This window comes from Mus musculus, chromosome 9 (genome assembly GCF_000001635.26).
Source record: "Mus musculus strain C57BL/6J chromosome 9, GRCm38.p6 C57BL/6J".
Lineage (NCBI taxonomy): Eukaryota > Metazoa > Chordata > Mammalia > Rodentia > Muridae > Mus > Mus musculus.
Genome location: NC_000075.6, coordinates 106,249,554 through 106,379,553, shown reverse-complemented (window position 1 = coordinate 106,379,553; position 130,000 = coordinate 106,249,554). Strand labels below are relative to the sequence as shown.

The following is a 130,000-nucleotide window of genomic DNA, read 5'->3' as shown; positions in this document are numbered from 1 at the left end:
CCTTTTGATCTGTCCTGAATGACTGCCTAGCCTCCTTACCACCCACTGACCTGTACATTTGCTCTTCAGGCTACTTGCCACTCAGTGACTAGAATATATGACAATGTCAGTTAGATACAGACAGCCTTGAACTAGAAGCCACTTAGGGGCCTTTGCCCCATTAAGAGGTTTCCTGGCCTTTGGGCCTTATGTGAAAAGGAACTGCCCCTGTTGGTTTGCCTGCAGGCCACCAGATGAGAGGACACGTGGCCATGGAAATGCCCATGGAGCCCAGGAGCTCCACTGCAGATAGCGTTCCTGGAGGTGTGCCACCGAAGCCCTAGGGAGGGGGCTGGCAAGGTGGATACCTGCCTGGCCTAGAGTCTTCGACAGGGGCTCATGTGGCTCAGACAATGAGGATAAGGCCCCCGAGAGCTTTTAAATGCCAGGCTTTAATGTCCAGGTCTGGGAAGGGCTGATGTCACTCGGGGCATTAAAGGATGGGAGGAAGCTGTAAGTCAGAGACAGGCTCTCCTTCATCTCGGTAGGACTTGCTTGGACCTGTTCAGCCTGTGAAATGAGGAGGCCTCATGTGCACACAGGAGTATGTGTGTCTGGTCTCTCGCGGGGCCTGCGGGAGGAATGCTTCCAGACTGATGGCGGAGGCAGGGCTTTGAGAGAAAGCCAGGCAGCAGGGCGAGGACTGACTTGGTTTGTGGTACCCCTCTGCCCCACTGTGGGGGTACCTGAGTCTCAGGCCTCCTTAGGTCTGCTGGCTCTCTGACATCAGACAGGACCCGTCCAGGAGGCTTCTGGGGTAGGAGAGTTCTATGTCTTAGTGGTACCCAGGACAAATGTGGAGCAAAGCGTTAAAAGCTGGTGCTCTTGCTTACCAGGATGTCCAGAGGTTCATGCTAAGAACAGAGCATGCAGCTTGTGTGGAAACGCTGGTGGCCACAGTGACCCATACAATTGCAGCATCCGAGTGTGCTGGGCAGTAAGAGTGGCACGGAGAGGTCCCACCATCCCCTACCTCACCCCACTCAGGAGGCACGGAATGTTTTCAATCTTAAGGGTGGTGGGTAGGTAGAGTGGCCCCATCTATCCTAAAGGCTGTCTTCCCCATCCCAGGCTCAGATCAGGACCCTAAGGGAAAATGTTCATCTTTCATGTGGTCTCCTTGTCACAGCAAGCTCCCATCACCACCATCCACACCCCACCCCAAGATGACTAGTTCATAGTGCTTCAAGTTCTTCTTGGTGTCCAGCCTTAGTCACTCTTGCTGTTGCAATCTGATTCATTTATCAGAAGACAAGTTGAGGGCCCCATTATCCTACCACCCAGGCTGACATCACAGAACTTTCCCTGGGGCATGTTCCCATTCCTGGGACTGCCCAGCCAGCACAGGAAATGGCTGGCGCATGAATGTGCCTGTGAGTAAGTGGCTTAGATCCTTCTCCCCTGAGAACGCTAAAAAGCGACAAAGAAGTGGAACTCTTTGGGTTCCTGGAGAAGAGTCTGAAAAGGCAGAAATGGGGACCTTGCAGGGCTAAGAGAGGGTCAGGAAACTGAGTGACAAGGTAGAATGGCCCAAGTGTAAGTGTTCACCCAAAGTTCAGGGGGACTGGTGTCTGGGGGCCCAGCTGAGGTTGGGTTTGAAATGTTCAGAACCCATTGATGGGACTTAGCTGTGCCGGGGTAGAAAGACAACGTGAGAGTCTACAAGGATGAAGTCTAGGAGCTAGAGCTGCATGGCCTGGCCGAAGGTTTCTGACCAGGGATGGTTTCAGCCATAATCGGGACCACTGCCCCCCAGCCTTAGCAAGCAGCACGTGAGGGCAGAATTTCCAAAGAACAAGGGTACTGTGGGTCCGAGACAGACCACTGGGCTTAAGATTTCATGGTTGGCAAGGGTGGGGTTGGCCCTCTTCATGCACTCTCAAGCCCTCAGTCCTCAGCTTGAGGAGTCTGCTCAGGAAGTCACTGCTGTTCCCACCCCCATAATGTCCTTGGGCGCACTGGCACTGCCAGGCACTTACTCTGCCTGTTAAGGGCCCAGCCCCCAGCCAGGCGCCCGCGGGCTTCCCTAGCCTCAGGCAAGGGCACTGAGGGGAACAAAGGGGCAGTCTCTGCCTTCTCAGACACCCACCCCTGCCTGCCCCTGGCACAGAAGGACCAGGGCCCTGAGGAACCCTGACAGTAAAAGTAGCAACCGTCTCTTTGCCAGCATTGCGAGAACCCCACTTCCCTGGCCCCTGGCCTGCAGGGACGGGAGGTCCTTTACTCGGGAGTCCTGAGCACTGAATTCAGGCTTGCCAGTCCCAGCATTGAGCCGCTGGCGGGTGGCAGAGCCTGGTCTCTCTGTCATAAGCCAAGCTGTGAGGGTGGTGACTGTTCTGGTGCTCTGTGACAGAGGGGCACCAACGAGACAGCGTCAGAGAAGAGGCAGGAGGACAGAGGCCCAAGGCCTGGAAGAGGTTGGGCCTGCTTACCCACCTTGCACCTGAGTCCACCTGATGCAGGCAAAGGAGATGAAGCTTTCTGAAGCAGTCCAACAGGGGGGCTGTTCCCTGCTGTGGTCCCTCCTCTCTGGATCCACTTTTTTAAAAAAAAAATTTTTTTTGCTGGGCGTGGTGGTGCACGCCTTTAATCCCAGCATTTGGGAGGCAGAGGCAGGCAGATTTCTGAGTTCGAGGACAGCCTTGTCTACAAAGTGAGTTCCAGGACAGCCAGGGCTACAGAGAAACCCTGTCTTGAAAAACCAAAAAAAAAAAAAAATTTAATATTTATATTTTATATATGTGAGCACACTGTAGCTATCTTCAGACACCAGAAAAGGGCATTAGATCCCACTACAGATGGTTGTAAGCCACCATGTGGGTGCTGGGATTTGAACTCAGGACCTCTAGGAAGAGCAGTCAGTGTTCCCACCCACTGAGCCATCTCTCCAGCCCCCAGAGCCACTTTTTTGCTGGCAGCTCTAGCCTGTTAAGAGTGGGAGCCCCGTCTCTTGTCAGAGTATGCCTGGGCCTAGCAAACATAGAAGTGGATGCTCACAGTCGGCTATTGGATGGATCACATGGCCCCCAATGAAGGAGCTAGAGAAAGTACCAAAGAAGCTAAAGGGATCTGCAACCCTATAGGTGGAACAACATTATGAACTAACCAGTACCCCGGAGCTCTTGACTCTAGCTGCATATGCATCAAAAGATGGCCTAGTCGGCCATCACTGGAAAGAGAGGCCCATTGGACACGCAAACTTTATATGCCCCAGTACAGGGGAACGCCAGGGCCATAAAAGGGGAGTGGGTGGGTAGGGGAGAGGGGGTGGGTGGCTATGGGGGACTTTTGGTATAGCATTGCAAATGTAAATGAGCGAAATACCTAATAAAAAATGGAAAAAAAAAAAAAAAAAAAAAAAAAAAAAAGAGTGGGAGCCCCACTGGAGGCCCAAAGACACTGCTTCCACCTGCCCTCAGCATGCAGCAGAAAAAACAGGTGCTTGCTCACCATGCCAAACCCAAGAGGAGGTCAATGTCTCAGTGAGCTTGGCTCTACTTTGTATTTTTCAAAACAGGGTTTTTCTGGGTAGCCCTGGCTGTGCTGGAACCCGATCTGTAGAGCAGGCTGGCCTCAACTGCAGAGACCTGCCTCTGCCTGTGTGCTAGCACTAGAGGTGTGCGTCTCTGCCCCAGCGTGGATTCACTTTCATCCAGGAGCCCTTGCTGCCACCTCCTATATCTGAGCAGCTCCTGGCCGACGCTAGGAAAGAGGCAGCCCACTCTCTCAGAAACAGACAACACTGCCCCTGCCTCGTCTTCCCAGGCCCTTATTGAACACCAGGACTCCATTTAAAGAAAAAATAATATTTATTTGCAATATAAACAACGTCCCGTTGCTGGCTCGGGATATATATGTGTGTGTGTGTGTCTATATATATATGTATGTATGTAGGGTCACAAACTTTCCTTCATAAGATCTTAAAGCAAAACTGGCCACCCTCTGGTATACCCTCATTTACACTCTGATCCATGTTTCTGGGTTTTCTTTTAAAAAATGAGAAGGGGGGGGGTAAGGGAGGGAGGGAGAGAGAGAGAGAGAAACATGCCATGTACAGAATGGAAGTTTTGTTTTTTGTTTTTGGTTTTTTTTTTTGCCAATTTCTCAACTGTGGCAAGATTTTAAACTGCTTCCCTAAAGAATCCCTGAAAACCAGCCCTGTGAGGTAAGATGTGGCCTCAGTCACTGCCCCCTGCGGGTGTGCGTCCCATCAGGACCCCAGCACTTCCTGTTCCTCATGGTGCCTAGGGAGAAGCAAGGCTGAGAAGCGATGAAACCGGAGGAGTATTATGGAGCCCGTGGCTTTGTGCTATGGATCCTGGGATGGGGGCCTCTTACCCCCCACTAGCCAGTCCTTGCCCCACCTGCCCCAGCTCTTGGGCCGCAATAGGTGTAGGTTGCCTGCAGGTTAAAGGCACGGGCAACATGGGCCAGGGCAGGTGTGCACCTGGACAAGGGGGCTGGGGGTGAACCTCGTTGGAGTCTACAGCAAAGCTAAGGGACTGGGAAGGCTTTACACAGGCACTGTGGGCCTCTATTCCCAGTTCAGAGACAGAGATGAGGACAGAAGTGGTGGGCAGTTTATGAAAGGGCCAGGGCGCAGCCCTCTCAGGGGCGGAGCCCAGATGGCTAATGCTACTGCTTGCCACTCCCCTGCAGCACCACCTCCAGTAGGACCTGGCAGGGAGGTCTGCAGGACTCTCAGAAGGTTGGTAGGAGGGCAGACAACACAAAGACCACCAGTGCCCACCAGGCGCAGCTCCTAGCGACGGGACTGTGCCAAGGCGGCACTGAGGTGGGCTGGGTCACAGGTAGGAAATGGTAGAACCAGGGTCCTGATGCCCAGAGAGTGACAACCCACCCTTCCAGAATGGCCTGCTGGGAAATCAGACTTCACACACGTGCAAAATGCATTTGGTCAAGAACATGGGGTTTGTCTTTTCCATTGAAAACAAAATACATCGATGGTTTGCTTTTTGAAACAAGAAACTGAGAACACTCTCTCTCTCTCTCTGTCTTAGGAAAGGGGGTGAAATATTGGTTTATACAATCCATTGTTGCATTTAGCCTGAAAAATAACACTTTGTTAAAAAAAAAAAGAGAAAGAAAGAAAAGAAAAGAAAAGAAAAGAAAAGAAAAGACAAGAAAAGAAAAAAACAAACCAAGAAGAGCTTGAACTCTGCTCCAGCGAGCTCGGATTTACCTGCCAAAAGTAGCAACCTCAGGTCTGTGGATATGTCTTTAAAAATAGCCAGAATGGCTGGGCTATCAGCCGAATGGATGTCCTGGGGCAGAGGCAAGGCCCCACCAGCCCCCAAGCCGCAAGTCTGAAAGCTGAGGCCAACGCTCGCTTAGCAACATGTCTGGAGAGCTGAGGCCATCTGGCAAGTGCTGCCACAGGACCCTGCACAGGATGGCATGGGAGCTCAGCCACTGCTCAGCCTGGTTCTCTGGACACAGGTGACATCTGTGGGTTCTTCAGGCCAGAGGGGCAGCAGGCTAGGGCCCCCACCAGGCCCCGTGGAGGGCTGGGAGACCCTGGTGCTGCGCCCATCAGTGCCCCAGGCCTCACGTGGACTCGAGCGTGTTGATCGGGAACAGGTTATGGTTGGTGGGCGTGGAGAAGTAGAGCTGCTCACTGGGTGCGTGGTTGTCGCATGGGCTGCTGAGCCCCAGCGTCCGCTCAAAGTCCAGCAGCTGCCCCATGAAGTTGAAGTTGGGCGAGATGTTAGACTTTTTCCTCTTGACGAAGTCATAGGCGTCGTTGAGGGACAGGTTCATCTTCTGCATCAGGTAGGCTACAGTAACTGTCACTGAACGGCTGATGCCTGCTAGGCAGTGCACCAAGACACCACACTTCTTGGAGCGGGCTTCATCTGAAACACAGGGACACGGGTCAGAGTAGAGCCATCTCCAAGGAACCCCTAGGACAGAAGGGCAGAGGCACAGGAAGGTGCTTTAAGGGCCTGATAAAGCCCAGCATGGATAGGGTGTGAGAGGACAATAATACCATGCTGATCACCCTGGCCACCAGTGGGGTCTCAGCATCCTCTGTTACACAGCTCAATTTAAGAGACAGGGTCTCTCTGTGTAGCTATGGCTATCTCAGAACTCACTCTGTAGACCAGGCTGGCCTCAAACTCAAGAGATCTGCCTGCCTCTGCCTGCTGGACTGCTGGAGTGAAAGGTGTCCCTGACTACTGCCCAGGTATTTGTCAGTGCTTTTGTAGGGACCTGAGGCAAGGGGGTTCACCAAGCCCAAATTACTGTCACCCCTGGGATCACTTCTCGTCCCACATGGCCACAAGTGGTACACAGGGTGTCACCCACATCCTCCTGATGACACCACAGCCAGGCAGCCCATCGTGTCAAAGCGAAAACGGATGTAGAAATGAAGCGACAAGGGCACACAGAGTGTCCTTCCACTCCGCACCTGCTCCCTTGGGGACTCCAGCACATCCTAGGATGAGGGTTTGGGGCAAGCACCTGTGCAAAGAAGTGGGCAGCTGGGCCCAGCATGGCCATGTACTATTCTACCCTCTCAGTCTCCTAGGTCCTAACTCCAGCTCCTGAAGACCCAGAGATGAGAATAGCATCTCCTGCCACGGGCAGTCCCTTTCCTCCCTACACCCTTCTAGGCTTCTCCAGGGCCACCAAGGACACCACTGTCTGAGACATAGCATGAATTCTGCAAATACTGACTGAGCTACTGAACAGTGCCACCGGGCTCTTCTCCCCTAGACCCTCCAGCAGTAGCTTCTTTCTGTACCACAGCTGCTAGGGGCATGAGCTAACAAGTGACAGTCCCAGGCTCCTTACGATCCCTGCCTCCAAGCCTCCTGTGCCAGGGACACAGCTGACAACTGATGCTCTCCTGTAGGACAGTTACCGGTTATTCTTTACTGTCTCTGGCCTGGCCAGGCTCCCCTCATCATCTCTGTTCACCTAGCAGACCTCCTAAGCAAACAGTAGGATTGGCAGCCTGGCCGATGGCTCCTGGTGTTAGGGGCAGGACAGGGGGCAGTTGTGGCTCTGTAAGGAGTCAAGTGGTCTGACTTTGAAATTTGGGAAAGGGGTGAGGGAAAAGCCCTCAGAGTGACACGGTAGGGTCACTCCCAGATGACCCACAGAGCTTTCGAAGTGTGGCTCAGGCCTGTCTCGGGGAGTCCAAATGAGGGAGTGGGGGGCCTGATTCACTTATCATCATATCTGGGAACCTTCTCTTCCACCTCTGCATCCTGGACTCTTTCCTTGGGTCTCACCAGAAATGGAGGAGATAATAAAACCATCCACAAGCCTGGCTTTAGTCCTGAGCAACCTGGGGTCCTTCTCTCTGTGCCTTCCCTTCTTGTGGGAGCCCAAATGCTGAGGCTGCACCTCCAGACTGCTTGGCTCTGTCCCCTGGGGCAGGCTTGGAAGCTCTAGGCAGCCCCTCCCCCAGACCTCAGCTTCCTTCCTTCCTCCCAGCCCGGGCACCTAGTTTTGGTTCCCTGTAAGCGGATGAGGCGGGGGAAGCCTCCCACTTCCTGTTGTTAAAGTTAGCCCAGCCCAGCTGACACTAAACGCCCTCAGCTGGACACTGTGGCCATCAATCTGGAAAACACTGCCCAGGTCCCCCTCACCCCGACACTGGAGGCTGGTCAGGCTCGCAGAGCATAAGGTTTCTGTTTATCCTGAGCCTGTGCCCTTTCCTGGCTGCCTGGTTAAGACCTGAGGCCAGAAAGGATGACCTCCAGGCCAGCTGGCCAAGGAGGGAGCAGAAGGAGGAGCCAGAGTCAGCTGAGGTCGGGGACAGAGACCTTCCTCAAGCTGCCTCCACCTTCTCTATGAGGCAGCTAAGAGCACCTGGATCCCACAGAGACACTGGAGGGCACCCCATGTCCAGAGCACTGTGTCAGGTTAGGGACAGTCTGGTTCCCTGGGCTACCTCCTAGCCCTCTCAGAAGCATAATAAAGCCAAAAGAGGCGTCGTGACAGCCCCATGCTGCAGAGACACATGTGCCGAGGCGTGATGCAGAGCTACTGAGACCCGTGGGAGTCTGTGAGCTGTGATGTTTCAGCTTGCTACGCCTGAAACTACAGCAAAGCCAGAAAAACACAGGTTGGACCATAGAGTCCAATAGGTACTGAGAGCTGGGGGAATCCAGGATTCAGGGGACTGCTCAGGTCCTAACAGGTAGAGGTGCCCGAGGGACTCCGTGAGTCACAGCAAGCACGGGTACACCCACGGGCACATGCCGGCACATGCAGTGCACACACAGGTCTCGACAGGCCCAGAGGTACCCAGTTGGGCAGGGGCGACACCCAGCGTCCCTCACACACCTTGCCTCGCTCACCCACCCACCCACCCACCCCCTCTGCCCAGACAAAGACACCTACCAATGAAGCTGATGGCCTCGGGGAAGAACTGAGAGAGGTTCTGGCTCCAGTGGTCAGAGATGGGGATTTGCTTGTAGGTGAACTCACCACCGTGCTCAAAGGCGTTGGGCAGGTTGGGTGTGACGTTGAGGATGTATTTGATGCCGTATTTGCCAAGTACATCCAGGTTGGTAGAGTCCTTGGCACAGCCGAGGTAGAGGTAGGGCAGGATCTGGACTGGAAAGGCCGGCTGGCTGGATGGTACAGGGCTGCCATCCGACTCAGTGGCACTGCTGGGCAGCTCTCGGTCCGACTCGCCGTCTGAGCAGTCAGAGCTGATGCGCAGGCCCCCCAGGCCCAGCACGGAGGTGGGTGGCGAGCCACTCGGGGAGGACGAGCTGTCCACGTTAGTCTCACAATGCTCGGAGTATTCCGTCTGGAACTTGTTGAAACCACCTGTGGTCAGGGCAAGATTGGGGGTGGTGGGTGGTGGGGTGTCTGGTGAGTCCAAATGGGCCACAAAAGACTATTAACGGTCAGGACTCACACAACATGTCCATGTCAAAGGACAATGTGACCATGCCTAATACATCACACACGGACTCACTCATGTTCTGGCCATCTAAAAAATCACCACTTCACAGTTAAGGGAACTGAGGCTTTGAGTGGGTTCTGTAACTGTTAAAGTATACTGGCCCTATGGCTTGATATAGAGCACCTGAGGTCAAGTACCAGCTCCTTTCTCTTCCATACCTCCCACATACATCAACACACCTGAGTGCTTGCTCAGTAGTGGCCAATGGGCAAAGAAAGGCCAACAAACCCATCGCAGGCCAGCACCTGTAGGTCAGCAAACCCCTATTCCAAAGAGAGAGGAGCCAGAACACCTATGGGCCTGTCAGAGGCAGAGTCCAAGCAACCACACTTGGGGAGGGTGGTGTGAAGTCCCTTTCCCCAGCAAGAGGGGAACCGGGTACTAGCGATTCACCTTCCCTGGACAAGCACCCGACACACTGCATGTGACTCAAAGAGAGGGGCCACGGGGGCTAGACAAGGACAGGAGAGACAAGGAACACCATGAAGCTAGACATGGCCCTGCGGCACCCGAGGGTGCCGCAGGACTCCCCTCCCCTCCCAGCCTGTCTGCTGCCAGCAAGAGGCCATTTTGGAATGTTAATTGGAAACACCGGCTGCAGCCAATAGCTCCCCTCACCCCCTGGCCCGCAGGCAAGCTGCCTGTCTCCCCCTTCCATAAACTCAGGGGCAGCGAACTGAGGCCCATTCCCCATTCCCCAACACACACACACACTCACACCTGGGCCACTGCCCACACATCTGCAGAAGTGCCTCCAAGCCGTGATTCTGATTGATAGGGGCCATAGTGGGATCCCAGAGAAACCATCATAAACGGGCCCATGCACTGGAGGGTGGGTGATACTGAAAAAGGTACCTTCCCGATCCTATCTTCCTAATGACATAAATTCCTGTGGGCCCTGCTCTTTTCTGGGTTCCAGTACCGATCTCTCCCTTCCTCCGAGCTCAACTGGAGCCTGTGCGCTGTTGTCTACCCATCCACAGAGAAAAAAATTAAATAGGAAAGGGAAAGTTTGTTTCAGCCACTGAACGGTGCTGAGAAAGAGAACACAGATCGGGTTCCCTGTGCCTGGCTAAATCCACACCTTAGGGGATGGCTCCCAGAAGGGCGGATTCGGACCAGGGGCGACGTGGCGCCCGGCCTGGCCAAGCGAGTGGAAAGGAAACAGCCTGCAGCGAGGGCGCCAGGGAGCAGAGGCGCAGCCCCAATACCGCCTGGGGTCTAGGTTCTGTCCTCACCTTGGAGGTAGTAGGCCTGGCAGCCGTCGTCTCGCAGCTTCTGCAGGAGCAGGCCGAGAACGGAGGCGGGGGCGCCGGGCTCGGGCTGCCACTCCGCCGTGGCCTCGTCGTAGAGCAGCACGGTGGCCGCCTTGCAGCGCGTGGCGAAGCGCTCCTTGTCGGCATGGTTGGGAATGATGGAGCGGATGGGCAGGTTGCCTTTGCGCAGGCGGCGCAGCATGAGACCCGGGATGGCCAGGTTGATGGCCGTCTCAATGTGCGACGATTCGAAGAGCTCGTGCGGCCGGCAATCTAGCAGCAGCAGGGACGCGCCACCGCGCGCCTCCAGCTCCTCCTGCAGCCACTCGGCGCTCTTGCAGGGCATGGCCCCCGCTCCCGTCGTCGCTCCCGCTCCGATGCCTGCGCCGGACCCAGATCCCGCACCGGGCTCCGACCCCGCCCGAGTGCCCCCAGCCGCCGCCGCCGCCGCCGCCCCCGAAGTCGACATGTGCGCCCGCACTGGGGGCCCGCGGAGCTGGTTTTTCATGGGGATCCCGGGGCCGGGGCCGGGGCCGGGCAACCCAGCCCTGGGACGGCGCCCCGGCCGCGCTGGCCCCAGCCGCGTCTCCGGGCGCCCGCCTCCCGCCGAGCCGCGCGCCCGCCGCCCCGGCCTCCCAGCCTCCGGCCTCAGTCCCGCCCGGCCGGCCCTCCGCGCGTGCCGCGGCCTGACAGCCCCAATTAAACCGCGGCTCCGGCGGCCGCGCGCCCGGGCGTCCTCCGGGAGGCGGGGCCGTGAGGCCGGCGCCTGGGCTTAAAGGCACCGCGCCTCCGCAGCCCCTCCCCCGCAAGCGGCGCGGGAGCGCCCTCGGCCGGCTCCTACGGGCCCGCCTAGCCGGGACCTGGCTACCACCTGCCCAGGGGCGAGCCAAGGCGGCCTCGCAGATCTCTGGCTGAGCGCCTACATCTGTGCCTTGCAGAAAGGCTGCACTGGGACCCCACCTAACATTTACAGAAGCAGAATTTCTTCAGGATTGGGGGCAGGGGGCGGTCACCCAGAGCCAGTCTTCCCTCCTCTTGTCTGTTATCCTCATTCATTCTCTGATAGCGTTCATTCAACAAATGGAAACTGAATTCCTACTACGTGTCGTGCTCTGTGTTAGGCGGTCTTAGTTTCAGATGACCGCATCATCCCAACCCTTGATGGCCATAGGTTCCAGACCTGAGTTGGAGGGTCTGCTGAGGGAATAGGTGACTTGGGTTGGGGGGGGGGTGTTCAAGGACCGCTCTCGCAAATCGCAGGCAGAAGTGGAGGAATTCTGAAAGGACCAACCCTGGGTAAGGGAACGCGAGCTCTTTAAGAAAGCTTTTACAAGTGCGGTGGTGACTGGCCCGGAGTGAAGCGCCACGTGACTTTCCTATTGGGGCGGGTAGGAGGGAGGGAGCGCTCCATAATCAGCTTCCCTTCGCCTACCTCTCTCTCCAGGCACCAATCAAGTTTCGCGGTAGGCGGGCACGCGCTCGGCAGATAGTCAATCGCCGCCGAAAGAGGCTGCGGGGAAAGGAGGCGGGTCCCGCGGCGGGTCCACCCAGCTGGAAGTGGGCGGGGCCTCGTCCAGCGTGCTGTTCGGGCTCTCAGGCGGGTGGGGCTCAGGAGGTACGTGGCTCTGCAGGTAGGGCTCAAACAAAGCGGCAGGACCGACCGCAAGGTTTTGACCAGACCAAGGCGGTCTTTCCTTGGAGGGAGCTGTTCCTCCCAAGCCCCGAGTGCATTCTCTTAACAGGCTGGGGATCCCAACTTGAGGCTTAGTCCCTCACTCCGTCCCGGGCTAGTCATCTCTGAGCCAACTTGACCCTAACCCGGGATTGCGGTGTCAGGGGTGTCCGATCGGGCTACAGTTTCAATCTCCATCTCCCAATTAAATGTTCTCCCCCCTCCCTTTTTTTCTCAGCCGCAGGAGCCCTCTTCTACATTCGCTTAGAGAAAGGCCACAGTAGGGCAGCCAGGGAGGGTCTTGTCAGGAGGGGTTGTAGATATAAAGAGCTGACCCTTTTGTGAGTACTGTCCTGGACACAGCTGGTAGACAGCTTCCAGAGGCCAAGTGTTAAGTCCCAATCTGTCCTGCCAATTGGTGATGTGTGGTATATCCTGAGTACCAGTCTCCCTTCTTGGTTTCAGTTTTGCTAAGCGCTAAGCAGTGGTGACCGGGTTTCCTGTGTACTCTTGGCTGTCCTGGAATTCTCTCTGTAGCCTAGGCTGGCCTGGGTGCCTCTGCCTCCCAAGTGTTAGGATTAAAGGTGTGCACCATCACCTCTCGGCTTCTTTTAAATTTTTTAAAAAGATTGAAGTGTTTTCTCTATTTGAATGTCCATGGATCACAGAGGCCAGAAGAGACGGTAGGATCTCACAGAACTAGGATTACAGATGATTGTGAAGCGCTGTGTGGTGCTGCGAATCAAACCCAGAGAGAGACCTTTCTCTTTAGGAAAGATGGGCTCAGCTGATTTCATGATTTCCTAACATGCTGTTAGGGAGACATCCCCCCCAGAGGGACAAGCCAGAGTCACATTAACAAGAGTCTCCTGCTGTCCTCAGGCAAGGCTGGGTCCCATTGTGTGCAGACATGCTTGCTTCTGAGGGTCTCTGAATGGAAGGTGGGGAGAACTGGCTAGGTTCTGCCCAGTGATGGCTCCATTGAAAGAAGACATCTTTTGGGTGCACCCATAGTTCCACCCCATGCCCTAGAGAAAGGCTAGAGAGCCTGCCATTCCTTACATTAGCCATGATGTCTCACTGGCTGGCTTTCTCCCCTCTGGAGTCCCTCAAAGGGACACACACCTGCAGGATGCTGGAAACTGGAGCGGGCCCCCAGTGGGGGAGGGGTGTACTTGAGTAAGTATGGAAAAAGCATCAGAGTTTGGATGAGGGAGGCCATATGGGGAGGGGTTGACTATGGAGACAAAGAACAGCAAAGGCAGCCTGTGAGAGATGCTGGCAGGATCAGGGCCTCCACCCACCCAGGCTGGAGGGAAGTCCCAAAACCTTGCTTCTGAGTGGATACCCAGAACCCATGAGCCTTCCTCAAAGGGACTGTGAGAAGGCCCTTGGAACAGATGTTTGTTTGTTTTGCTGGAAACCTGGTACCTCATTCTCTTTAGTCCCTCCTGCATCTCAGAGAAGTGCCTAGCTTACCAAGGTGTCCCTGAGGGAAAGGAAGAGCAGACAAAGGCTTCCCTCACAGGTCTGCACCCCTGGGATAAGCAGACCCCAGAAGGTGGTTTGTAGGTGGGTTTACCTTAGCTCTTTGCAGGCAGAGCACACTTCCAGGCCTTTGCACCGTTGTGACAAGAATTCTTGAGGAGATCTCAACAAACACATCTGCCTCGCCCCAGCTAGGAAGCCTAAGACAGACCAAAGTATGGATACCACCAAAGTTCAACTTGGTGAAGCACGAGTTTTATTGGGGTCACTTACAGGGGCAGAAATGACTCAGAGAACGCTGTATCACCAAAGCCCACTCCAGCGAGGGTGACAGTTCACAAAAGCTGGGAACTTGGAGCACACTGCACACAGCCTACGGGCAACTCAACAGGTCGGAGAGAGTCCTTTCCAAGTGACTCAGTGGCTCCAGACCTCTTCCAGGTAGCTCGGCCAGTTTCTGCTGCTTCCAGGCCGCTGTTCTGGTCTCGAGAGTCTTCTTTGCCTCCGGGCTCTGGTCTTCCTAGAGGGACTCTCAGCTTTTCTTGCTTAGTCTGATGGGGAGGGGCCTAGTGAATCTGGTCGGTGTCAGGGACTTCCTGAAGCTATTTTGAGTTGTTTACCTTCCTGTTTAAGTAACTTCCCTGAAGGATGGAGTATTTCAATCCCAGAGGAAACTGTTACACAACAACTGTCAACTACAAAACTCAGACTTTTTTTTTTCCCCCCTAGCCTTTGTCTACTCTCTGATCTCAGCTTAGGTGTCCCTGTCCAGATTCGCTGCTGTGAGCTTGCAGGACCCTTGTCCCCATCCGGTCTGCGTTCCATCACAGCTACCAGGCAACACCTCTACAGACTTCTTCAGTCTGGATGCCCAGTGGCATTTGTGGTCCTCCACTTCCTCTGTCCCTGTCTCATCCCTAATTACCTGGAACCCACAAGGCACGTTTGCAGCTGCCTTCCCTGGGTGTGCACATTCAATCCCAAATGACGGAGGAGGACAAGCCTGGCCGTGCTGCGGGGCCATTTCCTGCCTTTTGCTGTGTTCTAGGAGGAGCTGCAGATCCCCAAGAACAGATGTGAATTGGGGTGTACCTACCTCCTCCTCCCCCAGTGTGGCTCGTGACCCCATGGCTGTGTCAGTTTAAGCATCTTTGAAACAGACTTCCTCTGGTGCTTGCAGATTTCTTCAAGATGGACCGTCATGTTTTGAGTAGCACAGTCTGTAGGGAGGGGTCACTTTCTTGTCCTCTGAAGAAGCTGGATGTGTTTAGGTTGAATTCCTATTCTCCTTCTCCTTTCTGCAACCCCTCCATCTTTGTTTCTTGTTTCTGGCTTTGTTTGTTTGTTTGTTTGTTTGTTTGTTTTTGAGACAAGACCTCTCTTTTGTAGTCTGGGTTATAGCCCAGACTGGCTTCAAATTACAATCCCTGTTTCAGCTCCTGACTGCTGGGCCTATGGTGTATGCTGTGATCCCAGCTAAGAGGGTTGGCTTGTGAGCAGCCCTGTCTACCATCACCTATGGAAAATGAACATGGCGAGGGCAGTGAGGACAGTGCAGTTGGTGAGTCCTGCTGCCTGCCGCTGGCTCAGCCATCCAGTGCCCAGTGAGGCTCCCCATGCTGCCCGAGAAACTCGCTCACTTTGCTTGCCCCGAGCCCCGGGCAGTTTGCTCAGCCCTCAGTGGGTCACTTACCTGGGGAGATGATGCCCAAACAAGTAGGTCAGGAATGATCTGTGAAAGGCTGGTCCTGGGGCTGGCTAGATGGCTCAGTAGGTGAGAGCACTGACTGCTCTTCTGAAGGTCCTGAGTTCAAATCCCAGCAACCACATGGTGGCTCACAACCATCTGTAATGAGATCTGATGCCCTCTTCTGAAGACAGCTACAGTGTACTTACATATAATAATCAATCTTGGGGCTGACCGGAGTGAGCAGAGGTCCTAAATTTAATTCTCAACAACCACATGAAGATTCACAACCACATGTACAGCTACAGTGTACTCATATACATAAAATAAATAGATAAATCTTTTTGTTTGTTTGTTTTGTTTTTGTTTTTTCGAGACAGGGTTTCTCTGTACAGTCCTGGCTGTCTTGGAACTCACTTTGTAGAGTAGGCTGGCCTCGAACTTAGAAATCTGCATGCCTCTGCCTCCCGAGTGCTGGGATTAAAGGTGTGTGCCACCACTGCCTGGCATAAATCTTTAAAAAAAAAAAAGAAGAAGAAGAAGAAGAAGAAGAAAAAAAGAAAGAGAAAAAGAAAAAAAAGAAAGACAAGTCCCGAACAGATCTCTTGCCACACATGCTCATATGTTTGCATCTCTACACGCGTATACATTCAAAAACAGACAACACAGCTCCCAAGACATGGATCTACCTATGAGACACATACACATGCACACCTCTCATAGATATGTATCATAGGTATATATCACAGGTACCTAAGTGCACATAGAAAAGATAGACAGCATGTATATACATTGTTATACGCATACACACACCCAGCCCCTCTCTCTGGCATTTGCTGCTCCTGTTAGGTAGGTCAGACAGGCCAGCCAGAGGAGCTGTCCCACCAACCCCGTGGGAACCACACTCCTACTCCTACCCACCAGTCTCATTGTCTCCTGTTGGCTAGTTCTAGGGTCTCAGCGGTTTGAAGTTCTTGAAGGAAGAAGATTCTACCCTTGGCTTGTCCCCGCCTTCTTCCTGGCCCCAGACGATAAATCCTAGGGCCCAGGGTAGCTGGGAGCCACATCTGCCCAGATGTGTGGGCAGAGCAGTTGAGAATGCAGAGCCTTGGGAAACAGACAACCAGAGCAAGAGATAGGGCCATGTCCAGGCCAGAGTACAAGACATGATGGCCCTGGGCAATCTGTGGGATCTGATCCCCAAGGCTGCCTTGAGAAAGCAAAGAGGAGGGAGAAAAAAGACTGGTCTGAGGCTAGCCTTCCATCTGCTCCTTCTCAAACATTTTTGGAGAACCTGCTCTGTACCAGGAAAGATACGAACAGGAATAGGCATTCAGATAAGATCAGATGAGTGCAAATCCTCCTTACCCAGCAGGACAGAGCAGAACCTCTTTACATGGAGTCCCCATCTCCAGAGGCCAGTCTGAGAATGGTAAATAGGAGGCAGGAATCCGCGTGGGGCAGCCATCTGTGTTTTAGTCCAGGCAGATATTACTAGTCAATTGTAACACTTCTTGCTAAGCCAGATCCTGACTTCACATTCGTTTTTTTGTTTGTCTGTTTGTTTTTTGGTTTTTTTTTAAAGAATTATTTATTTTATGTATATAATACACTGTAGCGGTCTTCAGACATACCAAAAGAGGGCATCAGATCCCATTACAGATGGTTGTGAACCACCATGTGGTTGCTGGGAATTGAACTCAGGACCCCTGGAAGAGCAGTCAGTGTTCTTAACTGCTGAGCCATCTCTCCAGCATCCTGGCTTCACATTCTTTATTTTTATTTTTATTCTTATTTTTATTTTTATTTTTTGAGACAGGGTTTATCTGTGTATCCCTGGCTGTCCTGGAACTTACTGGGTAGACTAGGCTGGCCTTGAACTCAGAAATCTGCCTGCCTCTGCTTCCCAAGTGCTGGAATTAAAGGCATGCACCACCATGGCCGGCCTGGCTTCACATTCTTTACAGCAAACATTACCAAGCCAAATAATTGTGATAGAAAAAAAAAAAAAAAGGATACAAAACCTATTTGCAGCCAGTCAGTCCTGGTGACAAAGGTCTGGAGTCTCCAGCTATCCAGGAGGCTGATGTGGGAGGCTCACAAGACCTGACTAGACTGAGAGTGAACTGAAGGCCAGCGTGGGCAACTTAGTGAGAACTTGGCTCAGAAATAAAAAGTAGGGGCTGGTGAAGTAGCTCATCGGATACAAGCACTCAATGCTGAGGTTGGGTGTATGTTTGGGATAGATCCCTGGGACTCACGTGACAGAAATGGAGAACTGATTCCCACAGTTGCTCTCTGACTCCGTACTCCGTACTCAGGCCCTGGTACCGCGAACACAGGCTGCCTTTGTGGTGGGCTCTTAATTCACAGCCATACCAGCTCTGGCCTCTCCCCACCACCTCATCCTGACCCTCCCACTCCCTGTCCCAGACTCTGTCCCCACCCTCTGAACTCTTCCCACCTTCCTTCCTGTTCTGAGGAGATAACTTACCAGCTCTCGCATAGACGAGCACTTTGCCTACATCTCTAGAGCGTTTTTGTTTCTGAGAAAGGGTATCACTTTGTACCTACGGCTGGCCTTGAACTCTCAAGCCTCACTTCAGTTCCTATCCTCTCTGTCTATCCCACAGCACCCATCGCATCTCCAGTTCCCCTAGGGGCCCCCAGGGCAGGCGGTCTCTCTGCCTGGTCCAGTAGGATCTGTCCAAAGCTCCAGATTCACCCTTACAGGGTATGGCAGTTCCCGTCCTTTACCCAGTTAGAGACAACTGGTCCTGTGGGCTGGTCTGTTTTATCCCCAGAGTCCTGCCAGCCAGTGTCAAGCCAGGCCCACCTGTCATTCCAAGTTCCTGGAATCCCTGAGAAGATAGGGACTGTTGGGCTGGTCAGCCCCGGGCAGGTGAGACCTGCACTGCCCTCTATCCAGAGCATCTTTTGCTTTCACCTTCTCTGCCCTGCGATTGCCCCACATTCCTCAATGAGGTGAGTGGAGCAGGGCTCTGACCATTCTACAGATGGGAAAGCTGAGGCACAAGAAGGGAAGTGTCTTGCCCACTGGCTTGGCTCTGGTCCCAACCAGTTACTCATATACCCACGGGGCCTGGGGTGAGTCATGGTGGCCCAGGTGATGGGAAGGAAACATATAAACATGAGCAAGTGGGAAGGGCGGGCTAGGGAGAGGGTGGAAGACTGCCTGGGGCTCCCAGTATGAGTTCCCACACACGGGGCCCCCTTGGGCTTTAATGGCCAGGTGCACACCTGACTGTGTCTAACATTCCCTCTTGGCCTCGCATCTAGGCTTTGTGTCAGCGCTGGGAATGCTGCCAGGTTTGCTGACAAATGAAGAAACTGAGGCCCATGGTCACAAGTCAAGCCATGGTCAAGGACTAAAATCCAGACCTCTTCTTCCTTTGCCAGGTTCCAGGCTCCTCTGCTCTGCCCCCCAATACCCCAGGTCAGAGGACTAGTACAGTGGGGAGGACTGAGAGTGGGAGGCAGCCCCATAGAGGGAGGTTTTCTACTTCTACAGCAAACGTGGGTAATGTACCCACGACCTGGAGACCAATGGACTCAGGTACTACTCCACAGCCTGGCCTTCTGCCCTTTCCCGTGGGTCCCTCCAGTCCCTATCCAGACTTCCTGTCTCCAGCTCTATAGCTCTACTACCCACTGCCCTCAGCATGTCTAAGAACCACAGTGAGTCCTGCCTTAGGTCCAAGTCACAGCTGCCCCCACCCCCACCACCTGTGGCCAGTCTAGCCCTGACTCTATTTTACCTCAGGGTCTCAACTGCCCTCCATATTCCCTTTGGCTAGACTCTGACAAGGTCTACCCAGCTTCCTCTCAGACCCCTTTGCCCGTTCTCACTTGGGTGTATATATGGGCAGGGTACTATCATTCCCTCTGCTAGAATGGGTCTTCTAGGTTTTTCTTCCCCAGACTCTCCTGTCCCCTTTGAGTAGATACCCGCAGAGTGGCGGGTTAGAACCCACCCCAGCATGCTCCTATGACTTCAAATGTTTTGGGGCCTCCCCTGCCAAACGGTATAACTATAGCAGCCTCTAACTTCCATTTCCCACGTGGCCTTTAGTATGTCCCGTCTGACCTACCTGGAGTTGCTCAGTAGCCCTGCCATTAGCCTCTGCTCTCCCCCCAGGGCAGGGCCTCAAGCCCTGTCAGAGCTTGTCCCTCCCCTGCCAGGAACAGGATGGCATACCCTTCTTCCACAGGCTAGACCAAAGCTCTAGCCTCGTTGTGGTTGTTAAATCCTTGTGGTTCTGAGTGTGGTTTCCAGACCCATACCAGCAGCCCTTAAGCCTGAAAGAGGGGTGTGGAGGGTTTTTGACTCAGCTGGATGCCCCATCTTCTGACACTGAAGTCATCCTTAAGAGAGTCAGGAGAATCAGATAGGCTGTTGACATTTTTCTTGGGCCTCAGAGGTAGGCTGGGCAGAGAGGGAAAGGGGTTGCTGTCTTGAAGTATCCCCCTTTCCCAAAATTCTAAGCACTCTGTCTCTCCTCCTGACAGTCTCTGGCTGGGCAGCACTCCCATGAGCCCACCCATGAGGACATCTTTGGGGAGCAGGGCATTTGGCTGCCAGCCACTGCTCACCATGCCAGTCTTGGCCTCTGGCACCAAGCTTCTGGTCCTTTAATGGCTACCTTAGATGGGCTGGGGCCCCGCTAAGCCCTCAAACTCATTTGTAAAAAGCAGCGATGGAGTTAGAGGTCCCTGGTTCTATCTTTCTAGGCTCGCCGTGGTTTTTGAACTAGAGAAGCAGGAGTGAAAGGTTCTTGCCTATCAAAGCCAGTCCCACCTCTGAGGTGGCGAGGGTGGAGCAGACCAGAAATTCCCAGGGCACCTGGCCTGGGCTGGCGGATGTGCCAGGGGCCTGGGCTGGGCTTGTCTTGGGTGGGCAGGTCTCTCTGTAGCTGCTAGGCCTAATTGCCTTATTAGCATCTGCCTGTCGCCTGGGCCTGTCTGTACCCCTCCCTCCCAGCCCACGCAGCCCTGTTTTTCAGGAATCCCTCCCATGAGACAATGATGGTGGCAATGACGAGGACCATGATGATGCTGAGGAAATAAATGGCCTGGGAACCACCTGGCCTGGCCCAGACACGGGTGCTGGCTTGAGGTCCCTGTCCCAGGTGTCACACCTAGTATACCTCAGACAAGCTGAGCTGTCCTGGAGCTAGGTGGCCTGACCCCAGGTTGGTGGGAGGATGTGCTATCTGGCCTGGCTGCACCCAGTCCTACTCCTGGTACATTAGCAAGTGCCCCTCCCAAGGCAGGCCCCCTCCATCTCATGAAACATGCAAAAGATTGTTGGCAGGGCAGAGAGTCAGTGAGCTCTGACTGATCTCTAATGTGAGGACAGGCTGGGCAAGAGGCGAGCTTTGCTGGAAGCCACCTCGTCTTTCTCCTGGCATCTATCTATTATAGCTCATGAAGTCTCAGAAGACAGCATGAGCCAGCCAGGCACAGTAGCACATACCTTTAATCCCAGCTCTCGGGAGACAGGGGCAGCTGATCTCTCATTTCTGTGAGTTCAAAGCCAGCCTGGTCTATATGGTGAGTTCTAGGATAGCCAGAGCTACATAGTGAGATCCTGTCTCCTTAAAAAAAAAAAAAAAAAAGGGAATAAAAAGTAAAGAGGAGGAGGAGGAGCAAGAGAGCAAAAACAAAACACAACAACAAAACAATAGCTCTGACCCCCATTGCCTGGCCCCTGGGGCAGGGGAACGGGCCCTAAGGAGATGCTTGACTCTAGGCATTCAGCAGAGATTCTGAAACAGCAGCTGGCCCAGGAACACTGTCTCAGTGCAGGACTCAGGGCAAGAAGTAGCTGGACTCCTCAGGGCCCAGACTCTGCCCAGATGCAGGACTCCCAGGCAGCTCCCAGGCCCACACAGCAGCTCCCAGGCCCACACAAAGACCTGGAGAGCTGAAAAGACGTAGCTATGTTGCCAATTAGATAGCTCCAAGTGGGGCTCCAGCCCGTGGCCCTCCATCTCTCCATCTGCCTAGCTAACTCCCAGAGGGAAGAGGGACGCCTGGCAGGTTCTTATACTGGAGAAACTCTCTGTGGCCAAGGGGGCTGGCTGAGCACAGACCCTGTTCTCTTCTCTGTATGCAGCAGTAGTCTTGGCCTGGTCAAACTGTGTTGGTTAAGATCATGTGCAGACACCTGCCGGGCCCTGCTGCGACTTTCAAGACAGAGTAGGGGTGAAACGGGGTGAGGTGGAAACTGGAAAGCCTAAGCTGAGGTAGTTGCTTCCAACCTGAAGCCATTATTGCCTCTCCCCAACCTGTTTCTTTCTCTGTAAAGTGGGTTGTAGGATGCCTTGGAAACCCACCTTGAGACAGGATTGGTGTGCGTGTGTGTGAAAGCCCAGCCTTCCCTGCTTATCCCTCTTGAGTGTCTTGTGTTCCGTCAGACAGGAGAGAGGGTAGACTAGTTAGTGGAGGACCCTGGTGGGGAGGCCTGGAGCAATCCAGGAGGGTGAGGGGTACCCATGCCAACATGTAGGTAGAGTGGGCTCTGGGCAGAGGCTGGCCCCAGCTGGGTGGGAAGCAGAGACAAAGGAACTCTTTTGAACCTTGAACCAGTGGCTGCCCCATCCCCGGGCTGATATTGCCGTGGGGTGGCAGTGCGGACACTCCCAACACCCTGGGCCTGCCTGTGCAGGTCTCATTGCATGGGAAAGGCCCTGCCTGCCGGCCCGGGCCCCAGCACCCAGTGCTGTCCCACCCAATTGCCTGTTCTCCCATGAGGAAGGGCGATTAGGTGGAGAGTCACCAGGGCCCTGGCCTGACTCCTGCCCTGATCATGGACATCCCCTGCCCCCATGGGCTTCTGCTCCCTCCTTAGCTGTCACCACCATTCAGTATCCACCTTTCCTAACAGCCAGAAAGAAATTACTGCTCAGATCCGCAGGAGTCTTTCTTATTAGGGGCCTCTGACAGTCTTACCTATAGTACTTTCCAGAATGGATTCCACACAACTCTAGGCTTGCTAGGTACACCTCTACACTAAAGGTCATGTGGTCACACATCTGGAATCAATTCCACTGTGTAAGTATGCATTGACGGCTCTGACAAGTAAGTCCTACAGGGAGGGTGTCAGCTATACACACCCATCCTGGTGTTTCCCAAACTCTGGTGATCAGAGTGATCAACATCAGGTGTCTGTCTGTCTGTCTGTCTATGCATGCATAACCTCCAAGGAATGGGTCTTCAGGAGAATGTGGCCTTATGTTTGCTTGGTGGCTATTCTACACGGCACTGATTTCTTCCCTGGACTTTCCCATTTTTCAGACAGGAAGCTGAAGGTCATCAAATCAGTGGCTCAGAAGCCTCAAAAGTCTGCCCTCAGAGACATTGAGCTTCGCCTTTGACATGGGTCCAGCTGCCCACTGGGATCAGGGCTCCAACCCAGCTGCTAAGGAGGCTGAGGTACTTACTGAGGAGGCTGAGGTACTTACTGAGGAGGCTGGGGTACTTACTGAGGAGGCTGGGGTACTTACTGAGGAGGCTGGGGTACTTACTGAGGAGGCTGGGGTACTTACTGAGGAGGCTAGGGTACTTACTGAGGAGGCTGGGGTACTTACTGAGGAGGCTGAGGTACTTACTGAGGAGGCTGAGGTACTTACTGAGGAGGCTGGGTTATTTAAAAGGAGAGGACAGGAAGAGCCGAGATGGCCTGGCTGTACTTCCTTCCTCAGGATGGCTGACTCTTGGTCATAGTCAGGTTTGTGTGTGTGTGTGTGTGTGTGTGTGTGTGTGTGTGTGTGTGTGTGTGCGCGTGCGCGCTCTCGGCTTAGAGCTACTCAGGGCCAGAGAGAGATGTTGTGGGGTGACCATGGGGGGGCTGAGTCTCCACTTGCAGGCTACAGATCACTCTCCCCAAGCCCAGGCCAGAGTTGGGTTACGAGAGCCCTGAGGGTCTCTTAATGAGTTCCACATGGAGTGGATGGCTGAGCGGAAATGGGAAGGGGCTGGGGCTGGGGAGAGGGGCCGGGGAAGGGATTGGAAACATGTGGCTGTGGAGAAGCCAAGGCAGGCTCAGTCCCCAGAAGCGCTACCATACCCCAGATTGGTAGGCAGGCTCCCAGGCCCCTGCTGGAGGCCCCAGGCCAGTGGTCCGATGGGGGTGGTGCAAGAGGCCCCTAGGAGGCTGCTCTTCTCTCAGATAGAAAAAGCCAGACTCCTGCCTCTGCTTGTCTAGGTCCTGGACCATGGGGGTTTGGGGTGTAGCACTGGGATGAGGATGGGGATGGGGATAGAAGCCCCCCCCCCTTCCAGTGACAGAGCCCTGTCTCAAGCCCTGTCCTTGCACCAGTCTGCACCTCACCTCACCTTGGCACTCACAGATAACACATGGAAAGGCCTGGCACATGGGGCTGTGTGGAGGCACCTGGGGTGGCCTGATGGTTGGAAGTCCCACTGGGAAGAGGCCATGCTGGTCTGTGGTGGGTGGTGGAGTCCAGTAAAAGATGTGTGACATTTGGGCAGTGACCTTCGAGGACTCGTGGAGGACAATGGAACCCCTCCTAGGAATACTGGCTAGCACTGGGGGGTGGGGGGCGGCACCAGTAATACAGGCCTGCCTCTTGGGTTCCTAACAACTCCCTGGGCTTGGGTCTTATTTCACTGCAGAGAAACGCAGCTCTCAGAACTGTTTGTGAATTGTCTCAGCCACCACCGACAAGTTGCTGTCACTGTGTGTGTGAAGGCCAAGGCTTGGGGGTGAGGTCCTGCATTTCTGGGTGCAGGAACCCTGGGGCTGAGCAATGGGGGCCCCCTTGGCCTGTCTTTGGGGGCTGAGCGGGAGTGGGGTGAGCTGTCTTAGGAGCTTTCTATTATTTGTTCTCTTTTTGCTGGACCCTTTGGCAGCCTGAGTGCTGTGCTGCCAGGGGCGGGCATGGAAGAAAGGTTGGCAAGGCCTTGGCTTGCTGCTGGGCTTTTCTGCTGATCTGCAGGAGGGGAACAGGTTCATGCTATCGGTGATGTTGGTGGTCTTCACCTGGCATTGCTGCCTGAGACTTCCACTCCCATCAGAGGGGGTCTATGGGACTTCGTCTCCTTCAGGTCAGAGGGGGGCTTTAGTCTGTTCGGTTCTCAGCAGGAGACCAGCCACTTCTCACAGGGCTGTGGACATCCTTGTGGGAGCTCATGACTGGCCTTGTTCTAGGTGCACCCCAACTATTTGGGGGAGATGTTTGCAACCCACACTCTAGGGGCAGCCTCAGAACAGAGGTCAGTCTCCCAGCTCCTGACAGAGACTTGTCCAATAGCAGTCACATTTACTGGGACAGAACGTACCTTGTTTCCAGAGAGCAGGCATAGGTGTGGGCGCATGTGAGCTGCTACCTGGAGGGGCAGGAGTGCTAACACACTGCTTTCCAGGATTCAGAGGGTTCCGAGGGACAAACTCTGCAGCAGTGTCATGGGACAAGATGCTGGATCCTGGGCAGGGCTGGTGAGAGGTCACCATGTGCAAGCCTTGAGCGCATGATCCCATCTCAGCCCTGAGCATGAACATCGAGCGTGGCTACCATCCCCTAGGGGGTAGCCCTGGAGATCAAGGGAATACACAGGCCTGGGCACTTAGGAAAGTCTCAGGTGTCCATCTGGAAGGTGGAGATGGATGAGGCACCGGTGTGTGTATTGCCATTGTGACACTGACCTGAAGGCCCAACCTCTGCCACAGAGCACCCACTGAACAGACTAAAGCCCCCCTTCCAGGAACTGTGTGCCTGAGAGAGAGAGAAGCAGAGGCTGAGAACAGGAAACAGTAGGAAAGCAGGCTTCTTCCCTTCCTCCCAGTGAACGGACTCCTCCAGGCAGTAGGAGTGGGAGGGGTAAGGGCTGGGGGTTCTTCCACAACTGACTCCAGGCCACCAGGTTGGTGGCCTCACCTAAGTGGGAACACCTCCCCTTGCTCTATAAACAGGATCTCTGGAGAGTGCTTCCACATGCAGAAAGGGCTGGCTCCCCATGCTTCCTAGCAGCTAGGCAGCAAGAACTCAGGGATGGTTCATGGCACAGTCATGAGCACCCCATCCTGGGCCAAAAGACAAGGTGAAGCTTTTAGAGGGACACTTCCTTAGTGTGGTGGAACTGAGGCCCCAGCGCTCACTGGGCCGTAGCTGGGGTGGGCTAGTCTACCAGCCAAAGGAACTAAGTCCTCTATCCATTCAGCAATGTTCGCAGGCAGTGGGATTATGCTCTGAGGTCAATGAGACTGCCACCAGCCTGACAGTGCTCCCTTAGCAAACACTGTGTCCCTCTTCAGCAGCCCAGGGTGGGGTGGGGCAGGTGGATTGGGGCTGCTTTGTGAGAAACTGCCCCTGTGCTTTGGGTCCCCCTCACATGGTCACACAACAGTTTGGGCTGGAGCCTTCAAGTGCCTGTCTTGAGCAAATCGTTAGGAAGATGAGGTTAATGACAGGGAGCTGGGATGAGGGTGAGGGTGACTCACCGTGTACTTGCTTGCTCAGCGGGCTGGGTTTCCGGGATTCTGGGTAATCACAAACATCCACCCCGAAGCCTGTGCTGGCCTCCCTGTGACAGAGGAGGTGGCAGCTTTGGAATTTTTACCTCTTCACACTCCCAACTTCCTTCTTACCCCTGGAGATGGCTCCCGGTGGCAGGAGCTCTTGGACTAGGAAAATGAAGGCCACCTAGAATTTGAGCCAGAAAGACCCTGGAACCAAGTCCCCTGTCCCCACTGACACGAAGAGCCAAGTGCCAGGAAAGAGACCTGGCTGTCAGGGAAAGACAGGCATATGTTGTCCACACTCAGTTCGGCGTGTTTTATGGAGGCCAAGAAATAGGAGAGGACTTTTCAAGACCACAGAGCCAGGGCCTGTGACATGGATGAGGAACAACATCTCAACTGAGCTGCTGCGCTGCCCCTGCCCCAGATGCCCACTACCAGGAAGAAATCCAAAGATTTCAGGACAGAAGGCAGGAAACAGAGAGAGAGAGAGAGAGAGAGAGAGTTCCTGTGGAGACTATGAAATGGCCACAGGCCTTTGGGGACCTTGGAACCCACCTGTTAGGTGCCCCTGGGGGCAGTACTCAAAGATGAGGACAGATGGGCTTGCCATGTGTGCTGGCTAGTCTGGGTCAACTTAGGGTCATTTGGGAATGGGGGAGCCTCAACTGAGACGATGGTTCTATCATATTGGCCTACCTACCTGTAGGCAAGTCTGGGGTGCATTTTCTTGACTAATGATTGATGTGGGAAGGCCCAGCCCCACTCTGGTGCCACCCCTCAGCTAGTGGTCTTGGTTTCTATAGAAACGCTGGTTGAGCCATGGAGAGTGGGGGCAGTGTTTCTCCATGGCCTGCCTCCTCTTCAGTTTCTGCTTCCAGGCTCCTGCTTGGGTTCCTGCCCTGACTTCCCGTAGGGATGGACTGAGATCCGGCCGTGTCAGTCAAGTCAGCCTTTTCTTCCCCCAAGTTGCTCTGGGTCAGGAGTGGAAGCAAACTAGGAAACCACGGACTGCGATCAGGCTTGGCAACTCCTTCCTGGCACGGCGCTTATCAAAGCCCACCTGGCCTGCCACCATTGCTTCTCTGACAAGAAGTGCGGGTCCAAGCCCTGGAACCTGGAGAAGCTGGCCGTGGCAACTTAGGGGGACAGAGGGATAAGGACAGAGCACACTGGGGGTGCGAGCTATGGTTTGCCTTTCTGGGAGCTCAGTCATTCAATCCAAGATTTGGAGCATTAGTCAGGGTTTCTATTCCTGTGCAAACATGACCAAAAGCAAGCTGGGGAGGAAAGGGTTTATTCAGCTTACACTTCCATACTGCTGTTCATCACCAAAGGAAGTCGGGACTGGAACTCAAGCAGGTCAGGAAGCTGATGCAGAGGCCATGGAGGGATATTACTTCCTGGCTTGCTTCCCCTGGCTTGCTCAGCTTGCTTGCTTTCTTATAGAACCCAAGACTACCAGGCCAGAGATGGTCCCACCCACCATGGGCCTTCCCACTCTTGATCACTAATTGAGAAAATGCCTTACAGCTGGATCTCATGGAGGCATTTCCTCAAGGGAGGCTCCTTTCTCTGTGATAACTCCAGCTGTGTCAAGTTGATACACAAAACCAGCCAGTACAAAGCCTCTGGCTAAACTTCCAGAGGGGATGCTTTTGTGCCTGGCAGCAGAAGGGAGGGGGGAGGGTCAGCGCGGCTATCAGTAGAGTTGATAGGATCATTTGGGGAGATAAATACTGCAAGCAAGGCCCCGTTATATGACCTCCAACCTTGCAGGGTCCCGGAAGTCCACCCAGGGCCCTGTGTTGGCCCTTTCAGGCAGCCTAGGGTTTCTTCACAAGGGTAGGAGATGGCAGAGTAGCTGGTCAGCGCAAGAGAACTCTAGAACCCCACCCCAAACAGGCAGGTTCTGAGTTGGGTCTCATGATTGGTAGGGGGAAAAAAATCCTTTTGGGAGATCTTGGTCCTAAATGAGCTTTAGCCCTTTGTAAATCTGCCCTGGGCGTGGAAGTTACGATCTCCGCACATTCCAAGAACGATGTGAGGAGGCTGGGACCCCTGAGGTCCCTCCCTGGCAGCTCTGCTGAGGGAGGTGTGTGAGCTGCAGAGGCTCCTCCTGAGGGTAGCCCTCTTACCTTCTCACAGCGTCGACAGAAGAGCTTCAGGAAGGGAAGGTTTATTTGGTTCACAGTTGTCACAGTAGGGGCAGCCCGGGCTTGCAGCAGCCGGTTACTACCAACCCCCAGCCAGGAGGCAGAGAAGGATGGGGGGATGCTCTGTTCCCACTCCCACTTGTGTTTTGAGACCGGGTCTCACTGTGAGACCAGGCCCAAACTCAGAGATCCGCCTGCCTCTGCCTACTGGGTGCTGGAATTAAAGGCGTATGCTCCCATGTGGGCCTAGCTACACTCTGCCTGCCTCCACCAAAAGAGCCCATGCTGGGTGGCGGAGGCAGCATGGGAGGGGATGACAAGGTTGGCCACACAAGCAGTGCCCTTTGGGCTGGCTGCCAGCTAAGGCTCATGGGATGGGGTGCTTGTCTCCCGAGGCAGCTTCCCTGCCAGAGGCCACTGGGCTCCTTACACCGCAGCTTCTCAGGGCATCCTGGGAGCCCCCGGGTCTTCCCCACCTGCTGTCCCTGACAATAGGCTCTGCCATCTAGTGGGACTGGATGGAGCAACAGGTTCCCTTGAGCTAGTAGTCTGCACTGGGCGGGACAGCACCTGGAGGAACAGGGTCATTACTTCAAAACTCTATCAATCAGAGCCTCAGATTGGTTAGACCACAGTATTAAGGGGTACAGCTTGGGGTGGGTAGGACCAAGGTCTGACCCTGGAATTCAGCTTTCCAAACCTAATGGAAGCTGGAGGAGGCAACCTCCCACACTACGGTTTATCAGAAATCAACACAGATTGGCCCTCTTGCCAGCCTGAAGTCTTAAGACATTCAGGCTCTGCTTCTCCTGGAAGCTGCAAGGGCTGGCTTTATTACCTACTGGTACTGACAGCTTCTGAGAAGTTCCAGCACTGAGACCCACCTTGGTGCCAGGCAGTAAGCTAGGCGGGTAAGGACCTCCCTGATTGGTTAAGCCCCAAGATGCTCAAGGCTGAAGGCACAAGCAACTCAGACATGGAACGCGCTCACTGTGGCTTTCCCAGTCCAGATGTGGAGGAAGAGGCCCCTGGAAGCCCTCATGAATGAATGGAAACAGAATGCCCGGGGTTTCCACATCCCTATGGAAGCCAGTTAAGAGGCTGTGGGTAGTACACAGGGCCTTTGGCTATCCTTGCAAACAAGGGTATCCTTGGTCTCTGAGCACTCCACTTCCTGCCACTGCTGTGACTCTCCCTTTAGGGACCTTGGGATGGGAGGGCTGAGTGGGTCTTACCCAGAACAAGCCATTCCTGCACAAGATCAGGCAAAGCAGTCTGCATTTTCAGATTCCTTTACTCTCATGCTATAGAAAGGAGGAAGCCATGGGTCTTGGTGAATATATGTGGTGACAGGAATTAAGGGCATTGCAAAGGCTCTACCTATCCCATCCAGCTTGTCCTGAACAAACCTAACCCGGGTGGGTCCCCTGGGGGGCTTTGGGCAGGGGGAGGGGTCAAATGGAAAGAAATTCTTGGCTCGTCTAAGGAAAGAGAAGTCAACTTAGAAACCAGTCGGGAGGCTGAAGGTGAGGTAAATGAAGACCTAGCAAGGGGAGAGAGAGAGAGGAGTGAGAAGAGAGAGAGGAGAGGGAGGGAGGGAGAGAGAGAAGAGAGAGAGAGGAGAGAGAGAAAGAAAGAGAGAGAAGAGAGAGGAGAGGGAGGGAGAGAGAGGAGAGAGGAGAGAGAGAGAGAGAGAGAGAAAGAGAGAGAGAGAGAGAGAGAGAGGAAAGACCACCATCTTAGGATTCTGAGTTTGTTAAACTGCATGTGGCCCTGCCTTCTGGGTCTCCAGTCTCCTTTTTGTGTGGCTCTGCCCACTGGGAGCGTCCCATTGTCAGATGGAGAGGCTCCAGGTACAGACAGCACTTGCAGGGGTGGGGAGGAGGGCACCCAATCCCAGACTGGGTAAGATGTGGCTCTCTCAGGTGGGATCCCTTTATTTATTTACTCAAGTCCCCATACAAATCCCTGGCCTGCTGTCCCCCCAATCACTGAGCTCCTGATCCTTGCTCCCCTCATCACGGTGGCGTTCTCTGCATGATTAGCTGCTGGTTCTCCAGGCACTGCTTCAGCCTGTCTTCTGTTAGTGTCAGTCGCTGTTCCAGAATGGACACTGTCTGCAAAAGAAAAGGTATCAGGCTCAGGATGGAAAGCCTGCCTCGCTGCCCTAGGAGTCAGTATAAGCCACTTCAGCCTGGTACCCAAATACCAGGTGCCTCGCTTCCCGCCAGTGGGCTATGCTTGGCCTTTCATGCCCTCTGCGCCCGTCTCTGGAGTTTGTGGGCAGCAAGAGAGAAGACAGAGGACAGATCTCATAGCCTCCAGTCGTTTCCCCAAGACAGCCATGGTCTAAGGAATCCTGAGCCCTAGTCTGGTACTCCTGCCCAGGACAGAGGCCTCCCTCCATGCTAAGGGCACTTCTTCGGAGGCTGGCAGGAAAAAGCTGGGAAGTCAGTCCTCACCTCACCAGCCCAAGCCCAGAGGGTGGGGGCTCTACTTGTGTGGGTCCTATGAGGAGAGAGTGAGACAGTGCCACCTGGGGGTGAGGACTAGGGTGATCACTGGCAAGTGACAATGCCTCATGGAACCACTTCCACACACCCAGGGTACCTAAGGCTATGTGTACTTCATGGACCAATATCAGTCTTGCAGACAGGGCTCCCACAAAAGCTGTGGAAATCTGTCTACCTCCCCTGGCTTTGGGCAGCTGTACACTTGGCAGAGAGCTGTCCCTCTGCGTCTCACCTACCCTACCAGGCTGAGCTGACCGGTCATCTAATTTCCATCACTGAGGGTTGCTGAGTGCCTACTGCACTCGTGAAGACACGGTCCCTGCACGGAGCGCAGCAAGCTTGGCTCCCACTGTCACTGGAGTGAAAGGCCAGGGAACGTTTCTCAACAGAGATCATCTCATTCCCTGAGGCTCCACGAGGGCTTGAGATTCATCCAGCAGAAAGGAGTTTTTCATATACTTAAGAAAACAGACATTTGGAGAAAGAGTTTCCCCTTCAATGCAGCAGCTATAAATTCTCACAGCATCCTGTGTGGATGTCAGCTGTCATAGAGGGTGCTCCATCTGATGGCTGGCCTCTTCTGCATGAGCTGGCCAGGGATGGGAGGACTCTGTACTCTAGATCATAGGACAGAACCTGAAAAATCACTGCCTGTAGAACAGGAACTGGACCCCCGAGGCAGAGCTAAGCTCAAAGAACTCCTCACATCTTCAAGTTGGCCAGCCAAGGACGGAGAAACGGAGGAACGGGTCTGCATCTCGTAAAAGCGGCAGTGGAAACAGCCCCTGGCTGGCCCAAGCAGCATTCCTGCGAGTTTCCATTGGCTGCTGTCAAACTCTCAAACTGCCAGAATCAGTCTCCTTCCAGACCCTTTCCGACAGACAGTCGGGACTCAAGGCCACAGTGGGGGAGCAGGACTGATGGCATTTCCTTTTCTGCCTTCTTTTTCTTTTTTCTTCCCCCTTTAAACTTTTAATAGGAACCCAATTTCCAAACGCAGAGACTGTGGATCTAAAAAACAAGATTTGCTGGGCCAATGGCAGTACTGGGGCCTCTCCTTGGTTCCATAGGAGGGAGGCCCATACTTTAGCCCAGCAGGGATGTGGTCCTTACATGTGTCCATATTAGATTAAATGGAATAATGGAGGGTGGCAGGCCCACTGGGGACACGTTTGCGTACAGTTCTGAAGGGGACTCCTTGCTTTGAAGCCTCACTGTATGTACGTCAGACCTCAAACTTGTGGCAATCCTCCTGCCTCAACCCTTGCAGTGCTGGGATGAGAGACAAGAACACCATGTCTGGCAAGGGATGCTTCATAGTGTGCCCCTCATACTTGCACTCCCCTCCCCACTACCATTCTCAGGCTTCCCTCCCTGCCAGGTCAGCTTGATGAGTCGAGACATCTTTGCATCTGGGCCACACTTTCTCTGTCTGCTCTGCCCGAGTCGGGTGGCAGTCACCACCAGGAATAACTAACTATACAGTTCCAGATACGTTGCTGGGCTTGGGCAGGAGGGGCTTTCTAGGTACCGGTGCATTAGATGCTCTCTGGCGTTCTTTGTTTGATAGTTTCCCCCTCAATGGATCCCATTCCAATAAAACACGTGCATTCATTTTCACTAAGAACAAGGGTTCCCATGACAGAACTGGGCCCTGGGAACCACGTCTTCACTTCCACTGCGGTATCTGTGTGAGACTGTAACCCACTTTAATTCGAATTGTGTATCTTTCCAGAAAAATTCTAGATTTTTTTCTTCTTCTTTTTCCTTTGTTTTGGGACAAGGTCTACTGTAGCCTAGACTGGCCTTGAACTCTATGAAGTTGAGTATGGCCTTGAACTTTTCCTGCCTCTTCTTCCTAGTGCTACCATCATGAGCTACCATCATGCCTGATTAATACCCAGTTAGGTGCTGGGCATCAAATTTAGGGCTTTGTGCACACTAGATATATGACTACCAACTCATCCCCAGTGCGTGATGCTGTTTTCTTCCCCAAAGGAGAGGATTTTCCCAGCAGTGGACAGGCCCACCAGGATCTCACACACACACTTAGCCTGGTGATATAACTAAGCAAGCCCCTGGCCGGGGTCTACACAGGTCACAGCACTGGAATGGTTGGGAGAGGCTGCTGCCACTTTGCCAGGACCCAGAGGAGGAAGGACAAAACATCTGGGGGATCATGGTGGACATCTGGGACTTCCTTGATAAGGACTAACCCTAGCCACTTCATATGGCCTTTTCATAGTGGGACTTTTACCTGTAGGAGCACATGTCTACACCAGTGTCAGGGACTCAGGGCTTGGTAAGCATGTATTGCATCAGTGTCCAGAGGACGCTGACTGACTGCGCAGTGCCTTTCAGGGGAGCCTGGTCACACAGACGGCTAGCTGCTCACCTCATTTCAACCCCATGGGAGTCTCCTGTCACTGAGGGTCTGATCTGTCTGAGCTGGGACACAAGGCCATCCCTGTCCCTCAGGATGTGAATGGGACCTTAATAAAAGTAAACCCATGGGGGCTGGAGAGATGACTCAGAGGTTAAAAGCACTGACTGCTCTTTCAGAGGGCATGAGTTCAATTCCTAGCAACCTATGTGGTGGCTCACAGCCATCTGTAATGGGATCCGATGCCCTTCCCTGGAGTGTCTGAAGACAGCTACCATGTACTCACATACATAAATCAATCTTTTTTTTTTTAAAGTACACCTGCAATATTGGTACACCACACTCCATAGCCTACCTGCCTTGACGTTCTTTAGTACAAAGGTGGATAAGACCTGGCCTTCCAGTCCCTCAGATGGAAGTGTGTCAGACCAAGTTGCAGGTGCCCGGGGGCAGAACATCTATCACAACTTCCAGCCCCAAGTTCTAAGCATGCACAGCCCAAAGAGAAGGTGGAGGCCTCCAGAGCTCCTGACTCCGCCAGCTGGCCGGCTGGCCTTGTCACACAGCTGGTAACACCGAGACACACTTTCTCCATTGCCAGCTTCCTCTCCCCAAACCTCAGGCAAATGGTCTTTAATTTGCCTAAACACCTAGGTTTGGAATTTTCACAGAAGCCATAAAAGGAAAAAAAAATGTTGGGTTGGTGAGATGGCTCCTCAGGTAAGCCACAAGACTGCCATTCTGAGTGTGATCCTTAGAATCCACGGGTGAAGGAAAGAACTGAATCCCCAGAGCTGTCCTCTGACCTTTACATGCATGCTGTGGTACGTGTGCAGGCATGTATGTGTATGCATGTATGTGTGTGCATCATACATATACAAGAAAGAGAAGGAAGGAAGGAAGGAAGGAAGGAAGGAAGGAAGGAAGGAAGGAAGGAAGGAAGGAAGGAAGGAAGGAAGGAGGAAGGAACCACAGGAGCTCACACAGTGATTCGGAGAGAGGGCCTCAGGCCACACAGACCTGAGAACTGCAGGAAGAGCGCGGAGGATGTGGCTGCTGTCGGGAGGGGCTACAGGGCTGTGGGAAGGCAAGGTGGAACGGAGGGAGGGTGTGAGGGGTGGGGGTGGTTCAGACTGGAGACAGGGAAGCCCTGGAGGAAAATAGACAAAATTAGAGAACTCTCTGGAGAGTGAGCCAAGACTCAGGTTAGAGAAGAGAGCCCAGGAGAGACAGGGAGTGTGAGGTCCCTTGGAGGGGTCCGAGGGACATAGTCAGCCTTGTCTTGGTCTAGAGGAGGCTCAGTGAGCAGCAGAATAAGCGCTTCTGAGTTAATCCTCACTGAGGGGAGAGCCGGAGGGGGGGAAAGGGAGGAGAAGCCCCTGATGGAGGACAGGGGACAATCCAGGGTGCTGTGAGCCCTGCGTGCGGAAGACAGCCAGGGAGGGCCTGCCCAGCCGAGGTGAATGGATAGCAGAAAGGGAGTGAGGTTCTGGGGACAAAACCCAAGGGCGTAGTGACAAGTGGCTGGGCCAGCCCTTGGCTCAGCCCAGCAAGTGAGGATTTAGGAGCTGGGGCCAGGGGGTGGGGCTGCCAGTGTGACTCATCTTGGGCTTCTGGAGGAAAATCCTCCTAGGATAGGCTCAACAATGGTATTCTATTTCCATCCTGATTTTTCTGTGAGGGGAGGGAAGACAGCAATCTGCCCCCGGTTAGGACAACATTCCCCAGGCAAATACGGCTTCTTTCACTCACAGTTCAAGGCGAGTAAGACATTTTATGTAATACTCTGAAGGGCCTTCTACACAGTCTAAAAGGAATGGACTCTAAAGTGACAGCCTTTATTTTTAGTCACCTAAGTACCATGGTGATTCTCAAAGAAGCTGCACCAAAATGCAAGCCTGGCATGTCTGGCACTGGGCTCCCTGGCCCAGGGCCGTTTTGAAGATGTCTTTCTGTACCAGCATGAGTTATGAGGTGTCTGCTGAAGGCCCACTAGGATCCCAAGAAAGCTCGGGGACCCCCAAACAGCTGAATCTAGCTCCTCCTGCCTTGTCCTTGACAGGACCAAGAACCCACAGTGGCCTGACCGGATGCCCTGCATGGCACCGAGCCTGGGTTTGAGCATCTGCTGGCTTGAGGTGACCGAGGGGAGACTCTTAGCCTCCCTGACTGGTGTGACTAGGAAGATAGGGTGAGTTCACAGGGCCTCACAGGTGGCCACACTGCGCTGGTGGTTCCTGCAAACTCCCAGAGAAGGGTTCTCTGGGCATTTTAAGGAGGGGTGAGAAAGTCCAGGACCCCGGAGATTAGATTTCTTCCTTAAGGGAAGGTGAAATAGTGAAAAGGTCAGGTACAACTTGTGTGGTTGTCCCCTCACCTCAGGGAGCGGCCCCTGACACCCTCATGCTCTCTCCCTGGGTTATGTGGGCCTGTCATTGTCCCTTCTACTTCCTCATGGTCACCTCCTGCTCATCTCCTGTCTCCTCACCACTGGCCTCCCCTACAGTCTCACCAGCCCCTTTCCCTCTCTGGCCTGGTTTTCTCAAGGTGGGCTTATACTGCATCTTTCTACAACTTTTTGTTTTGTTTTGTTTTGTTTTGTTTTGTTTTGTTTTTCGAGACAGGATTTCTCTGTGTAGCCCTGGCTGTCCTGGAACTCACTTTGTAGACCAGCCTGGCCTCAAACTCAGAAATCCACTTGTCTCTGCCTCCCAAGTGCTGGGATTAAAGGCGTGTGCCACCACCGCCCGGCTCTACAACTCTTTCTTCTTGTTTATTTCTTTTTCTATCCCACATTTCACTGTGTATTTGGGAAGAAGGCAAAAGAGCGGACCTGGGCGAATGTCTTACTGACTGGGATGGCGCCCCTGACATAACGGGCTCTGGGCCTCAGGCTGCAGCTCTCAGGGCTGGGGAGGCCACCTCTGGGATTGACACACATCACAAGGTGGCAGATTGATGCACAGGATGAGTGGAAAGGCTGAGGGACAACTGGCAAACAGTCGGGAGGCCAGTGTGCTTGAGTAGGAAAAGATACACGAGAGAAATATGGGCTGAGGTCATGATGGTGGTGGTGCAGGCCTTTAATCCCAGCACTAGGGAGGCAGAGGCAAGCGGATCTCTGAGTTCAAGGTCAGCCTGGTCTACAGAGGTCTACAGGATGGCCAGGGCTACACAGAGAAACCCTGTTTCAAAAAGAAAAACAAAACAATTAAAAAAAAGAAAAGAAAAGAAAAGAAAAAAAGAAAGAAGGAAGTTAGAGTAGAGACCTAGCCAAAAAGAGGAGGGAAGGAGGAAGCCTCCATTGTGTCACTAAGTCACAGGTCTGAGCAGGTGCCATCGGGAAAGATGATATGGTGTCTGCTGGTGGCTGAAGGAACTCTGGGTGAAGACCTGACCCTAGCCCCCTGGTCCCACAAGCAGAGGGATGGAAGGCTCAGAGTCACAGACTTTCGAGCAGCTACTGTTCCCTCAGCCACTGCCACCACCTGTGCAGAAGACCTACCACATGCAGGACAAGGGACTCTGGCTCCTGAGGCCTTCTAGACATTGCTGTCACCAGCAGAAGTCTGGAAGGGCTGAGTTTTGGCAAAACCGTTCTGCTATCACCGATGGTAAGTGACATATATCTCAGGAGGAATTACGAAGTGAGCTGTTAGGCACATGGTGTGCCGGCCACTCTAGCTATACTTCTCAGATACATGGCTAGACTCTCGGGAGGGTCTGCACATGCGCAGGACTCACCCCAGCTTCCCTCGGTTACCTGACTCCCCACTCAGCTCTGGGGACCTTCTTCCCAGCAGCTACGACCCGCCCTGGCCAAAGCACTTCCCTGTGGTCAGGTCTTATTCCAAGGAGAATCCTGGGCCCTCTTAGGCGAGGGAATAGATTCCAGAGAGGAGGGCACCTCCTGGGCCTGCTCCATGAGCTGGAAAGTAGGTAACACGGAAGTGGGCAAGGTGGCTAAGCCAGGCACCACGTCACATGCCTGCCTGGGCAAGAGGAGGACGAACTGAAGTCTAGCAGGGAAGCCTCGGCCTGAGACATCTTCCCTAGTCTGTAGCAAGACAGAGATCCACTGTGGCTAGGAAAAGACAGCAGCATTGGGCAGAAGGTAGCACTCGGCTGTCTCATAGCAACCATGGTAGCCCCAGCAGGGCTCTGCAGAGAAGGGGTTCCTTCTGCGCTAGCACACACCAGCCTTATGGGCCCACGCCTTCCCTGCCTGCCTGTCCCCTCAACACCCACATCGCAGCTTCCTAGTGACCCCTGTTCTGGGTGACTCTTGAATCCCATCCTTCCCACCGCCTCTAGGATGTGATACCTTTTCTACCCAAGACATCAGACTCCTTGTGTGTGACACTCAAATGGCACTTGTGGCCACTACTGCTTCCTGAAGCCCAGGGACAACTTCTGTCCCAGGATCCCCTCCTCGCCCCAGCTCATGCTTGGGGCCTGCCTTCCTCTCCTTTGTGTTTGTGGCTGCAGCAGGGGTGTGAGCCCCTGGGAAATGTCGCAGCGAGTCTCAGTGAGAAGCTTTGGCCTGTAGGACAAAAGAGCAGGATCCTGACTTTGATGGCCCATGCTCACATCTGAACCTGACCAGCTGGCCGACTGGCCTCGGCTACGTTACCATACTTAGGGCTTCAGTTCTCTTGTATGTAAAATACAGCTCTCAAAGCTACTGCAATGCTCACTTAATAACTCATGTTTATTTAACACATACCATAGGGGTAGGAATAGGATGCACTGTAGGCAACATGATGCCCCTAGCTCTTGCCCTGGCTAGGCTTTGGAATTTTGGGACACACTGATGTTCCAAAGGAGTTTCCTGTGATCAGTTCTAGGAGGGTCTGAGGCAGTGGGGTGCAAGGAGGTCTGTGGCTTCTTATAGCTCCCCTACGATGGAAAACTGTTCTTAATCATTTCCAGGACTGTGGCTGATTTGGGCTCCCCCCAGGAGGTCTCTCTGGAGGGTCTTGGGTTCCCCAGTATCCCCCCAAATACAGGACTCTTTTTTTCTCCCCCCCCCCCCCGGACTCTTATTAGAAGCTAAGGAGTGTCATAAAAAAAAGGTTCAGTTACTCTGGCACATCACTGTGAGTAAAAGTGGTAGGTGTGGGAGAATGTTCTAGGGATGGCCACTGGCTCTAGGAACCTGGACTGTGCTACACACATCTAACTCCTTTGTTCATTTTAAAGACAGAAAATGTGGAATTAATCTCCCTATCACATGGTTTTGACTCTACTCAGATTCTCAACATCCAAAACAGAAGCAATGAATGGGGAGTCTCTCTCTGGTGTGAGGTCTTATGAGCTATTAAATCAAAGTACAAATGCCGAGTAGGCAGTCTGTCCCAGCTCTACCCTGTCTCTAGCAAGCACGTGTACACAGAGGAAGCCCTGTCTTGCTGATGGTGGACCATGGCCAGTCACATGTGAAGATGACTAGGAACTAGAGGGGGACAGGCTGCTAGTTTGAGTTCAGTCCTTCGTGACACCCAGGCTCTTGGTCACAGCCCACATCAAATGGTTTGTTGCTCAGGGGCTTTTAACTCTGAGGGTGCCCACACTGGCCCTCAAGCAGCCTGTCAGACATCTAGTGCATAAATCTTGTTCACAGACAAGTTCCAAGTCTTCCTGTTCCAGGACACGGGGGCACTTAGAAAGTATGTGATGGACAAATGCTGAGTCCTGAGTGCTGGGAGAGTAGAGAGAACACAGTTCCCTGAGCGCAAAGGGCAGCCCAAGGCTGTTGGTGGGTCTGCCTGGCTGCTGGAGAGCACTTAGTTCATTTTAATCCCAGGCTATGGCAAGTTTAAGTGTGGCAGGGGAGGGAGAGGGGTGATCGACACCAGCGGCCCCACCCCGAGCATGGCCCTCCAACTGCCTGGCCGTGGGAGAGCCCCCTCTCCCTGACTTTAGGAGAGCAGGAAATGGGGGAAGACAAAGTCAGAGCTGGAGTCAAAGGATCTGTGGGTTCCTCCTCTTCCCATCAGCCCTCATTTGATGACTTACAGCTTTAAGGCCGGAACTCTGGAGGGAAGGAATGGAGGTCCTCTCTTCTGAGGACATCTGTAATGCTGAAGTACCCAGGATCACACATAGCTGGCCCATAAAACAAGAATCTACAGAAATCCCTCACAATCTCTAAACTGCCCCCCCTCCCGCCCAGCCCCCAGTCGGCTGCAAGCAATACAAGCTTTCCTGGGTCCCGGCTCTGTTTCACATTATCTCAGGGGTGTAGAATTTCTCTGCTGTGTTCGCCTGCCCCAGTCCCCATCGCTACTGAGGATTAACTTTCTTAGGGAAGTACACGGAATGCATTTTCTATCCTTGGATTAGCCACTGGGATAAGGAATTTTTTTTTAGCTAGCTTCAGACACACCAGAAGAGGGTGTCAGATCTCATTACGGGTGGTTGTGAGCCACCATGTGGTGGCTGGGATTTGAACTCAGAACCTTTGGAAGAGCAGACAGTGCTCTTATCTGCTGAGCCATCTCGCCAGGCCTGTGATAAGGAATTTTGACTAATTTTCCTTCTTCTGGCTTCATAGCAATCCCTCTTTCCACCTCTCAAATAAGCAGAGCCTCTCCTTAGATGGAGAAGCTATAAAAGGGCCCACCTCCAGCCTTTGTAAAGCCAGATGCTCCTGGGACCTGTGGAGTACTGCTCACACCAGAGGAGACCAAAACACAGCCCTGCCAACGTGGACCTGGGTTTAGGCGCCTCTCCTTGCCAGCCATGGGAAAGCCACCGGGGAAGCCAGGTATCTGACAGAACCTAAGGCACAGGACGCAGGCACGTTTATCCAGAGGTTCTGCTACACTGACTCTACACTGAGCCCAACAGAGCTAAGTAGGTGCAGGAACCTTGGCCACCTTTTACATCCCCAAGCCTGGGAGACTGCTCTGCAGCTGGGAGGCTTGCAAACCATCACTGCAAGCCGGGCAGGCTAGCTGCAACTCCTGCCCAACAGGACAGCTGCAGGGACAGAGAAGGGCATGTGTCATCAGGGTGGGTTTCATAAGCTTCCCCTGTCACATGGACACACCAGGGAAAACCCACTTCGCTGCCCTGACTTTTCTTTTTTCTTTTTTTTTTTGGGGGGGTGGGGTGGGGGGTCCAAGACAGGGTTTCTCTATATAGTCCTGGCTGTCCTGGAACTTACTTTGTAGACTAGGCTGGCCTCGAACTCAGAAATCCACCTGCCTCTGCCTCCTGAGTGCTGGGATTAAAGGCATGCACCACCACGCCTGGCTGCCCTGACTTTTCTAGAGGCGCCAGACAGGCCAAGGTCAGGACGAGGCATGGACCCGCTCTCCATGCTGTGCTAGGCTAAGCTCAACCTTCCACTTTCCCTTCTGGGTGCAGCCCCAGGGTAGGAAAAGGGTTTGTGCTCACCTACAGACTTGAGTCAGAGTGAGTGGAGGGGAATAGCAGGCCTGGCGCGGCTTTTCTGCTTCCCCTGGTTTGGTGTGATGGAACTTCAGCAGAGAGAGCGCCTGGCAGCCAGTGCACAGGGTCAGTTGTGGCTCGGTTCATGGCAGCATCAGCCTGTCTGCAGCTGTCTGACACAAAGCTTACACAGGCCCCTTGTTTGTATTCTGTGTTTGACCCTTCCTTTAGAGGGCTCCAAATGAACAAGAGCAGACACTGGAGTCCCTTTACCCATTTCTAAGCACATCCCGCACCAGCCAGAATGAGGGGTGCATGCACGCATCTCATGTGTCCCCCTTCCAGCCTGCCCTACTACTCTAGCGTGAAGCCGCAGAAGAAATCTCCTATGACCAACCGTGAACATTCCCAGGCTCCAGAGGTAACCACAGCCACTGCCCAGCCCATTTCACTCTGCAGCTTCTTTGGGGGAGGGGTGTTTCTTTTCACCACAACCGCAGACGGGGATGGAAGATGGAAAGCAAGAGATGTCTGCCAGGTCCCTATGGGAGCTGCCATCCAGCCTTCCATGCAATACCAAATGCAAGCTAGGTTTGAAGTGCAGCTAATGAGCTGCGTGCCAGGAGGGGAGGCTGCAGGCTGCCTTGACTAGGTATTTGAGGCGGGAATGGCCTCCCCCACCCTTCCCTATTGTTAAGCCACAGGAGCCAGTGGACTGAATGCCAAAGGCAGAAACAGGGCTGGGGAGGAGGAGCCAGGGACTAGACAGATGTTCTTATTCTTCCCTGGAGTGTCTACAACTAGTTAAAGGCAGGCATCAAGCCTGTCCCCACCACAGATTATACAATGTCTTGAGTCCCTTGTCTCCCAAGAAGTAACCTCTCAACAGAAAGACAAACGAGCCTCTTGTCTCCAAGTGGCAGGGCTCAGGCCCTTCTGAACTTGACTGTGCTGAAAGGACAGCCCAGGAATGCCCGTATGGAGAGGATAAGAAACTCACTCTGGACTGCCTGTGTGTGCTTAGATGTGCCTGTTAGCAAACGCTGGTGTGCAGAGGGTGGTCTCGGTGGAAACAAACAAGTACCCTCTTGTAAGTGGGGACTGCCAGAAGGCATGCGAGGGAATTCTTGCTCTGTACCTTCCCTACAAATTGGGTTTGGGACCCCATGAGAGGACCCATAGGGAAAATGTGTAACTACTTAAGAATCCAGTCTGTTCCTACAATCGACAGCTGGCCTGACTGACAAGGAAGGACACTGAAAGCCCCACAGGCAGTCTTGCAGCATGGCCACCGCAGAGGCGTGGGCTAGCAATCTCCCCTTTCCCACTAGTATGGAAGCGGACACTTTATGCCAGGAGCCCATTAAGCAGGGAACTGCAGGGTAGGGGCAGTTAGAGTATCTAAATTCCCAAATCAAACAAAACCCCTTGGCCTTGTTGAACGACATCAGCAGAGCTCAACACCTGGAAAACTTAACTGCCAAGGAGCCCCAAGTCAGCAGAGCTGCTATGGCCTGGTTCTTCTCGCTTAAATTTCTAGCCTTGGATTAGAGTGTAGCAGTCTCTATGAGCCACAGGGACCCAACTGTGACATCACTGCATGGCTGGGGCTGGCCTGAAGCACTGCCTGCTATTAAAAAACCAGTTGGAGCAAGAATTTGCAAGAATTTCATGGCTTGGTATTTTTAAAAAGCAGCAAGATGTGAAACTTGAGTCAAAAATAGCTCTGCTGTCGGCTCCTGAAACAGAACCACTGAGCCCCTGGCTAAGCCTGTGCGGGCTGCGCACACAAGCCTCCCAGGCTCCCGAGTCACCGTCGACATCTCCATGCTCCACCCCGTGTCCCGTGTCCTGAAGAGAAAACCAGAGCCTCAAATGATCAAGAGTGCACCAGGGCCCTGCCGAGCAATCCTTCAGGACTCCAAATCCACAGTGTAACACAGGGAGCCAATGGGGAGCTGAGCTGATCAAGACTCTAGAGTTAGCCTGCTAGCTAACTTTCCTATAGCATCAATATAGGGGCGCAAAAGGAAAGAGCATGCAGGTCAGAGCCTATTCCAGAGTCACTCCAGACGTGACAAGCGAATGTGGCAGCCCTAGGGTCTGGGTTGAGTCCTCAGGTCTTGCCATGAGGGACAAGCCTGGCATGGCAACAGAACAGATTTCACAATGCCTCCTGGGAAGCCCCGGCTCTACCAGAATTGTCTGCTGCCTACCTCACAAGACAGAAAGGTGGCGAGCACAGTGGTTGCATCCCTGTTTCTGAAGGACAATACAGGCAGGGGGACAGCCAGCAGTGCAGAAGCAGCAGGAATGGCCACTCCGAGGGCCTCTCACTGCTGCACCAGTTGCTTCACCCTACAGAAGGCCTTAAGGAGCAAAGCCCAGCCACAGCGGCCAGGCCTTGCTGCTCCTGCTTCTGGCTTTGCCCTCCCACAGGCTTCAGCCTTGTTAGCAAAACTGACAGAGGTAGGCAGGCTAATGGAGAAATTGATGAGGGAGCCACAGGGCAGTGCATGCTGTGCATGGAGGCGATGAGCTCAGGGTCCTCCCAGGGAAGGCAAACACATACAGGACACGCCTTTAATCTTTAAGCTGAGCACCAGGCCAGCCAATGTTACACGCTGAAACCCTGCCTCTCTGTGCCCCCTCCCCCCATTATTTTCAGGGCTAGAGAGAGGTCAGCCACTAAGAGTCTCGCTGCTCTCCCAGAGGACCTAGGCTTGGTTCCCAGCACCCACATGGCAGCTCACAATAATCTATAACTCTAGATCTAGAGGGTCTGATGACTTCTTTTGGCCTCCACAGGCACCAGACACATGGAATGCACAGACATACAAGCAGACAAAACACCCATATACATAAAATAAAAATAAATAAATCTTAAAAAAGAAGGAAGAAACACCCACATTTCCCCCAAGCCAGTTGCTGTTGATGTCTAAGAGAAAACTCCTAAACGTTGGCTGGGCCTTTCACAGGGGCCTCCCAGGCTGCTGCAGTAACTGGATTCTAAGAATGACTGTCATGAGAACTGTTCATCTTTCAGAACTTCAATCTTGGCCCTGGATGCTTTAGTCCAGGATCAACAGCTTCACCCCAGTGCCAGTGTCACCTTCTGTGCACCCTCCTCCCCCCAGACACCTGCACTTCCCTGGCAGCTCACAGGACTCCTGGACTTAAATGTCCACTCCTGCTGTTCCCAAGCTATAGGCTCTCAGGGCTGTCCCACGGTGCCATGTACAACACTGGAAACTGCTGGTCTTTATCATAGCTGCCCCAGTCCAGTTTACCAGCTAACCAAGGACCTAGTAGGTTTGGCTATACCCTGCATTCAGGAGGCAGAAGCAGGTAGATCTCTGAGTTTGAGGCCAGCCTGGTCTACAGAGCGAATTCCAGGACAGCCAGGGCTACACAGAGAAACCCTGTCTCAGGTGGGGGACTGGGGGTGGAGGAGAAAGAAAGAAAGAAACAGGCCACAGGAATTATATCAAGGTCTAAGACATCCAGTTGCCTTCACATCTAGGAAAGTGCATGCGCTGAGACATTTGATAGGCAGGCGGCTTGTTCAGTGAGCGTCTCCATGCTTGGTGGGGATGAATGAAGCTGAAGAATCCTGGCTACTCTAAGCATGGATGGCATCCAGCTAGGATCACATCCTCCATGAGCTCAGCAGAGGAGCAAGTGAAGCCCCAGGTAGCAGCCTCACAGGGACAGTAAGAGCGAGCTATCTCCTACAGCAAGAGCACAGGCCAGGGTAAGAGAGAGGGAGAGAGGGAGGGAGGGAGGGAGGGAGGGAGGGAGGGAGGGAGGGAGGGAGGGAGGGAGGGAGGGAGGGAGGGAGGGGGAGAGAGAGAGAGAGAGAGAGAGAGAGAGAGAGAGAGAGAAGAGGAAAAGGGAGGAGAGAGAGAGAATATGGTGCGCATGTGTGTGTTCTGGGTAGATGGCCTTAGGGGCTAGCCTTCTGGGTTCTGATTACAGAGCCCTGAGCAAGAACCGTGACTTTGTCCTTCAATTGGGCCAAGTTTGTTCTAAAGGAAGTGGCTCCGGTGGGCAGTAGCAGAGGCTGAAATGAGGGTAATGCGAATGCAGGGCAAGCACTACCTATGTCCCAGCACTTTTATGTAAACTCTCTTAACAGCTAAGACGACTCTCTAGCCTCAAACTTTTAAAAAATTATTCATTAGTGAAGGAAGGAAGGTGCACAAAGTCCCCAGCACGTGCACAGAGGGGAAGGGATGGCCCTGAAGGGTCAGTCTCTCCTCTCAGCTTTATGAGGATTCCAGGGATCAAAGATTGGCAGGCACAGCAAATGCCTTACCAAAAAAGAAGGTGAGACATCTTGTTGGTTCTGCAGGACACTCTTGATAAAGACATCCCAAACTGTTTAGCAAGGGATGCAGGGATACAGGGATGCAGGGGCGCAGGGATGCTCTGCCCACGGTGGCTAATCGGGATTACCTGCTTCCTGCCAAAGCCACAGCTGGGTGGACCCAGGCTGGATCCAGGGGAAGCCATTACTGAGGCCTTCTCAGCACCTGGCAAGATGCTAACTTCCATGAAGTCCAAAGGCAAGCTCAAGTGAGGGTACAGAGGAGAGCCCCGGAAGAGCTGCTGGCTCCAGCCAAGTATCAGGATGTGCATACTCAGGGGCTTCCCATCTAAAACAATTTGAGGAGTCTTCAGGCCACCAGAAGACTGGGCCGATTGGGAAAATACAGACAGGAAGAAAGGGAGCAAAGGGTCCCACACCTTGCAAGGTCATTTCAAAAGCTGTGTTCCTCTTATAGATGCCTCTGTCCCCAGACAGAGTTTCTCTATGTACCCTGTCCTAGAACTCACTCTGTAGACTAGGTTGGCCTTGAACTCAGAGATCCACCTGCCTCTGCCTCCTGAGTGCAGGGATTACCGGCGTGCACCACTATACCTGGCTCGTAAGTACACTTTTGAAACTTAATGTGTGCACTTTACAAACATGGGAGTCTCTAAAAGGTAAAAGCAGCTCAGCCCAACGTGGGGCTAAAGAACTGACTTCTGACGTAGCACAAACCTTACGGGCAGCTGGGAATCTGAGGGCCTGAAAGGCGTCTTGATGTTAGGTGCCACCTTGTTGCCTTGGGAGGCTGGAGCCTCAGTTTTGCTGATCTCTCCATCCATTTCCTTGACCTGCAGTGAAGTCTGGCTCCCTGGAGCAAGCCTGTGACAGCTCTGCCTCTTGCCTAAGTCTCTGTCTCACATTCCTCCGGCTTCTGCCAGGCCAGGCTCCAGCTCTGGTGTCTTCAGTGTCCCATCACTCCTGGGTTGCTGCTCTGTAACCCCCACCAGAGGACTCAAAGCCTCCATGCCTGGCTCTTAGCTTCTGCAATGGCCCCAGCTGCCTGCTCCCCCTTAAAGCCTGGCTCTGACGTCACATTCAGTTAAGGAGGCCTCTCATGGATGGCACTGGGTTTCACACAAGGGCAAACAGAATGGGCTCGGTGAATGTGTGTTCACAGGGGGAACCATCACTGCTATTGGAAGGGCTGAGAAATGGCTGCCTTGGGCCTGGGAAGGTCTAGCTTCAGGAGGCAGTAGACGACTGGAGGAAGGCTTTGTGGTGCTGTCATACAGAAGGCTCTGGCCCCAGCAAGCCTTGGGTTGTAGCAATGGGAAGAGCAGCTCCTAACATGACAAGAGTACAAAGCCCGCTGGGCACTGCTTGATGAGCCCCACGGGTGAGCATATTTCATATTCCCAGAGCCCTGGAGACTGGGTATAGGAGGCTGAGGTTTTCCTCGGATCACCACGGGAGGCTGCAGCGAAGCCAGAGATACTCTGAGCACTGAGGGGGGAGGAGGAGTGGTGCTTAGTTTCCCGAATTTAGGACTTTTCTTTCTAAGAGGGCTGCTTGGGGCAGAGTGTCACCCTGGAGAGGGCTGGGAATTTGTGTCTGTCCCTCAGACTGGAGGTAAACAGACTACAAACATCCACAGAGGCTGTCTTGTCACCACCCACACCCCCAGACAGACTGTTTACTAAGAAGGTAGGTTTTGTTTGTTTATATTTTTTGTTGCTCAGGTTGGCCTCACACTGTTGATCCTCTTGCTTCAGCATTGCAAGTGCCAGGATTGCCAGTGCGAACTACGATTTCAGCTTTAAGAACTAGGGCCCTAGCTGGGTGGCGGTGGTGCATATCTTTAATCCCACCACTTCGAAGGCATAGGTGAGTTCGAAGCCTGATCTACAGCACAAGTTCCAGGACAGCCAAAACTACATAGAGAACCAAAACAAACAAACAAACTAACTAACTAACTAAAACAAGAAAAGAAAGAAAAAACCCTAGGGTCCTCTGTAACAGGGTACTGGAGGGCCCGTGACTCATTCAGAAATCATCCCTGTCCACCATCCAGCACAATAGCATGGCTCTGCCTGGATGGATGCTCTGCAGGATAGAAGTGTAAGCAACCCAGGCGGTACCATCTCCTTCTAGGGGGCCTGGAGGAGACAGACTTCCTTGAGGAGGAGGAAGAGGGCAGTAAGTTTGCTCACACAGCACGACAGATGATTCACGTGGACATCACTGAAGGGGAAGTCAGTGCTGAGGTGGCCAGAGCACAGATAGCTTTAGGACCAAGCACATAGTGTTGAGGGGGTAGCACCCTAGGCCAGCACTCACATACTAAATGGAGTCCTGCTCAGCAAGCCACTTGAAAAGGAAGGTGGCATCAGCTGCCTGGGCTCAGCCTCAGGAGAGGGCTGGTTCAGTTAGGACCAGGCCTCCCAAGAGCATGGTCTGGGGAATTCAAATGTACCATGTAGAAAAGGGGGATGAGCTTGTGTGGGGCGGTAAGGAATCCGAGCTTCCTCAAGGCACAGTGGGTTCAAGGGCGACTCTTTTCACTTCGTGGTACCAAAGAACACATGGCACTGTCAGAAGAGAAGGCCACTGTGGAGTTGCAAGGAGACCAGTGTCACGTAGGACATCCTGACACCCAGCTGCTGGCCACTTCTACTCTGTGATCCGAGTTTCTTACAAAGCTACTATCACCCTCCTGATTGTTCACACAAACAACCTCCCGTGTGTACCCCTAAGTCAGCAGCAGGAGATGTTTTTGGCGCTGTATGCCTGCATTTTTAGCCATCTTCTCAGACTTAATTTCCAGTTTTATCCCGTGAAGTCTTAATGACTCCACCTGCCCTGACCTCTCACTCAAAGAGGCTGTGAAGAACAGGAGGCAGTTTCTGTCGGGCTTGAAGTGAGTTTTTCATCTTAAAACCTTGGCACACTGCTCGTGTCTCTTCAGAGAAGGCGTTCTTTCTTCTCAGGGGTTAACAGGCTTCCCAGAATGTCTGTACACTGTGCTCTGGAGTCCCACAACCCTAACAACAGCCACTCAGCCTCTCCCGTGGGTGCCTCCCATCTGTGTGCCCAGGGCCTAGAGTCCGGGAAGGACTAGCAGGCAGCTTGAGCTCCACTTCTATTGGCTGTCCTCTGCAGGCCTCCTGTAGGGCTGAGCTAGGGGCAGCTCTGCCTCTCCCTGCATTTACAGTCTTTCCTAGCAGGCTGTCCTACAGCTTCGTTAACAAAAGCCAGCACGGTAGCAATCTGTAGGGTCCCTGCCAGGCATCTAAAGCCACTGCACCAGGGAGACAGAGCATCTTCCAACACTGCCTTGCCCACTGCTCCCCTTGTGCCACATGTCAGCTACCCTGGATTGGTTCCTCCAGACCACAGGCAGGTTGCTCTTCTGTCAGGGCCTCCCTCAGATGTGATGCTCCTCTGGGCAACCACGGTGAAGCTGCCACCCTTGTTGGGGGCCATTGCTCTTACTGAAGGTTCTATGCTGTAAGTTAAGCTCCCAAGAGCAGGACCCACATTTACCTCACTGAAGAGGACCACAGGCCATAGGAAATGTTTACTCAGCAGATACCTGGAATCAGGCAAGAGCCAAGCACTCTGCAGAGATTCAAATCCCCTAACCCTTACCAAGACAGCAAAGGTCAGCGCCCCGACCTCCTGTGCATCAGTCAGGGCACCGGAGTTTAAAGCACTAAAGGGGCCATCCCACAGGCAGCTGGGCAAAGCACAGATGGCACTGAGGTCAAAGCCAGGCTTGCAGAGAGTCCAGCTCCCAGGCTCTAGTTCCCGCCAGGTGAGAACAGCATGAATGGACAGTATTCCACTCAAAGCACTGTTGTGACCCAGCCATACCAGGGCAGGCAAACTCTGGCAGGGACTTGTGTGGTGATTTTGGAGTCTAGTGGCTGGGGCTTCCATAGCTTTTGATAAAGTCAGAATCCCAGGGAAGACACTGATAGTTCATTAATGTCAGCTGGAAAACAGATCCATTCTGGCCCCCACACCCCCTTTTATACTCACAGAAACCAACCTTCGTTCGTTCGTTTGTTCCTCCCTCCCTCCCTCCCTCCCTCCCTCCCTCCCTCCCTCCCTCCCTCCCTCCCTCCCTCCCTCCCTCTCTCTTTCTTTTCTAAGATACTATGTAACCTTGGTCAGCCTAGAACTTATTAAGAGCAGCCTGAAGACTAATTATAGACCAGGCTGGCCTCAAACTCACAAACACCCACTTCCTCTGCTTCCCCGGTGCTAAAACCAAAGGTGTAAGCGCTGTGCTGGCTGCTTCTATGTCAACTTGACACACGTACAGTAATCTGGGAAGAGGGAACCTGAGTTAAGAAAACGCTTTCATAAGATCCGGCTGCTGGTAACCTCCAGGGCATTTGCTTAGTGATTGATGAGGGAGGGAGGGAGCAGCCCACCATGGGAGGAGCCAGGCTGGTGGTCCTGGATTCTTTAAGAAAGCAGGCTGAGCAAGCCAGTAAGCAGCATCCCTCCATGTCCTCTGCATCAGCTCCTGCTTTCAGGTTCCTGTCCTGGGTTTTTGTTTGTTTGTTTGTTTGTTTGTTTTGTTTTATTATTTGGTTTTTTGAGACAGGGTTTCTCTGTGTAGCCCTGGCTGTCCTGGAACTCACTCTGTAGACCAGGCTGGCTTCAAATTCAGAAATCCGCCTGCCTCTGCCTCCTGAGTGCTGGGATTAAAGGCGTGCACCACCACACCCGGCTCTCCTGCCCTGTTTTAAGTTCCTATCCTGACTTCCACTTTCTAGTTTGTCATTAGAGGAAGCATAAGCCAAATAAATCCTTTTCCCCCAACTTGTTTTTGTTTTTGGTCATAGTGTTTCATCACAGCAACAGAAATCATAACAAGACAGGCACCATGCCTTTGATCCAGTGAAGGACATGGTCCATGAGGAACACAAAGGCACTCTGAGCTTGCCTTTAAAAACTTAGCAGTTGCTAGGGATGGTGACAGACACACACCTCTGACAGCAATACTGAGTGAGGCTGGAGTAAGGGGGTCTCCAGTTCAAGGTCAGCCTAGGCCAACCAAGGTGATCCTGGCTCATTGGTATGAAAACTCAATACCAGCCAACCAACATCAAGCCAAGCAAGACAGCCATGCAGACGAGAGGTGTAGCCCATCAGGCCCTACCTGCGTGAGGATGTCCAGCTGGCCCACGATGTGCTCCAGGGTGCTGGTCAGTGTCTGAGGCATGCTGATGGACTCCTGGGGCTCGCCTTGAACTGACTCCAGACTCCTGTCTCTGCCTGGTGGGACAGGCAAATCCATTTTTGGCTAAAGACAGAAAGAGACCAGGCCCTCAGTCTATTTAGTAGTTGAGGAAACAAGAAGAGGACCATCTCTAGAGGATTATCTGAGAAGCCAGGAGGGCCGAGGAAATGGCTTCTATGTCAGCAGGAACAGCAGGGACAGGATACGCACCCCTTCCACACACCAAGGTCCACATGCCCATCTTTCATGGCAGAGACTGGGGAGAAGTGGAGTTGAGTGCCCAGCAGTCCATACTAGATGGGGCCTGAGCACAGGGCAGGTGGAGCCCTGGGTGCTCCAAGCACTCTCAGGTCTCAGAGGTCCTCAGGGAGGCTGGTCCAGCTCACAACTCTTCACTCTCAGGCACCAAGCAGGATGCTTTGTGGAGAAGCCAGAGACATGAAGGCTGCAAGGCCCTGAAGCCCCTCTTCTCCCAGACAGCTTGATTTCAACTCTGCCCTCCCAACGGCCCAGCAGCTGTGGTCCAGAAATTAGAGGGAATGTTCCAACCCCTGCCCTGCCCCAGATCCCCTGGAAAAACAAAGATCTCTATGTGACTCTTGTGCCCAGATGGCTGGCAGGAGCCAGAATCCACAGGACAGCCACAGCTGGCTTGCTTCAAACAGGACTCCAGGAATGGGAGGCCCTTGGGTTTTTATGACTTGAAGAGTGACTAAACTCCCAAATCATAAAAGTAGAGCCCCTCTCTGTACTTGAATGAAGGCTTCTCCTGTCCCAGGAAGCAGCCTGCATGTATGGAGCACTATTCCCTGAGCACAGCATGGGGTCAAGAGGCAGCCTCAGCAGATGCCACAGTCTTAATCCTGCTAGATCAACTATGCAATAGTGGCCCATGCTCTGGGTCAGTCCCCAAGCTTTGATGACCCACACGTGTCTAGTGGACACTCCAGAGGTACCATGTCACCCCTGGGCTCTGTCCAATCCAATCCACCTCCGTCTACACCCTCTCCTGCTTGTGCCCTGGCACTCACACAGTATTCTCCCTATGGATGCTTTGCCTACCCTCTCACTCTGCTAAAAGTACCTGTCCTCCCCAGCAGGAGCTCCTCTGCCCCTGAACACCTGAGCCTCCTCCTTCCCGCCCTGTTCCTCTAGCTACGTCATCTTCAGAACACAGAGGCAGAGGAATTGGTGCTGCCTGTTCAGGGGGCTCCCGTGTGGGCTGTGCTTGTCACGCCTTTCCTCATACTTGTGGACCACCCTTGTACCACAGAGCTAAGCCTACTGCACCCAGAAGCTGCCCACCTCCCAGAGCCACAGGCAGTGGAGTATACTGGGGACAACTGGGACTCAGCTAGGATAGCACCCAGCCCTGACAGCGCTGGGATGCCTGCAGACCCGTCATCAGCTGGCTGTTTACATCTCCCCTCAGTGTCAACCCAGCTGTGGGGATGACCTGGCCTGGGCATGCTCACCAGGATTACATCATAGTCCTTGGAAAGAATGGACGCAGGAGAGGGCTCACGTGACAAAGGAATGCATGACAGGTCAGCATGTGGAATCTACCTGAATATTTCTCTTTATCAGGAAAGAGTTCTGATCTTATAAACCACAAACTCTCAAGGACATATTGATGCGAACTTGAAAAATGCCAGCTCTGGTGGCCAAAGAACTTGAGTGTGAGACGTGAGCCAAAGGGACATTCTTGAGGAGACTGGTGTCGTGACCACATGCCTACTGTTGACATGCCTGCTGTGTGATGTGGACATTTCCTAAGCTCTTGGCTATCAGGACCAGGGCTCTTCCAGTCCTGGAATCAATGTACCCAGAAGCCCATTCCATAAGGAAACACTTCAGAAGCCTGCCAGCCTTGCCAAGACAGCTTGGACTCAGCACAGTGCGCTCCAGGCTCAGGTGGTTCTGTCACAGGTGAGGAGAGGCCTTGACTCTATCACTCTAGCTAGTACCTCTACCTTCTCATCTGTAAAATGGGGTCAGTAAGTTAGATGAGCTCACCTGAAGTCACCATCAAGCCTTGTGCCCCTGCCCACTCCTTTCAGACAGACACACTCTTCCTCAAGGCAGGAGAACTGTGGACCCACCAGAACAGACTACTGAGAGAAGGTTAGAGGCATCCTGTCCCGACAGCAGGCATCTTCCTGAGGATGGCCAGGCTGGTGCTGCCTGCTGCCTGCTGCCTGCTGCCCAGAAAGGAGGGATGGCAATTCTGAGTGTTTCTGCAGAGCAGCCCGGAAGCTGCCAGTGCTGAGCTGAGCTTCTGGAAACAGGGGATGATGAGGTGGGGGTGGGGAGTGAGCGCCAACTTTAGCAATCTCCGTCTGTGCCAAAGCTGAGCAGATCCAAGGGAGCAGCAAAGACTGGAGCTGTGGTGCTCCGAGCTGGAGAAGTGGCTCCAGGGGATTTATGTGTTCCCATGGATACCATGGGTCTGGGCTGTCTTCATGCCACAACAAAGGAAACTGAGGAAAGACATGCAAATCCTGGCAGGTGGAGGCTAAGCCAAGAGGGCTGTGACTTCCAGGGTAGCCTGGGCTACATGTGGAGACATATGGGATGGCAGGATGAGGACCCGTGCTTACTGAGCTCAGTCCCAAACCCATGGCAGAAGGAAAAAACTAACACGCTGTCCTCTGTCCTCCATGCACACGAGACACTACACACAGACTGGTGCACTCATACACACTCAATTTAAACAAACTGTGTGTGTGTGTGTGTGTGTGTGTGTGTGTGTGTGTGTGTGTGTGTGTGTATGTGTGTGTATAGTTTTTTGAGATAGGGTTTCCTGTGTAGCCTTGGCTGTACTAGAATTCATTTTATAGACCAGTCCAGCCTTGAACTCAGCTTCCCGGGTGGTAGGATTAATTAAAAAAAAGAAAAAAAATGTAATAAGAAAACAAAAGGAAAACAATTAAGAAGGTGCTGGGGTTTCTGGAAGCTGTGCATGGTCCCTGTAACCCCAGCCCTCGGGAAGCTGAGGCAGGAGGATCACAAATGTGAGGCCAGCCTGGGACTCCAAGTGAACTTAGGCCATGGTCTGGGCCATCCTGTCTCAAAAGAACAAAGCCCAGAATCACCACACTGAGGCTGGCCAGTGATGTTTACCTGCCATCTACTGTGCGCCCTGATCTAACGTCACCTCACTAACTCCTCGAGCCTCCTTCACGGTAGGGATGGCTTTATTATTTTTCAGTCTAAATGTTCTCTCAGGAAAGATCACCCTGATATGTTATGTACTTGCTCAAAATCACTCTGCTGGGATCTAACCTCAAAGCACAAATCCCTGGCTATCAGGCGGTCTGTGGCAGGTGACAGGTCAAGTGGCTGCAGCTGGACTTGGTTGCGCACTTTCTCCTTAGTGTCTTTGTGGAGGCCAGCAGCTCCTCTGAGCCGATCCGTTTCTGCCATCACCGCCCTCCCTGTCTATCCTGGAATGTCTGCCCAGGTGAGAACAGAGGCCCTCCACAAACACTTGATGTCTGGATGGGCCCAACCCACAGGAGCAGTGAGATTCCTGTGACAAGACCTCTTCACCATCTGCACTGCAGCAAAGGGCCACAGCCCCGCCCCCACAGCCCTGCCGTCGCTCACCTGCACTCCAGCATTCAAGAGCTGTAGCATTCCCTGAGAAGCCCTGTGAATAAGCACAAAAGCAGACACAGGAAAGCTAAGTGCCAAGGTAGTAGAGCCCTAGTAATGGAATTGCAGATGCAATAGCAGTGCAGAAGAGCGAAGATCACAGCAGTTTAACATGAAGCATCCTAGGGGCCACAGTGGTTCTCCGGTGGGATACTTATTCTTGGAGTCATCGGGGCACACACCTTTGGTCCTGACCGTCAGGTGTTTTCAACATCCCACAGGCCGTGGTCCCAGGCTGAGTAAAAGAGAAGAACTGAACGGAACTCCAGCATCCATCTCTTTCTGCTTCCTGGCTTGCGGCCACTAGTTCATGTTCTGCCACCATGCCTTTCCAGCAGCACGAACTGCATCCTCTCAAACTGGGAGCTGAAATAAACCTTCCTTCCTTCCCTTCTTCTGCTAGGTACTTTCCCACAGCAGGGGAAAAGAAACTAATAACACAGTGCACCCTAAGTAAACTCCCTACCAACGTCAGTCCACAGGTACAGTTCCACACTACGCCATTTACATCAATTGTTATTTTAGTACCAAACCCACAAGAAACATGTGGAGACTCCCTTGGGACCTGTAGGGGTCTCTTCTCAGGCCACCCTGGAGTAGGATTCTAGGCTCTGCCAGCATGTTTAAAGGATGTCTTTCCTTCTGCCAGCTCCCTGTCATATGCCACCATGGGCTCCACCCTTCATACACAGCAGGGATGTATTAAAATCACTATCTCAGGCACACAAGGCATCAACCCATGAAATCTCATTAAATACAAACCTGAACCGCCTGTAGGTCTTTGCTGTCAGAGAAATCACTCTGGGTCGATTTCCTGGCTGGTCTCTAGGTTGGCTGACTATACAAAGGGCCTAGGATACTGGGAGTTGGGGAAAAGCAGCAATCCTCCCCTAAGAAGAAAAAGGGGAATAACCTGAAAGAGCCAAGCTTTTTTTCCCTTCCAGAGAATCTGGGCTCTGTACCTAACACCGTGCAGTGTGGCTTACAACTACTCTTTTTTTTATTTTTTTCAAAGATGTATTTATTTATTATATGTGTGTAAACTGTAGCTGTCTTCAGACACCCCAGAAGAGGGAGTCAGATCTCATTACAGATGGTTGTGAGCCACCATGTGGTTGCTGGGATTTGAACTCAGGACCTTTGGAAGAGCAGTCAGTACTCTTAACCACTGAGCCATCTCTCCAGCTCCTTACAACCACTGTTAACTCTAGTTCCAGGGGATTTGACACCCTCTTCTGATCCCCTTGGGCACAAGGCATATATAGACAATTAGGAAACACATCATACACATACATTTTTAAAAGAAAGGAAGAAAGAAAGGAAGAAAGAACTGTCCTGTCAGCCTCCAAAAGGGCTAAGGTTAGGGACACAGCTCAGTGTGCTTCCCTAGCACACATAAGGCCCTTGGTCTGATCCCTGTACTGAGTAAGACTAGCACGGGGGCCCACGGCAGTCGTACAGTTACTTAAAAGCTTATACTAGTATAAGCTTTGTATTATACCCATTATATGTTCTAGCCATACACTGTAAGAAAAACAGAAGCAGGACTGGAGAGATGGCTCAGTGGCTAAGAGCACTGACTGCTCTTCCAGAGGTCCTGAGTTCAAATCCCAGCAACCACATGGTGGCTCACTACCGTCTGTAATGGGATCCAATGCCCTCTTCTGGTGTGTCTGAAGACATTGACAGTGTACTCACATACATAAAATAAATAAATAAATCTTAAAAAACAAAAGAAAGAAAACCAGAAGCATATATCCATAGATATATGAACATGCATATGAAAGCCCACAGCAGCTTTGCGATGTTGTCTGTAACCCAATGCTTACCCTCAGGGAGATAAACAGACTGGGATGTATCCACTCCATTGGCTCCTCCCCAGTAGTAAAAGGTATGACTACTTGTACATGTAACAACGTGGATCAATGTCAAAATAATTAGGCTGGAAGAAACCAGCTCAAATGAGTAATTGTATGATCCCACTTTCATAAGTCTAAGAGGCACAAAATAACTTAGGCAGCAAACTCACTACGTGAGGCTGGGGGGACGGCTTAGGGGGTAAAGGGCCTGGCCGGCTAGAATAAGGACTGGGGGTGTACCCACAGCCTCATAAAGCTGAGCAGGTGTGCCGGCGGCTGGGAACCCCAGTACTCTAGGGATGGGGACAGAACTCCAAGAGCGAGATGGCTAGCTGAATCAGCAAGCTCTGGGTTCACACGCCACAAGCACGTGCACACTTTAACTGCATATACATGTAGCCACACATGTTTACATGTTACTCACACATATATGCAAAAACCCCTCAAAAACAAAAACCAAACAAACAAAACCCTACCCCACAACAGCTGTGTATGATAGCTCCTGACTTTAATCTCAGCAGAGACAGAGGCAGACAGGTCTCTAGGAGTTGGAGGCCTGCCTGCTTGCATAGCAGGTTCCAGCCAGCCAAACCTACATAGTGAGATCCTGTTTCAAAAACAAACAAACAAACAAACAAACAAACAAAATCTTACAACAAGAAAGTCAATTAGTGTTGTTTGTATATTCAGAGGCACAAGGAAACTTTTTGAAACAAATGCAATACTCTGGATCTTGGTCATGTGTCGGGGTATGGGATTACCTAGCTGGATCTGTTTGACAAAACTCAGAACTGCACCTTTCTTCAAGGTGAATATTACCATTCTAATTACAAAACTCGATCAACTCCCTCTAAAGCTATGATTACATCTCGGTGCCCCTAGGAGCCGACCTGTCCAGCACATCCCACACTTGACAGTCAGTCCATCACTACCACTCCACACACAAGGTGAAGAGCACCACCTCCCCACAGAGCAGCGCCCAGACGCTAAGCTGCAGGCTGATGACTCTAGGTGAGAGGCGTGAGGCTTGCCAGCAATATGGGAACTAGTTTCCACCTGTGTAGAGCAGAGCGTCTCATCTCAGTGCAGTCTCCTCAGTGGAAGAGAGGAAGAAGCACACTCCCATGGGCAGGGTCCCCGAGCAGCCTTTAGCTACGCAGGGATCCACACAACATCAAGCAAGGACCGCACACAGTGGGCAAGTAGCCAGAAGCACCTGCCTTTTGACTGGACGATGCTGAGCTAACAGAACGGAGCTGCAGGTGGGTGGGCGGGTGATGATCAATGGTTGCCCAGAGTACACATTTCTCCTTTTCTTTTAATTGTGCACCCTGGACCTTGTCCTCTCCCTAGCCTGCTTCGAAAATGAAAACTCTGTAATGGACCAGTGTCTAAGAACTGACCCATGGCTTCATATGGGGCCAGAATGGGGAGGCTGGGGTGATCCAGGGCTGGGTTCTCACTAGTTTCCTCCTTGCACAGCCTGCCTGCTCACTGCCTACTTAACACATCAAAGCATCTCACTGAGTTTCCAAAGAAAGGCTGAAAACCACACTGGAAGGACTAGATGGACATGCGCACACGTGTGCGTGCACACACACACCACTGTTAAATCTCTTCAGCTTTCTTTTCTTTCACTGCAGTCTACTCACTTAGCAAGAGGAGCTCAGAGGTCTGTCCTGACCTCAGGCCATTGGCTGCTCTCAGAAGTTACAGCTGCCTTCAGCTTTGCTAAACTGGGCCCTGGGGAGGGAATTAAAAGGAGGAACTCACTTGGACTCAGCCTCACACCCAGCTTCTCATGTGGAAGAGGCAGGGCTAGCTTCTTAAATCACAATTTGCAAACTAGATATACTATACCCTTATTTGTCTTGTAATTTTGGGTTCTGGCCTGGGATCCAACAGGGAACAAACTTCTGGTTCTAAACATAGCTCTGAAGCCACGAGGAATTCTGGTTTCTTAAAAGCATCTAATTGTTTGGCAGTCTGGCCGATGCTGGCCCAAATGTGGTCCTAGGGTTCGCTTACAGCTGCTGGCTTTCTAGACTTATGACCATGCCTGTTCCCCACCCCAGGCTCTGGGGAGGGCAGGGTGCTGGGTCAGGCTTAAGTTGAGGGGCAGACAGATACAAGGTCTGAGGCCAAAGCAGGGGCTCACAGCTGAATGGGGTGCTCTGCGACCAAAGATCCCAGCCAGGTCCCAGCCAGCTACACCTCGACTCTACATAGGTTCTCACTGCTTGGAAACTGAGTGTGTGTCTTTAAAATAGACGGCAAGGAATCTATGGGCCTGATCAACACAGTCATGCCAGGCCCTCCCTGCCACCTAGGCCAGTGCAATCTGGGTTTTGAGACCAAAGGCAATACGGTTCCTTTTTATGTTATGATTCCCTCAGAGAGAGGGAATGCCGGTGATTCCATTACATCTAGGCTGTCCTCGGGCCCGTGGGCGCAAACAATAAACGGGCAAAGCACAGAACCCCACTCTGATTAGCCCAGGGCCGAGATAGCCACTCCTGGGCCCACAACCAGCCTGGCTCTGCAAAAGTTTCCAACCATTTTCCACACAGAGTGGGGGCTAGGGGTGTCTTCAAAAGAGGAGAGAGCATGCCCTGGCAGGCAGGCTTCACCTCTGCTCTCAGAAGTGAGGGGTGAGGGAACAAGATGAAACTGAGAAAGCCAAGCACTTTAAACCAAGGGAGGCCTTGAGACAGCAACTGACCACGCCCATCACAACCACACCTTTCCCAGGAGGTCCCAGTCCTTCATTCCTGGGGCTAGAAACAACAACCAGCCTTTGGGGTGGTGTTCAGGGCATCACTGCCATAGCACAGTCAGAGACACACATTGGTGGCACCTTGGTAAGGTGGGATCAGGAACACACAGAGCGAGAGGGCAGAGTAAAGTCTAGGTCCTTTAACCTGGTTTACAAGCAGCTCAGGAGGCAGGGCCACCCCAGTGAAGCCCACTTTCCTCACAGTCTCCTAGGACTTCAGAGAGACATGCCTCTGCCCAGGCCTCACGTGACTCAGCTCAGTGCCGCCCAGCCTGGAGACCTGAGTTGGATCCCTGGGATGCACACAGAGCAGCTAACCTCTGACCTCCCCGTCCAGGTGCGACAAACCACACACACACGCACACCCACACACACACACACGCGCGCGCACACGCACGCACGCACGCGCACACACACACGCGCACGCACGCACGCACGCACACATACACACACACACACGCACACACACACACACGCACAGTAAATAAGTGTTTGCCAGGCACAATGGAGTGGCTCCCCTTTAATTCCAGCACAGGTGAAGCAGAGGCGAGCAGATCTCTGAACCCAAGGTCAGCCTGGTCTTCATAGACAATTTCAGGCCAGTTGTGGCTAAAGAGATCATCTTAAAAACAAAACAAACAAACAAACAAGAAAAATAACCCAAACAAACGAACAAAAAGTTTTTAAAATGAGCTAATATTTAAGGAAGGCAATCAGAATAAAGGTGAGTGGTCAGAGGATAGGAACCTTTTTTTTTTTTTTTTTTTTTTTAAATAAAGGAAACAATGTAGCCAAGCAGAGACTCCCTCCTGGGAAAGAGTGTTCCCCTGGGACACACAGGGGTCCTAGTCAGGACAGCTTGTGCTCAGGTCGGCCCCACAAACCTTTTGTAGAGTCCACTACAGCTACACCGAGTCTCCATACAGCAAGTGCCTGGAGGGCAGGGAGGAAGGAGATGAAGAACTCTAACAAAGGCCCAGTGTTGACTGCAGCTGGCTTGTAATAAAAGATTCAATTGCTTTGAACTAATTTTAGACTTATAGAAAAGTTGCAAAATATAGTACAGAGAATTTCCATTACTCTCTGCCCCCCATGTTAGCACCTTACATAACCAGAGCATACATAGTCACTAGATCAGGAGAGCGACACTGGGAAACACCACTAACCAAAGTTATGTGAGTTTCACCAGTTTCTGCAGCTGATATTCTCCAATCCCTAGTCTAGACAGAATATTATCCAGGATTTTCATGTGTGTGTGTGTGTGTGTGTGTGTGTGTGTGTAGGACAGAGGTCAACATTGTTGACTTTCCTCAGTTGCTCTCCACTTTATTTTTTGAGACAGGGTCTCTCATAGAACCTGAAGCTCACTGATTAAGCTAGCCTGGCCGGCCAGTGACCATCCTGTCTCTGTCCCTGTCATTCCACACCTGGCTTTCTACATGAGTGCTGGAGTTCCACACTTGGGTCCTGAGGTCCGTGTGCTGTGGCTCTGCCAGCACCAGCCGCCCGCTCCCGCGCCCGCTCCCTGGCCCCTTCAGCATCCTTTCCTGTTTACCCAGCCTCCTGCCATCTGTGTCAGCTCCCCCGGCCTCCAGGACTGATACTTCCCAACAATGCTAGATGGTTGTTTTCTCAATTTGTGTTTGCCCCATGTTTCATGGGACTGACTTGAGGTTACACATTTTGCCCCTGCAGGGTCTGTCACTCAGGACTTAGTGCTGATGGCTCTGTGGGGCACTGTCCTCTCTCCAAGCTTCTCCAATGCAAAGCTGCTATTTCTCCCTCCGGAGTTAATTTGGGGGGAACTGGGTTTTTAAAAGGGAATGTGCCATGCTGTTTTTACAAACTCCATGTGTCAGCCCAGCCTGCTGATGGCTGCAGCTGCCCTACAGATGAGAGGCATCTAATGAAGATGAGCCGCAGAGACGTCTCTGGAAGACTCGGAAGCTTTGGTGACAAAGAGGAACAGTAGCAGTTTATTTATAGATGCACTTGAAGACAGATCATTGTAACTACTGGAGTTGAATTTTAAAACTCTGGGAACAAAGGCTAGACTATTTTAAACTTTCCTTGCACTTAGTTCAATGGAGAGTGGCAGAGCCACCGATCAGACCCCAGGCATCACTCCCAAGCTCAGTTAATTCATATTTTGCACAGCATAAAAGTATATGAACTAGGCCTGCCAAGACAGATATCCAGGCCTGACTCTAGCCAATCAGCAGAGGCAGCTGGCCTCAGATTAGTTAGAATCCGATGCCAGTGCCCCATGCTTCCTAGGGAGGCTGTGTCCCATGGGGTCTCATGACCTCTCCTTCCTGGAAAATGAAGTTGCAGACAGCAGAAAGAACTATAGTTACATCATCCCTCTCTCCCCTCCCCCTGCAGGCTCCAAAGAAGGCCAGCGTATCCTATCCAGTGCCTGGCCCAGGTCACCTAGCAATAGCTTGCCTATGTAGGCACTATAGCTCCAGGAAGAGTTGGGTCTCCCAAAGGACAGTGGGTCCAGGAGGTGCCCTTGTTCCTGGCCTGACTCAGAACTATGGGCAGGGTGGAGAAGAGAGCGGAGACAGCAGGATGATACACATGGGCATGCAAGTTTTTATATCCTTACTCGAGTGAAAAGACACCCCTACTCCCACCCCTGTCCCAGTCGTATGTGACCCAGGCTGGCTCTGAAACTGCTATGTAGCCAAAGATGACTCGAACTTATGATCCTCTTGCCTTTGCTCCCAAAGGCCAGGGTTGCAGGCATAGATCACCACACCTGTTTTTATTTGGTGCTGGGAATCAAACACAGTACTCTGTCAACTGAGTCATATCCCCAGCCCCACAAAATGACATTCTTGATATTCACTTGTGGGAAAACGTCAACATGTTCTAGGTATTTATTATGAAGGAATCATTAATTTTGTTGGATGTGACAATAGCCTTACAGTTATGCAATCAAGGAAAATCCTTATTTAGAGTAAAATGCTGTATCTGGAATTAAAGAAGTGCTCTGAGGGCTTCTAACAAGCGTGGGGAAGATGTAAGGTTGGCAAGTGAAGAATCCAGATGAAGGGGTTGGTATGCTATCTGCTCCACTCCAGTGCTAATCTGAATTATTCTGCCACACAAGGGCTTTTGTTTGTTTTGATGACAAGTGTTGTGGGCTGAGGCCACACTGGGAAACTCTGGCAGGAAGCAGAGCCACAGGTCGCCACCACCTTTAGGGTACTGGGCTCTGCAAGCATGGGAGGCAGATGCTCTGCCCAACTGGAAAGAATGTCTGTGCAAGGCGATGGCACTTCATAGAGAGAGCCTCTGATAGCAGTAACAGTATCCACTGAGCCCACAGCAGTGTCTAGGCCTTCAGGGAAACTAACAGTAAGATAATCTCCATGGAAACCATCTATTCTGAGTTTTTTTTTCTTTTGCCATGGTAACCAATAAGAACATAAACATAAGTATTATCCAACACCCTTACACCACATGGTCAACACCACTAGCCAATCTGGAAAATATAAAATGCAAAAAGGGGTTTTCCATTTCAAATGAGAAGCTCTGGAGTCTAATCCAGACATGTAGCTTCTACCTCCCTTTGTGGCCCGAGGGATGCCCGTACCACCCCATGCCAGCAGCTGCCAGAGGAACAAATGAAGCCAGAAAGTTACTTTCTTCATTTAGTCTGAGACCATGAAAAAACAAAACAAAAATGTAAAAACAAAAACCAAAAACAGCCTTAAGGAAGGGGCCAAAGCCAGTCAGCTACCAGGCTCACGCACTGAGGCACATGACTCGGTGGTCCCAGGCAATGGCCTCCACACCCTGACTCCTCAGCATCCTGTCCCAGGCGCACACTGGCTGCTCTGGGAGAGCCAAGCTCAGGCCTAGGGCTGTGAGCAACTGATGGTGGAAAGGAGAGCGTACGTACTCTGGGAAGCAGGCGGCTCTGGGCAGGCGTGGTCAGAAGACAACCTAGGGCTGAGGAGATAGCTCAGGGAGTCAAGGTGCTTGCTTCCAAATTTGATGACCTGAGTTCAAGACCCACATGGTAGAAAGAGAGAACTAACTTCTGAAAGTTGTCTTCAGACTTCTACTCTTTCACTGTAACACACACACACACACACACACACACACACAATCTATCTATCTATCTATCTATCTATCTATCTATCTATCTATCTATCTATCTATCTATCTATCTAAAAATAGAAAAGGCCAGGTGTGATGACTTTTAATCCTAGTTCTCAGGAGATAGGCAGACTGATCTCTGGGTTCCAGGCCAGCCTGGTTTGGCCTACATAGTGATTTTCAGGATGGCCAAGCTATGCAGAGACCCTGTTTGTTTGTTTGTTTGTTTGCTTGTTTTTTAAAAAGGAAGGAGAGGAGAGGAGAGGAGAGGAGAGGAGAGGAGAGGAGAGGAGAGGAGAGGAGAGGAGAGGAGAGGAGAGGAGAGGAGAGGAGAGGAGAAAGAGAAAGACTTTCCAGCCTGGGAAAGACTGCATGAAGGAGGTACCATCTGGAAAGAACCAATGGTGGAAGGCATCTCTGCTGGGAACAGAGAAGCAGAGCTAGCTCAAGCATCTGGGCCTGTTTCTACATGGGGCTTGTTTCTCCCACTTTCAGCTTTCTGGGTTTAAAAAATAGAATAGAGCCAAAAGAAGAGAAAAGGACGAGCCTCAAGCGCCCGAAGGCCCAGTGCTCATGCGTGCTCTGCTTGCACCACAAAGCTGGCTGCATTCTTCTGTGGCTCTGCCGGCTCTTCTGTAGAGAGGGGGGGTCTGCAAAGTGTGGACAGACAGGGCTTGTCATCATCATCAGAAAAATGGCAACGCCACAGCAGTTGCTGAGATGACAGGCACTCAAGGGCTGTGTGCGCCTTATGGCTAAGCACAATGGTTTGGCTACCCCATTGTTGCCTGACTTGGAACCATCTCTCCGCATGCAGAAGTGGGGCTCCCAACAGTCCTGAGCCCACAGCAAGAAGGAAGATCTCCCAAAGGAGTTAGCAGAGCTCAAAAGAAGGGTGTGCATGGTTGGATTTACATGCTGGGTGAGTCCTGATGCATGCAGAACTGAACCTGAGGCCTCTGAGCTCCATGCAGATTCAAGAGTCAGCAGGCTCTCTAGAGGATGGAGCTGGTCTAAGGATCCACATCTAAGGGATGTAACAGAGGTAGGAAACAGAGACACAAAAAGAGACATTGAGGACAATGCAGAAAGCAGTGGCTGGAAATGGAGCTTCAAGAACAAACTACTAGATTATAGACAGCATCTAACAGCAGCCAGGAGGCAAGAGGGAAAGACAAGCCTGGCAGAAGCCCATGCCAGGGCAGCATCTTCCTTCCTGACAGTCTTTGCTGGTGAGAAGGCTGTAGGTCAGCCTGCCTAGTTCTAAGCCCACTGATGGGTGCTTATAGGTTTAAAAGACTCACAGGACAGCACTGGAATCTCTTGGAACAATACTGAAGATTCAAACCAGAGCCACATCCCTCTCTTCAATTGCCTCTCCTAAGCTGCAACTTGAACCAGTCACAGAAATATCTAAGATGGAAAAGGACTCCTTGTCTGGGATGTCAAACACCACTGGACACATCTTCCAATAGACCAATTTTCAGAGTGGTCTGCACTGGCCACATCGCTGTCTGATGTGTTAGAAGTAGAAACTCTCTAGCAAGTAAGACACCCTGGGGATGGCCAAGCCGGCAGTTACGTTTTAACATCCCCATATTGCTATGATGCACCACTAAGTTTGAGAACCAATTGGAGAAGCTTCTGACAATAAATATATGTCAAATGTTAAAAAGACTGCCTTGGCTGGGCGTGGTGGCACACACTTTTAATCCCAATAATGGGGAAGCAGCAGGAACTAGACAAATCGCTATGAGTTTGAGAACAGCAGCCAAGATCTTATAGTGAGACTCAAAACAAAAATCTGTCTTTATCCTGACAGCTAACATGGACTCCTGCAAATGTCACCTTGTGCAAATGCAATCCGTCCTTGTAAGATTTCCACTTTCACACCAGGAAGGCATCTGAGCAGCCAGATTACCTGACATCCCAGTCCTGTTTCTGGATCCGCAGCACGCCATGTCTGCAGCGTGACACTAAGCAGCAGCAGTAGGCACTAATGATCACACTTGACCAACAACGGTAGGAATGCAGACACAGCCCCTAAGGCAGCAATGCCACGGTTCTACATGTGAGTGTGTACTCACACACACACTGAGCCTGGGGGCCTGTCTTAGGTCTGAGGGTGCTGAAGGAGAAATGGGGAGACGCCTTTTGATTCTTCATCCAAGGCCCTCTTGGTTTTGCTGCATCCCAACCCAGGGGCCCGCACTTGACTGGGTCTAGAACCATTTACCAGAATGTCATATGATCTGAGTGTAGGCTCCTCCTCTGCATGCAGAAGGCATGAATGAATTGTGCCAGGAGCCACACAGAGATATACAACAGTCTTAACATCCCCACTGTTCCTAAGTCCCTCAAAGTCCTCTGAGATCTACAAAGCATCCCAACACCAAACAGAGGATCGGGGCCCCTCAGGAGAGGGGCCAAGCTATGACTCACAGAGATGAGGAACACGATGGACAAAGCTGGTCATTCAGCCAGGTGCACAACGTATACACATAAAGAGACACCGCACAACGACCAAGATGCCCTGGGCCCAGAGGCAAGGGCAGCACCAAATGATGGGGCAATGGGCCCTGTAAAACCAACCCTTTTCCAAGCTGTGCAACTCCTGGACATCTGATTCACTGGAGCAGACAGAAAGCCAAGATTTCCCTTTAACAGTCTTGAGGGAAAAGAAAAAAAGCCAGAAATGGGGTCAAGTGGAGAAGGGAGAAGTTCCTTTTTAGACACATAAATCTGGGGTTCGTTCTGCTTCAGATACCCTCAATGACCCTCCTGCTGAGCATGCCTTCAAATTCAAGTTTCCTTTACTTTACATTTTGTTTTTTGGGGGCAGGCTCCCCTGTAGCTCAGGCTGGCCTCCAATCTTCCTCCCACCACCTTCCAAGGGCTGGAATTATAGACGTGTGCCATCCACACCCAGCTTGAGTCCTTATTTCTCACTACAAAAGCAAATGCCAGCACCAGACATTTATATTCTGGGAAACAGACCCAATGCAGGAAGTCAAACTGCTAATAGTTTGAGCATTTGTATCCCCCATAAAATTTATACGTTAGAATCATAATCCCTAGCATATTTGGAATTAAGCCTCTGGGGGGAGGTGGTAACTGGGTCATGAGGACAGAGCCGTCTTGATTAGGATTAGTGCCCTTATAAAAGGGTTTTAGCCAGCACTGTTTACTGCAGTAGAACACAGAGGAAAGGAATTAGCCCGTACCAGCACATCCTCACCAGTGCCTCTGGAACTATCAGACATGAATGTCATGACATTCATGTGTTGTTTAAAAGCTACTTAGTCCACAGTATTTTGTTACAGCAGCCAAAAGGTACCGAGATGAGATCCTTGGGGCAAATGGAAATGTTTCCTCCTCTGTGCCTCCTTAGGTGAGGTTCCTGTGGGGAAAAGCTAGGTCTTGAAAACCCCCACAAACACTCAGGACCCTCCAGATCCTCAGAATAGGGGAAATAGCTATGGAGCAGAAATCAAATCTCCTTTGCACCCAAAAACCAGAAGCACATGGCAGAACCCAAAACAAAACACAGGCATAGCGGACAACTAGAACTTTGCCCTTAGAACTTGAGGCACAAGGTAGAAGAGGGGGTCTCAAGGAGGAGGCCCTGGGCTAAGGGCAGATACCCTTGGCTAAGCCAATCACTTCTCTGGGAAAGGTTCTAGCACTAAGGCTCTGAGGTTCCTGGGCATTTTGTCCTTAAGAGTTTTGAAGATGTGTGTGTATGTGTGTGTGTCTGTGTGTCTGTATGTGTGATGTAGTATGTATGGAGTGTGTGTGTGTGGCATGTTTGTGTATGTGATGTGTGTGTGATATAGTGTGTGGTATGTTTGTGTGGTGTGTGTGTGATATAGTGTGTGGTGTGTGATGTGTGGTGTGTGTGTGATATGTGTGTTGTTTGTGTGTGTTGTGTATGGTGTGATGGATGCGTGTGGTATGTATATGTGTGGTGCATTGTGTAAGTGTATATATGTGATTGTTTCTACCCTCCTCAGAGGTTTACCTTCTACTCTGCAAGCTCAGAGGACTTTGGATCTGTCAGTTAAGACAAACAATATATGTTTGGAGGGGTCTAAAACCCTCCCTGGTCCCCACACGAACCACCTGAGGGAGGCCAGCACCGGAAATTATCCCAGTCAGCAATGCACCCACACCCTTGTCCAGTGTCCCTCTCCCCAGAAGTTCAAGTTTGAACACTTGGTCCCTCTGACTGGCTCTCAGAAGACCAAAGAGGGAGAAGAACATTCTTGAAATGGCTATGCTTCATGGGCACTGCCCATGTGCCAGGAACAGAGCCAGGCGCTGCTTGGCATACCACCCGTGAAATCTCACCAAAGGAGGACCCAGCGTCTCCCAGGTTGAGAAGAGGAACCAAGACCTCAGAGATCCAGCCACTGGTTGGTCGGGAGCCAGAAGCCAAGCTCTTAACCACAGGTAGCTTTCCTCCTTCAAATGTCACCTTGAGAAGTGAGCAGAGACGCGCCCTCAACCCACAGACCAAGGTTAATTTCTAACCCGGAGCTGCCAACCTTGAGAGTTCAGGAAGTGGGGTGGTGTTTTTCTCTGTCCGTTTCATTGAACTACCTAGAACGAGGTGTTCTTCATTTCCCACCCCACCTAGTACAACTCCTCAATTGCATAATGAGCCTCTGACTATGGCAAAAATAAGGGCAGATCCAAATAAATCCATCCTTATTCATTAAAAGTAGATTTTAAAAGTTGGGCATTTAATTTAATGCATTTAATTTTAGTATGCAGTCAGAGGCAGGCAGATCTCTGAGCTCAAAGTCAGCCTGATCTATGTGGAGAGACCTGTCCAATACAAAACAAACAAGATGTTTAAAAGTACTTTTGGGGATGGAGAGATGACTTAGTGGTTAAGAGCACTGAATGCTCTTCCAGAGGTCCTGAGTTCAATTCCCAGCAACCACATGGTGGCTCACAACCATCTGTAATGGAATGTGATGCCCTCTTCTGATGTGTCTGAAGACAGCTACAGTGTACTCATATGCATAAAATAAATATTTTTTTTTAAGTACTTCTGCAGCTGGAGTAGAAATCTGTCCTGGAGAAGATTTGGGGTGGGCAAGATGCTAACTCTGAAATCAGCCAAGACACCAGGGTCTTTCTGCCTAAGGAACAGACCCTTCAGTCCAGAGAACAGGAGGATGGGTAAGAACAGTGGGCAGGGCTGCAGCAAGGAACAGGCTAAGCAGTAGTTCCCTGAAACACCACTACAAGCATCTGCTACAGAGAAGCCCTCTGGATACCCCCACCCGTACCCCTCCAGGAGGCACTCATCTGCCCACAAGCCATCCTTCTATCCTTCTTCCAGGGCAGAGCATGGAGCTTCCTGCCTACTCTCAGTCCACAGCGTGGCCTGGAATCCTTCATGTGCAATCTTCCAAGCATAGAAAGAACCCCAGCCACGAGCCCTGAAATCCCTCCTTTGTACAACTCGACCAAGAACAGAGGGAAAATGGCACCCATTCTTCTCAGTCTGAATGGCTGGAAAATGGCTTTTGCTTTTCAACATGAAATGTGCCTAAAAATAAGCTGTGAATCTCAACCAGAGGTTGAAAATAGCTCCACAGTGAGCACAGCTCCTCTCCGAGTGAGTTTAAGGACAGCCTTCATTCCAGGATCTGAAAGCTGAAACGTCACGTTCAGAGACGAGGTCACAGGCAGGGCGGCTCAAGGGTGAAGGACCTCCAAAGGCTCACAAGCTTGTCCTTGCCAGTCTCTGCTAGGGGATGCGGGAGCAGCAAGGATCCAGGCAAGGTCTGTCCCTCTGGTTTCCAATGGCCACACTGGAGAAAGCACAAGTCAGAAGTTTCACATGTGCTTGGCCCCATGAACTCCCTGACAATCCTAAGTGCCTAGGAGCGTACACCTTGTTTTAGTGATTGGGAGACAGAGATAAGGGGCAAAGGGTATCAGAGCGGCAGCACAGTTACTTCTCCATGACTTGAGAGTAAGCCATCCTGCCACCCACAGGCCCCTCATTAGGCATTGCCTCTGAGTCAGATAGCCTCTGGGCAGGAAGGGCAATACACAGCCAATCTGAAGGAAATCCAGCTGCTAAAGGTGAAGAGTCTTTTCTTATTGTTTACCAATATCTCTAGGAGAGTCTGAAATCTGATAGGCCAAACAGCATTCCTACAAAATGGTCTAAGAGCTGAGAGCTCTGGTCCACATCTTCTGGTGGGAATCCAAACCTGACCCAAGTGAACAGAACCCTTGCGCAGGCTCCTAGAGCAGCCTACCTCAGTTCCCACAGCCTCACCCCACGCCTCCCAACCTCTTTCTCTCTGGGCTCCTCTGAAAAGAGGAGGTTTTGTAGTGATTCTCAATGGTGACACTGACAACAGCTGAAGACATTTCTGGTCGTCACAACTGGGAAGCAGGATGCTATTGGCATATATCAGGTAAGGCCAGGGATGCTAAAGACATCATGGTGCATGGGACTGCACTCAAAGAATATCTGCCCCAAATGCAGATTGCAACCTAGAGTTACTGGAAGGATGGGATGTGGGCAGAGATGAGGCGTGGAAGCTTGTCAGACCTGGTTCACAGGACAGAGCAGAGTGCCTGAACTCCCCTGAGGAGCCAAGCTCTCTGGCCATGTGGGGACCTAAGTGCCAGGGAAGAAGGGAACTCACTGCCCAGCTCCCTTCCTACCTCAGGAGAGAACCTAGCCATCACAGTTTTGAAAAAACTTACTGTTTCCAGCATAGGAGAATGAAAAACTTGTGGCGGTGGATGCCGACGGCTTACTAAGACTGACACTGACACATGGTTAAAACGGTCAATTTATATATATATACACACATATGTATATATGTATATTATGTGTGTGTGTATATATATACACATACATACATACATATATATATATACATATATATATAAGAATGAATGAGAGATCTCCATATATACCCCTACAATAAAACCGAGCAGAACAATACCCTGGGCTGCCTTCTTTTTCCCCCCCCCGAGAAACCAACCCCTCAGGCAGCATTAGGTGTGTGTGTTGGGGGGAGGGGGGCTGTCTAGAAGGCACACCTGTTCTCTCAAGGCTCTAGAAGGGATTTAAGACAAAGAACAAGAAGTTCCTATCTCAACCAAGAATAACGCTAAGATTACTGTGTCACTTTAGGTGCCTTCAAGACACACCTGTGAGTACTCTGAACCCCTGAAGAAATGGCGGCTTGGGAAGATGGGGTGCTTGCCCAGGACTACCCAGCAGGGTTCAGAGGCAGCTCCATGACACCAGAACTCATATCCTGTCCCCTGTTGAGTCCCATGTAGGGCTGCCTATTGGTGAGACTATAGCAATAGTCCTGATATGGGCCTCAAAGCAGATTGGGGACAACTGGCTACCTTGAGTCCTGTTGAGCCCTTCACTTCCAGTTCTCCATTCTGTCATGCTGGCTTCCTCTACCCACGTGACTACACCCTAGACTCTCAGGCCCTGAAGCTCTGGGAAACAAGGCGGGTGTGTTCCCCGTTCTGAGTGGGGCTGAGGGACAACAGGCAGTTTGTCCAAGTTAGTTTCCTAATAACTATAACAAAAAAAAAATACAGGCAATCTCACTAGTCATCAAAACTACAATGAGATTCCACCCCAGTCCTGTCAGAATTGACAATAAGAAACAAACAACAAATGTTGGCAAGGATGGAGACAAAATGTCCACTTGTACTTCCCTGGTGGAAATGTAAGCGAGCAGCCACTGTGGAACTCAGAGTGGAGGCTTCTTAAACGACTAAAAGCAGATCTACTGTGTGGCCCAGCTCTGCCACTCCAAGTCCGCATAGCCCAGAGACACCTGCAGCCTTACTCACAACAGCTAAATTACAAAAAGAACAAAGCTATGTTGTTTGCAGGCAAATTGGTGCAATCAGAGTTGTCTGGATTAAATAAATCAAGGCAGTCTCAGAAAGGCCAATCCCAAATGTTTTCTCTCCTTTGCGGTTCTTATATTTACTATAAATTCATAAACTGTGTATATACATATAACATGAAAGTACAAGTTAAACTGTAGGGGCAAAGATAGTGACCAAGAGTGGGAGGAAGAGAGTGGAGAGGGCAGGGGGCAGGAGAAATACGCTCAATGCTTGCATGAAACTCTTTTTAATAATAATAAAATAGTAGTAATGTCAATTTTTCTTCCTCCTGATGCTAACCATCCCCCTGAGGCAGACAGCAGTAGCTTCCTAGGATGAGAACAGCTGTCAAGCAGCCCCTGCCACCAGCAGCCACCTGCATGATTACTTAGCCTTGCTCAGAGGACAGCATGGTTCCAGCTCAGAGTCTCACCTGAGAACTAGGGCAAGAACCGCCCACTCGCTCTGCAGGCAGTGAGCGCATGGAAAGGCCCAGCAGTGCTGGTCTCCCTGTAAGTGCCCAACAGTCAGGGAGCTGCAGGATAGAGGGCAGGATCCACACAGGACCCCAGCCTCACCATTCAAAGTGCTTTCTAGGCAGAAAAGGGATCGGCAGCAAGGAGAACACTGGGGCGACCCAGAGAGCCCCAAACAGCCCATAGCTCAAACACGGAACAGAAACAAAGCCTCCAGCCATGGTGGCTAGTCAAGGGAGAGATCCTTGGGGAGAAGACTGTAGGCACAATGTGGGCTACTCCAGAGGCAGTTCTAGTGCAGACTGGGCATGTGGTAGGAGAGATTCAGCCACTGCAAGCCCAGGACAGACCAGGAGGCTTCCTGGTTCTATTCTGAGTTCCAGCCTTGACTTGCTGGGGGTTTGGGCGAGCCGCTTCCTGTTGCTCAGGCCAGCTTCCTCCTGCCCAGGAGGCCACAGTGCTTCTCTGGCCCAGGGGGAAGAGAGGGTACATAGTCCATGGCCACAGAAGCTTAAAGCCTTGGGGTTTCAACCAAAGTTGAAATAAGTGATAGGTTTATCTAATGAGCCTTTATCAGCTATCATTTTTCACCCAGTTATTTATTTTACAAAATTAAAGATTCTTTTTACTCAGGAATACTGAATGTCCTTTTACCAACAAAGGTACTAAAAATGGTTGTGGCTAATGAACTTCCTCTCCATGGTTTAAGGGGAAAAAGAAAAAAGAAGTGAGACTAACCAAACCAGGGTCTTTCCCATCCGCCCGTCCCAGCTGAGCCCTCTAGGAACCATGTACGTGGGTCCTGTGATCGAAGGAAGGCCTGGCATGGGACAGGTCCTTGTGTGCCTTGGCCTACTCCAGCAGCAGCGCATGCCATGACAGTACCCCCACCAAAAGGGCCAGCATCCTGTACCCTAAAATTGTTCTGCTGCCTTTATGTCTCCTTTGTTCATTCTGGGTTGGCACCAAGGCTCAAAGTGTTATTTGGTAGACCATACCAGGGTTCCTTTCTCGTGACAGAGAAGCCTCCAGGCCCCCTCATCTCCAAGCCTTGTGCTGATCACTGTGACTATCTCAGAGTCACATGGCTCAAGACCTAACTGCCAAACCACTTACCAGAGTTCCAGAAGAGCTGGTTAGGGGTGGGGGCCTCCGTGCCTTCATGTCTCCATAATCAACAATGTCAAAGTTACTCTTCCAGACCATCACCTGCCAAGAGCAACAGGCAGAGGTGAGAGAGGTAATTGAATTAACCCCAAAGTTCTCAGCAGTAGTGGCTCCCACCTGATAATGCCAATTCAACTCTGGGCCCTGCCCCATATCCCTGATGAGGAGTCTCTGGGGACATTTGGCACCAGGATGGGGTATCACCATGTAGCACGATTAGATCTTAGCACCTGTTTGTCCCTCTACCCAAGTGCCATAGACGTCTCAATGTCAGAATCACTATTAAATCCCTTTGTTTCCTTTCCTTGTTTATCATGTCGACCTGGAAAGGAAGGCTTGAGGGTAGTGGCTTGCCCATGACACTCTGTGAAGTCATGAAGTCATGAAGATAAACTCCAGACCACACTATTGGACAAATGGCCTGACTCCAGCCCCTTACTGTGAGGCCTTAGGAGAGGGATTCAGCATTTGTCTTGTGCCCTCTTCTGTGAAAAGATCCCAGCTCCCACCTCCCAGAGCTGCTAGGAGGCTCACAGGACACAATGGGACACAGTCACTGGCATCATGGAATGGACAGTAACACACTTATTATTTTAAGCCCAATAAGTTTAACAATAAGAAAAAAACCACTCTTAGCCAGGTATGGTAGCATCTGCACTGGAGGCGAAAGCAGGCAAATCTCTGTGTTCAAGGCCAAGTTGGTCTCCACAGACCACCCAGCACTAAAGAGTGAGATCCCACGTCAACGTAGCTACACAGACAGACAGACAGACAGACAGACAGATAAGTTTGATTCCAACATAGCTACTATAACCTCTGTAACTCTAGTACCAGGGGATCCGACGGCCTCTTCTGGCCTTCACAGGCACTGCATAAATATGATACACAGGCACACATAGAGGCAAGGAACACCTATTCTCATTTCTAAAAGAAAGCTAAAGATACAAAAATAAATGTCAAAAAAAGTCTCAAATAAATAACTAACCACACTGTCTTCCAAAAGAGGATAATGCCTAAAAGCATATCACAAAGGCTGGGAGAGTCACCCTGCCAGGAAGCAAGAGCACTCCCTAGTGGTGGCTAGAAGCCATGGCAGCCGGGCGCTGCTGGCTTCTCTTTAGGGAGGGTGGCTCGGCCATCAGAGGAGGAATCAGGCAACAGTGGTGTCACACAAGAGCCACCACTCTATCACTCTAGAAGATGTGACATGTAGATGCCACCCCACTGGGACACAGCAATGCACATGACTCCTCCAGAGGCTCCTCACAGTTACCCACCACTGTTCATACCTCCCAGAGAGATGGGCATACAGATGGGTACCTCATCTGCCATTTTACAAACTGAATGTTGGCATACACATGCCACATGGACAAGATCCTTACATAACTGTGGAGACCTAACATTACCAACAACAGAGTGGCCAGCACGAAGGTAGACATAACACCAATGTCACCCCAGAAAAACAAGAACAAACTGTAAAAAGGTGAGGAATTGGCAGCCTCGCTGTCTGAGGAAAACCACAGCCAGCTTCTTGTGTCGGTGACTCTGTTTTACCCTGGCTTTTAGCATGCACATCTACTACCCAGTCAACTCGAGCGTCCGCCATACAGCTCTGCTTGTAAACTCACTGGAGGCTCGAGGCTTTCCATGGCCTTCCTCCTCTTTGGCTGATAGCTAAGACCTAGTGATGGAGTGGGAAGATACAAGCTGGCTCTTATGTAGGCTGTGGACAAAGAGCCTTTAGTTAACCTCTGCTTTACTGGAAAATCAATACATTTTACTGTAGCTGGGACTTACGGAAGGCCAACAGGACTTGTCTAGGCTGAGCACCCAGAGGATGAACATCCTCGGCAGCCCACCAGATCAAGCGTGTTGGTGGCCACTACTCTTTCCTCCACTGTGCTCGGACAAAGGGGCCTGTGTATGCTCTGGGAGACTGTTGACGGGTGCATCCCTCAGTGCTCCACACCTTTCCTGGGCCAGGCTCTGAGCTAGGCACCAAGGTCAGCGTACTTCCCTCCCCCAGCAGATAAGCCCGTGTGGTATTTAGCAGTCTGGGCAAAGAGGCACAGGAGTGACAGGATGAAGCCTCAGTGCAACTGGTGATGAGGTGGACAGGACTTCCTCTCTTCAGCTAAGGATACAGAAAACGCTGACCCTTTAGATGGGCAGTGAGCTGGGAAGGAAAAGGCAGCAGAGAATGGAGCAGAGGCTCCTGGGATAGGAGGCCCAGCAGTCAGATGGGCTTAGGGCCCATGCTGCCCTGCCACCAGCTAGGACTGTTTTCTCATCTATAAGAATAAAATAGGAAGACTCGCCCCACAGGACTCAGGAGAACTAAATGAGCTATGAAATCCTTGCCACACTGACGATATTACCAGATCTGCAGTAAGTAACCAGTAGTTCTTCACTGTTTATGCAATCAGGAAAAAAAAAAAACCTGAAAATCTAACTTTTTCACTATGATAATTAGTTCAAAGTCCTTCCAACCCATTCCAGTCTGACACACTTCCATGAGGTCACCCCCGAGGGAGCCTTGCTGGGAAGCAGCCAACACCTGGGCCCTGGGGGCCCCACCCACACTCCATCAGTTGCTGAAAGCCTCCAGCCTCCTATGGGGTTCGGATTCCTTAGGCCATTCTTTCTTACCTGCTCATCGGAGCCTCCAGAAGCGAAATACTCCCCCGTTCTTGAAAAGGCAACGGTGGTAGCAGGCCCCTAGCAGAACAAAGAGCAAAGGTCAGCAGGACATAGTGGCACACCAGTGATCCCAGTGCCGGGAGGTGGAGGTGGGGAGATCAGCAATTCCAGGCCAGCCTGGGGTACATGAGACCCTAACTCAATATATACCCTAAAACCCTCCCAAAAGGTCACTCTGAGTCTAACTGCACAGTTCCTGAGTGGCAGTGGCAGTGGGACAAAGGCCTGGGCACTCGTTCAGCACACGATCCTCCTCAGCCTCTGTCCCAGAAGCCTGCATGTGTTCAGGGACAAGAAGCACAGCTTGGGCCTCAGCCTCCAAACATCTCACTAGAGGCTAGGCTATGGGGTCAAGGGCAGGCAGAGGGGAGAGCGGGACACCCACCCTGGCAGTCTGGCCTGGCTGGCATCGTTTCCATAGCTTCCCCTGTGAGATTCACAGCTGAGATCAGCACTCACCTCTCTGGTGTAAGCCTAACACTGCCCTGCTGCAGCCCAGAGAAATGGGAGCCCCAAGGAGGAGCCAGTGGCTCGAATGAACAAGGCAAAGTCAGGGGTATGAACAACAAGAAGGGGGCTGAAGAGGGAAACCCTGAAGGTGCCTGGGTAGTGGACCAAATGACACCAATGTCTCTGCAATGCACATGCATTTTCCTTAAGTTTGGGCCTAACATTGGGTGATGTGCTGCTCTGGCTTCCTAGGGACTGACGGTCAGAGCGACCATCTAAAGGGGAGTGGCAAGTACATACTCAGCAGCACTCTCCGACAAGCACGCCCAGGTTGGGTTGAAGGGAGGAGCATCACGTTCTAATAGAGAAAGACCATTCCTCCCCATATGCCTGGAATCCATTCCAGAAAGATAAGCCAAGCAAGGAGCTGGTCACAGCCGCAGACGCAACCTTTACACGTCAACCTCCAGCGTCACATTTCCCATGGCAAGTGCCTGGCATGCTGCAGGCAAAACCAGGTCAAAGGTCGTCTCCTACATCTGTCACAAAGGTCATCTCAGCTCCTCTAGACCACCAGAGTGTAACAAGAATTGCCCACGCCGGGCAGTGGTGGCGCACTCTTTTAATCCCAGCACTTGGGAGGCAGGGGCAGGAGGTGGATTTCTGAGTTTGAGGCTAGCCTGGTCTACAGAGTGAGTTCCAGGACGGTCAAGGCTACACAGAGAAAAGACCTGCCCACAGCAGAGACCTTTAGCAGCATAGTCTGGGCTAGAGACTAGGGGAAGCTAGGGAGACTCCCTGCAGTCAGCATAGCTTAGGTTGGGAAGAGACCTCACAGCCATGAGCAGCTTCTCCTCGCCCAGGAGACAGGCAGGTTGAGCAGAGACAAGAGGGTACATGCCTGCTCACACTTCCATTTCTAGTTCTTTCTCTCAGAGGTGTTCAGAATGGAGTGAGAGACAGAAAGAGTCCCACATCAGCTAGCGATGGCTCAGAGCTCTGCACCTGCACTAACCCATCTCATCCCCAGAGGACGGTGTGTGCCTTTGCTACTGCAAGCTGGGGGAAACAAAGCCCAAGTGGATACAATACAAAGCCAACACCTACCTGTCACCCCCCTCTCCACACAAGTGGAGCCACAGGCTCCGGTGTACCCTATCCCTGGCAGCCCCAGGAATTCTAAGCTACGGTCAACTAAGATAACACAGACCCACTTTTACTGATAGGGAACACTGCCCACTCACATCCGTGAACAGTGAGTATCAAATACCAGGTGCAAGGCCTCCTGGTCCATGTGACTCCATTTCTGAGTAACACTGGCTGTACGTGCAGAGAGTGGAGCTGGGGAGTGTCCCTTCCAGTGGACAGGTGACAAGGGGTTACAAGCCTGACGGAGAGAGGTGATACACTTTCCAAGAATGTCTATCTGATTCTTCCCATCGTGGCCATTTCATATTTGGAAGTTTTTAATGAATGTATGGCAGTGGTAGAGTAAAATAAATAAATAAATAAATAAATAAATAAATAAATAAATAAATAAATAAATAAATAAATAAATAAATAAGACAACAAAATGCTTCTTCATTGTGAGGGGGGAAAACCCAAAGTGGTAAGAAAGAAACAGGAAGAAACCAGAGCACAGGGTTTCAAAAGCAGACCGGCCCCTCCACCCATCCAGAGCTCATCAAAGGCAGACCAGCCCCTCTGCCCATCCAGAGCTCATGGGAAGAGCGCCAGGAGGGGTCAGCATGCAGCCAGCACACGCACACGGGTGGCCCACTCCCCTTGCCTGTCATCACTCCACCACCAGATGCCAGGCTGGGGACAAGATGGCGGCAGCAACAGCAGTGCTCACTGGAGAACGCACCCCGCTTATAGGGGTCAGGGCGAGAGGCCAGGTGCTGCACTTCAGGGATGCACCCGCAGCCAGGAGGCTCTGTGAGGCCCACACTCCTCCCCAGCAGCACCTGTCTACTAAGAGAACTGCAAGACGCCTGCAACCAGGACCCTCTGCACCCCTAGAAAGAACAGCATTCCTCCAGTGTCTTGTTAGCTTGTCCAGAGCCCTAGGAAGCAGCCTTGGCGCTGAGTGCAGCCTGTGCTCCTCAGACTGCATCACCGGGCCATTGTGGCCACCTCTGTTTGTCAAGTGCAGGCCGCAATGTTTGCTTGATGACGAGATCACATGATGATGTACTTCAGACTGACTTCGCAGACCAGGCTCTGTTGCTGACCTCTGCCTGACCTCTGCTCACCTTGCCAGGCTCTTTCCTCCCTTCTTCAGCAATGTTCTACCTACTTGACTGCTCGCTGCTCCTCAAAGGCTGGGCCAGAAAAGGCCTCTTTCTCAGGATTCCTTGTAGAGCCCCCAGCACCAGCTCCTCGGTCATTCTCAATCATCCTTCATCTTCAATACACTTGTCTGTGACTCCACCTTCGCCAGATCCCGCAAGTTCCTAGTCTGTAATGCGCTCACAGACGTGCCCTCCCAAATTGCCAGTTTTGACTCAAGCTCTTCTTCAGGCAGTCAGTTATTTGGAAGTGAATGAATCTTCTTTTCTATGCATGTCACTGATCAGCTACGGTGTGTTTTAGCTTGGTGGCGGCCTGTTCCTTTCATTTGATCAATAACTCCTAGCGCCCTGCACCCGGCTCCAGGCAGGAATGCTGCTGGGTTCTTCCCTCCCAAGGACAGGCCTGTCCCTGGTCCCTCCTCAGGTCCTAAATGTAGCCTGAGTATCATCTCTTGCTGGGCCTTCGGCAGTGTAGCTTCCAGCTGCCCTGCACCCCACAGCAGCAGAGTCCCACATGCTGGCAAGCCTGTCTGCCCCCCCTCCCCCCCCCCCCCCCCCGTGTCTGCTTCCTGACTGCACCCATGCAGGTGATCAAGCTCAGCAGGCCAGGCCACTCCTTCCCCGAAGCTGTTCTATGAGGTGACATTTCTTAATCTGTCATGAACACTGCATACACACGGTATCTGCCCTGTTTCTCTCCTCACCCTGCGGTGCTTGGCTGAGCTCACACTGCCATTTCACCACATGCCTCTTTCCCTGGTCAATTTCCAGCCTCACAGAATCTATGCTATTCTGTTTTCTTCCTCTACACTTTATTTAGTTATTTAACAAGAACATGCGCACCATGGCACACATGCGGAAGCAGGACTACTTGCAGAGGTGGGTTCTGGGTAGGGAATATAGGTCATCAGGCTTGGCGGCAAGGTTCTTTACCCACAAGCAATCTGGTCAGTTCTATGTCTATTTCCTTTAAACAGCAAGCATCAGTGAAACGAGGAAAAGGACGGAAGGAAGAAAGGAGGGAGGGAGGAGAGAGGGAGGCAGGGAAGGAGGCAAGGCAGACAGGCAGAACAGCCCCATAGTGAGTAAGCGGACTGCATACCATGTTACCCTTAAGCAGCCCATCCAGACCTCGGCACTCTCCTCACACTGGCCGAAGCCTAGCCAGGTACCAGTAAGCAAACAGGGCTATCACACCACACGCTCCTTGAGAAGGACAAAAAGAAGAGTGGCCATCAGAGATGTGGTGACTAGGAGGGCAGGGGACTTTGGTGTGGGTGCTCTGACCTCTGACCCTGTGCTGAAATTCAGCCCAGCCTATGAGGTGTTTATATATCTAAGTGGTGACCCACAGGGACATTGCAACTCTGTGTAGGAGGAGCTACCCAGGGACAGCAAGTCTCTCAACCCTGACTCGGGCAGGACCCTGCTCCCAGCTCTCGACTCGGGTTGCTAGAAGGTGACAAGGGGCCAGGCTGACTCTGCTTTCTTAACGGTGGTGCATGCTACTACTGTCTACATGGCTCCTTACATTTCCCAGAGGGGTCTAACCAATCCCAAGTACGACCCCATGACTACCAACATACTCCAAAATGAAGTGACTGGAGGAGGACTTAATGACTCAGGACACAGGGTGAACAGACCCGTTCCAGAATCTCACCTCCACTGCTGAAGCCCAGGGGTTGCACAAGCACCAAAGATTCTTCTCTCTCCAACAGTTCCCCAAGCCCAGCCCCACGTGCCCAGGACACATTTGTGGGTCCCTCAGGAGCAGGCTCTGTCCAATGCAAGCGTTCCCACCCACATTAGGGCAGACGCCTGTGTTCACCGGACAGCCTGCTACTCAGTCTCTCCGCAGTAACAGTCTGCAGTAACATGCATACCAAGTGCGCAGCCACTAATTCCAGATTTAACTCTCCGCCCACGCCCACGCCCACCCACCATCCTCTCCCAAATAGCTCGAGAGGATTTAAACCAAAATGAGCGTGGCTCAAGACTGTGTTTCAGAAAATATAGAAAAATAAAACTGTATTTCTAGCATCTTGCCCCCACACTTGCCACACAGATCTGTGAGGGCCCTGCTCGGGGCACGAAGCTTTAAATGACAGCTGCAGTTAGTGGGAAAGCCCTTCCCTCTCCTGCTGGTGTTCCCTGACGTAAGATGAGGGGGCGCACGGCAGCTCCTTTACAGCTCTCAATTCCCTAAATCTGCCCTGAGTGGAGAGACGAGCTGGGAAACCTTCCTTCCTGCTTGGCGTCACGATAGTGGCAGACCCCAAGCTTCAGACTTGGAGCAAGCCCCCTCTGGAGCTGTTGTGATCCAGTGAGTGACAGAGCGGCAGTGTCCACTCAGGCTTGCATCCGGTGGCTTGCAGACAGTCCCCTGCCTCCCACCATTGCTGAGAGGCTTCAAGCTAAGGCAGAGCGAAAAAGGGCCAGGACCCACGCAAGTCCAAGCCAGCAAAGAACTCACCCTGCTCGCTGGCCTGTCAGCCATGTCACTCAGGAGTGTCCCCACAGAACCTCAGAAGAGCTGGCCACACACGCCTCATGCAGGCAAGCAACATGGACTGTGAAATGGACTACGGGAATCTGAGTTCCAAAGCCAGCCCACATGACAACACTAGAAATCTTTATGCCTACAATAAACTTACCAATTTCTATCGCTCTGAATGGTTTGGATGTTTTTGTTCTTCTAAAAATTCATGCTAAAATTTAGTCCCAAAATTTGCAGTGCTCCAAAGTGTGGTCTTTAAGGGAAAATCCAGTCATCATGCTCTGCCTTATAAACGGACAGGGTATTTGGCTTTTTTGCCCACCTATTCTCTGCCAAGTGAGGTAGAACTCATGACACAGGACATGACACTCATCCCCAGAAGCAGGCGGTGTCGAGGTACTACCTTGAAAGCAGAGAACAGCAACAACCCTCACCGGCCAGCGCCTTAATCTTGGCCCTCCCAGTCTCAGAGCACGAGAAAACAACTTCCTATCTTCATCAATTTCCCAACTTGGGGAAATTTTTTATTTATAGCTGTTGTTTTGAGGCAACAGCTTACTATTAGCCCAGGTTGTCCTTGAACTTGTAAACCTTCTGCCTTAGGCTCCTCAATGCTGGGACCGCTACAGTATGCTGCTAAGTCTGGAGGTGTGGCCCTAAGGCATTTGTTATAGCAAACAAGAAGTGGACCCAGGCAATCTGCTTACCCTGCGGAGTGAGCCCTCAGCTCACTCTACACAGTAAGAGCCCCGGAACCCACAGAGGAAGTCCTTAGCTCAACAGAATCAGTCCTTTACCCCAAAATGAGGCCCTCCCAAACAGCAAACTCCTCACTCAAGAGTGAGCCTCTCAACTCAGGTGAGCCTTTAGCTCAGCAAAGTAAGACATCACCCAAAACTAAGTCCTGTGCCCCACAATGTGAGCCCTCACCCCATAGTGAGCCCCTAGTCTCACAGCAAACCCCGGGCTGCGGGAAGTCTGGCCCAGCATACACCAGAGAATGGCTCCTTGGCTGATAGCTGCCTTCCACATCTGCGCACAGGTCCAATCTAAGAAACACAAAGCTGACTGAGTTGATTTTGCGCTCAACCTGGTGCTTGGCAAGTTACTTCGTGCTAATGCCCCTGTGCCCAGGGAGACAACGGAAAGGCGCACTGAGGCAGCTGTGGCCTCAACCCAGATGAGAGTCACCCAAAGCATTGCAGCCCTGGCCCTTCCTCCTATGTGGGACCCTCCCCTACAGTCTCCCCGAAGGGCCTGCTTAGGCCTTGCCCTGACAGGACATGGAAGCACAGAGCGTGCATAGCCCCTCTCTCCTGATCAAGGGCTGCTTCCTGGTGTGACTGAGGCTGACCTCCCCCGGGCTCCACCCTCAGCCCAAGGAAGTTACTTTACTCAGTGCACTTCCCGGTGACATCGGTCTAGGGATTATGCCTGGGGACCACCACGCACAGAGAGCCCCATAACCCACCGTTGTGTCTCCCAAGTTTAGGCTAGTTTCCTGGGGTGCCCCTCCTACTAGGCCAGAACAGGGTCACACAAAGTAGCGATTCAGTAGCTATGAGACTTGCTGGCATCTTATCCAGACCAGTGATGCAGAGCCAAGGGTAAAAGCCATGGCGCAAATGTCAAAGCCATGAGACAGGCAAGTGGGTGTGGCAGAGACTGTGATGTGAGCGCCTGTCTCAGCTCTGCTGTCCTGAGAAGCTCAGGAGGCTCTCAGTGTCACCTGTCCTCAGAAGGGTTTCCAAATCTGCCAGGCTGCTTCTCTGCAGGGCGAAGCCACTTGCAAGCCCTAGAGCTTCTAAGCCACATAAAGCTGGGAGTGGGGTGTAGGATGGCGACAGCTGTGCTTAATCCCCCATCAAACCACTGCCCCCTGGAACAGGATGTGAAAGCTTAAGGCACCAGAGCCCACCTGCACATCCTCTGGAAGATCAAGGCAGGGAATGGACGACCCAAGTGCAGTAGTACTTGGGCCTGGGAACCAGTGGTCTACAGCCTCTTGTGACGACGTGACTCCCAGCTAGATATTCTCTCAAGGACTCAGCCGGAGAGAGCCTCTTCCAGCAGCTAAGCCAACCTGCTTGGTAGCAGCTGACAAACTCTCAAATCACAGACAGCCTAGACCAACCTCCAAGGATAGAGTGGATCAGAGACCACTCTTGACCACAGCTCTCCATCTTCAGAGAGAGTTCCATCCAGCTGGTGGGCTTTTTTAACCAACTATGCTGATATTCAAGGCTGTTCTCCTATAACATTCTCCCCTTTGGGAAGCTGACACTGGACCTCCAAACAGGGCAGAGCCAGGTGGGTGAGTGGGACTGGGCTGGGGAGGCTCAAGCAGCCTTTGTTAGGCCTCAAACCATGGCAAATGGCTGAGGTGCCTATTTAACATACCCAAGCAGACTTAGAAGCCAGGTTCTCCCAGCATCCCTCAGTTCCTACCTATTACAGGGTATGGCTGGTGTGCCCTTCCCTACATAATCCAGCCATTTTGGTTAGCAATCCTTTTTGTCTACCCTTTACTCTCTGGCTCTTCTCTCCTTTCCCTCTTCACACAGCCTGGCTCAGGATCATGGTGGCTCTAGACTCTCCCAGATATCCCTGCCTCAGGTTAGGATCTCTCTTTTATCTACAATAAGCCTTCTCCACCACCGCACATACGAGCGGTCATGGCCTTTTTCTCTGTTCAGCCCCGACTTCATATTTACTGCCTCTCCTTAACCCTGACACTCAACTTCTCAAACCAGAAGTCACTTACTTCTACATTAGTAAGCACCCAAAAGAAAGCGCAAACCAGCCACCCTATACTGAGAGGAAACTTGGTGTGGAGGACAGCGCTGAGTGGCCACCACCAGCTGTGAGTGCACAGGGGTCTCGATAAGAGGAGGAGGTAGACAAAGAACAAGTGTCTCTAAAAGGGCAGGAATTCTGGGAAACACGGGCATGGAGCAGAGCCAGGCAATCCCTGGCTTCCTGGCCAGCTTGCAGAAGTCTGAAGAAACCACGCCTAGGGAATCCCTGGGCCTGCACTAACTACCACAGCAGAGGGCTGTGCATCACAGACCTCAAGAAGAGGAACCTGTAGCATGTGACAAACAACCCTGTCGCTGTACTGGACAGAGAACTTAGAGGAGGAGCAAGGAGAAATCCTTGGACTTTATATTCTGACTATCACCTCCATCTGAGCTACACCACAGGACACAGGCAGGGCCTGCTCACTCTTACCCAACCCTGCCAGTACTCTAAGACTCAGCCTGCCCTTCTTAGTCCCTTAGCGCCTCTGCCTTAAGTGCAGTCCTTCACAGCCCAGGCTGAAAGCACCAAAGAGTAGGACCATGACCTTCACTTCGTCTCCCTCCTGTGTGACCCAGTGAGCAGGGAACAGATGACAAACAGATGCAGAAAGAACAATGTCAACAGGTTTGCCTTTGTGTGCTGAATAATGCATCAGAATACTGGGAATGCCATTTGCAGTCCACACTGAAGTGTCCCTGGCTGAGAGAAGTCCACTGTTCCAAGAACCCTCACAGAAAGGGAACTCGGGAGCATCATTTGATATGCACCTGCTTATGTGTTGTTTCTCAGGAGTGCTTTTGTTTTGCCCACAGGAAGCAGGAAAGGTGGCATCCACAGGCCCTCCTGTTACAAGACCCAAACTGGTTACATGTGAATCTAAGCAATTGGCTGGCAGTCACTACACCTCAGGCCACTGTCCACTGTATCTGGCTGTGGTGGCCCAAGGAAGACAGGCCTACTCCTCAACACAGGGAAGACAGTCCTCACCACTAGGAGAGGGGCAACAAGTAGCTTTCAGGTCCCAAGAAAGAAGAAAGGGCTGTGTCTTCACCTCTGAGCCGTGGCATGAGGCTCCATGTGCCCTAACAGCAGATAACAGTTCCCCAAACAGCTCAGAAGCCTTAGGCTAGATCCTCCACACCTGGCTCCAGGCCCTTAGCCCTGGGGAACCTGACCTACTCTTTATCCTGCCTTCCTCCAGCTCACAGATGGAGAAAAGGACACACTTAAAATCCTTGGACCCCACACTCTACCCAACTTGCTCATAGTGACTATGTGCCAACAGATGACACTTTGGTGACTGATCTGTTTAACAGAAGACAGCTACATCACAGCTCCCTGGTAGGGGGTATGGTTGAGGCCTGGCCCCAGGTGAGCCACCGGGAGAGTTGCCTGCAGCCTAACTCCATAGATGGCCACAGGAGCATACACTAGCCACCACTCGCCAGAGTTCAGAGGGCTAGCGCTCTCTGAGAGCCACTCAGAAAGCTTCTGCCCCCTTGACTCAATGCCAGAAATCCTTAAACAAACATGCAGAGTCCTTCTCTTGCCCCAACCTCTGAAAAATGTATCTTTGTCTCTGAGGTCATGGGACATCAGTGGGACATCCCAGGACACCAATGGTGACTAGGGTTCCAGGACACTACTCAACCACCAGACCAAGGAGCATAAGCTCTTTAGGGGACTGATTCCACTCAGCCACAGCTCTCCCACTCTTAGTTCCCTACTTCCTCCTCAGGCACATCAAGTTCAACCCCAGCAATCAAGTGAGGTCACAAAAAAGGCCTCTGTCAGCTCCTGCTGGTGCCAGGCCTGACTCTGTGTCTCACTGCATTGTCTAGGCTGAGATGGAACCATGGTGGGCTCCAGGGGAACACCCCTCAGATGAATCCCCTTAGGTGAAACTTAGCCTTGCACCTACGTCAAAGCTGTGCCTCTGCCCCATGCCATGCCACTGTCCCTCACCTGGTGCCCATGGAGCGTATAGAGCAGCCGGCCCTCCATCAGGTCCAGGATCTTCAGCGTTGAGTCACTGGAGGCTGTGATGAGGTAGTTTCCCGATGGGTGGAAGGAGAGGGCATTCACGGCTGCACTGTGTACTGGAGAAAGGACAGCCATCAGGAACTGGCGGAGAGGTCCCCAGAATACAACTGAAGCCTGAGACAGGCAATAAGAGTCAACAGCACTTCAGCAGTGGCCTCAAGGGCCAGGCTAGAATGGCCATTGATCAGCAAGGTAGGGAACCCCACATGGACTTCCCAGTAGAGTGGCACATTCTATGGATGGGGACCAAGGGCAGGCACTGGAAGACACAAGGAAGACACATACAAAAAGATCAAATGATCCTTCACCTTTTCCCACAATGCTCAGCACTGAAGCTGGAAGAGAAGAGGACACACAAATACAGCACTGAATTCTGTTACTGCGGGGAAACCCTCAAAACACTAACACAGTGTACTGTCCTCTAGGAGAGGACCTGTGTGGGGACAGGCAAGCAGAAGACACAGAGAGGCCTGGGCTCCCGTCCTAGACTCCCCACTGGTCTGCCTTGTGACCCTAATCAATCTCTCTAACTGAACTGGGTAGCTTCTTTATTGGCACCATAGCAATGTTGTTGGGGCTGGCATTGGGGATCTCAAACTGAACCCTCTGCCCCAGTGCCATCGTGGGTATGCCTCCCCTCTGTCCCCCGTGCCCTTCTCTTCTATCCATTCAAGACTCCTTTCCCACCAAGCTGACCATCTATTCTGATGTCCCTCACTCTCGGACATCCCAACTTTGGTGGTTTACCCATGTGTGGAGCCTTTTCACCCCCTGTTCCCAATGGGTCTAGAAGTCTCTTGCCCTGTCCCTGATCATAAAGTTCTCCACTTAAAGTCACCTCCCCTGGGAAACTTGCTGGGCCCCCTTCATTTGCTCTTCCAAAGCACCACAGGCCTCACACCAATCCACTGTACTCACATTGGGGTATCTCATGGCACTGCCACCTTTACCAGGCAGAGGCTAAGACCAGTCTCCTCATTACTAGCTTGGTGTCTCGCACCAAGTAGAACTCAGAAAATGGAAAGGAAGTATGAAGGTCGTTCGGAATCCCCTGAGGGCTACACAGCCCTTCCTTGAGGTTGAAGGCATGTTGTGTATGGAGCTAGAGACACAGGCAGACCCATGTAGCGGGGAGGAGCAATGTCATAGCTAATGCATGGACCTGCTCGTTACAGGCTGCAAAGGCCCAGCGCCTTCCTAGTCACGACCACTGACGGAGTGAAGAAACGGTGGAGCTGAGGTAATCATGACCCTGTCAGGTAGGCAGCATCACGAAGAGAGACAAGATCAAAACCCAGGCTCTCAGCTGGGCTGTGGGAGCATGCAGGAGCCTCTGGGGCCCTCAGCAGAGCCCACAAGGATCACAAGGAGCCTCTCAGATGCGAACCACATTGGTGTATATGAATGTGCGGGGAGCATGCAGACATGTTCCCGGGAACACTTAGGGAGACAGCCAAAGCTTTATGTAACCTGATATTTATATCTGAACAACATGTTCCAATGACACAACTCCGGGAAGCAGCATGGAAAAGATCTCAAGGGTTCTGCAGCCCACTCCTGGAGACAGAACAGAGACCCCTGAGCCTAGTGAAGGCCACCACGGCCCCTGCCCCACCTAAGGCGAAGCAGCAGAGGCACAGTCAGTGGCAGAAAAGTGGAACACAATGAGACACGATCAGGGGGCCCTGGGCTTCCCCAGAACCGCAAGACAGCAGTCTGTGTAGACAGGACAATATGCACCCCCACCCCTGCCTGAGAGAGAAAACTATCCCCAACAGAAGAACAACAGAAGTCCTACTCTGTTACAAATGCCAGGGTCCCCAACTTCTCCAGCCATGTGCTCCCGAGGAGGGCTGAGCTGACATGTCAGGCTTCAGGGGACACCCAGACATGGAGCCCACCCCCACTGTTCCCCACTTGTTTTCCTGCCTGGACTGCTGGCCACAGCCACCCCGGCTCTGCTCTGCTGAGGTAGTGCACAGGACCCATCTAGGCCAGCCTCATCTTGAAAGCCACCCCTGCATAATACTCCCACTCAAGGGCTCAACTGCCCTCAGAGGGGCGAGCCTCTCCTCAATATCCCGGACAGGGTCTGTGCAAGAACAACCTCCTTTTTATGAAGTCCTGAGCTGTCCGGGCTGCCTTGGCTTTTTGGCAGATATCAGGGACAACACAGATTATCATTTGGTAGCCGTGTGCTCCTAGCTGTGATGGAGAGTGGGAGCTGTAACTCATGCCAGAGATGCACAGCAGAACACTGCTACAGGTCAACCAGGAGCCAGTGGGGTCCTGCAGCCCTGTCCCTAAACCCCAGGAAATGGCTACAGTTTCTGGGCAGCAGAGAACCTGAAGAGAGACTTACGTACACACAATCCGTCCCACCTACACTATTTTGTATCCAGGAAGAAGCCTTTGGCAAACCTGAGCCTGACAGAGTCCAAGGCTGCCAAGGGGCCCAGGGGATGCCTGGCGCCTGGCAGGATGGAATTCTCTGAGGTAGACGGTGCCGGGGCTGAGCTCCATGTCCACATCCTGTCACAAAGGGGTCTGTGCACTTCCAAGTGACCAACATGTTTCTCATGATGCTAACTTGCATTCCCAGTGACTCAGTGGCCTCTGGGTCTCCAAGGAATGTTGAATAAACGTAAATGTATCCTAAATCTAGCAGCAAGGACACCTTAAGTGTCCATCTTTGCTAAGGTCACATAAATGGCCACTTTGGGATGGTAGGATACAGTGAGGTGGTCTGGCTAGCACTGCTCCTGACCAATGCATTAAGTCTCAACACCCCAAGTAGGACCAGAGAAATAACAAATGCTTGCCAAACCTGACAACCTAAGTTGTCAGGGTCCCACATGACAGAAAGAGAACCAACTCCCAAAATTTGTCTAAAACCTCACAAGTATGCCATGGCACATTCACATGTGTGCACGTACGTGTGTGCACAATACTCTAAACAAAAAACCAAACATTTAAATAAATTAGTGTAATTTTAAAAATTTAAAACACCAAAGGGCTCAATATCTTGCTAGCTATAAAGCCATTTAAAAGCCCTTCATGATGCTTTGGAGAGATAGCTCAGCAGTTAAGAATGTGTACTGTTCTTGTTTTGTTTGCTTGTTTGTTTGTTTGGTTGGTTGTTTGGTTTTTCGAGACAGGGTTTCTCTGTGGAGCCCTGCTGTCCTGGAACTCACGCTGTAGACCAGGCTGGCCTCAAACTCAGAGATCCACCTGCCTCTGCTTCCCAAGTACTGGGATTAAAGGCGTGCGCCACCACTGCCCGGCATATACTGTTCTTATAGAGAACCTGCATTTAGTTCCCAACATCTAGGAAAACCAGTATCCTACTCTACCCTCTGCATTCATGTGTGTGTGTACGCGCGCACACACACACACACACACACACACGCACACACACGCACACACACACACACACACACACAATTTAAAAGAAAGAAAGAAAGGGAGAAAGAAAGAAAGAAAGAAAGAAAGAAAGAAAGAAAGAAAGAAAGAAAGAAAGAAAGAAAGAAAGCAAGCAAGCAAGCAAAAAAGCCTTTGTAATGAGACTGGGGTAAATGGCTTGATGACAGCATGCTTAATGTCCTAGGTTCAATTCCTAGTGCCACATTAAAAACAAAAAACTGGAGAGATGGCTCAGTGGTTACAAGCACTAGCTGCTCTTCTGAAAAGCCCTGGTTCAAGTCCTGGCTCACACCCTATGGCTGCTCATGACAATCTGTAATTCCAGTCTTAGGGGCCCAGTGCTCTCTTCTGCCCTCTTTGGGCATTGTACACACTTGGCACACAAACATATGTATAGGCAAAACACTCATACATACAAAAATAAGTAAAATTAAACAACCCCCCCTTGGGTAGGGTGGGGTACATAAATGTTCTCAGGAGCCAGTGACCAGAGAACTCAAGACTCAGCAACTCAGGTTTCTGAAAATGACCACACCAAGCCTCCCGATAACCCATCTCTCCCAGGAACTTTGTAAATAAAACACTAGAGTGCGTAGGACCCAGTGTGGGAACAGTGGGCAGACTCCCAGACCCTTCCTACTGAAGAGCTAGATTTGGCTTCCAGTTGCGTGACTCTAGGCAAGCCTAGCATTACCTGCAGGTGAAGCAGGGAGTGGCCACGCCTTGCTGGTCACCCAGGCCTGTGCCTGGATCATGGACCTGCACATGTTCGTACACCGCAAAGCAGACTCTGGGTTTCGGGGATGGCGGGGGCTGCTGCTCAGATGTCTGAACAGTCGTAACGTGGGCTCTGAGCATATGGCACTTAACCACCTCCATGGGAACCGGCACTGTCAGGGCTCCACCAGCAGCCCATCGGCTCCTTGCTGAATTAGGAAATCAGAACCGCTCCTTGAAGTGATAGGGAGGAGCCAAGAAGCACCTTGCCTGGGAGGGCCTTAGATAAAGAGCACGACTCCAGGCTGTAGCTCAAAGCTGAAGCAAGCTTTACTCCAACAACTGAGGCGAGGGCAGGAAGCAAGAGCACGGGGCCGCCGGGTGCACACTGCAGTAGCTCTAACCACGTCTCTTACAAGAACCCAGCAGCCTCTCAAATCAGAAAGCTACTCAGAAGGGTCTGGCAACCATCCCGAATTGCCAGGGGAGCCATTTGGACTCTGCGTCCTTAAGACCTTCACCTGGGTTTCACCTTCAATCTGGAACAGAGGAGAGATCAGAGGTTTGCTGCCACAACAGTGCTAGGAGCCTCCAACAGACCCACATGTGCACTGGAGAGGCGTGATCCTCCCTGGCAGGGTTTTAGCCGAGGAGCTCTCTGCAAAGGCCCTTGACTTGAGCAGACCTGTTCAGGGTCCCAGAACCAGAGAGTAGAGTGAGACATACTTCTCCCTCCCCCTCCCAGAAGGTGATCCCCAAAGCTAAGAGATGAGTTTGCTCTCGTGTGAGCACCTACCAGGTGCCACAGCCTTGTGCAGGAAGCTCAGGAGGAAGCCTGCTGTGTTTATAGGCTGCACAAAGTCCCCACTAGGCTCCGATACACACCAGGACAGCCGAGAAATAGGACCCTGCAGCCTGGCTGAGGAGTTCCATCCCAAGAGGCAAGGACAGCAGCAAACGCCCACTGAAAGCTTTCAGAGGAACCTGTGGGTTGCAAGCACTCCAGTCCACTCGGAACTTGGCGTTGGTGCTCACCCAAGTCCACATACTGCCTGGCCCTGCCAGCCCCGAGCTGCACTTCTGCCCACTCCCTTGAAACCCACAGTTGTCTCCTACCTCTTCTGTACTCCCCCACCTCCTGCCGGTCCCCTCCTAAGATCCCAGTCTCCTCAGGGCTCTGCCCTCCCCCGCTATCTCATGGGTCTCCCTCTGGCTGCGGTGGAGACCCCCAAGGCCCAGGTGGCCCCACCACCAAGACAGCATCAGCTTCCACCTCTACTCATTCTACATAAAGCAGTTCCCTTGGCCTGACCACTCTCTGATTTATGCTACACTGCATGGAAACCCACAGAGCAATGACCAGGGCCTATCAACCACACATCGCAGCAGAATCTCACGCAGCACTTGTCCTCTCAAATGCCCCTCCTCTATTTGCTCCAAGTGCCAGGCCCCAGAGTTACCAGCCACTAGGATTTGGAGTCTTACATTTAAAGGTGGCATTCAAAGCCTTCCAATGTGTTCGTACATGTTGCTATAACTCATGAATACCAGGCTGAGGCTCCCAATCCATCAGAGAGACTCTCCCAGAGACAGCCAGAAATCTTCTTCCCCCAAACCTCACCAAGCACTATACCTTAATACCTATAATACTCTCTCATCAGATTTCCACCTCGTGGGCAAGGGTCAGAGAACACAGCCTGCGCTCCTGCTCACTTTTCTGTCTCATCTCTCCCTGCTCAAACCCTCCTTGCTCTGCCACTGTCACCAGTCAACATGGAGACAGCGTCCAGGCTCAACACTAGTCCTTTATTTGGGCCTGGGCCAGAACAGAAAATAAGTCTCTGAGCCTGAAGTGGGGAGCACAGCTCTCCAGGAGGAAGGCCCCCTAAGCCTGCACACACACACACACACACCTGTCCTGCTCTAGGAGCCTCTGAAAGAACATCAATGCTTGATGCCTAGGCTCTCAACAGGAAAGACCTAGTTCTTGTGACTGAGCCCTGCCACCTGGTGGTGGCACCGTGGACTGTATGTATGCCTCAGCAAGTCACTGGGCGACTCCTGAACACTTGGGACCAGCAGCCACATCTCTGTCACTGTTCCCATGCTGTGCCAGTCACTCTTCATTCTTAACAAGAGCTAAGTCAAACCCTGTAAGACGAACCCTATCACTGTCCCAAGAGCTTGGAGGAGTCCACTGACTTACCTAGTGTCAAACAGCTGAGAATGCTGAAGCTGCCTACAGAATCCACACTCCACTTTGTCCTGTCCCAAACCAGGAACTTCTCCCAATTCCTGGAGGTCCGCTCACCTCAGTTACCCAAGAAAGTGTTGCTTTCCAACATCCAACAATCAACCCAGAAAGGCTTATGGGAATAGTGGGGTAGAGAGTGCTAAAGACTGAACTCCAAACCCACCGTCAACTCCCCGTGCTCTGCATCCACAGATGCAGATGTTAAAGAACGGGCCGTAGGCCTAGGCCTGGTACCAGGGCCTGGCCCCCAGCTAAAGTCAACCTTCTACGTGGTTCATGGCTCTAGGCAGAGCTGTGGAAGATAACATGAGACCAAGGTCCCACCAACCTCTTTGGGCAGCCCTGTCTCCTTGACCCCGGAAAGTCATCTCTGTCACAGGAAGAGATGAGTAGTATGGGGGTATCAAGAAGTAGGTCTCGGTACAGTCCTAGCCAGAAACTCAACCAAGACTCCACAGCTACAGTGTGCGTGAGACTCTGCTATCTCATAACGGGGCACCACCTGACCAACTTTCCAAGCCAAGATGACTATAGCGACAACTACTCATCCTGGCGAACCCCACAGCAACAGGAATCCTCCCAGCTCGGGGCTGTCCTTGAGCCTATGTAAGCACCACAGCAATGAAGCAAATGGCCGGCCCTAGCACGGTCTCAGCAGTGGCTGCCTGTGGGTCTGGGACACTGCTCAACACTCACACTGATAATGCTGCAACAGCCGATGAGTCCGCGCATCCCACACCTTCACCGTGTTGTCCATGCCGGCAGCAGCAATGCAGGTACCACTGGGGTGGAAGTCCACGTAGGTGACAAAACTGGAGAGACAGAGCGGTCAGATACCGTAAGAGGTCTTCCCTGTGTGTCCACTCACACAGATCCCTCAACCTGGAACATGCTGCTTTATCAGGTAGCCAGAGACCAAACAGCAAGTGACAACAGTGACCAGCAGTGACAAAAAGTAGACTTATCAGGGACCATGTCCCTCCCACCCATCTTTAAGTTTTTTTGAGGCAACACCTCTATATTCAGTATGTTGCCCTGGCCGGCCTTCTCACCTCCCTTCCTCAGGACTAAGATTACAGGTGTGTGTGTGTGTGTGTGTGTGTGTGTGTGTGTTCAGTATGTTGCCCTGGCCGGCCTTCTCACCTCCCTTCCTCAGGACTAAGATTACAGGGGTGTGTGTGTGTGTGTGTGTGTGTGTGTGAATGTAACACACCCAGCCCACTGCTGATTTTTTAACTACCAGTAGAGATAGCTATCTTCAGACCAATAGGTCAGCCAAGTTGCTCTAGAGTTCTTTTGCCAGGGCTAGCTCCACGACGGGTCCCACCAACTGGGGAGTGGGTGGGAGGGTCTAGCAGGGCTACAGGGCTGCTCACCCATCTGTCTTAGAAGACAGGTCAAGAGCCTTCAATGCAAACACTCAGGCACTCTGCAGGGGCCCCTGCTGGTGAGTCCTAGCTTAAGGATGCAGTCTGCTTAGACATGCAGAAGAGCTAAATCCCTGCTCAGAGGCAGGCTCCTCCGACTCTCATGTGTAATTTGGCACAGAATGTAGAGCCACTACCACGGTGACACTAAGTCTTAACAAGAAGTTTGGGGGGTTGATTCAATGCTCAGAGAGACACATTATAATTTTGAGAACTAGAAACTAAAAGGGAGTAAAAGAGGCCAAATTATTGTGTGACTTTAGGTAAAGGATTTCTGCTGTCCACGGGGTAAGGGTGGGGCTTAACTCTTCATCCACAAAGGAAAGGGAAAAGCTCCTAGGAAAAGCAGATGGCCCCAGCCCCGGCCCCGGCCCCCCGGCCCCCAGCCTCCTGGCCCCTAGCCCCCCGGCCCCCAAAGGTCCCTGGGCCTCCTCAGGCCCTGACCTACACTCTGCAGGACCTGCAGAGGGAGGACAGCAGGGACTCACCCGCCGTGCTCACAGTATGAGTGGATACATTCCCGGCTGGTCTTGTCCCACAGCTTGACAGTCTTGTCATCACTGGCAGACACGATGAGCCGCCCGTCAGGGGAGAACCTAAGTTGACAGGGCCGTAAGTTGCACGACTTTGAATACCACACCATGTTCTCTACAGCCACTTCCAGAGGAGAGGATTAAAGTCTCCAGAGAGCACTAAGAAACCATGAAAGTCAGAGGTTGGGGACCATTGAACGCTCTTCCTCTGGAAGTTTCTTATTCCCTACAATAGAACCATTCTTTATTCTGGGAGGGCCCTGCTCTGAGAGTGGGTACTGATGGGGAGGGCAAGCCAGCAAACTGGGCTGTTACGTCCCAGGCCCTCCATGCGCTTCTGTTGACCCGTCATATTGTGCTGATGTGCTCGTGTGGAGCTCCTGACCACCGCCATGCATCAAGCACAATATGACGGACCTTAACCCCCTCCTCTGGAGCAGAGCCGTGACATGAGAAAGCTCTGTTGAAAGAAGCTGACAAAACTACAGGCAGGAATATCTGTCTCTGTCATTCTTCAAGTCACTGGCATCCGATATCACAGCATCGCCTCCTGCACCAAAGCCAGGGACTCCGGACCAAGACCTTACCCAGCAGCCTTGGAGCACAGTTAAGCTCTGAGCAAAGGCACTGTTCTGTTGTCAGCCTGTCTCTTGTTCTGCAAACTGAGAATGATGCTACCTAGCTGGCAGAACTGTCCTCAGGAACCAGGAGAAAGCACACAGCGGTGCTGAGAGGACCCTGCTGCTGCTGCCGCCGCTGCTGCTGTTATCTGCCATCTGCTATTCCTGGGAGCCCTCTGCACACTTGGCAGAGGGTCATGGCCTACTAATATGTATAACACATGAGCTCAATGATGCTTCCCAATAAGTTCAATATAGCAACCACTACTGACATATTACAGATTAGAAAATTGAGGCTCGGGGCTGGCAAGATGGCTCAGCAATTAAGAGCGCCGACTGCTCTTCCGAAGGTCCTAAGTTCAAATCCCAGCAACCACATGGTGGCTCACAACCATCTATAACTAAATCTGATGCCCTCTTCTGGAGTGTCTGAAGACAGCTACAGTGTACTTACATATAATAAATAAATAAATCAAAAAAAAAAAAAAAGAAAGAAAGAAACAAACAAACAAACAAACAAACAAAGAAGGCTCAGGGATAGAACAAAGGGAGACTAAGCAACTTACCCAAGGTTAGAAGCTGACACCTACGAGTCCTTCTGTCTCCCAACCCCTTCCTCCTCCCAGGTTCTTCAGACAGGAAATACTCACTTGGCACAGCGGACCCAGTTGATGTGCTGGGTCAGGGAAAACAGGAATCTCTGGCGATGAGTTGACCACACTTTGACTGTCTTGTCATCAGAGGCTGTCACAAGTGACTGGCCATCGCTGCAGAAGTGGACACTCCTCACTGTGGCCGTGTGTGCACGAAATACAGTTGACTCACCTTTGCTATGAAGACAGATATTCAGACTCAGGAGACTCATAACAGACATGGGAGCCTACAAGGACACCAACGTTCTCGCCACCTCTCCAGGCCTGACTGTCCCGGTCTTACCCCAAAAAAGGCGCCAGAGCTCCCCAAAAGAAACAAAGCTCTTCTCCACCCAGCTCTACCCTCTGTGAGCAGCAGCACCAGGTAGCAGCCCCAGTGAAGTTTCAGCCTCTGATGGCACCTCAGAGGTAACATGTCCCACTGTGACCAGCTCAGAGCCAGGATAAAGACCCAAGGAGGGACAGCTCTTATACCAAGTCCCTCGATGATGTCAGTCCCTTGAAGTCCAGAACTCACACATTGGGTACCCAGATGCGAACAGTCTTGTCTCGGGAGCCTGAGGCAAGAAGGTGTCCCGATGGGGAGAAATTCACACAGGTCACAGCGTCCTTGTGGCCCGTGAAGCGGTAGGCACGTGACTGGGGCTTCATGTGCCAGATCATGAGGGTTGAGTCCATGGAGCCACTGGCTGAGGAGAGTAGTAACATGATGATTCTCAGATCTCAGGAACCTTGAGCACCCACCTCAATGCTAGGGACAGGCCCAGCTCCACCTTCCCAGGCATTCCCAGCAGGGCACGGATAGGATCCCACTGGGATGGCCCACATCTCCTATGACTGCTGACCTATAGTTTGGCCAGTTATGGCCTGGCAGATCTCCTTGCAGCAGGCCAACACAAGACTAACAGGACATTTACATGACATTTCTGTACTGCACACCAAGGTTCTATGAAATTTAAACCAGTAGGGCCCATGGTCTCCCCATTGATATTCTAAGAGCTCAGGGGCAAGCACTCCCAGCACTCAGGAGCCAGTCAGACACAAAGGCCTTTTACTATTAGAAGGACCCAACTTGGGACTGGAGATATAATATGGCTGGTCTTCCATAGCTCCTGAGTTCAATTCTTAACACCCACAGGTAGTTCCTAACCATCTATAACTGCAGTCACATGGGATCCAATGCTCTCTTCTGGTGTGCAAATGTACATGCAGGTAAAACACCCATATACATAAGTAAATAAATCTTTAGAAGAAAGAAAACAAAAGAAAGGACCCAACTTGGGGCTGGAGAGATGGCCCGGTAACTAAGAGCACTAGCTGCTCTTCTAGAGGATCTGGGCTCAGCTCTCAACAGTCCCTACTCCAGTTCCAAGAAATCTGATGTTCTCTTCTGAACTCTGGAGCTACCTGGCACAAATGTGCTGCACAGATATGCATGCAGGTAAAAACACTCATGTGCAGAAAATAAGAAAATCTAAAAATAAATTAAAAATAAAAGAAAGGCCAAGTGGCGGTGGCGATGCACACCTTTAATTCCAGCACTTGAGAGCAAAGGCAAGCAGCCTCTGTAAGTTCAAGGCCAGCCTGGTCTATAGTGTGAGGTCCAGGACATGCAAGGCTGCACAGAGAAACCTTGTCCCAAAGAACCAAAAGATAGATAGCTAGATAGACAAACAGACAGACTGACAGGGTAAAAATAAAAGAAAGAACCAAACTTAATAGGAAGCCCAAGGAGAAGACAAAAAAATGGCCTCAGCTCCTTCTCTGATTACAGCAAAACACAGCATCTGGACAAAGAGGTGAGCTGAAGCCACGAACAAAGCAGCCAGGAAAGCTGCTTAGGAACCCCAAAGTGTCCAAGGAAGGGGCAGTGGTATGGAGTTAGGAGACAGACCCTACTCAACGTCGTTTTCACTTGGCAGGCCTCTGAAACAAGAAAATGTGCCGCTTTACTGTTGGCAATCAAACTGAAGACTCAAAAGCAGCCAGTTTGAGGCCCATGCCACAGGACAGACTGAAGATGTAGCTAGAATGTACAGGAAAAAAAAGAGTCTCTCTGTCTCTGTCTCTGTCTCTCTCTTTTTCCTTTTTTGGTTTTTCGAGACAGGGTTTCTCTGTGGAGCCCTGGCTGTCCTGGAACTCACAAAGATCCACCTGCCTTTGCCTCCCCTAGTGCTGGGATTAAAGCTACATGCCACCATGCCTGGCCCTAGTTTCTCTCTTCAAGACTGCATTACCAGCATGCACAGAGCCTGCATGGCTCTGTACCCAGGTCCTCTGCGGTACATACTATAGATTCCAATTTAATGTCATTATGGGATTCCTGAGTGTGTACACAAGTATGTCTCTAATACTTTTTCTAAAATGTGCATTTGGTGTTTTTCCTGCAAGTATCTCTGTGTGGGGGCGTCAGGCCCCTTGGGACTGGAGCTATAGACAGTTGTCATTATACTCTTCACATGCAAAAGGAGCTTATGGAGCCTACTGAGCCCAGCATCCAGAAGGCTGGCAGCTAGAAGCAAAGCCAAGGCTAGAAAGAGCAGCATGTCCTTGCTGTATCTGGCATCCCCACACCACGTCTCCCAGTGAGAAACTCAGCCGTCTCAGTTTAGAATCCTGAGGCCTTCTCTTACCCAAGTGCTTGGTGTTGAGACTGAAGTCCACACAGGTGACTGCATCTCGGTGGCCCTTAAAATGTCTCTCCAGTGAGGGGTCCTCCTGGAAAAAAAAAAAAAAAAAAAAAGCAAGGTCAAATGGTTATAACGAGATAACAGGTCCTCCCTGGAACTAAGACTCTTCCTATAACCAGGAGACGTTAAAAGCACTCAAATCATGATCTCGTATGTTGAAAATTCTAAGGAATCCACTATAAACTGCTAGGACAAATGAGTACAGCAAGGAAGGGTTCACGATCAGCAAACACACAACCACACAAACGATCAGACGAATCAATAAATCCACAACAAACAGATCAAATATGGGCCCAGTGTGGGGAACAAACACCTTTAATCCCAGCACTTGGGAGGCAGAGGCAGGTGGAACTGTGAGTTCAAGGCCAGCCTGGTCCACACAGTAAATTCCAAGAGAGCCAAGACCATAGTAAGTTATCTCCCTCCACCTCAAACACCAAAAATTAAAAACAAAACAAGCAAACAACAACAACAAAAAAAACAAAACGACAAAACACACACACACACACACAACCAAACCACCTGAAGAGCTCCAAGGAACCCAGCTTGGGAAAGGATATTTCTATGATACAGCGAAGCCATTGCTATTCCACAAAGCTCTACCCCAAACAAAGGTGAGGCCCAGTGCCCAGCTCCACCCCCAAGCACACCTGCAGGTTCACGCCTTTTAACAGATGGCCTGGTAGTTCAGGGGTAAGAATCAACTAAGGAGCAAGGGCTCATTCCCTCTCCTGTCCTCACCAGAGCCTCTCAGAAACACAAGGGTGAGGAAGTGTCCATCCTAGGCTCAGTGGGCAGAAGCAGATTCAGGTCTGACTCCATCAGTGACACCCCTTCCCAATGCCTTCTTCCCTGAACAGTTTCCCCTAAAATCTGCGTGGAGCTAAATGTAAACAGAATATCAAATCGGCACTCAAAAGTCTGGTTTCTATTTCTACCCAAGTCTTCTCAGGTGCATCAGGTACCACCTGGCCCTGTGGAAGCAAATTCTTATTTAAAGGACCAATTTGAAGTCCTTTTCTGGAGTGGGGGGAGGGGTCAGAATCGAGCCCTGGACACACTGCAGGCTTCCGCTATCCCAGGCATCCCGATGGCCTACTGCTTCTACTTGTTGGAAAAGGATGTCACCTCCAAAAAAGACCTGTTGCTCACAAGAGGCCAAGCTTACGAGGCTCGCCCCAGGCCACGACAAGGGTCGGGCCTTGATGGTGTCTTCCTCAATACGCCGTACATTCCAGAGGCAGAGACTTATTTCTTCGTCCTGGTGGTCTAACATCTAGCCTGGCACCTGGGGTGCTAAGTCAATGCCCGGATCCACCCCGTAACCTTGGATGAGGAGGTCACCCTAGAACCCCGCGTCACCATCCGCCTCTCTCGCGGCCATTGTTCCAACCAGTCAGGTGCTCACTATCCAGGGACTTACCTGGCTGGGAGCAGCCATAGCGGGGCTAGCGGGCTGGTAGGACCAGCTGTGCCCCAAGTGCCAGAGATAGCTGGGTCGGCAGTTGTGCCAGTTCAGTTTCCGCGCCCCCAATCGCCACCAATAGCAACGCCGGTGGCGTCGCCGCGTCCCGCCCACCGCAATTAAAGGAGAAGCGCCCTAGGTTTTTGTCCGCCGACCGGAAGTCGGGTCGTTCGATAGGCGTCAAGCTCTTGTCCTCCCGCTCTTCCAGATGAGGTGACCCGCCGAGCAGCCAAAAGCCTCAGTTCGCTGTCACACTTTCCTCCTAAGAACTTAAAAAAAAAAATCTTAGATGAAGGTTTCGGCCCTTCAGCTCTAGCTCAGGTAACGGAGCGCGCAGCCATCGGGGAAATGAAGTTCTACATAGCACTTATACCCCACAGTCTTAATAAAGGTAGAACTACATTTACCGAGATGCTCCGGGGCGGGCGGAGTTTTACCATTATGAGTGACAGGCTTAAGTATCCCGGAAGGAGGATACTGACTGGCCTTGCTCTTGGCTTAAAACGTCCGATCAAGGCGCCATGGAGAACCAGGTTATTAGCGCCTTGGGACCCCAGAATGGTTCGTTCCTGCGAATACTCCTAAGTGTCTATTTAAAAAAAAAAAAAATGGAGTCATTCAAGAGTCAGAACCATGGTGCAGAAAGACATATGTTCAATTCTTAATTCTCTACTGGGTGACCTCAGGAAAAATGCGTCTACTCCGAGGGCCTGCCTCCGCGTTTGTCTTAAGAGGGGATGTGACTGCGGCCCGTCTTGCTCGGAACTCTTTAGCCTTAAGAAGGCTTTGGGTCGTAGCCTGACCTTAGCTCCAAAAAAAAAAAAAAGGTGAAAGAAGCAATCGTCGGGCGGAACCACCAGAGGCCGTCCTTTTCCACCTTCTGCAATGAAAGCAGCCGAAGCCCAGAGTGACCTGTGCATCTGACCTGAACTGGATGTTTTGTAAGATTCAAGAACCTTCCATCCATCATCTCTCCTGGGCCGGCCAACTTGTCCATACTCAAAACACTAATTAGGATCTGGCTGTGTCCTGAGGTTTCTTACCACATGCCTAGGCTTGAAACTGTGTCCCTAAATCTGCAGGGACAGTAAACTCAGAAACTGGCGTGTGGGGGAGTGTATTTGGACCTAAAAGAATGATTCATTGGTTCAGAGTGTATATGGTTCTCCCAGAGGACGAAAGTTCTATTCCCAGCTCCCATGTCAGATGGTTTACAACTGCCTGGAACTCCAGTTCTGAGGCAGTTCAACACCTCTTGTCTCCTGAGGCACACACACACACACCATTAAAAATAATTCTTTTAGTGTTTTGATGAGAGATACAGGATCTATATCTGATCCTATTTTAACTATGTTGGCATAGAATTGGTACCTTGACATTAGAAATGTTTAAGCTAATTTAACATAGGCAAGGTGAAAGTCTCAAGACAAAAATAGGTGCTCACAAATTCCCAGCCTTCCCATAAACAGTTTTCAGTTTTTCTCTTGTCAATAAGTGTGTCACGAGCACCCCATGCCAGAAACATGATGGTCACGTTTGTATATTCCTACAATGTCAAAATGAATTGCCTCTCAGGAAATTCCCAAGCTGTAGCAGTTTGCTGCTTTTCCAGATAAGGTCTCTCTATGTGGTCCTAGCGTTCCTTCCTCTGGCAGCCACAGACTTTTTATTTTTACTTTTTTAGGAATGTCATATGTAGGAATGTTTTGCCTACCTGTATGTATATGTACCATACTTATGTCTGATGTCTTATGAAGACGCCGGATCCCCTGGAACTGGCGTTGCAAACAGTTGTGAGCTGTCACGTGGGTGCTGGGTCTGAAACCCAGTCCCAAGTAACCTTAAACCAGCCCCACTAATCTTTTTCTGTTGCCTTGCTTTTTTTCTTTTCTTTCTTTTTTTTAAGAATATTGTGGGGTAGCCACCAGAGGAGACTGCTAAGACACGGATTTAAGCCAATAAAAAGTCTTTATTAGCCAGCCAGCAACTACACTGGGTGTTGTTCAAGATCCCATTGTAGCCGCAAGGCTTTCTCAGGGTGAGCTTTTAAGCATAAAATGTTCTGGGGGACTGGAGAGATGGCTCAGTGGTTAAGAGCACTGACTGCTCTTCCGGAGGTCCTGAGTTCAAATCCCAGCGACCACATGGTGTGTCACAACCATCTGTAACAAGACCTGATTCCCTCTTCTGGTGTCTGAAGACAGCTACAGTATATACATATAATACATAAATACATATAATAAATAAAATAAATCTTTTAAAAAAAAACATGTTCTAGATTGACATACTTAACATGAACAATTAGTCAGAAGAGAAACCACAGAAGTCCAAAAGCAAGGTTAGTACATTTAGAGAGTTTCCCATATCTCTGGACTTTGACGAATTAGGTAATTGTTTTAGTTTTGGCAGGCGGTGCTATCCATGTGCTGAGTTTTACAGCCTGAATGGTATTTCGGCAGTTGTGGGGTTTCATGTAGGCTGGCCTTCAGATCACTGCATTAGCCGAAGAAAGCTTTGAACTTCAGATGATCCTGCCTCCGTTCTGGAAATACAGGCTTATACCATCTTGTTTGGTTTACACAGTGGTGGGGATTTATGCATGCTAGGCAAAGCAAGGTCCCATCTGATCTATAACTCTAGTTACATGATTCCAATCTTAATTGCTAACATTGTTTCCAGATCTCTTACCTTTACATAATAAGGTACATGGAAATATGTGTATATAGGAATGTATGCATACGCAATGTATTGTTTTTAAGGATTTATTTTATTTATATCAGTGCACCGTCTCTGTCTTTGGACACACCAGAAGAGGGCATCAGATCCCATTACAGATGGTTGTGAGCCACCATGTGGTTGCTGGGAATTGAACTCAAGACCTCTGGGAGAGCAGTCAGTGATCTTAACCACTGAGCCATCTCTCCAGTCCCCAACAATGTACTATTATGTAGACTACACAGGAGAGATTGAAGAGATCTACACATTTCAAAGAAGCCTTGCTGGAAGGAGAGGTAGGGAACGGATACAGTTGCGAGGAGTTCTGAATATTGTTATACATGTTGTTAATGAGCACAGTTGAGAACTGTAGGTGGTTCTCAGGGCCACCCTGCAGGGGCAGAGGGGCTGCAGAGACACGGGGCATCTCAGATATGGATGGACAAACAGAGGAATTTGAATGAGCCAAGTTAAGGAGAGGGAGTTGCGTTGAGTCTTAAGGACTGTGAATTCTGTTGGCCCCTCACACATTCACTTGGTGACTGGGGGACTGGTCACTGAAAAGCAGGTTAGTGGCGCTGTTACAGGTGTTAGGTCTTCTTTTTATGGAACCCAGAGGAGGTTATTGCACTCTTCCTTGGTCCAGTCTGTTCCGAGGAGTTCTCAAGGGGCTGGGCATGGCAGCATGTGCCTTCAATCTCAGCTCTTCGGAGCAGAGGCAGGAGGGTCTCTGTGAATTTGAGGCCAGCTATTTCTAGATCAGCCAAAGTTACAGAGTGAGATCCAGGCACAAGTCAACAAAGTTCTCAGGCCTGGAATTTCTGGTACTTTTTTTTAAAAGATTTTATTATATATATATGACAAGTACACTGTAGCTGTCTTCAGACACACCAGAAGAAGGCATCAGATCCCATTACAGGTGGTTGTGAGCCACTATGTGGTTGCTGGGAATTTAACTCAGGACCTCTGGAAGAGCAGTCAATGCCCTTAACCTCTGAGCCATCTCTCTAGCCCCTCTGGTTTGGTTTTAAAACACCCACGTGCCTACAAGTTTCCTCTCTACTTGGAGAAGAATGTAGGTGGTGACTTTTCACTTGACAAAATGAGGTGTGTATTAGTCTGTGTGTCATGGCTGGTGCCTAGACAGGTGGTGATAAGCTACATGTGAAAACAAACAAAAAAGAAAAGTCACTCTGCCTCTGTGTTTGCATCCACTACAACACCATCTGCTGCTGTATAATGTGGAGTCCCCTAGAGCAAGGCATAGCTGATAAGCTGCTGTTTGTCACACAATGTAAAGTAACTTAGGGCAGGATACAACCTTGTCTCCATAGCCAGCTGAACATTCAAGGCACCGGGTGTGTGTCTGTGTGTGTAGAAGATGAAGGGTTTTGGGGGGCGGGGTAAGAGAGACAATGCAGGAAAATCTAACAAATTGAAGATTTAAACTGGGTGTGGTTGTGCATGCCTTTAATCCCAGCACTGTATAGTCAGAGGCAGGCAGATCTCTGTAAATTCATAGGCTAGCCTGGTCTACAGTGTGAGTTCCAGGACAGCTAAGGCTATTGCACAAAGAAAAAACAAATAATAATAATAATAATAATAACAAATAATAATAATGCAAACTTAAAATTTGGGGTGGGGTAGTTGTGGGGCTTTGTCTGTTTTACCTGTTAAATACCCTTGCCCGTGGTTAGAGGAATCTTCAGTTCAGAAGACTAAATTTAAGCGGGCTCAGTGTCTCAGCCCTGTAGTCACAGTTACTGAAGAAGCTGAGACAGGGTGATCACAGGTTCTTAGTCTTCCTGGGCTGCAGAGTAAATATGAGGCCAACCTGGGAAACTAAGTAAGACCGTGTCTCAAAACAAAGTGTTAAAAAGGGTAAGTAACTCTTCTCTAGAACTCATTGCTTTGCCCCCCTCTTCTGGCCTCCATTTTCACACAGAGGTTGGTACCCACACACATACAGACACATACACATAAAACAAAGTGAGTAGGTAGGTAGGTAGATGGAAGGATGGATGGATGGATGTTTTTAAAAGGAAAGGACTAGCAATATGGCTGAGCAGGAAAAGAGCTTGCTGCAAGTTGAGTTCAGCCTTGAATTTAGTCCCCAGAAGGTGAGGGAGGCACAGAGGTCTTTGTGCTCACAGAGAAGCACTAAGGGAACCAAGAATGTTAACACATGGGCTTGTTCCTTCAAAGGAAGGGATGCATAACCCGTTATCCACCCAGGAGTCTGGGGACAGATGTGGTTAATAGTCTGAAGACCTTTATCACACATTGTCCATGTGGCTGCGATCACACGGAATCCTCCCCAGGACCCTTAGAATGAGCTTGTCAGTCGTAGATGTCCCTTGTACAAAGAATTTCAGTGTCATCATGTCTTAAGCTTTATTGTGCGTGTGAGATGGAACTAATTATCACTAGGAATATTTTTCACTGAATTGTGCTATGCTTAAATATGCCTGGAGTAAATTACTTGGGGTCAGAGTCCACAAGTTTGGACCAACACTGGCTACTTAATGCTGTTAAACCCAACTATCTTCTTTCCTCCCTTGATCATCACTCTGGTAGCCACTGTAATCACAGGGACACACCCTCTTCCACCACACCTCCCCACCCCAATGGAAGGAACTTACAAGGTGGAAAGAGAGAACCAACTCCTCCACGCTGTTTTTTTTTTTTTTGACTTCCACACTCACACCATGGCACATGTGCCTGCAAACACAAAAGTAGATTAAACAAATGTAAAGGAAAGGTATGTAAAAAAAGGAAGCTGAGGCTGCAGCCCCATCAAAGCCCTAAATCTCATCTTCAGTGCCACAAAATAAATAAGAAAAAGGAAAGTGGAATTTGTAAAAACTTCTGAGCCCAGGCAGGGTGGTGAACAGCTTTAATCTCAGTACTTGGAGGCAGAGGCAGGAAGAGCTCTCGAGTTCAGGGTCAGCATGGTCTACAGAGCAAGTTCCAGGACAGCTAAGGTTGCATGGAAAGACCCCGTCTCCCCGTCTCAAACAAACAAACAAACAAATAAACAAAACAAAAGAAAAACTTAAGTAAAATGGTTTTCAAATGTTAGTTTTATTCCCAGTGCGCCCAAGTCATGGGAAGATTTTGCTTGGTCTCCAGGTCTCCTCCAGAGCTTTCCACATCTCAGTTTTCTCTCCCTACCGGCCTGGGAAGAGAGACAAGAGAAGCGCCCCTCAGTGAGCCACCCTCCTCCCCTCCTCAGCTCCTCTAGATTGGACTGCAGCTCTGACCTGGGCTCCATGTTGTGTCAGAGGTTGGTGTTTGAGGACCATGTTGGAGGGAGCTTGATGTTAAGAGGGACACTGCCTGTCCAGGCCTCTGTCCCCCGGGAAGTCTCAGCCTGAGGCCACAGGCATGTCCATCTGCCTGAGTCTCTCTTCCTGTCACCATTCCACAACCCCAGTCCTCAGGCCATCCAGGACAGGATGAAGAAGACAGAGGCCATCCAGGACAGGATGATGACAGAGGTCATCCAGGACAGGATGAAGACAGAGGCTATCCAGAACAGGATGAAGACATGATAGGAAAGACAGGCACCCCCTCTCCTCAGCCTAGCCTAGTCCGTCCCAGCCTGGAAAGGCCATCAATACTGTCAGGCGGTCTTGTTCTGTTGGAAATTCTGTGCCAGGGCAGCTCAGGGCTTGTCCCCAGGGTTGGGCTGGTCTGGTCTGGGGATGCATCCGGCCTCGGCCACCTGCAAGCTGGATAAGCTAGTAAGAGTCACACCACCCCTCCCAGCCTCTCTGCTCACAATTATAGCATGATCATAGCACTCTACCTGCTACACGAGGACGGGGAAATCCCATGAGCTATTAATTCATGTTGGAGCCTGATGTTCCTCTGTCATTTAATATGAAGCGTATGACTTCATACTTCCTCTGCTGTAGCAGTCTAGCCAGCACCTCCTGTCCCTACTCCCAGGGCTCGCTCTCCCCACCCCCAACCCCCAACCCCCACCCCTACCCACCCCCAGCTCACAACTTTTATACTGGACTCTGTACCAGTGATAACTTGGTTCTGACTATCGCTTCCATCAGGTCTTGTTCATTTTCCTCTGGTGACGTATTACCATCTGACACACTGGGTTGATTTCATTATTGTCCTTCGTTGTTGAGACAGGGTCTCACTGTGTAGCTTAGGCTAGCCTGGAACTCACTATGTAGACCAGGCCACCACAACTAGCCTTGTTTTGTTTCTTGGTTTTGTTTTGTTTTGTTTTGTTTTGTTTTGTTTTGTTTTGTTTTGTTTTGTTTTGTTTTTCAGACAAGATCTCTTGTAGCTCAGGCTAGCCTCCAGTTCACTATGTAGTCAAAGATGGCCTTGAACTCCAGTCCTCGTGCCTCTGTGTCCCAAGTGCTGTGATTACAGGTCCACACCTGTAATTACCGTACTGTAACTGCCTTACCTGGTTGAGGGAGGACAGTTTGTCTGTAGGTGACACTCTCCACAGAGGTCTTGAAAAGAGAACTAAAACAGAAACATGAGAATCAGAACAAAGCAGATGAGATCAGGGGTAAACCAGATTGTGAGGACCCGGAAGCAGACTAGATCCTTGGAATCCGTCTCCAGAGCCCCACCTGCTGCTCTAGTTCTGCGGTGAAACAAGAGTTCCCCATGCCCCTCCATGGGACTCTGGCCCAGAGCCACCTACTATGAGAGTGATTCTGCAACACTCCCTCCCTAGGGAATCCTACAGCAATTCTGGTCTCCGTGGTACCCTTTGCAGAGCTGACATGACCCTCTGAGTCAGCTTTCTCTAAAAGAAGGCCAGATCCTAGAGAGAGAAGTGAGCCAATGGGGTTATAGGTCTACAGTCTTGCCTATCCCAGCTCCTCAGTCCAGCAGCAGCTCTGGCTTAAAAAACAAAGCAAACAACAACCCCCACCCCCCCACCCCAAGGGGGGAAAAACCCACCTTACCAATAGGGACATTAAACAGGGGTCCTTCTAAATGAGCACCTAGCTTTGGCCTTTCTTGCCACATTGCAGGTCGAAGACATGCCTAGAACTGTCTTGTGCTTCCTGGAAATAAGAACTAACGCTGGCTTTGAACCGTGTGTCCCCTTCAGTCAGCTTCTAAGAAGTGTGTGGATCCTAGCTGACTATTAACCGCACTGCTCAGCTCAGATGGGGTTCCAGGCCTTCTAGTCGCACCCCGCTAAGCCTGACCTATGCCCTTTCTCTCCTCTCTCCAAAAGACCCAGGCCATTTTCCCAGTGCCCAGAGCCAAGGGAGGAGCCAGGGAATCCCAGCCGTGATGAGGCAAATTCTTCAGCGATATTCTCTGCTGTGCGGGCTGCAAGCGTGGGCCAAGAGCGGAGTTTTTAAATACACAAGGCCTGAGTTCAAAGTGTAGATTTTTCCCTACTAATAAAGCGGCCACAGCTTTCGAGCAGAGTCTCTCAGCCTGGCTACTGTGCAGAACCTCTGCAAGGGTAAGCTGCTGACATCAAATTCAGCATGTAGATCCTCCTGCCTCTGCCTCCTAAATGCTGGGATCGATGGCATGCACCACCAGGCTCAGTTTGTGTGGTCCTGGGGATCAAATCCAACAGCTCACTATGTCAGGACCCGGGGTAGGGTGGGCGTGAGGGTGGTGTCTAAGGCACCAGAGTCAAACACAAGGCCTTGTACACACTAGGCAAGCACTCTACCTAGTGAGCTATATGCCCAGCCCAGAATCGCAGATTCTGTTGGTGCCATGGTCTCACTATTAATCCCTGGCCAGCCAGGAAGTCTTTCTCTATACCTGGCTGGCATTGAACTCATGGATCTTCTTGCTCAGTGAGTGCTAGGACTAAAAGTGTACACCATCATGCCTGGTATAACAGCAGTGTTTTTAAAGTTCTCCAGGTGAGTCCAATGGGCAGCCAAGACAGAGAATCCTGCTCTAAACCAGTAATAACCAAAAGACTTCTCCGGGGCTATGCAAATGTTCATGTGCTCCGTCCAACATATACATGGGTCACATGTGAGTATGGAATACTTAGTGTGGCTGAAGAACTGAATTCCTCATCTAATTTTACCTTAATTCACTTAAATATAATTAGCTGTATGTGGTCAGTGGCTGCTGTATTGGCCAGCACTGTTACAGAATGTGACTTGGCTCTGCGGATTCAGAAGTCATTGGCCACTTGGACTTCAGTCTTCTGATAAGGTCATGAAGGGGTGTGGGGTCCAATCTACAGTACCTGTGAAAGTTGTCTGGCCTGTTATCCAGGTGAAGGCAAGGGGTCAGAGACACTAGACCAACATGGATACCTGGAGCAGGCCAGAAAAGGATTGGCCATAGGTCTTTATGCCCCATGAGAGAACCTGAGGACATTGAACACTGATACCCAAGAGGTCAGAGCATAATGGGACTTGAAGAAGTAGCCTGGAACCAGATGGTGAGCAAAGAATAACTCTCACCTTCTCTGGCCGTGGTGGCGCATGCCTTTAATCCCAGCACTTGGGAGGCAGAGGCAGAGGCAGAGGCAGAGGCAGAGGCAGAGGCAGAGGCAGAGGCAGAGGCAGAGGCAGAGGCAGAGGCAGGTAGATTTCTGAGATTGATGCCAGCCTGGTCTACAAGGTGAGTTCCAGGACAGCCAGGGCTACACAGAGAAACCCTGTCTCAAAAAACCAAAAAAATAAAAAAACCCAAAAACAAAAACAAAAAAAAAAAACCCAAACCAAGCCAGGCGTGGTGGCACACACCTTTAATCTCAGCACTCCGGAGGCAGAGGCAGGCAGATTTCTGAGTTCAAGGCCAGCCTGGTCTACAAAGTGAGTTCCAGGACAGCCAGGGCTATACAGAGAAACCCTGTCTGGAAAAACAAAAACAAAAACCCAAACCAAACAAAAACCTCTCACCTTCTGAGTGGATAGATAACATGCAAATGGAGTCAACCTCAACACCAGGAGCAGTGCAGAACTAAGCCCATTTTATTGATGGAGAAACTGAGGCACAGAGTTGGTAAAGAGGTACTAAGATTAGAACTTATCTGTCTACAGACCTGCCCTTTAACCCTAGTGTGTTCAGGGAGAATGACTAAGAGGTTTGAACCATTTTTGGGTGCTGCAATACTTTTGTGGTGGGGTCTTGAGACACCACAAAAGAGATAGAGCTAAAACTCTCCCACAGTAGATAGTCTCATACTAGAAAGTCCCAAGTTGTCCTGTGAAGGGTCACTGTCACTCAGATAGTCATATATGAACATACACACACATGTTTTGTTTTGTTTTGTTTTGTTTTGTTTTGTTTTGTTTTGCTTTGCTTTGCTTTGCTTTGCTTTGCTTTGCTTTGCTTTGCTTTGCTTTGTTTTGTTTTGTTTTGTTTTGTTTTGTTTTGTTTTGTTTTGTTTTGTTTTGTTTTGAGACAAGGTTTCTCTGTGTGGCCCTGGCTGTCCAAGAACTTGACCTGTAAACCAGGCTCACCTCTAACTCAGAGATCTGCCTGCCTTTGCCTATGGAATGCTGGGATTAAAGGTCTGTCAAACTGCCACCTGGCTTCAGAGGGTCATATTTTTAAATTATTTATTTTATGTGTATGGGTGTTTTGCCTGTACGCATGTTGGTGTGCCACCTGTGTGCCTTGTGCCTCTGAAGGGCAGAAGCAGGTGAACTGGGGTCTTCTGGAAGAGCAGCCAGTGCTCTTAACCACTAAGTTATGGCTTCAGGGGAGAGAATTTAAACCTGGCTTGTGTTAAGCAAGCTCGCTACCTCTGAGCTACATCCCTGGCCCTTTTTAATGTAGTGCTTTGCCACGATGTTCCTGTGGAGGTCAGAGGACAGCTCTTTGGAATGTGTTCTTTCTGCTTTTACATGAATTCCTGGAATCAAACGTAGATCATCAGACTTGCATCATTGGGAGATGGGACCTTTGCCTGCTGAGCTGTCTTGCCAGCAGCCCTTGGGTTTGTTGTTGAGTTTTTGGTTTTCACCCCCCCCCTCACCGCCCCCAGTTTTTAGTTTTCTGAGATATGGTTTCTCTGTGGAGCCCTGGCTGTCCTGGAACTCACTCTGCAGATCACTTTGGCCTCGAACTCAGAGATCTACCTGCCTCAGCCTCCCCAATGCTGGGTTTATAGGCATGTGCCACCACACCTGGCTTGGGCCTTGATTTTGCACGGGGAGAGGATCTCTCTGTGGAACTCATGCCAGCCTTGAATTCATGATATATCCAGGCTGACCTCAAACTCAAGATTCTCCTGCCCCCACATCCTGAGTGTTCAGATTACGGGCATATACCACCATGTCATGTCTGACTCCTCAGTTGACCATTAAATAGGGTGAGTCCTCCTGGGCCCAGGCCTCCAGGAGATGTAGGGTACCACAATAAAAAATCATCCAGATCTTGCTATAATTGTCAATTCTCAGGACTGCCAGAGTTGGCTTCCATTGAGAAAGAGGGCAGAAGCTTGAGTTTACCAAGGTCCCCATGTGACTGCAATGCAGTCCTGGGTCCTCACTGGAAAGGGCATCCCTGTCTTGTCCCCATGAAGCAGGGAGACCCTCACTTGGCTGTGAAACTCTCTGACCAGGGCCACAAGGCGAGTCCCAGCAGTGACCTCATCTGCTCTAAAATCCCATCTGCTTCCTCATTTTCTCTGGCTGTAAAATAAAGACACACAGCTTCTCATGGTAATCTGTTAGCATTTCCTCTAGGCCCTACCCAGCAGTTACCTAGCAACAGCCCGGTATGAGTCTGGCTCCTGAGTATGAAAGGACTCTCCATCTTTCCCCTCCCTCTCTCCATCTATTCTCTCTCCCTCTCTCCCTCCCATGTGTCCTGGCCAGCCTCTTCTCTTCTTCCTCCCTCCCACTATTTCCCTCTCCCCTCCCCCCTTTCCCTTCTCACTAGTAAACTTTCCATGTATTAGGTCTCTCTCATGATTTAATTTCTCGGAGGGAACACTTTGGCAAGAGACCCCTTCTGCCACTTCACCGTTTTATAAAATTCATCATGTCCTGTGGCCAGAGTCTTGGAAGGTTCTGAGTCTTAGAAGAATCAGGTCCTGTCTTCTCCCTCCCTTCCCTCTCCTGGCCCTGACCTGGCCTGCCTACTCCAGTGAGCTCCTGCAGGGGAGGTTTACCTCAGGCCTGCCTGCCTGTCAGATGCATAGGAGACTTTGCTGGTCTCAGTGGATGGATGTGGTCGAGGCATGTCCCGCCTCAGCACACCATGTGACACTGGTTCTTCTCTCTGCCAGCCTTGCTCACCCCAAATCATTGCTTTGTAAGATCGCTGTCCTCCAGGCTCAGCCTGCACACTGCCTCCTCAGAGATGGTTCCTATGACTCCAGGTTGTTCCTTGAGGCTTCACCCTCCTCCAGCCTCCTCCCTGGTAAGGTTTATCTTCTATCTCTAGAATTGGGAGCTTCCCGGGGCAGTGACCTTTTGGTGAATAATAGATATTTTTGATACTTGTCCTTGATGTGACACAGAAAAAGACCAACCAGATTTGTTTTACACGTCAGTCCCTGGAATCCACAGACATCTGGAGAGACTCTCCCCCATCCCCAGTGACAACTGGCCTCAGGGACGGGTGTCCTATACACTCAGGAGTAAACAGTTCACTTCCACTGCTTCGTCCTCAGCCCTGATACAGGATCCACAGTTAGGGAGTGGCATTGTATCCCGTCCCCTGTACCTGGCTCAGCAGGGCAGGCTGGCTGACAAACACTGTGTTTAAGCGAGGGAAGGCAGGCAGGAAGAGGGCCACCAAACAGGCTGAGCTTGGTGAGTGTTTTCAGTGGAGTTCAATCCAGTATGGGGGCAGGGAGGCACTCCAGTGGCAGAGTTGGGGCTTCTGGGAGCAGAAGAAGTGTCAGAGAGGGAAAGATAAAGGAGTCACAGAGGCAAGCAAGGACAAACTCCCCCTAGAGAGTAAATTCATGCTTCAGGGACTGTTACCTCTCAGCCCAGCTCTAAGAAGCAAGGGGCTCACCCAGGAGGCAAAGCCTTCTCTATGAAGAGTCATCTGTATATCCCAAACAGGCCCAACCACGAGTCACACAACCTCCAGGCTGTACAAGTCAAAGACTGCGCTCCAGAGAGAAAGCAGCTGGCCTTGGGTCCTGGTGGAGGAGAGAGGAAGCCCTTGTCAGCCTCTCTGGGGCTCACCGTGTGGTCCCTCAATGGAAGTCCATCTGTGGTGCCTCAGGATAAAGCCAGATGCCCATCAACCACCTGCTCAGCCCCTCCCACCTCTCTACCCTCACTGCATGCTCCACCCAACGAGTGCAACTTCACAGCCACTCTCCCACCCTGTTCTGTGTAGTCCCCTTGCCTAACAAATACTATGAGGAATGGGGGGATTCCCAACCTCTGACCCTCCCGACCTCTGACCCTCCGGACCTCTGACCCTCCCGACCCTGAACTTGGTCTTAAATGTCTCTATCCTTTATAGTCGCCTGATCTCTGAACAGGAACTTCCTCCTCGGGCCAGTTTCATCTCCCCTGGGGCCCCCGTCTTGTTCTAGCTGGGGGATCTGAATTCCTGGAGGAAAGACCTATTTATGTCCTCTCTTCATCAGGTACAATGGGCAGAAAGACATGGGCAGTTATGTGTGCACGTGTCACCACTGACAATGTGTGTACACATAGTAATGAATATTCTGAGGATGGGTGCCCTGTGGATCTATGGCTGTGTATCCGTGTACATGTGTCTATGTGTGAGTCTATTGATTTATGTGGTTGTGGTGTGTCTGAGAGCGTGTGTGTGTGTGTGTGTGTGTGTGTGTGTGTGTGTGTGTGTGTGTGTGTGTTTGTGTGTACCTATGTGAGACTGTATATGTACCCCTGCCTGTGTATTTCAATCTGGGCTTTTCTGGTGTAGCTGGAGAAAGGATTAACAGCAGTTCTCTCACATGGGTTGTGATGCCTTTGTCAAACCTCTATCTCCAAACATATTTACATTACGATTCATATCAGTAAGGAAATTACGAGCTTAGGAAGTAGCAACTACATGAGGTCAAAGCACTAGGGAGGTTGAGGACCGCTGGATGAGAGGGGCTTTCGTTCACATGGAGAGTGACTGGAGGGAACACAGGAGGGTAAGGGAAGGAGACAGGGGAGGAGATGAACAGTGACAGGTTTGTTACTATGGTGAGTGACAAACACTGCCACTGAAAGTCCCTGGGACATGTCATGAAACAGTGCCCAAGGCTGCCTCTGAAGAGTGAGCCAGTCCCCTTGTCCACCCATTCCCAATGGGCACAATTGGGCCTGGCATTTCCCTTCAGTCCCACACATGGCCTCAGGCCAAGGAAAGACCTCAGGTACAGGATCTCCAGTCAGAGTAACTGGAAATAAGGTTTGTTGAGGCAAAAATGACAAGAAAGAAGGAACCAGGTAGAGTGTCAGTATAAGCCATTAGTCCATATACCATATGGCCATGTTCATGAGTGTGCTGCTGTCCCGTCATGCTCATGGGCACAGGGACAGAAACCTCTCTTTGACAACCTCTGTAAATTCACAGAAAGATTGGTACAGCAGCAAGCAGGCTGTGGCCTTGCCCTTTTTTCTCCACCCTCCCTGGCTCAGGGTCTGCCAGATCATGCCAAGCTTCTACAGATGTGGCCAGATTGTCCTGGCCCTGCTCTGGGAGGTGCCAGCAGCTCCTGTCCTCGGGCCAGAATGAAACCTGGGGTCAGAGTGCAGTGTGTGCTGGGTGAGAGGATCAGGACTCCTGTTGAGAAGACAATGAGTCTTCCTGGGCCTGCCTGCCTCTCTCTCTCTCTCTCCCTCTCTCTCTCTCTCTCTTTCCTCTCTCCCCTGTGGCCCCCAGAGCCTGGACAGTAGCCAGGGAGGCTTTGAATGTTGTGCAGGGGGCATCAACCTCCTGTCCATAGGCAGTAGGGTATGCTGGGCATGCCAAGGAGGGGCACCTTCCCACCTCCATCCAGATGTTGCCTCTCTGAGCAGTATTTCTCTATGTTCCACCTCCTTTTTTGTATGGCTATCTTACCTTCAGTGTCCAGATTTCCTTCTTATGAGCCCAGTCTCATTTAGGATAAGTTTGTTTAACCTGACATAACTGACATTTGCAAAGCCCCTATTTCAAAATAAGATCAGATTCGCCGACACCAGCGGATGCAGTTGGGTATCTTTTTAGGGCTGCTATAATGCCTGATACGTGCTTACCTGTCAACAGGTGATGTCTTTTTTACATTAAAAAATGATTTATTTATTCTCATTTTATGTGCCTTGGTGTTTGCCTGTCTGTCTATGCAAGGGTGTCAGACCTTGGAATTACAGGCAGTTGTGAGCTGCCATGTGGGTGCTGGGAACTGAACCCAGGTCCTACTGGAAGAGTAGCCAGGGCTCTTAACCACTGAGCCATCTCTCCAGTCCCCAACAAGTGATGTCTTAAACAAAAAAGAGAGGCTAGGGGAAGCTGAGAAAGCTTAGACTGACAGAGTTTCCATGTATGTATCCACATATTCACAGGAGCAGCTGTGTGTGTTGTGTGTGTGTTGTGTGTGTGTGTGGGGGGGGGGCAGTGACGTATGCACAGGAAGCAAAGCATTCCTCACAGTGTCCCACCCAAGAGGTCTGGGCCAAGTCACTGGAGGACCTCAGTTTACAGCCAGGCCCAAGGCAAAATATCAACTTCCTCGTGGAAAGGTCACCAAGCTTTAGTCCTCTGAAGTTTTCTAAGGAATGTTAAACAAGGCCACCACTGACATCATGTACAGATAGATCCACGGGAGCCTTGTACTTCCAAGGCTGCCCAAACCCACAGCTCTGTCTGGATGGAGGAGGCGTGTGTTGTGGGGGGAGGGTGCAGTCCAACTGGCATAGCCACTTGTGGAGTCAAGGATCGGAGAACCTCGGCGGAGATTATAGACAGCCACCTCCAGGCAAAGAAGGAGTAGATCTGCCCCTCCCTAACCCTTCTGTAACTCTCAGACATCTGGAATCAGACTGGCTCAGCGAAACCTTTTTCCTCACAGTTGCCCGTGGGAGTCCTCCTGGGCCAGGTGGCTGGGTTGGGATGGGATGGGAAGGCTTGTGTCTCTCTGATTCCTAGTCCAGTCAGAACCTTCTGGCTTCTGCCATGAGACAGCCTATGAGCTCATCAGGTTCCTGGTGGAGAGCTGGGTGAACCGAGTTCGTTTGCACTGCCTTGGCCTGTGTGTGGCTTCAGGAACAGGTCATGCTCCAGGATTTAGGACACAGGTTAGCTGATAAGGCCCATGGAGCCGGTGATATGACCCGCAGGGTCACTCCCTCTGCCCAAGTCTAGATACTTGTTTCCCTCTTTAGACTCCAGATCAAGGACTCCAGATCTGTCATGGACTCAGAAAACCCCCCAGTACCACCCCACCCCCGCTGCTCCCTCCTATGATAGTCCCACCTTCTCCAGCCTGGCTGGTCTGAGAGGTCCAAGCTCCAGGAACTCTTTGAGGGTGCTCCAGGCACCCCTCATTTGATAGCAGCTCCCTGTCCTCACCCCTGAACTGGACACTGTGAAGTGAAGCCATCAAAAAGCCTTAATTAATTAGTCTCCTGGAGCAGACGGAGATTAAAGAGATCAATAAGTTCAGGGGGATAGAGGGAGCTTGAGAGCAAGCTGGGGAGGGACAGGGGATGGCAAAGGCTCTGGAGGTCATAGAGAGTAGACTCTAGGACAAGGGAATAAGGTGAGAGAAAACCAAGAGCTTGCTGCACCAAGTTGGAAGGAGCATTGCAGACAGAAAGGCAGAGGTGGCAGGGGCCCCAGGTAGGGATTTCTTGGTTGAACTTAAGGGATAGAAAAACGAGGGGCTATCAACAAAGTGGCTAGGATTTGCAGCTTCCTGTGAGGAAGTTGCTCCTGGAAGGGAGACTGCTTCAAGCTGTGGAGGGACTGTGCATAGTTTGGGCTTTCAACAGGGCTCTCTGATCCTACTGACATGCCACAATCACACGGATTTCTGGCATCTTGGGTTCGATGGGAAGAGAAGTTCTGGCTAAGTCAAGAACCCTGGGCCAAGTGATGGAGAGATGGCTCAGTGGTTAAGAGCACTGACTGCTCTTCCAGAGGTCCTGAGTTCAAATCCCAGCGACGCATGGTGGCTCACAACCACTGGTAATGAGATCTGATGGCCTCTTCTGGTGTGTCTGAAGACAGCTACAGTGAACTTACATATAATAATAGATCTTTGGGTCGGAGTGAGCCAGCAGGTCTGACCGAAGCAGAGTTGACCGGAGCGAGCAGAGGTCCTAAAATTCAATTCCCAACAATCACATGAAGGCTCACAACCGTCTGTACAGCTACAGTGTACTCATATACATAAAATAAATAAATAAATCTTTTTTTAAAAGTTTAAAAAATAAAATAAATAAGTCTAAAGAAGAAGAAGAAGAAGAAGAAGAAGAAGAAGAAGAAGAAGAAGAAGAAGAAGAAGAAGAAGAAGAAGAAGAAGAAGAAGAAGAAGAAAGGAGAAGGAGAAGGAGAAGGAGAAGGAGAAGGAGAAGGAGAAGGAGAAGGAGAAGGAGAAGGAGAAGGAGAAGGAGAAGGAGAAGGAGAAGGAGAAGGAGAAGGAGAAGGAGAAGGAGAAGAAGAAGAAGAAGAAGAAGAAGAAGAAGAAGAAGAAGAAGAAGAAGAAGAAGAAGAAGAAGAAGAAGAAGAAGAAGAAGAAGAAGAAGAAGAAGAAGAAGAAGAAGCAACAGCAGCCTGGGACCACATAGAGATGTGTATATAAGTGATCCCCAGAGGGCAGGGTTGTGGGTCCTGGGAGAAGCTCATTGTACCGGGAGTGTCTAGGGCCTTTTGTTTTCTGTTTTGAAGCATCAGGGCCCAGGTTGTTAAGCACATTGACAAATGTTCTACCGCTGAGCTAGGTCCCCAGCCCTTAAGGACTTCTCGAGACCTTTGACTCCACGAGACTGCACCAGAGGCTCTGAGGACCGGCCTGTGCTCAGCTGTGTGAGAAACAAGGCCCACTTGATTCACTCCTCCGCCCAATGCACACAACCTGCTCACAACTCCTGCCAAAACCCACAGAAAATGAAACCAGCTCACCTTTCTTCAGCATTGATGAATTATATAATGTGTCAACTTGCCAGACCACAGAATGCTCGAGAACACCCAACAAACAATCTTGATCACATGGAAAGAGATCAGTTCAGAATGTTGTTTGTATTCTCTGGCTCCCACCGTGTACCTGGCGCTCAGTGGACACTCAATTGCTCTCTGAAAAAAAAAAAAAAGAGCCTCCTTTGCCCCATGGTGGCCCTGATAGGACTTGGGTTAGGGACATATTAGTTGACCTTTCCTCAGGCTCAGGGACAAGGGAAGTTGGCTACAGAGCCTCGTACACCAAATCTCTAGTCAGCCTGTGGAAGCTGAGCATTTGGACAGATCCAGGAACAAGAAAGACTGCAGTGAGAGCAACTACCACGGCCTGCCCAGAACAGTGATCATCTCTAGGTGCCAAGTGCCCACCCTGGCTGAGTTCATTGCCTGGTCTCAAGACAGCTTCTCCTGAAAGCTTTTTGTTTTTCCTTTTGTTCCCTGAGCCCAATCCTCTGAGCACAGACAACATTAGTTACAGAGGCTTTAGATAGGTACCAGGGGCCATCTCAGCAGGCTGGAGAGTCACTCTTCCAGCTCTGTAGGCAACGGCACACCAGACCTGCCTCAGGGAGCATCTTTAAGACCTCAGGACTGGCTGGATTCTCCTTGCTTCCAAGAATACCTTGCAGGGATCTTTAGCAACAGGCTTTGGACAATGAGATTGGAGTAGACACTTAGGGAATGCCAGAGGAGCCAAAGTATTGGAAGTGTCCCTATCATAGAAGCTAGGGGAGACTAGAACCTCCTCTCATTCCCATTCCATTGGTGGGTGGAGAATTTGAGACCCAGAAAGAAAGGGGGGGTGTTATGGTCATTCAGTTTGATCATACTATCCCAGAGTCCACATTCTGGACAGTTTAGACTTCTTCAGGAGTACTGAGGGCCATCAGGACAGCTCTGAGCAGGGAGCTACTAAGGTAACAGGAGGGTGACAGGCAGGTCTCATGATGCCCCTGAATCCATTGGGAATGCAGTTGACAACATATTCCAGCAGTCTTCCGGGATCAACATGGTAGAGGTGAAACAGTATAAGGTTGTGACCCTGTTCATCTCAGCCAATGTGAGTCTGACATACCAAGCATGGCTCTCTATGGCTATCCATCCTGGGGCTCACATTGGCTACATTGTCATTTGTAACAATGTGACACTGTGGCTGCTTCAGACAGCTGGTGTTTGTGGTGTTCTCCCTGTAAGCAGGGGCACCACAGGACTATGGACTTAAGTGATAGGTGATCGTGTCTCTGAGTGCTTGTGGCCTGAAACTGGGCAGGTATTCAAGAGCTGTTCAGGAGAGTTAGTGCCTGTGAATGTAATCAGCAGGTTATCCTAACAGGAAACTGACCATATGATCTTTCAAACCTGAATTGTCACTTTGGAGTTGGCCAGGATTTTCTGCCTGGTAAGACACAGGCAGACTGTGGGAAAACTTTTTGAAATACAGTTACCCAATATGAAGGGATTTATATAACACCCGACTTACCTGGCCACAGAACATTCAAGATCGCCAGTAGACATCTAGTCAGAGAGGAAAACACCAGTTCAGAGTGCTGGATTTGTGGCCTCTGGCTTCCAGACTGCACCTGGTGCTGAGTGACCACTCAGCTGCCCTTTGAAAAATGTCTCAGTTGTTCCCATGGTGACCCTGCACAGCCATTCGTTCTAATGGACAAGCCTGAGAAGAGTATGGGAGAAGGGCCTTCAGGGGACACTGGGGTCTGAGGTGAAGATCGGCCACATGTGGTGTGGTCAGTCTCCAAACCTCTACCCTAAGTCAGTCCTGAGGGGTTTCTATTGATTTCATATCCACAGTTTGCTGAACAGGCCGAGAGTGAGAATGGGCCTGACCAAGGGTCAAGGGTCAAGTGTAGCAAAAGGTTCTGCTGCCATTGCTGTGGACACGTTGGAAAGCTTGGATGACCTTACATGCCTGGGCAGTATGCGGTGGCAGGGTATGCAGGCCTGGTTGCTTATGGAAACATCCAAGGCAGACTCTTGAGGGTGTCCAGGCAACTGGGTAACTGGTAAATGACCTCATTTCTGTTCCCCAGCCTCTCTTCAGGCTGCTTGCTGACCATCCATCAGCTCTTCTTTGCTGACACAATGTGCCCCAAGACTCTGGGACCTAGGGACATCCCCATATAATCCTCATCCATTTATGTACTGCGTCCATCCAGGCACTCATTTATTCATTCAACAGTCACTTCTCCTGGGGAGGATGGGGGCACCAGTTTGTTGTGACCCCCAAGGTCAGGGTAATGGAAGCACGGCTCAACAGACCTCTGTGTGGGAGGCTAAGCAAAGAGGAACCTGGGGCTCGCTGGGCTTGTGGCCGTTAGCTGGGGGGAAGCACCGAGCTAGTGTCACAACCAAGCCAGATGGACTCAGGAGGTTGAGTAAATATGTGGCAGTCCCCTCCCACCGGCAGGTCCCCCAAGACTGGCTCTAACATAGTCACCCTACGGAGCCTCAAGGCCTGCTTTGCCCAAGGTTGAGTCCCAAGGCTACAGAGTGTCTTCCCATCCTACAGAACAAGGCCCATCCATCTCTTGACTGGACCCTGCAATCAAACCTCCATGTTACTGCTGTGGCAGGCTAGAAGCTGAAAGGTCCTCAGCCTGTCCCACTAACAAGCCCATCCCCCACCCCACTAACAGCCCATCCCACTAACTTCCTCTCCTCCCACCATCTTGTCTTTTTTGAATAGCCTGACTCCTGAGGTGACCTCAGGCTGTCTCATCCTTTTCCTCCCTCATCCTGTCCCCAGAAGCTGTGTCATGGTGCTTCCCACCATGGCTCTGAAGAAAATCCACAGCAATGGGATGACCAGACTAGGATCTCTCTACCCCTCAGTCTCAGATCCTGTGGAGATAACATCTCCTGGAAAGCAAGAACTGTGGAGCTCGGCCACAGCCCAGCAGTCCCAGTGGGGTTATTTTCTTGACAATTCATTTCCAGACAGATTATCACTGCAAACCACCTAAGAAGACTTTATCATCTAGGAGCTGGGGAGATGACTTCATAGTTAAGAACACTTTCTGCTCTTGCAGAGGACCTGGGTTTGGCTCCCAGAACCTACACAACAGCTTACAAACACCTGAAACTCCAGTTCCAGGGCATCTGACACCTTCTAGCCTCTGAGGGCACACAGGAGGTGCATATACATGTACATACACTCATTCATACATACACATAAGAGTAAATAAGTGGATAATTAATTGATTAAAGCATTTATCATCCCTCTGGGGATGTGGATCAGTTGATAGAAAGCTTGATTATCATGTATAAGCCCTGAGTTCAATCCTGGTACTGCCTAAATCAGCTTTTAGGTAGAGGCAGGAAGATCAGGAGTTCAAGGTCCTTGTCCACTACCTAGGGAACTGGAGGTCAGCCTTGACTAGAAATGCCATGACAAAAAAAAAAAAATGTCATCCAAATATTAACAATAGTGGCCTTTGTCTTGATAATCTATGGTCATATTAAAGAAAGAATCACTATTTCTTGAAGTGTTTTTAAATGTTGTTTGTGTGTGTGTGTGTGTGTGCGCGTGCGTGTGCGCGTGTGCATGGTATAGGAGTGCAGGCACACGTGTGACGGTCAGAAGACAGCTATGGGGAGTTGGTTCTCCCCTTCACCTTCAAGCGGGCTCAGAGGATCAGGTCATTCGGCTCTCATGGCAAGCACCTTTACCCACTGAGCCCGCCCGCCCTCTATCTGTTCCCAGAGCTTCTTGTATCCATTTGTTTCTTATGGTATGCCCAAGCCACCTGATCCCTTAGTGCCTGAAGTTGTTCCGGTCTACAGAGCAGGTAAGTGAACGAAGCTCGACCTCAGTAAAGAAGTGCCTCGCCGGGCGTGGTGGCACATGCCTTTAATCCCAGCACTTGGGAGGCAGAGGCAGGCGGATTTCTGAGTTCAAGGCCAGCCTGGTCTACAGAGTGAGTTCCAGGACAGCCAGGGCTGCACAGAGAAACCCTGTCTCAATAAACCACCAAAAAAAAAAAAAAAAAAAAAAAGTGTTTTGGGGCTGGTGAGATGGCTCAGTGGGTAAGAGCACCCGACTGCTCTTCCAAAGGTCCAGAGTTCAAATCCCAGCAACCACATGGTGGCTCACAACCATCCGTAACAAGATCTGACTCCCTCTTCTGGTGTGTCTGAAGACAGCTACAGTGTACTTACATATAATAATAAATAAATCTTTAAAAAAAAAAAAAAAAAAAAAAAAGAAGTGCCTCACCCCACCCCACCCCAGGAACACCACATTCAGGACCTCTAAGGGCTTGGAGGACTGGGAGCTTCCAGCTCCTCCCATAGCTTCCCAAAGGCGTCTATGCTGCACATCCCAGGTCCGTGTTTCAAATACCTTAGCTTCCTAGCGCTGCAGGGACCTGGGCCAAGCTTTCCGGCTGCCCTTCCTCTGTTGATTCCGATCTAAACCTCAAAGCCACAAGACAATTCTGGAGCAATTAAGTGTTGGTGTACCATGACCCCCTGCTGGTCTTGCCCAAGAATCTGTTAGCTCAGTACCAGGAATGGAAGCAGGGGTTCTGGCCTTCCTTCCCCCCACCAGTGTCTGAGGGCTTTCATTGAACCCAGCAGGAAGTCCCAGAAAGAGAGAGCCCATAGTGAACCCCTTGGATAGCTTGTAGAGGAGGTAGGTGACAAGGTAGAGAGTGCAGGTCTGCCTGGACTCCTGATGGCAGTGCTGAAACTTCAGCCATTTTCTGGGCTGGAGAGATGGCTCAGTGGTTAAGAGAACTGACTGTTCTCCCAAAAGAGCAGGGTTCAATTGCCAGCACCCACATAGAAGCTCACAACCATCTGTAACTTCAGCTTTAGGGCATTCAACACCCTCACATGGACATATGTGCAGGAAAAACAATTATATATATATATAATTAAAATAAGTAAATCAAGAAAAAACAGAAGAGTCGATTTCTCAATCCTCGATTTTGTTATCTGTACCCAACAACTGACGCTTCCTGCCTGCTGCTCTTGGTACAGTTGAGCCCAGAAAGGCCTTGTCCCTCTGAGCAGCCTTGTCCCCCTGAGCTCTCACATCAATCTTGTGTAAAGACGATATTAGTGATGATTCTCCTGAGAAACAGAACTGATAGGATGTGTAGTGGCTATTCCTGGTTGTCAACTTGACTATATTTGGAATGAACTACAATCCAGAATTGGAAGGCTCACCAGTGACCCTTATCTGGAGGCTTAGAGATCCTTATCTGGATCTTGGTTTGGAGATCTTGAGCCATAGTGGCTATGGATTCCAGAAGATTGAATCTCTGAGTTTAAGGAACACACCTTTAATCTGGGCTACACCTTCTGCTGGAGACAATATAAGGACATTGGAAGAAGGGAGTCTAGCTCTTGCTCCTTCGCCTGCTTGCTGTGTGAGACTGAGTAACTGCTAGATCCTTGGACTTCCATTCACAGCTGCGACTGAACAATTGTTGGGAATTGGGCTGCCGACTGTAAGTCATCAATAAATTCCTTTACTATCTAGAGACTGTCCATAAGTTCTGTGACTCTAGAGAACCCTGACTAATACAGGATGGAAGGAAATGGAGAAATAGACTCACGTGATTTCAGAGACTGACAAGTAGACAAGTAGAAGCGTGGGTGGACTGGACCCTCTGGCCAGACTTCTGCATTAGCCTCTGACGCGAGGTTCACTCTAGGAAATCTGTTTGCTCCAGAAGCCTTCAGCTAATGGATGGAGGCCCACCCTCCTTATCCAGAACAATCTCCTTCATTCAAAATCAGCTGTGCATTGAGGAAGTGGTGGCGCACACCTTTAACCCCAGCACTCAGGAGCCAGAGGCAGGCAAATCTTTGAGTTCAAGACCAGCTTGGTTTACAGAGCAAATTCCAGGACAGCCAAGGGCTACATAAAGAAACGAAGCAAAAATAAACAAACAAAACCAGCTGGTCACATTGTGTTAGATACAGCAATATCCAGACTAGTGTTTAAACAGTTAACCCAACAACACAGCTGAGGTGACATGGAATATGTGACCATGCCAGAACTCACTCACTTTTTTGTGTGAGGAAATTGAATCTCAGGGCCTCTATTGACTGCTTGAGGCTGGAGAAGGGAGTATAGAATGTAGACACTGGATAGTTGCTTATTAGGATCAGGCTTCAAACACACTCCTGCCTGGCTTTCTCCTGTCCGAGAAGGGTAGTGACTGTCAGACTTCTGCTGACAGTCTTTGGAACTCAAAAGGGATGGAGATGTTGTTGGACCTAGGCAAAGAGGCAGAGAGAGGAGGACCCTATTTTCTATTGTTGGAGGAAAGGTTTGTGGCCTGGCTCCTTCCAGAAACTCCCAAGTTGGGGAAGAAGGCCAGAGCCACTGACCCTGCACAGATGACAGGGTGGAGGTGGGGTGTGGTGGGGGTGAGAGGAATGGGTGGTGTCTTCAAGTGTGTGGGGTCTGGAAAGAGTCCTGCCTGCTGGGGTCTTGGCTAGCTATGGAGTGATCCTGGGACTCCAACTGGAGCAGGCATCCAGAGCACAGAAACACCTCCACTGAGACCCAGTACCCTCAAGGCAGCCACAGCCCGACTCCTGCAGCTTCTCACTTGGTTGGGAAAATGAGTCTTAAAGGCAGAGGCTAACAGTTGGCCATACTCCCTTGCTGTATATACAAGTTATGTATCCTGGGTTCTGTCCCATTTAGGGACTAAGTGTGGCATTGTCCCGTACGGTTTCTTGAAGGGGAACCTGACGTTGGCAATAGTCACAGCATCTGGCCAAACACTGTAACATGTTCGCTAACTGCATTTTTAGCAACTGCCCGCCTTCCAACTGTCCTCCCTGACACACCATACACACCAAGATCTACTTCCCTTCCGAACTCCTAATCTCTCCCTCCGCACCGCCTCCTCTCTCTTTGAGACAGGGTCTCTGGTAGCTCATTCTACAGCTCAAGCTGACCTGATCGCACAGCTTGTGTTTGCCTTTGCCTCCTGAAGGCTGGGATTAAAGGTGTGTGCCACACCACACTATAGCCTTTGCTCACTACTCTCTGCTTCTCTTCTTGTTCTAGGGTCCCAGAGAGAATATAGGGTAGCCCTTTAAATGCCTACAATAGACCAAGGCCCCAATTGTGAGTGATAATCTCATTGCTTAGGATAAATGGGGAAATTAGGGGGCCATGGGAAGGGAATGGAGGTGCTAGCCCCAGACTCTGGTCAAAGCCTTTCAGTTGGAGCACAGGGCTGATGAGATGGCTCAGCAGGTAAGGGCGCCTGCTGCCAAGTCTGATGAGATGAGATTGGTCTCTAGACTCCACATGGTAGGAGAGAGCCAACCTGAAAGTTGACCTCTCGTAGACTCCACGTGCATCTCTTGATACATGTATGTCTCCTCCAAAAACACATGTTAAAAAAGCTTAAGAATTTCAATACAACCGATGGCATTTGCTACGAAGGTTGCCTACACAGAGACAACACTCCTTTCACACAAAGATATTTTAATAAGATATTTTAATAAAAATGCTGAGCTAGCAGTGAGTTATGCTAAGGCCTAGGTATCAGCTGTGAACCTTTCTAAAATCTCACAGGAAATTTCTATTTATAGTAAAAGATAGATCTTGACACCTCTTGTGAGACTCTTGTGACTCTCTGCTTTTAAATCTTAGACTGTAATCCTGTCCTGGGCACTTCTAGGTCCACCCCACCCTTTCATTTATCAAGAAGGACCATGTCTGGTGCGCTCCTGCATACCTTTGAACTCAGAACTTGGCAAAGGCACATGGATCTTGGAGAGTTTGGGACCAGCCTGGTCTACATAATGAATTCTAGGGCAGCCAGGGCTACACAGTGAGACCCTGTCTCAAAAAGGAAGGAGAAGAAAAAGGAGAAGGAGGAGGAGGAGGAGGAGGAGGAGGAGGAGGAGGAAGAAGAGAAGGAAGCCATGTGTGGTGGTTAATGGTTCACACCTTTAATTTCAGAACTAGGGAGGCAGAGACAGGTGGGTCTCTGAGTTCAGAGCCAACTTGGTCTACACAGAGAGTTTCAATATAGCCAGGGCTACACAAAGAAACCATCTTGAAAAACCAAAAAAAAAAAAAAAAAAAAAAAAAGAAAAAGAAAAGAGGACAAAGAAAGAAAAAAAATTAGTTTCTTAGCAACCATTTGGGACAGACTTCTAAGAGCTCCCAATCATGTATGTAGCTTCTGCTAAGATGGTTAAGCACCACTCCCAAGAGGTCCATATCCACACTTGGGTGTGCCTTATTCTCCCTCCAGGACCCCCCACCTCTGACCCCAGCACTTTTTTTTCTACCAACTTTCTATTTAAACTATGCTAAAACAACAAAACTTTAAACTTTCTCCCTAATTTAACTCAGCTTCATACTGGCTCATCCTGAAATTGTTTTCCTTATCAAAATCAAGTCTCTCTCTCTGTCTCTGTGTATGTGTGTGTGTGTGTCTCTCTCTCTCCGACTCTCTCTGGCTTTCTCTTCCAGGCATCTGGGGAGTAGAGGTGTCTTAGTCGGGGTTTCTATTCCTGCACAAACATCATGACCAAGAAGCAAGTTGGGGAGGAAAGGGTTTATTCAGCTTGCACTTCCATACTGCTGTTCATTACCAAGGAAGTCAGGACTGGAACTCAAGCAGGTCAGGAAGCAGGAGCTGATGCAGAAGCCATGGAGGGATGTTCCTTACTGGCTTGCTTTCCCTGGCTTGCTCAGCCTGCTCTCTTACAGAACCCAAGACTACCAGCCCAGGGATGGCACCACCCACAAGGGGCCCTTCCCCCTTGATCACTAATTGAGAAAATGCCCCACAGCTGGATCTCATGGAGGCATTTCCTCAAGGGAGGCTCCTTTCTCTGTGATAACTCCAGCTTGTGTCAAGTTGACACACAAAACCAGCCAGTACAAGAGGTCTCTGGAAGAATTCTCAGGCTGGCAGGCAATGGCTGACTAACAGTGGAAATCTGGCTGCAGCTGGTTGGGACTGTGCCACCTTCTCATCTCTGACAGACATCTCTCTCCCACTTTGTCTGATAGGCTCAGGCTTCTCTGGGGTCCTTTCTTCATGTTCCTCTTCCACAGGAGGTCCCCGAGCCTTCACTAAATCCTTAACAAGCCCTGGTAGTCCTGGACTTGCTTTGTAGACCAGGCTGGCCTTGAACTCACATAGATCTGCCTGTCTCTGCTTCCCAAGTGCTGAGATTAAAGGCCTATCTTATCCTTAAAATAAGTTTGGGGCTTAGGTTTAGGCTTATGCTTGTTTTAGGTTGCCTCTCCTTGACATTAGGTCTTAGCTGTAACAAGAATCCACTTCAACCCTCCTTTTCCCTGAGCCCCCTGGCATACACCAGGTCTTTCCCAGTACTCTGTCTTCCTAGGAGCTCAGGCCATCAGCCAAAGTGAGAAGAGAGTTCAAGGATAGCCTGGATGCAGAGGGGAAGATGACTAATAGGACAGAGGCTTGGCCTGGGAACTTGCCCACTGATGAGAATGCCTCACTAAAGTCTTTGGTGGGTGAGGGCACCAACCAGCACAGAACGGTTAGCATTGTCAGGAACAATGACAGGAAACAGCCTCACAAAAGAAATGGCTCAGTAGGTAAAGGCACGTACTGCCAAGCCAGAGGGCACACACACACACACACACACACACACACACACACACACACACATGCGCTCACACACTCACGCACACACACCCACAGCAACACCTTGTTTCAGAAAGAGCAGGCCATGGGGCGATCCTTATCTTTATTCCCAGAACTTGGGAAGCAAGGGCAGAGGCGGGCAAGTTTCTGAATTCTGAGGGTGACTTAGAAAAGGAAAAAGTGGCCAGGCGTGGTGGCACACGCCTTTAATCCCAGCAACTCGGGAGGCAGAGGCAGGCGGATTTCTGAGTTCGAGGCCAGCCTGGTCTACAAAGTGAGTTCCAGGACAGCCAGGGCTATACAGAGAAACTCTGTCTCAAAAAAAAAAAAAAAAAAAAAAAAAAAGGAAAAGGAAAAAATGTTAACAGATTTGACAGTTTCATTGACTAATTGGCTGTTTGTCACCTACACATCATGGACCAATGGGGATCACGCCATCACGAAGTCCTCTATCTTGTCCCAGATTCGTTTTCCGCAGGGGCATCTGAAGTGGAAACTTGGGGGTTCTATGGACAGTTGGATGGTGTTTGGCTGGGGCAAATACGTGAAGGAACATTTTGTTAAAGTGGACACAGGTGTGAAACCACCTCAAGTTTTTTGGTGCATTTCTCTATGGAGTCCCGACAAATGCAGCTCAACTATGCAATGTAAGACAGACCAATATGTGTGCTGTTAGCAAAGAATCTTTTTTTCTTTTTCTTTAGGTTTTTTTTTTTGTTTTTTTTTTTTTGTTTTTTAGTTTTTTGAGACAGGGTTTCTCTGTGTAGCCCTGGCTGTCCCGGAACTCACTTTGTAGACCAGGCTGGCCTTGAACTGAACTCAGAAATCCTCCTGCCTCTGCCTCCCGAGTGCTAGGATTAAAGGCGTGCGCCACCACGCGTCCTTTAACGTGCTTGCTTTAGCAGAACTTCCTCTCCTGTGTCTGCTTCACTGAAACATTCCTTCACAAGTCTGCCTTAGCCTCTCACACCTGTGTCCACGTTCATGAAACATTCCTTCATGTGTTTGCCCCAGCCAAACACCATCCAACTGACTTCTCCTACAACCCCAAGTCTCCTCTTCAGGTGTCAGTTCTGTAAATTACATTTTTATGGAATTTACTCCGAGTTTGAATGCTCGTGTGTGGGGGTCAGAGGACAACTTGCAGGAGTTGCTCTCTTCTTTTGCTGTGTGAATCCTGGGTATTGATGTCAGGTTGTCAGGCTCTGAAGCAAGCCCCTTAATCTGCCGAGCCATCTAGGTAGCCTGGCATTCCTTTTTAAGCAAAAGCAAACAAAAACATGTCATGTAGGTTCTTGAAAAATAAACTGAAAAACAAACAAACAAACAAAATACAACCTGAACCAAGCAGATATCTAGGCCATAACTTGTGGTGTGTGGCTGAAGGGCTAGTTTCTGGGAACCTCTGGAGCCCTCTGGGCATCTTATTTCTAGAACAGTGTTGGAGGTGGATTGTCCACTGAGGATCCCAGTCCAGATCTGCCTCTGGAAGCATCATCAGCCTTGTTCTGTTGTAGGAGACCCACCAGAGAAGACTGCTTAGACATGGGCTTAAGCCAGTAGAAAGTGGCTATTAGGGGGCTGGAGAGATGGCTCAGTGGTTAAAAGCACGGACTGCTCTCCCAGAGGTCCTGAGTTCAATTCCTAGCACCCACATGGTGGCTCACAACCATCCGTAATGGAATCTGATGCCCTCTTCTGGTGTGTGTCTGAAGACAGCGACAGTGTATTCATATACATAAAATAAAATAAATCTTTAAAAAAGGAAGAAAGAAAGAAAGAAAGAAAGAAAGAAAGAAAGAAAGAAAGAAAGAAAGTGGTTATTAGCCAGCTGGTTGGGGACTACACTAGGCGTTTAGTATCCCAGTGTGTAGCTCTGAGCTCTGAGTCTTTCTTGGTGTGAGCTTTGAATGGGATGCTCCAGTTAACAAGAACAGTAAGCAGAACTGTAGAAGAAAAAAAAAGATTAGTACATTTTGAGACTTTTCCATAACTGTGGACTTTGATGGATTAGGCCTTTGTCTGTGAGCTTAGCTTTACAGACTGAGTGGTATTTCCATTGTGGGGTCTGTGATACTAAGGTCTGGGGACCCTTCACAGCTCCTCTCCAGCTGGAGCCCCTAATCCCACCCTCAGCTTCAGGAACAGAAGTCAGGGTCTACACTATGCCCCCAGCCCTAGGTCAGCCAGGGCCTGAAGTCATTCCAAAGGCAGGGACAAGGTAAAGCAGGCGCCTTGATCATCCTGCTCTCCGGAAGCTCTGAATCCCATCTCACATAGCAGCTCCCTGACACTGAACCTGGAGTTCATGTCTCCAGCTCTCCAGGGCAGAGCTGGGCTGCCAGGTTGCCCCTCATCGACCACTGCACATGTGGGTACTGGTGCAATACGCCCTTCTGGTTTAAGGCTGCAAGCAAGCAGAGGCAGCCTGGGCTGGCCAGCTTTGTTTTCTTTTTTAGTTTTGCATTGCTGAACACTGAGTGCAGGACACTGAGTATGCTAGGCAGCACTGTTCCCTGCCAATGAGGGACTCCTTGAGGGGAAACTGAGGCCAAGAGAGTAGCAAGCAGTAAGATTGGCTAGTAAGCTTGTCATGTAGAGGGACTGCTGGAAACGGCTTGTGGGGCCCAGAGCAAGGGGTGTGGGGGGAAGGCTCCGGGGCTTGACATTTTCTTTCTTGCCTTGACTGCTGACCCGGTGTGATACGCAGCAGCCCCCCGACCATGACAGTGACGCAGGCTGGCTGAGAAGTAGAAATGTTTCAGTGTCATTTCCAGAATGAGGGCTGACCTTGCTTGAACTCCAGCGGTTTGGGTACCCGTGCTCAGGGCCAGGGCAGAGGATAAGAGGAGTTTATGCTGCATTTCAGGAGGGGTTGTGGGAGGAGGGAGGGAGGGAGGGTGGGGGAGGGAAGGGAAGGCTCCTTGGAGAAGGAAAGACATGGATGAAGAGGGGAGGACGTAGACCAAAAGCAGCAGCACAGGAGAGAAGACGGCAGCTGGGTCAGCAACAGGGCCCACCTGGGTACAAAGCCAAGGCAGGTAAGCCCAGGGCGGCTGAGGCCACTCCCACTTCGCAAAGGTGGACGCTGAGGGCAAGGAGCCTCTACTTAAGAAACTGCAATGTAGCAGCACTAGGATTATAATTCGTAGACTTAGCTCTGTCCTTTGAGGTCTTAAACATGAACCGCTGGAGTGGCATAGCCAACACCCACAGCGCCAGAAGGGTCGTCTGTTTAAGATACAGATTCCTGGTTCAAAAACATCGAGGCGCAGTTTGAAGCTAGAGATGTAGGTTTTGAGGAGAACTTTGGTAGCGGTTCTTTGGGTTCTGACACTGCGGCTCATTTAAGGCTTCTCTGGTTTAACCTCTGGCCCCAGCTCCTGGCTGTTGTATACATGTGGCCAAGCTCTGTAGGCTGACTCACACGCCACACTCCCCTCCCACAGGCCTGGGATTCTCCACTCCTGACTTTACCCAGCAGTCTCCAGCACCATGTGGACCCACCCTTCCAGCCAGCGCCTGCTTCTCTTCAGGGAGCCTTCCTGGTGGCTGAAATCTCTCTCCTTCCGGATGACATAATAGATCCTCTATGTGGGATTGTTTACAACAACCTACTTCACTTTCCACAAGGGTGGGCCTCTGAGCCCCCTACCCTCCCACACACACATTAAACAGGAAACATCCAGAGAGCTGGATACCCAGTTTAAACAATAAGCCTCTACAGTCACGACTTCACCCTCACCCTCCCACCAATGACAAATGGAGCTGGGAGAAGTTTGCTAATGAGGAAAACCAAACCTTGGCCGTGAGGGCTGAAGCCAGTTGAGATTCAGAGCTGAGTTTAGAACTCATGTCCACTCTGAAACAGCTTCCAAAGATAGCCAGGCAGCAGGCATTATGATCCCATTGCCCAGATAAGGAAAGTGAGGCCCAGAGCAAATGCAATCGCTCAGCATCAGGTCTGACTGACTTCTGGTCCAAGTGCAGGCCTTCTCTCCTGACTGATGGCAAGATGGTAGGCAGAGCCCTTATCTTGGTGTGCCCACGGTGCCACTTTGGACTCAAGGGCTTCCTCCAAAGTTCCAGACTCGCCACACCAGTCTTACAGTTAAGTGGCGATTCGAAGGGAGATCAGGAAGTACCTGGACACGCCTCCATCTTTATCATTCTGGACTTCGTTCTTCTTCTTGATGCCCAGCTAGGAAAGGCACAACCAGAATGGTTCTTTCCCCGATTGCAGGCGGGCTGCTCTTGGCCTGGCACAGGTCCAGCCTAACCCAGTCTGGGGCAAGCTGAAAAGGGTGTGGGACGAGGAGGTCAGGTTAGCGTGCCTGAGAGACTGCCAAGCCCTACCCCTCAGGTGAGGTCTCGGGAGTTTAAAGGAGGCAGGACTCAGCTCTGGTCTCCAGGTGAGGAACTAGCCTGCCTCC

General features: G+C 51.0%; 2 protein-coding genes and 2 long non-coding RNA genes across 12 annotated transcripts in view, besides 1 other annotated feature; all 4 read right to left on the bottom strand.

Annotated features, from left to right (window-relative positions):
* Window positions 1–3,829: 3,829 nt before the first annotated feature.
* Dusp7 (dual specificity phosphatase 7) lies at window positions 3,830–10,994 on the bottom strand. 2 transcript variants are annotated; one of them, XR_379763.2, is made up of 4 exons: window positions 10,231–10,994; window positions 8,419–8,853; window positions 4,487–5,915; window positions 3,830–4,403 (listed from the first exon to the last, which is right to left on the bottom strand). XR_379763.2 is itself a non-coding variant. In NM_153459.4 (3 exons), the coding sequence occupies exons 1-3, from the start codon at window positions 10,754–10,756 to the stop codon at window positions 5,608–5,610; spliced, it is 1,269 nt and encodes a 422-aa protein (NP_703189.3). In that variant the 5' UTR covers window positions 10,757–10,922; the 3' UTR covers window positions 3,830–5,607. The 2 variants fall into 2 exon arrangements, 1 of the variants encoding a protein (NP_703189.3); NM_153459.4 differs by having other exon boundaries at window positions 3,830–5,915; window positions 10,231–10,922.
* Window positions 21,235–25,450: an enhancer, noted in NCBI's record as "VISTA enhancer mm1475". NCBI's record gives its function as "enhancer in: limb[4/7] | facial mesenchyme[6/7]" and the evidence as "EXISTENCE:transgenic organism evidence [ECO:0001131][PMID:17130149]".
* On the bottom strand, window positions 29,032–100,111 carry Poc1a (POC1 centriolar protein A). 3 transcript variants are annotated; one of them, XM_006511831.4, is made up of 11 exons: window positions 98,098–100,111; window positions 96,618–96,702; window positions 94,502–94,673; window positions 93,982–94,161; window positions 92,667–92,774; window positions 91,448–91,563; window positions 84,280–84,413; window positions 74,221–74,289; window positions 71,521–71,613; window positions 49,538–49,653; window positions 29,032–29,872 (listed from the first exon to the last, which is right to left on the bottom strand). In XM_006511831.4, the coding sequence occupies exons 1-10, from the start codon at window positions 98,113–98,115 to the stop codon at window positions 49,585–49,587; spliced, it is 1,044 nt and encodes a 347-aa protein (XP_006511894.1). In that variant the 5' UTR covers window positions 98,116–100,111; the 3' UTR covers window positions 29,032–29,872; window positions 49,538–49,584. The 3 variants fall into 3 exon arrangements, with proteins under 3 accessions (XP_006511894.1, NP_081630.2, XP_006511893.1); NM_027354.2 differs by having other exon boundaries at window positions 29,663–29,872; window positions 49,538–49,681; window positions 98,098–98,493; XM_006511830.4 differs by lacking the exons at window positions 29,032–29,872; window positions 49,538–49,653 and adding an exon at window positions 67,705–67,851.
* Window positions 100,112–103,541: 3,430 nt separating this feature from the next.
* On the bottom strand, window positions 103,542–118,558 carry Gm33564. Of its 5 annotated transcripts, none has more exons than XR_001779297.2 (8): window positions 117,413–118,558; window positions 115,879–116,049; window positions 115,000–115,076; window positions 114,229–114,338; window positions 110,781–110,944; window positions 110,518–110,676; window positions 105,293–105,354; window positions 103,542–103,575 (listed from the first exon to the last, which is right to left on the bottom strand). It is a non-coding gene; the product is annotated as a predicted gene, 33564 (long non-coding RNA). The 5 variants fall into 5 exon arrangements; XR_379813.3 differs by lacking the exon at window positions 103,542–103,575 and adding an exon at window positions 103,926–104,588; XR_001779296.2 differs by lacking the exon at window positions 103,542–103,575 and adding an exon at window positions 103,926–104,032.
* A 10,697-nt stretch (window positions 118,559–129,255) lies between these two features.
* The window catches only part of 4930500F10Rik, a 2,227-nt gene continuing 1,482 nt past the window's right edge, over window positions 129,256–130,000 (bottom strand). For both annotated transcript variants that reach the window (XR_871136.3, XR_871137.3), the window contains exon 2: window positions 129,256–130,000. This exon is cut by the window's right edge and continues 1,250 nt beyond it. This is a non-coding gene — a long non-coding RNA (RIKEN cDNA 4930500F10 gene).

Excerpts from the sequence above, each read along its gene's own strand:
- Dusp7 (NM_153459.4), bottom strand. The coding sequence starts at position 10,756 with ATGAAAAACCAGCTCCGCGGGCCCCCAGTGCGGGCGCACATGTCGACT. Across the intron at positions 8,854-10,230 it reads CCAGGCCTACTACCTCCAAG|GTGGTTTCAACAAGTTCCAG; the intron begins GTGAGGACAGAA and ends CCCTGACCACAG. Across the intron at positions 5,916-8,418 it reads CGAGGCCATCAGCTTCATTG|ATGAAGCCCGCTCCAAGAAG; the intron begins GTAGGTGTCTTT and ends CCTGTGTTTCAG.
- Poc1a (NM_027354.2), bottom strand. Across the intron at positions 92,775-93,981 it reads AACTGGGTCCGCTGTGCCAA|GTTCTCCCCTGACGGGCGGC; the intron begins GTGAGTATTTCC and ends CTGTCAACTTAG. Across the intron at positions 49,682-71,520 it reads CCAGCTCTTCTGGAACTCTG|CCAAAAATGGATTTGCCTGT; the intron begins GTAAGTGGTTTG and ends TTCTGTCTTTAG.